Source organism: Rhipicephalus sanguineus, chromosome 9 (assembly GCF_013339695.2).
Source record: "Rhipicephalus sanguineus isolate Rsan-2018 chromosome 9, BIME_Rsan_1.4, whole genome shotgun sequence".
In the NCBI taxonomy this organism is placed as follows: domain Eukaryota; kingdom Metazoa; phylum Arthropoda; class Arachnida; order Ixodida; family Ixodidae; genus Rhipicephalus; species Rhipicephalus sanguineus.
The window spans coordinates 5,476,079-5,619,812 of record NC_051184.2 but is presented as its reverse complement, the minus strand read 5'-3'; the positions used below and the strand labels follow the sequence as shown (position 1 = coordinate 5,619,812).

Here is a 143,734-nt window from a genome sequence, read left to right as displayed (position 1 = left end):
TCATCGCCTGAACAAACGAGTATTCTCAGCTACACGGACATATTTTCCCATACTGTCCTTTCCTTTCATCGCACTTTGGGAAACAGAGCAACGTTTCTTCTAAATCAACATCAACTCACCCACCGTGCTGCCTTGCTCTAGGATCTCGTTCTGCCCCCTTTTCTTATACTTATCTCGTGTTTTCTTAATTTAATTAAACCCACCGAATTTTTTTATATAGCTGCTTTAATTATTTAACTGAAACCTAAACGTCGCATCATCGTAACGACAGCCAAACCGAACAACACAAATAAAGCAATAAACAAAGCATAATGCTTCACGTAGTGCTTATTACAAGACAACTATCAATGCATAACCGCACGCATTTAACCTAAGAACATGCAGAGAAAAGCGCTAGTGAAGATGCTAGCACGCAAAAATGACTTATGCCTATCGCAGTGCGCTTTTACGTGTTGACAATTATGGGTGTCGATGTAGCTCTCCTCTCGTCTCATAACGTCACCAAGCCATCACAGTCTCTTATAGACAACCCTCCACACGAACCCAGAACATATTGCATGCATGAAACCATTGTAAACCTTATTGCATACCTCATTGCATGCAGCCGCTCGTACCTATAACTACTGGTTAACAGCCCTTGACTACAGGTTAAAAAGGAATATATAACAAGCCTTGATGAGGGAGTCATTGTATATATGCTATAAGGAACACGTGGGAAATATCGACCGAGTTTGGCGTCAAGTACTTCTTTCGAAGGTTCGATATATCGAACTCGAAAGATCCACCTAAGGCATCGTGAGTCTCTGAAGTTTGCTTAAATACATTATAGGCTAGTTTAGGAATTATATGCCAGTATAAAGAATTACCTCATGGGTAAAACAATTTATAGAAGATGAACCTGTCTGGTATAGCCGGTTTCGACTGTAAAGTATATAGGTCAGAAATCTGCGACGTTTCATTTCCAGCTATTGTGGGAGGTAATCCGTGATCGCGCTTGCACCGCGAACACTCCCTCTCTCTCTCATGCACACAGAAACACACACACACACACGCATGCACACACACCACCTCTTTTATTTTCACGAGCACTACCCTGAAACCATTATTTAAGCTTCGGTGATATATCCTGTCAGTTATTGTAAACCCCTCAGCTGCAACCTTCTGTGTTGAACCTACCGAAGAGTTATAGTTCCATTCTAGTTTAATGCGACGCAGTTTAACCACCTTCTATTGCTTGCATTGAAGGGGCCACCATTTATCGAGCCACGATCGCTCGCGGTCGTCGATTGTTCTTGATCACTGCTTCACGCTGCACCCGCTTGCAACAAATAATGAAGCACATACCGGCCACACCACAATCACAGTGCAGGTCTACGCCGCAATCATTGCACGATAGCGACATCGTACGGCGCCGCTTCCGTATAATCCGCTTAACACGATGGCATCGGTCCTCATCCACCGCAATATTCTGCTTAGATGAGACAGATGTTTTGATGCATCTGTTAGTAAGGTGGCTCAGCTTCAATGCCAAGCACATTGCGTCACGGGGTCTTCATCAGAGACGCCCTAATGCCGCCTTTGCCGCAACCCTCTTATGCGGCCATTTTATTCTCTCTCATTTTCCCGTAAGACTCTCAATGCCTGAACCGCTGCCGCGTTTTCATTCTTAGCACATCGTACCCCGTAATCTTATACCAGCAAGGCACGCATGGCGAGGCGGCGGCGCGGTTTAGACGCGAACATCGTGCAGTCCGGGCCGAAATCGTGCGTAGCGAAACATCTCCACGAGAAGACGAAGAAGAAAAAGAAGGCTCGGCGGCAAAACAACACGAACTCCCGATCGCGTCTACAAGGAGGAAAGAACAAGCGTTTTCGTCTGGCCCGAGCCTCGACATCGTCTGCCGCGGTCGTTCCGCTAAGAGTTTCGTGCGTGTTCGGGGGCTCAGCGGACGTGTAGTGCGTACGCAGGAAAGGCTTTTGGGGCCGTTTGATATTGGGTAATCGCGACGCGTATAAGCGAAGGGAAAATGATGAAGAGGCAGGGATGAGATGCAGTGGCATAGTATACAGGTGAAGGCGTTCGACGATTCTCATTAACCCTGCAGCAGTGGCCCTCTTCCACGACTGACCTCCCTTGACGCCTCGGCGTGCAGCGGTGGCACCGAGACGATGGATGTGGCCGTCGGGCCATCGCTGTGGCTTGTCTCACGGTAGGTACGTCGGAACCTTTAATCCCGGTAACAAAGAGAAAGGCCATCCGCTGTGTGCGCTGGGCCGGGAGGTAGTGTTGGCCCCCCGTTACAGGTCACTAAAGCTAAACGTCCTGTAAGAAACTCCTCCTTTTTTCCCCTTATTTAGAAGGCTACGCAAAGTCTGGCATTTTTCGAAAGGGACAGCATGTTGCCTGGAAGTAAATACACCATGCTTCTTCGATCGTTATGAGTGAGGTATTTGAGTTACGAATGAGTGAGTTATGAGTTATTTAGGCCAGTTACTTACATCGGGCTCCTCCGGAGCAATTGACAAGATGGGCGTATGATGAAATGTCTAAGAAATGTACAGACCAAACGCAACACAAGGCACCGGAATGATGAACCTATCCACTACCACACACTGCTCACAAAGGAAGCAGAGGCATACGAAAGCTGCAAACCAAAAACTCTACGTGCGCGGTAACCAATACTACACAACACCTCCCCAACCCATAACTTTTTTTCTTAGAGCGAAAGAATAACAGAAGAAAGGAGACAGAGTACGGAGCTACTCTCAACAGACATCTTCATTGTGTCCCCCTCTTATACGTAAAAAAAAGTATACGAGAGGAGCATGCTCGGAAGGCCCCCAAAGTCATACCTTACAAGAGAGCAGTTCATCCATTAGATTATAAGGCAAAAAAAGCCTGAGCAGTACAACGCTAAAGAAGCAATGCTCACACGATCTCATCCAAGTGATCTTAGCCAATTGACCAAACTGCCTGACCAACCAAATTCTCGTACTTTTGCACTTCCTGTGATGCACGCCGAGCCCTCTGTGCCGTACATTGCATATTGCAGAGGCACACAGAACATCATCGTTATGCCCAAGAGGATCACGGGTATCCGGGTAGGGAAGACCACCGGGAGTTAATGGTGTGCCGAGCTCAGGACTCGGTTTGGATCCACGGCTTTGCCTACACTTTGCCTACATTGGGCAAAGAGCTTCGTTTGATATCCGATATACATTTACTCACTATGCTTGCCTGATACAGTCCTTGTATTTCTGGCCGTCCTCTTGTAGACGTTGCGTAGCGTCCAAGTAACAAGAAACGCAGTAAATTGCTTGAAGTTACGGCGCTCACCAGCTTTGTATGCTTTAACTTCGGACTGAAAATGACAGGTGCAACTAATTCTTCCTGGTTTTATTATCAGTTTAACGTAACTTCCCCGCCGCGGTTGTCTTGGGATTATGGTGGTCGACTGCTGACCCGAAGGTCGCGGGATCGAATCTAGGCTGCATTTCGATCGAGGCGAAGTGCTAGAGGCTCGTGTATTTAGATTTAGGTACACGTTAAAGAACCCCAGGTGGTCGAAATTACCGGAGCCATCCACTAGCGCGTCCCTCGTAATCATATTGTGGTGTTGCGACGTAAAACCCCAACAATTATTTGAACGTAACTCAGCGTTGGTATCACTGGTGTGGTCGGCTGAGTGTTTTCTGTAATAGAGTGTTTACTGCGTCTTTGTGTCTTCCGCTGCTGATCGTGTTAGATAACGGTATCGAGGTGTTAGTTAAACTCGATAAAAAGAGTCATTGCATAATACATGCATTCTTTCCCGACAGCATCGTATGCATCGGCAGCTGCGATTGGCGCATTGACACGTCGTTCGTATTCGTTCGAGTTTATACCGCTTCTGTTTGGCACGCCACAAACTTATTACCTGTTCTCGACCGCCCTCGCGGAACCACTTACTCCGCTGCTCTAATAGAAAAAAAAAACACACACAAAAAAACGTGACACTGAAGGTGGTCGACATTGGCGTGCGTAAGGTATTTAGCCATCGACAGGCCCGCGCGAACTCAGCTGCCAGTGGGGTGCGAAACTACGTCACTGCACCGACGCCTGCGCATGACAGATGCATCCTTTGCTTCTCAATGAGTTGGCTTAGCTGTTTGCGTGATAACACGCCCTTGGAAGCGGAGAATGGCGCAAGAGCGAAGACAACTGAACAGTTGCAAAACAAGTTTGTTCACGTGCATCGGCACCCTTTACGGTGCTCCCGCGGATGCGGGGCACTGCATAGGTGATGCTGCATGTGCGAACAACATACCCGTGGAAGTGGAGAATGACACAAGAGTGATGTCGACTGAATGCCCTCAAGATAACTGTATTCCCACGCGTGAGCGCATTTCAATGCCCACAAGCCAGCTTGTGTTTCTTAACAACTGGATGAGAAAAAAAAAATCCTTAACAGGAAATGTCGCTGGAGCGACAAGTGGACGAAATATAGTAGCCTTGACGAAGACAAGCCCCACTTGTCGCAACGTTTGCTCCAGCGACATTCCCCGCTCAATGATTTATTAAGGCGAAAGCCTTCGATGCCTTGTCAAACGTGAAAATTGACCGTCGGTGCTAACCCGAGTGATGCAAAAAAATCATCACGCGATGACGTCATCATGACGTCACTATGACGTCACACAACGTGAAGTCACGGGATGACGTCATAACACGAAATCGTCGCCTGGTCAAAGTGAGCCGATTCCGGAGGCGGTGCAAAAGCAGGTGAGGTGCAGAAAGCTTGCGATGTCTACGATCCTGGAGGCAGTCCAAAACTACGTTAGGTTCAGAAAGCCTTTGGAGCAGGGGGGACGGGGGTCTTAGGCGAATGCACAAGGAACCCTATGAGTTCTTGTGTTTGTCGTTCATCTCTTAATGCCTCTATTTTTCCTTGAACTTCGGTCTTGTTTGAATCTCACGTCTTGATGGCGTTTCTAGGTCTTCTGTAATATCGGGAAAAGAAGATATGTTCGGAGGCGGACGCTCTGTCACATGAACACCACTACAACGAATATGCGCAATCACCTGGCCGTTGAACGACCCAGGCGAACTATACACAGCCCTTTTCCCCCTTTCCTGAAACATTCGTTTGTGTGTTTTTGCTTTGTATTGTTCTTCAGCCATCTGGACAGTTTCTGTGTCCACGGCCTACCGATTGTCACAAGACACGCGGGTCCTGCCAGAGCTTCTTTGTCTCCCGGAGGGAGCGTTGGCTTTGAAATATAAAAGGCCGGCAGCGCAAGGCGCCGCAGCATAGTATGGACAGCTCGTGTATGGTTTTGAGATCGGCAAAAGGGGGCCAGCTCCTTCGGACTCCCGGTGGCCGCTGTCCGACAAAAGAGAACGCCGCCCACCGGTCAGGCCGAGCTGAGACGATGTGTTGGGACAAAGCGAAAAAAACAAAAAAGGACAACGTGTGCGGTAGTTTGTGGCTAGGCTTGCTCGCGGGAAATATCGCGTTTCACGAAGTAAAGTGCGGCCAGAGTAAATAATACACACAAAAAAAGAAGGACCGCGGCGAGGTGGACACGTGAGAGACAAGGTGCTCGTGGCGAGAAAGTACGCGGGGACAAAAGGCAATAAACAGTGACCTGCTTTGCGACAAGCGGCGACTGCGGCGCGTTTCCGTCTTTTTCACGGTGTTAAGTGTAACGACAGGATGACGTCACTGCACCACACTACGCAGCGACACTGTTCGTCAAAAAACAAAAAATAAAGAGACAGAGAAAGAAAGGAAATACACGTTGTCGCTCCTACTGGTCTACTAACTTTCGCTTTCCCTGTTCTAACGCGTCAAGTGCTGATGTTGTGAGGAGCCACTAAACAAGATCTTTTTTTTTGTTCCTTTAGTGGTTTTCCTCTTAAGCAATGGCGCTATCTGGGAAAATTATCCAGCGTTCCGCAGGTGAACAAAGGTATATTCGTTATACAAAACAATTCATCATCATTATCATGATTATCAGCCTGTTTTAGTCCCCTGCAGGACGAAGTCCTCTCCCAATGACCTCCAGTTGACCTTATCCTGTGGGAGCCGATTCCATTTTATTCCTGCGAACTTCTCAATTTCGTCAACTCGAGTGATGCAAGAAATCAACACGAGATGACGCCACACTAGGACGTCATCATAACGTAACAGATATGTAAAGTTTGTGACGTCCTCATGACGTCAGAGCGAAGTCACTGACGTCACGTAACGTGCCAACCAATGATGACGTAATCAGACCACATCGTCGCTTAGTCGCATAGGTTGGCTGATCCCGGAAGCACGTGAGGCGTAGGAAGCTTTTTCTTATTATTGAAATAAAAAATAAGTGAAGGAGTTGTCGTCGCCATTTCCTGGCGACGGCTACCCCTTTCCACTTGGCTGTCTGGATAAAAAAATAAATAATTAGTGAAGAATCAAAAGGAGATATATACACATATATAGGCTTGCATTTGGTAAGTTTTAAAAAGTTCTCCTTTTAACAGAGCACACACACAATCGCAATGTACACTTTCAATGCATCGTTGGTGCGTTAAGCTGGGCTAGTTGGTATTGATTGTATGCTCCCATATTGCTAGCGAACACGCAGAAAGGACGACATAGAAAGAGACTAGCGGTTGTCCAGTCTCTTTCTATGTCGTCGTTTGTGCGTGTTCGCTAGCAATATGGAAGCATACTTTCAATGCAGTTCGTTCCGTATTCATCAAAAATATTACAGTGAAACCTCGGCGATACGAATCTCACGGGACGACCAAAAATATTCGTATCATCGGAAATTCGTATCACCAGAAAGCGTGGAAAATTAGCAGGCACAAATGGCATACATTTTCATTTATTGTTTTTCAGGGCCGCATCAACGTCAGGAAGAACCCTAAATGATTGTCAGTTAAGTTTCTAGATGTCGGCAATCATACCAGCACTCGTAAATATACGGCCCGTACGCGCGTATTTATTTAATGATTCAGGTGCGTTGTGACCTGCGACAGGTGGTGGTGGTATCAACTTCATTTGACTAAGAGTCAACTCTCTGACGCCTCAGGGTGGCTCCACGCGGGAAGCCACTCCTTCGGCCCAGGAAACGACGACTAGCTGTTTTTCACGGTCGGGAGTTCTCATAAGTTCATCCCATGTTAATTTTGAGGGAGCTCGTAGGAGCGATTCTGGAGGGGGAAAACCCCCGCATCCCCACCAGATGTGATCTTGGGTAGCTAGTGCATTTTGACTACAATTTTGACAGTTTGGTTCAAATTCTCCGTTCGTGATAATTGCCACTATATGAGGACTGGTGAAAGAGCGCGTTTGTATGCGGCGTAGGATCGTGGCCTGCGCTCTCGTGAGATCGTCATATGGCGGAGGATAAAGCCTCCGTTCGTGCGGGTCAACATGTGACCTGCGACAGTAGTAGCCCCTTCCAAATTTTAGTATGCTTTTTTTTTTGCATGACACTGGAACTATGCAGCGAAAGTAACCTGAGAAGCACTTTGACGCGATGGATCAAGGCCACAAAATTACAGAACCATGGCCTTGTGTATGATTTTGTTATCGCGGAGGTGTTGGGGATATTGTTTGGAAGATTTACGGCCGTGCCCGCACAAGTGCGACCTCGACAGTCACGCATATTGATGTTGTGAGGTCTGACTCCTTCGCTAAGTCCATCCTCGCCTTCTTTCGGTCCTCGTCCAACTTTCATAGGATGTCTGATGCACGAGGCAGGCACGTGTAAACGCAGTACAACGACAGCAGCCCGCATCGACGCGTTGGAAAAAAAAAAAGCATGGCGCTAATGTCCTCTGTAATCTAAACTCGAAGGCCACATAAGAGCCTCAAAGATTTGCGCACACAATCTCGGAGGCCGTGACGCGTCTCTGAAGGTTTATTCTGATAGTAAGAAAAGTGTTTTTCTTACACCGTGATTCTGATGATTTGGCGGTGCGCCGCGCATGCCCACGCTTGCGTTCCCGCGCTCGCATTTGCTTGGCGCGTCTTCCGCGACAGCGCGGACCAGCACCTCTTCGTACCTGAGCGTCGCTGGGTGAAAATCGGTTCGCAACAACCGTACTCCATTACACTACAAGCCAATGGGCCTTGGCTGGGACCAACGAAAAATTCGTATGAGCTGCGATCGTATCACAGAGGTTTCACTGTAGTGTGCTCAAAGAAACGTTGAATCACTTTCATTGCTTTGCGGCTTATCCGTGATGGTCATGGACCTAGTATTTTCGCCACTGACGAGAACGTTCGCTCCGAGTCCGGCAAGTGGTCATCGACTTTAACAGAAAGCATGTCATACTTCCTATCTCGGTGGCAGTGCGAAACCACGCTAGGTGCAAAAAGCTTTCGGGAGCGGTGGGATCAGCACAATCGACTGAGTAGAAAAAGGCAGCTTTCGCTTTCGAGTCATTTTAGGCGAACGCATAAGGGAACCTCTGATTTTGCTCTCTCTAGGCTACCGCATCGTTCACTGCAGGCCACGCAGTTGACAAGGAAACCAATTCACGCCTTTCCGCTCTCGCATGAACCCGACAGGATCACATTCGCCTTTCCCAGAAGAGTAGGACAAGACGGACACGCACTGTGAGCTCGTTACGGCAGTGATGCGTCGCATACAGGCCGTGTCCGCAGTGAGAGCAGCGCGGAAACGTCGCTGCGCTTCATGCAAAATAAGGCGCGTCGGTCGCAACCGTAACGACCGGTCGCCCACCGACAAACCATAACCCTCCACGATCTCCATTTTGTCGAAGCCCTGTTCATGTGAGAGAGGTCGGCTTACAACGACACCTTTCTTTCTTTCTTTCTTTCTTTCTTTCTTTCTTTCTTTCTTTCTTTCTTTCTTTCTTTCTTTCTTTCTTTCTTTCTTTCTTTCTTTCTTTCTTTCTTTCTTTCTTTCTTTCTTTCTTTCTTCTTTCTTTCTTTCTTCTTTCTTTCTTTCTTTCTAATGTTCTTTGATTCACGAGGACTTATTTCTTTCTTTTCTTCTTTCCATTTCGTACCTTCTCTCCAGTGCTGTCCAACCGTTTTGTTTTTCCGTAGCTCTCTCACCCCTTGACGACAACTACGAGGAACAGCCAGACAGACCACACTGCGGAACACACGCGTAGCGCTTACTGCGTGCCGTGTCCGGAAGAGACGATACGGATGGCCGAGGCGGAGAAGAAGACCGGACCGGCGGCCGGGGATGGGCGACCTACAATTTCGCTAACGGTGAAGAAAAAAAACATAAAAGAACAAAGGAGGCAGAGAAGTACAAACACATAAACGAGAAGACGAACAAGCAGGAACCAGACCGCATTCGCCTCTTTTGCCCTCTCTCTCTCCTTCTTTGACTTCACTTTGCTACTCTTGCCTTCAACTCTCATCGTCTTCTCTTGTCTCAAGTTGCAGTAGTGTGCTCGCCCAGACAATGGCAGGGCGCCGCAGCCGCCGGCTCTCGTGGTCGTCGTTAAAAGGAGCGACACAAAGGCCGCACGCCGTGCTGTCCAATTTGCAAGAGCAAGCGACGCGTACTGCTTTCTTTTCTGTCTTTCTTAAAGCCTTCGATACCAGACAAGTAACGCATACCTCTTAAATGCGTCTCTTCTCATAGTTTGTTCAAGCCAGCAAGACAGCTGTAGCTCAGCTTGGCCAAGACGTACATGCGAACTGGAAAGATTGTAGACATCAAACAGCATCATTGTAGGTAGTGCAACAGTTCACGATGGACCGATACAGAAAGGACAAACCACAAGCGCCTCCTTCAACTAAACATTTATTGCGAGATGCGAGTATATACATATATAGGTACAAGGTCCGCCGCGGTGGCGTAGCGGTTACGGTGCTCGGCTGCTGACCCGCGCAGGTCGCAGGTTCGATCCCGGCCGCGGCGGTCGCATTTCGATGGAGGCGAAATGCTAGAAGCCCGTGTACTGTGCGATGTCAGTGCGCGTTCAAGAACACCACATGGTCGAAATTTCCGGAGCCCTCCACTACGGCGTGCCTCATAATCTCGTCGTGGTTTTGGCGCGTAAAGCCCCAGATATTCTTATTATAGGTACAAAGAAACAGAAAAGAAACAAACAAGCCCACGTGCGAAGCTAATGATTACTCAACCGTATGTATGAAGCAGCCCATCAAGATAGCGAAGTTCTTTCTTTTTCAGTAAGTGAAATAGACGGCGCGCTCACACACTCAATGTCATCACGTTTCATTTCAGTTGCTTCAACAATAAAACGAGTGGACAATTATGTGCCGCGATAAACAATACAAGTGTTATCGAAATATGGTAAACAACCACAATCACTACACTGGACAGCCAGATGACCATCAGCACGTTTTTGCACCTTATCATATTCTCTGAGCCGCTCATTCACACATCTTTCAGTTTGCCCAAGGTGTCTCTCAAGTGACATCAAACAGTCAGATAATCCTTCCTTCAGTTACATTAAGGCCGAAGTTCAGGGAAAGACGGAAACTTGAAGAAATGAAGTATTCTTTAATAAGGAGTGTCGCTAGACAAGTGGTGTTGCCTTCTTCAATGCAACAACCTTTGTGTTGCTGCCTTGTAGAAGACAAGACCCCTTGTCGATGCGTTGGCTCCAGCGACGCTCTGTGTTCAAGAATTCTTCATCTCTTCAATTACATTGTCTTGGTGACGTGCTGAAAGCAACTGACAAGCTGTACCGTAGCTATTTCTGATTTTGCTTACTTATATTACGCTTCGCTGAAGTTGATCTCGGTATTTCACACTATGTATTAAGTGACCACACCGTTGCAGCATCTCTATGTTGTTCGGCTGTGGGAACGTCGCATCCAACACGGACTTATATGTGTGTGTGCTGCGCACCTTGTGCACAGCACACACACATGTTCACACGTTCTTATGTTCAACGAAAGTTTACCATGCTTCGAACACATAGCTGCAACATATTTCGCAGAACAATTTTCCCCCTCTTTTGTGGCCTGTAGATGCTGCCCATGATTGTGGTGCAGGCGTTTATGATGGCCTCTAACGGCTTTCCTTAGAAGCGTGCACGTATCATAGGGTTTCCTACTGAGATGAGTGGAATAAACTGTGGTGCTGCAGTCCTAGATATTGTTTCGTAATGAAGGCAAGGGTATGAATCTCTGTAAACATTCGTGGTTGTAGCAAACGTTCCGGAAGCTTTCATTTCTACGCTTTATTTCCCATTATTGCGCGAGATTTTGACCGAATACTGTGTCTTCTTTTATTTTTTTTTTTAACGCACCAAGAGCCCATGGAATTCCCTATCATACCTTTGGCTCAATTTTTTACCGATTAGCTTTGTTCGAGCTAATTAATAATAATAACTGCCAGGCCTTTATGTGCCAGAACCACGTGACAATTACGAGGCTCGCCGATGACCGGATTAATTTTGACCACTTGGGATTCTTTAGCACGGCCCTATAGCTATAAGCACACGGGCGTCTTACATTTCGCCCCTATCGAAATACGGCCGCGTGGCCGGGAATCGTATCCGCGTCCTCGGGCTAAACTGTCCATCACCTTAGCTGCAAAGTTCCCTGTAGCTCCTTATTCAACCTCAATATTTACTGACTAGAGTGCGGCCAATTCTCATCGGTATGAACCAGTTGTTGAGGCAACAACTACATCAACAGCAACGGCCACCGTTAACCGTTTTTCCATTGCCCTGCCTAAGCGGGCCTGCGCATTCCAGCAGTCCCCGCCGACTCCGCGCGCGCGCAGCGCACCTCCGATGTTTTTGCTCTCCGCACATCGTGCTTTCCTGACGTTGCGCGTCAACGTCGGACGCTGTGCAGCGAAGCGCGAGCACTTAGGATGGGCCGAGCCGCGTGTAATAAAAATGCGTACGCGGAAATGAAATGGGGGCGGTCCCGTATAAGACAATCGTTTTACGTGCCGCGGGAGGAACGCGGGAAGGGGATCGAATCGTAGAGGAGTACGCTCTTTTCGATTCGATTTGCTGCATGTTTTTTTCCGCCTCGTCGGTCCTTTTCTTTGTTTTACCATTTGTTTTTTTTTGTGATTCTTCAACTCCTTTTGGAAGTGGCCTAGTCCACTAGGGTCGTCACATGCAACCTTAAACACAAGCCCCCTGCCCCCCCCCACCCCTCCCCTCATTTTCCCCTCACCCGCTCTAACCCTTTCAACTAGCTCTCCTTAAAGCTTTGACTGCAAGCTCCCCCGCCACTCTCGTCAAATCAAAGTCGTGCTTAGCGGCCGGCAGGTGGCACGTCAGGCCACGTGTCGAAAGAAACTTAATGATATAGTGTCTCGGCCTGAGGTCGGACCGGCTCTCGCGTTCTGCAGAAGCCGCCTTCTCTTATTTCTTGTCTTTTGCCGTCTCAATCTTGACAGCGAGAGAGCGTTTATGACGAAGTCCGTCTCGGGCGATCGAAATGGACGATGTGCCCAATTTCTCTGGTCGATATTTCACATGTTCTTTAAATCTCTGTTCCCAACGTCGAGTTCCCTGGTGATGTTTCTAGACAGAACTCTGGGCATCACGGCTGTTCCGTTTTTCCCATGGTAGCGTGAATTATCTAGATCTAAGAGCGCCAAGTTACACATGTGTAACTTGGCGCTCTTGGATCCAGATAATTCACGTGGCTTTGTTTTCTGTAGTTAGCTGTTTTGATTTGTGTGTTGGTTTTGGTGTTTAACTTCCCGAAACGACTCAGACTACGTGAAACGCCGTAGTGGAGAACTGCGGATAATTTCAACCCCCTGGTGTTTTCTAAGATGCGCTGACAGTGGCATCCCACAGTACATGGGCGTCTAGCATACCACTTCCATCGAAATGCGATCGTAACGCCTGTGTCGTCACGGCAGCCTAATTTTCTAATCAACGATGTTTTCAGTACAGGGTATGGACGGTCAGACTGCGCGCGTGTGTAATTATTTTCAACAAATTATAACGGAGTGCTTCGTTGGAAATGATCGCTTAGCAAAGTTGCGAAACCGTTTGACGCTAGAAGGACGAAGTTTAGCAAAATCCGTGTCCCTGCTGCCTGAACTGTGTTTCTTGTAACTCCTGTACACTCTTTCGTATTGTATAGTTCCCTCTGGTCTTGTGAAAAAACTAGGAGGACACTTGAGCTTCGCCTTCAGGAGTAGAACGCGATCGCGTAATCGGGCCCCCTGCGAATCGCCTTCAACCGTGCCGTAAGGAAAGGAACGTCTGTGCACGTAACATTGGCCGTTTCAAACTATCCCAGAATGCCTACTGCAAGTACAGTTGCGAAGTGCCCACTACGCCATAATTCTTCCTCTTGCAGATTGGCGAAGGGCCCTCTACGCGTCCGTAAGGTGCCACGTGCACCTGCGCAGCTGCACACTTTGCAATGGGTGGGCAGCTTTAAACCACCCACTCGTTGCGCAATCCACATGTTTTGACGCCTGGTGCTACGATTCTGCCACGCAATATTAGATGTGTTAAGGAGACTCCTCCCTATACATGAGATTCTAAAAGCGTTTTTCCTTTCTTTTTTCTTTTTCTCTTTTTTTTTACGAAGCAGTGTCGAGCACTAGCGGAGCCCCGTGGTAGAACACCTGCTTGCCACGTAGAAGGCCTTGGTTCGATTCTCACTCGGACTGAAGATTTTTTTTTTATTTATTTGTTCACACCTATCTCGAGTTTTCGCTACCGGACAACGCCGATATTTTGCTCACAACCAACGACGGCGGCACCGGAATTTCTGCGAAACGACACACACACACACACACACACACACACACACACACACACACACACACACACACACACACACACACACACACACACACACACACACACACACACACACACACACACACACACACACACACACACGCACGCACGCACGCACGCTCGCTCGCTCGCTCGCTCGCTCACTCACTCACTCACTCACTCACTCACTCACTCACTCACTCACTCACTCACTCACTCACTCACTCACTCACTCACTCGCGCGCGCATACGAGATCACGGCCATTATCATTTAGCATTGTCACTATCATCGTAATTTTAGTGTATTTATTTCTTTATTCAATCCCCCTCGGGTCACGTGACCTGCCTGAGACCTGCTGCTACTACTACTACTACTACTACTACTACTACTACTACTACTACTACTACTACTACTACTACTACTACTACTTACAACGACTACGACGACGACGACGGCGCACGGTAGGCTAAGACAGCTTCGCAGGAAAATATGAGTGTTGGTAGTTTTGTACCTGCACACCTCTTTACAAGAGCGCCACAATGCACAGACAGGGTGGGGCCGTTCCTCTTATTTTCAAAAAACGCGCACTGTTGAAGCTACGCCCTCGAGGGGAACGGTTCGACGCGGTGCCTTGAAACAAGTCATTTTGTGGATTCATTCCTGCTTCGTCTCTTTCTCGATTGCTTCGGCTACGTAGCTCTGAGGTGTCTCGCCGCAGTAGAAGTTAGTGGGGAGGGAAGGTGTGGCGCGTCTCTAAAAAAAAAAAAAGATCTCGGTCGCGGAATCACTGTAAGTAGCGATATGATGTAGAGCGCCGAATCCTTCTCCCACTTGCATTTGGCAGCTGGTCGGGCGTACGTTAATTTGCCTTTGTAGCCGAGCAACCTGCCATAGTCCCTGCTTCTGCTGTTGTACGCGGCCGGACGCGCGTTGTGTAACCTGAACAGGTAATGGTATTTTTTTTTTTACGGTTTGCAAATAAGCGGTCCCAAATATGGATCAGTGAATCGTCGAAAGAGTATCCAGTATGCATGATATATCGATTATGTTATACCTTAATGGCTTTAAATATTACTGAATATTTGGTGGTTTGATGCTTTTAACCTAATTTTGGTGCTCCGGATTTGAAAAATGTTGTTAGCCTCCTGTTTACACGTGTTGCATACTACAAGGCAAGAACAAAGTGGAGGTATTCAACGACACGATGGTACAACGTGCTAGGCCGAACAAACAGCTATTCAGGCTTTATAATTCAAGCAACGTCGGTTATTCAACTAAAAAGTAATATGCGCCTAAAACGTTTGGCGTTCTCAACGAAACTTTTGTCCGAAACACAATTTTGCGCAATCGAAAGGTCGATTCACACCCATTTCTGCAGTGCAAAGTGCCGAAACGGTATCGGTGAACGCTTCCTAGGCGAATAGGATTTTTTTCTTAGTGCGAATATCATTTTTTTTTTCCTTTTTAGCCAGTACGAATGGTTTCGGATGTTGGGATGATATATAACCCCCGCTGTGACGTCACCCGCTATCTGCTGTTTTCGCGCTGGGTTTCTGAAGCAGCTCTCGGGGCAGCTGGGCTCGGAACATGTGTCATAACGGGGAGGTGCCGTCGACCATGTCTTTTGTCGAGGTCTTGATCAGTTGCCCTTCCTCTTCTTACTTTCTCTCTCTCTCTCTCCTTGTCTCTTTCAAACTTATTTCTCTGTCCGCTTGCTTAGTACAGTATATCCAACCTGGCTCAACCTATAGTCGGATATAACTTTAGAAGTCCGCGGCATTTCCTCCTCAAAGGCGGATGCACACAAGCCTGGACAAATGGGTGCGCCATCCAGACTGACGTCATGATCCGGACGGCCGGATGGCCCCGCCTTCAGCGAACATTGCCGAGTACATGAGCGGGACTATTTTCTTTACTGGCGAAGGCAATCGCCTGTCGGGCTTCGGTCGTCTGGGCGGGCCCTCTCCGGACTTCTTAAGTTGCATCCGACTGTAGAACTTCCCATTCCTTTATCACTTCGCTCTCTCTCTCTCTCTCCACACTGTAATGCTATTTTTTTAAAGAATTGACAGCTGGGCTAGTTGGCAGTAGCTCTTCAGCATCTTGAAAACAAGGTGTGTTCTTCAATCTCCTCTCGTCCGTGCCGTAATTTGCGCTGTTTTCAAGATGCTCCAGATGCTATTTGTTATCGGTTCTTGTTTGAACGCTGCATAGATAATGAGCTGAGTTCACGCTACGTGCGTAACTCCGTTTTGCACGTTAAATTGACTTACGAACGTAGAACGTTTAACCGCCAACAGCCGCGAGGCATATAGCAGCGGTACAACCGTACACCCGGGGCACTCGGGTAAGGAAAAAATGGATTGACGTGCTTGCGCCCTACTTATTTGAATTTGCTTAACACCGAAACAAAAGAAAACACAACTCTCTTTTGCGGCATCGTCGGCGCAACCTCTAGCCCAGTCCCCGAGCTTGACATCATAGTGCGCCCCGCAACGCTGCGAGCACGTGACAGCAGTGACGTGTCTGAAGCCGAGCCATCCTTGTGGTGCTGTCGACGCGACGATTCGCAGAAGCGTCACGTGGTTAGGGATTCCCGAATAAACGCGCAGGAAATCCTCTTACCTGTCACGCGCTTCAAAAGCCGCCTAATCCACGATGACAAGGAAGCATTGCCTCCGACCGGCCCAAAGTTGAGGACAGTGGTCAAACGCGCTGTCACAACGGTTGCGCTTCTTGCCCATCACCCAGAGTGGCAATCAGTCAGAGAATTTTGGTTGCTGGGGTTTAACTCCCAAAGCCACAATATGATTATGAGGGACGCCGTTGTGGAGGGTTCCGGAAATTGCGACCATCTGGAGTTCTTTAACGTGCACCCAAGCATTTTCGCCTAAATCGAAAATGCGGCTGCCGCCGCCTAGATTCGATCCGCGACTTTCGGGTCAGCAGTCGAGCGCCATAACCACAAGACCACCGAGGCGGGTGATCATTCAGAAAGCATTACATTTTATTTCGCACAGAATCCGAGTCGTCTCTCGCAGCTATCGTGGTGTTCACACGTCGCAAATCATTATGAAGATAGATAGATAGATAGATAGATAGATAGATAGATAGATAGATAGATAGATAGATAGATAGATAGATAGATAGATAGATAGATAGATAGATAGATAGATAGATAGATAGATAGATAGATAGATAGATAGATAGATAGATAGATAGATAGATAGATCTATGTGTGGGGAGCTGACATATGGGCCGACGTTGTTGTGACTTCTTTCCTTCTTTCTTTCTTTCTTTCTTTCTTTCTTTCTTTCTTTCTTTCTTTCTTTCTTTCTTTCTTTCTTTCTTTCTTTCTTTCTTCTTTCTTTCTTCTCAACCACGGCTGCTGCAGTGGGCGGGATGCAAAAATTCTTTCATATAATATTGTGCTTTGCGGGCACTTTCAAGATGCATGCCAGATGGTCAGAATTATTCTACAGCCTTCTCTCTCTCTCTCGAGTCTTCCGCTACGTTCTCTCGCATCACTAATTTTCTTTCTTTTTTTTTATCGTTCTTTCCTATCGTCGTTGTTGCATCTAAACGCATGTGCTCATAGGCGTGCGCAGTGTTCCCCATTAGGGGAGGCGAAGATTCACCGCAGTGACACCTCCCTCCCTTTCGTCGCGTCCATACGACAGGAGTGAAGATGGGAAGTAAGCAGGGCTTGTAATGCAACATCATGTGCCTTCGGCCGTCATTTTCAACAAAAAACTGCGTGTCCATAATCCTGCTCTTTAAACGATGACAGGACAGGTCCTACTGAGTAAAAGTATGGGCCGGACTTTTCGCCCTCCCTTCAGTAATTAGAGGGGGGGGGGAGGCACCCCCCACTCCTGCCTCCTTCATGCGCACGCCTACGCACACGCTGACCCGCCACAATTTTTCACATGGTTAATTGTTTCTTTGAGCAGAGAAACGAGGCAGTTTGCGCAAATTAACAGAGGGCGCTGATTTAGATAGTTATGGTCAAGAATACCGCAAGGTACGTGATCTACTCTTTGACTGGAAAGTTGTCCCCCTATTAATTGACAACCATTATAGCAATTCTTCCAAATAGAAGTGTAGCTTTCTTCAAGTATATACGTGCACATAACCACCAATCTTGGCTGGCTGAAAGTTCTTCTCCCTATATATAATCGCGTTAAAAAAGAAAGGATAAAAATCGTTTAGGCGGTCACAGATAGCTACCGGGACGAAAATGGTTCATTCCTGCTGCGCGTTTGAACGCCACAACGCTGTGGACCATGACCGAAATACCGTTCGTAATAGGCGTTCTGTCGGGCGCTAGCCATCGGGTCATGCACATCGAAGGGGCATTTATAGGCAGGTAGAATCCTAATAGCAAGGATAATGAGCTAGTAAGAGCTAAGAGTCACGAAGCGAGCGGCCTCGAGGCACTGGCTAAGGCCGACTGCGAGGGAGCGCGAGGCGAATTAGTGAAACTAAATGACCAGGTAAATAGTAAGGCAGGCAAACTATGCACGGTGGTGGAGATAATCGAAAACTGCGAAGTCGGTTACGGCCAAAGCAGCACGTGATCCGGAAACAGAAACGCGAAAGTGGCACGCCTCACCTTGTGACCCGCACATAATTCAATGACGATTCTCAGCCGGAGAGGTCAGAGGGACGCGAAATCGAAACGTCAAGGAAGCGGGTCGCTCGGTATTCCAAGTCTCACCGCCCGTATAAGTCGTATGCCGTTTTCAGACAATGACTGTCATTCTGCTTTTCGGGAAGCGCTTGAAGGCAAGTTCATTTCGCTGATCTATTCTTCGGCGCTAACTGCTATATTTTTTTACATAAAACAATTCCGAGCATTCTTATCCGTCCTAGAGCTGCAGCGTGCACCCACTGATTTTCAGTAGTCAAGTCGCAAAATGCGTCTCGACCACTTTTCAGACTGTCGTTGGCGATAACACAAGCCTAACCAGATTACCTTCGTAACTTTGTCATTACCGGGTTATTTACGGAATGCTAAGGCATCCGTCGCGTCAGAGACAATAATAACGTGAAGGGTTATTCTCATGGTTCATGTCAAAGTACAATTTTGGTTTAGGTGCCAGTTCCGTACTTGCTTTCTTCTGATTTTGTCGCCTGGTTGATGACCTATTATCCGCAGTGCATTTACACCACATCATGTAGGATCAACGAAACGACCAGGCTTGCACAAAATATCTTAACATCATTATATAGTATTGAAAATCAGTTCTGCGGAATCCCGCAAGGTGGCGGAAGGGTTAAAAAAGGGAAAATAGACAACCACCCATTTGTAGCACCTGGGTGCTTCCTGGTTAGCTCAATTGGTAGAGCGACCGCCCCGGAAAGGCGTTGGTCCCGGGTTCGAACCCCGGACCAGGACGAATTTTTCGGCGACAGGCTTTATTTCTGAGAAATCCGTATGGATTTCCTTGTGGCTTCGTGCTACAAATGGGTGGTTGTCTATTTTCCCTTTATCATTATAGTCGTTCGATGGGGCTTGCACAGATCGAATTCTCTATCTATCTATCTATCTATCTATCTATCTATCTATCTATCTATCTATCTATCTATCTATCTATCTATCTATCTATCTATCTATCTATCTATCTATCTATCTATCTATCTATCTATCTATCTATCTATCTGTTATTAGCCGTATAGGGTTCGACCCCTCAAAACCACTAAGTGGCATTGATGACCTGGCGACCACCGCCAAACAAGCAGGCCTACTGGCCTGCTGGGAATGGCATTTCGGTCCCGGAGCGCCTTTCACCATTGAAGCTTTCGACAACAAAGCAATTCAATTAGCCGAGATGAAAACAGCAATTCTCGAACGCTCTTTTGAGAATCGATTTTCAAATGCGATGGTTCACCGGCGAGTTACGGTGACTTGCGCGGACTTCCGGCTCCCGTAATGGTGCAAGAGACGCAGCAGCGGACAGGAAATGAAAAATATTTACCGACGTCACAAGCGAAAGAAAGCGGAAGCGAAACGACGTGCATTTGTCTGAGCGAACAAATCGGTTACGATGGGGAGACCAAGTGTGTACCGTTCTACGTTTGCAGTCATCACGGCCACTACAGGCAGCCACGATTTTCGGGCGTTCTTTTTTTCTTTCTTTTCGTACCGCACAATCTTCCTACCAGCCGCCACGGTGACTCGGTGGTTATGGCGCTGGGCTGCTGACCCGAAAGACGCGGGTTCGATCCTGGCCGCCGCGATCGTATTTTGATCGATGCGAAGTGGTACAAGCCCGGGTATTGTGCGATTTCAGTGTCAGTTAAAAGAACTCCGGGAGGCGCAGGTTTCCTCATCAGGGGGGTGGGGGGCGGAAGGGGCGAAGGTTCATCGCCCCCCCCCCCCCCTCCCTACTAAGTCAACGGATGGCGCAGACTTTGCGCCCCCCCCCCTCCCCCGTACGCATGCTTATGTCAGGGGCACGGTGTAAGAATATTCAGGTGTTGACACTGCGCGCGCCTAAGCGGCCAGAAAATGTTCGGTCGTCGGTCCGTTGAGCGGTGCGCCATCTAATGGCTTGAGGCGGAGAGCGCCCGCGAGTAGCCGAATCACGGTGGTGCTACGTCATCACCGCCGCGCTCGCCGTGCCCTCTCCTGTTGCTCTCTCGATTTCGCCCCTCGACGCCGTTTGGCGGATGCACATTATCCAGCAAAATGGCACAGAAAAATGCACGTTATCAGCAGCATGCGCGTTGCTATGAAGACGGCTGCCCCGCTTTTCGTAGCGCCCTCCAAGACAACGCCGATGAAACTGCAAGTCATCTGATAAGAACCCGAACATTATCTGGACGCGCGTGGATTTCGGTTTCCCATGCGTTGGGGGAAGAGTGTCATCACCTGAGTATATTCTTACACCGTGGTCAGGGGTAAATTTCAAGGGGGGGGGGGGAACATTCGTTATCTGGATGCCACGTAAGCGCGTAAGAGAGGGATGCAACAGCTATCGACGTATAACTCGCGTTCAAAACACCCGCGCGGCAGCCACACCCCCGCAGAAAACGAGCCAACGCGTCTGGCAACCACGACGTGCGAGACGCTACTCCCACTCCCTCCTCTGCGCTCCTCGATTCCCGATCGAAGTCCTGACCAGCGGTTGCCGTTCGAGCCGCGAGGTGGCCCACTACAACACCGTCGGAGAATCAGCCAGCGATCGAGCCCCAAAGCAAGCATCGAGCGTGCCAAACAACGACTACACGGCGGCACGGTGCAATCGAGCCAGCAGCCCCAAGTGAGTGGGAATCCAGCAGCACCGTTATCTGGGACCGCCCTTTGGAGCTACGCGAAAAACTCGTAAGCCGCATTGAAGCACCGATTAGACAAACGCATCTAGAAGAATGGAAGGAGAAAAACAGGAACCAATGTGAATCAACACGCGTGGCGACAGCTGGGATTACGGCTGTAACCTTGCATCCTCTCCCGCCCTGTTGAAGCAGACCGCCGGCTTGCACGCGAGTATTCGTGCATGATTTAATTTTTTTCCCCCGTATAATGCCTTCCTAGCGCTCTTGCACCCCTTTACCATACGGTGTTGGACGTTTTCCGATGTCTGACTAAAAAGTATGGGCCGATACCCTGAAGGTAGTGCAGGCACTTCCCTTCAACTACTGTATTTATTCGCACATTAGTATACCTCGATAGCACAGGCTAATCATAACCAAATACTGTCTAATATCAGTGTCGATCGTCATGGCCGAGTGATAGCTAGTTGTGGCTACTGTTGCCAACTGAAGGGTAGTAAGGGCTCGTTCTGGCTGCAAATTACTGTAAACGTTGGCTTGTAATGACTATATAATATTGTCTAATGTCCACAACCCGCTTTCACGACATGAATGTTATCTTCAAATCCATCTTAATACGTTAGTGGAGTTGTCTATACTAATATTAATTTTCTCTGGTGGAACAGGCGAGATTGCTAAGTGGTGGGCGGGGCGTGTTTGCTCGCCAACCTCTGCAGCCTGTGGAGTGAGGAGTCGGAGAGCAGGAAAGCCCCAGAGATCCGGTGACGCGAGCGCAAACAGTGCGATCGAGTCGCAATGGCACACAGCGCGGATCGAAATAGATACGGAACAAGTCGCTGAGTGGCATCGTGTGCGTTTTATCGATGTATGCGTTGCTTATTTCGTACGATGTACGCAAAACGATGCCGGGAGTATGGGTTGGCGATCCATTATGCGGGAGCGAATGGGATGAATATAGTATGGCTCGTTGTGGAATCGGTAGATGTGTGGCCTTGGCGGTGCGTTCGGCGGTTTTGTGATGAGTACGGGCTACGTTGAGAAGCAGGCCTGTTATTGTTAGGCCGTCGTCATGTGGTGGAGTTAGCGCAAACTACGGACAAGGGCACGATCAGAAGGCTGTGAAAGCGCGCGCGCCCACACACACACACACACACACACACACACACACACACACACACACACACACACACACACACACACACACACACACACACACACACACACACACACACACACACACACACACACACACACACACACACACACACACACACACACACACACACACACACACACACACACACACACACACACACACACACACACACACACAATGTATATGTGCTTTTCTACCACCCTAGTTTGTACTTGTCTAATGTTTCGCTTTGTAGGTGGGTTTTTTCTTTTTTGTGGCGTTGTATCGAGCGCAGGAAAAAGGGAAAAAAACATTGTGGCGTGGCAAATATCGACTAACAATTGCAAAGTACTTTGCCATTGTGTTCGCTGCCCTCTTCGTTCTTTCATTTTTTGTTCTTTATGGGCGTACCATACGTTAGCAGATTTGTTGTTACGGTGTTGTTGTTGTTTTGTTATTATTAAATGTATATAAGACGATGTTGGTGTCAATGTCTTCTCTTGCATAATAGTTTCCGTCGCAAAGTAGTGAACAAGCACAAAGCTTTCCAAAGGAACGCAGAATACTACCACGTAGCACCAGTTCTTCAATACAAGTTGTTGTTATTGCCTTTGTTAAATGTAACAGCGATTGAGGCAGGGTATGTGACTCGCACTTTTGCTTCACAATGTGGCATTAGTGACCATTTGAAGGATTGTAAAGTAAACCGGGTTACGTTCGCTCTACAATTAACCTTGTGCTTTCCATCTGGCAGGATAGAAACAGAGCCAAGCACGTGGCGCATTTGTTTTTGTTGTGCGTATTTTTTCTGGAATAATGCCTCATACCAAGGAGGAAGATTGTCCACGATGGAGGCAATGATAACACACAACCGACGACGCACAACCACTAAAAACAGGCACGTTGCGGAAGATAAGGATAGCAGCATTCCGATACGCCAACTTCGCGAAATACACTGGAAGTCGGCAACCCTTGCCGGTTCTGAGAACGTTTCAGGTTCGGAGATATGCGCCGTCAAACTTGCGGCAAAAAAAAAAAAAAATGCACCGTTGTTCAAGATACATTTCATTTCTTTTTAACGAACCGTCCTTTTGTGCATTAAATAACAAAAGTAACTCGATCCCCCTTGTAGACGCGCTGCAGTAGCGTGGCAGGCACGGTGAGCTTTTTAAAAATTATGCATTGTTAACAAAAAAAATAAAGGACCAAACTGTGTCCTAAAGCGCGACATCACATATTAAAAGGTAGCTAATGCATTGCTCCCTAGGTAATGCAGGGTTTTAGGGAAAATATAAGGCTGCCTAAAATTGTAGCTCGCGCGGATTACAATGTTTGTCTAACGTAATCTGTATTTTAGGCAGCGAAATGCCTTGGCAAGTGGTATAGTTAATGCAAGCTGAGTGACGAAGTGACACCGTCATTCGCATCTGGTTGTCAGTGGTCAGATGCAGGCGCGTCTTCAAATGAAAAAAAGAGGTAAAGTATAATAGAAAGCTCATGCACAATGCACACATAGGTTGTAGCTTCAAATCTAACCAGAAAGAAAAATGATAAATGTAAACAGTTACTCTCACAACCTTTATTTGAAAGCATCCAAAACTTGCGTATACGTTTGGTGAGGTATTCCGTCACATTTGTTGTCTATAGAGGCTGTCCGTGGAATAACACCCGAGGTGCGTCCCATTATCTGCTGTTCACGTGCGTTTGCTGAGGTCATTGGCGCGACGTATCTTATCTACCGTGTCGCTGTTTATGTGTTTATCTTCAGTTGTGTCACAGGGTCGGTTTACTGCTCTGTTAAAAACGTTTTCATTACCCTATATTACCCTATCAAGGACCTAAGTTAGGGTTAAGATGACCCGAAGAAGTGCTCAAATAACCTAACACTATTTTCCCAGGTTATAAAATGTATTAACCGGACCAGACAGGCAATTCTGTCAACAATGTCGAGCTTTATTATCATACATGCATCGGCTCAAGAAAGACGAGGACGTGAGGACAAACCAAATGTCCACCGCAAAACATTTAGTGGCTCAAATTTCGTATAGCCTTCGTGGCCTCACGTTTGTCGCATCGTCGTATTTCTTGCAATGAATTCATCGCTTTCGCAACAGGCAGCAGATATTGAATGTAAAGCTCTTCCTTGTGCTCTTCACTTACGTATCAGGCTACAGTTATCTTCTCTATACCTATGCATATTTCTTTCTTTCTTTTTTCATTTTCACTATGACAACGCCATTGAAGTAAGCGTAGGAAAGTATTTCATTTTATTTTTTTAGGGACTGTTAGAGAGAGAGAGAGATAGACGGGGGGGGGGGGGGTAGATGGTGTCCTATACATAACCTGAATAGATTTATACTTGTAAATGCGTGTGCTTCACGATGCTTGGACGATAGACGAAAAGAGTAGACGGGACAGGCGCAAACTCACAACTGAGGTTTATTGAAAAACAGAAAGGTAGAAAAAAAAAGTCAACATGTGGTGCATATCTGTACGCACTCCCCCGAAAACTTTATCTCGATTCTCTTTTATTACGTTTTAAACGTGGGTGCAAAGTAGTATACAGTATACTCAGCATGACTCAATGCGATTGATGTCGGGCTAAGACATCCCTCTTGTTTTCTTCTTAGATGAAACGCCTCGATTATTCTACGTACCATTTGGCGCCTATGTCGCGCAAAGACAACGGTGTCGTCAAAAAACTCCTTTCTACTCCTTTCGCCTATCGCCCACACGTCGTGAACCACACACATTTACAAGTATGAATTCCAACCAACTCGCCCAAGCTTCTGTTTTAACTCGTAGAGTGTGACTCGCATAGTAGTAGTATGCTCCCAGTGAATGTGATTCAAAGCGATATGCAGAGAGCTGAGGCGTAGGCAGAAATTTGTTACTGGGGGGGGGGGGGGGGCACGGGCCCGGGCCCGGTGTGCCACCCCCTGGCTACGCCAGTGCACGGCCGGGCTAGACCGCACGCGCGCTTCTTTGCGTGCAGTCTAGCCCGGCCGTGGCCAGTGATTCAGAGTTAGTCTGTTGCCACGAGATGCCACTGTATCTCCGGAAATACAGACTTACGACTAGTAAAAAAGACTTTGCCGCTCAAACAAAAGCTTCACTGCATTGTGTAGGGCAGCAAAGCAAACCTGGGCCTGGATGACATTCATTCATTCATTCTCTGCAGAATCTCCGAGAGGCAAGTTGGCGGCACTGCGTGACGACCGGATGACCTACCGGTGATGGCCACCGAAAGCGATGATAAGTGTCGTGCGCGTGAACTGTGGGTGAGAGTGACGAGTGGTGCCGAGGGTGAGGGCAGTAGCTGTAGCGAGAGCACACGTGACTCCTGGTGGCGCCTGATACGGCAGCGGTACGGCGAGCCTTCGCGGCATCACCACAACCTCGACCACCTGAACCACATGGCCGAACTGTGGGCCGAGTACGCCGACCACCTGAGCAACCCAAGGGCCGTCGCACTGGCGCTTTTTTTCCAGTAGTGAGTCAAGTCCATCATCGTCAAACCAGAAGCACGAATTCAGCCACGCCCCATGGGGGCTATGTTGCAGCGAAGCTATGTATAGCTAAATTCTGGCCGATCGCGTCCGCGGACAAAACGATACGTAGAACAATTTTCGGCACCCCTCGCTCCCTCGCCCCTTGCCCCCTTGCCACCTTGCCGCCGCCGATGCGTCTTTCACAAGTGTCGCGATACTCATTACATTTACAAGAACTAAGAACCAAGAACATTACAAGAACTAAGAAGACCACATTACCCCGTCAATCCTCCTAATCCAACCTTGTTAAAAGGGTTATCGCCAAGTTATGCTTGTGAAATACCGTGGGGAAAAAGCTGCATTCATCAAAGGCAAGACAGAGTTGTCTAGCCAGAAAATAAGTTGTTAGCGGCAAGCTACCCTGAGCTTTTGATCACCGCTGTGGGTGAATTTTTGCTTAAGCATTTAAAATTGAAACACATAAGTAACTGCGATGTTCTGAACCAAACGAAAAACAACGTCCTGGTTATTTCGCATGTACACGATATTTCACGCCGGTTGAAAAAGGTTCCTGCCAAAAACGATATCAGATTGGTATGTTCTGCACGTTGCAAAATTGCAAGTTTGTTTAAAGGGGTCATGAACCACTTTTCCAAGTCATCATATAATGACCTTAGTATCGGAGTTTACTGCCTCCCGAATCGATTGCCGCAAAAATTTCTCGAATCCGTCAAGAATCAGCGGAGTTACGGGAGTTTGGCGCACGCTCTCAGCGCTTTCTCTCTTTTCTCGTGCCGACGAGCGCACTGGAAGCTACATAGGGAGGGATGGCACGGGGGAAAGAAGTTACGTCAGCGCGCGTCATGAAACGCGATCGCTCTCCCGCTGTGATTCGCGTGCGCGAGTGCGGCTACCGTGTACTGAGGAGTGCGGCGCCGGCAAGTGGCGGCACCCCGCGGCAAGAAGCGCATCTGATCCGAACGCCGCTCTCGATTTACGTCGGCTATCGGCCAATAAGCATGCTATGTCTCTTGCGACGTAAACTGGCAGATCCGCGACGTAAACGTGCAGACGCCCCGCCCACCGACGAGAGTGAGAACCGGCCTCTGTTTGAAAAGAGGGCGCGTGAGGAAACGGCAACTTCGCGCTCCGCTTGTGGCCTTTACGCGGCGCGCACGACTGTAATATTTGGCAGAGCAGTTCATAGCCGTGTCAGCTTTCCGCAGGATGTGTTTTTTCAACAAGCCCAAGGGGTGCTTCATGACCCCTTTAAGAGGGTTTCGCAGCACGATACGCAAGAGGTATCATGCGATACCAAACATGCAAGGGGATAGAGCACGTGAGACGCATGTGTCGTGTAATATAGTATTATAGCTTGTTGGTGATTAGGGATACATCGGACTGGGCGATGCATTAATATCCGGTTGCAGGAACGTGCGAATCTTTTATCATCTTGCACTCGTCTTCAGGGGCATAGCCAGAATTTTTTTTCGAGGGCGAGGGGGGGGGGGCACCTCCTTAATCTGAACGGGGGGTCAGGCAGGCAGATGTGATCGACTGTCATATTGAGCTCCATACGCCATGGCAAAAAGAAATCTCGGGGGGGGGGGGGGGGGCGGAACGTATTAGTTGTGGTAAAGCTAAGACGCATCGTGAATGAGAATTGATTGAAGCATATCGCGTTTGGAAACTTGAAAAATGTGTAAGCGCACTTTCTGTGTTTTTTACCGAGGAAGTGTGTAAATTTCTTTATCAGTGGTGACGTGCATAGATAAGATGAGTACAGTGCTTTATTTAGAGTATTTTTGCGCATGTTCCGTGCGCACTAGAGAGGAGGGATGCTTTCGATAATAGACTTCAGTTGTTAGTAGTGCCTCTGTGTCATTGTTTTCTGCCTCTCGGTGTTTTCCTATTTCCGCGCTTTTTGTGCCTTTTTTCGAGTGTAATATTGAACAAACCCGCCCAACAAGCAACTCCCTTGACTGAATGTAAGAATGCATGTCACCTCCCCCACTCCTTCCACCCTCTCTTTTCTACAGCCTCGAGTACGACCCCAAGTCCCAGGACAACGAGGAACGATGCATAGAAGCCTTCCGGCGGTTCGCGGAAGAAGCTAGAATTCCTACGGTGCGTCGCTTCATTTACCTTGCCACCTGCAACCGAATTATCAGCCATACAACACTCCGGGGTCGCGAACATGATGCTGACAATGATGCGTGGTAATGATGACGCTGCGATTGTGTTACAGATACAACTATTCGCAGACGCAATGCGCGTTCCCTAAGCTGACTGTTTGGACACGCTGGTAAGACACGATAGAAAGCGCATAAGGCGACGACATAGAGCAGATTTTGAGACACACTTATTGTTGTAAGTCAGTACTCGTCCGTCTCGAGCCTCTTTTTTGTCCTCGTCTTGTGCGATTTAACGTATTTTACGTAGTATCTATGTGTTACGTATGGGCTGTGAGAATTATGGCCTACCTTTTAAAAAATTATTATCAACAGACATGACGGTCACACAAGTTAATGTACAAACTTAAAATCTGAAGTAACATTGCCATGGTCGTTGCTGTTTATATTAAGAATGTAAGCGTCTGTTCACATTCAAGAAGGAACGAAATGTCTTTTTCATGATGCTTCCATCCTTTCCCTTTCCGTTTGCTGTGGTATAGCGGATAAAGCATGAACACGCTTCCAACTCTGTTGCGCTCGCGTACGCATGTGCAGGACTCCGAGCTGTACCTCTCGGTGACGGAGTTGATTCAGCTCACGAAGTTGCACAGTACGGAAGAACACAAGCAAGAGGGCATGTACGGCCGAGAGGACAAGCATTTCTTCCTCGACTTCGATATGTGCGTGCTGGGCAGCAGCCCTGCCGGTGAGTCAACTGCTGTATTCGACTCACTCACGCGTGCACTGGCACGCACTCGCATTCCGTCACATGCCCTCGGTCTTCATGCTTGTCAACTTATTCTACACATCGCATAGGTCGCCAAAGGGACACTAAAGGCAAATACTGAGTCGACGTGGATTGTTGAAATAGCGTTCCATAAACCCCGTAGTGCTTGTTTCATGCGAAGGAAATGTTTGGCTCGAAAGAAAATCACGTTTTAGTGGTACGCATACCGTTAGCGCAGTTCAAGCCACCCGCCTCCAATGACGTATACCATTCGCCAGCCTTTACTCCCCGACAGCCGGCGCTGCGGCGCAACGGAGCCAGGGGCATTAGCGGAGTATGAATCAGAATGAAATGTACAATTTACATTTTAATAGAATTAAATGTTCTTGTTTTTGTCATGGGTAGTTTGAGTACTTGGGATTAGTTGCACCGAGTTTCCACTACAACATCGGGCTTGTGTTCCAGAATGTTCCGCTAGTGGCGCAATTTGGTTACTACATTTACCTTACTTTCTCGACTGCTAACGCACAGCTGTGTATAATGTTGACGTTTGAGACGTTCTCAGGCATTGACCTTTCGCTCTGACATAAATTGTTATTTGCCTTTAGTGTACCTATAAATAATGCGTGCAAAAATATGTAGAAACTCTGACAGTATGTATGTGAAACTCTGAAAAAGTATGTGAAACTCTGAAAAAAGAAATTCTGGCTATGCCCCCGCCATTTCTGCGGGGGCGTAGCCAGAATTTTTTATGGCTGGGGGGGGGGGTGCCGTGTATATGCATGTGTGTGTTTGTATCTCTCTCTGTATATATGTCCAGTACCGTACTGTTAAAGGGAACACTCTAATGAGCACCTTTCATATTCGTGTCGGCAAGTGGATCTGGAAACATTGTTCACGCACGGCAGTATGTAAAAAGGAGTCAGAACTGCCACCCACTAGTAGTCTTATGCAAAATCTAAGCCACTGTGATTTTGCAAGAGTGCAAAATCTGGACAAGTCCTGAAGGCGAGTGTTCCCTTTAACATTGGGCCATTCTGACATAAAAACCGACAAATTTCGGGGGAGCTGCATCCTCCCCTCCCCCCTCCCCCCCCTCCCCTCCCCCCTCCCCCCCCTCTCTGGCTACACCTATGCAGCTGGGCGGTTGAACATACGCTCATGATCGAAAGAACATGGGCAGTATGTGTTATGATTCAATCATTTCAAGACGCCTAAGGATAATTAGGTGTTGCAAAAGCGAGAACTTCTTTCCTTTTCTCCCTTTTGCTTTTTACAGAATACAAAGACTACACAGAAAGAGTGCGCCTGGAATACAGTTTTGTTCCCGACGCCGTCTACAAAAGCCTTCGGTCAAAGGTAACTTGAATGATGTGTACGTCAGACGTTGCAATTGGTTGACAGGACGCAGTATGTTTTCTTGTATCCAACGGCATTCTTTTAGCAAGATGAACAAAAGCGTGAATATATTTCGTGACACATAATAGTTTTGACAATAAACAGCCTCGATAGGCGACAATGAGTGCTGTTTAACAAGGTTAACGTCTTCATTGCCATGGCATGGTGTCAATCAAAATGCCTGCACCAATGGGCGTGCACTCTATAGACTGACGTCATGAGCCGAACGGACAGTGACCCTGCCGTCGAACATTGGCGAATTCATGAGGGGTACTTTAATTTAGGCGCGCTTCCGTGACCTGGGCGTGGCCTCCCCTAGTTTTTTAAGTTGTACAATGCAGGCTATACTCAGAACGGCTGTTCCTTATTCGAAATTTCTTCGGTATTCAATTCGACTTTCTGGCACTAGATTTCATCCGTATTCGACTCATTCTTTAAGATTGCTCTTTCCACACCTCTGTTATGTATAAATAGCTAACTGTTAATTAATTTAGTAATCTTGGACTGAGGCAACCTGCGCGCACTAACTGTTTTTTTATATGCGCAGCGTCTGTCTGTCTGTCTGTCTGTCTGTCTGTCTGTCTGTCTGTCTGTCTGTCTGTCTGTCTGTCTGTCTGTCTGTCTGTCTGTCTGTCTGTCTGTCTGTCTGTCTGTCTGTCTGTCTGTCTGTCTGTCTGTCTGTCTGTCTGTCATAGCATGACATAAGTGTATGACGAACATAAATGACAGGTCGTAAGATGACAATCCTGATATACATGTCATATGTATGTCATGATTTACATGACATGGTCTTGGTCCTCTCACAAAATTCTCGATAACTAGACATGACCAAAGTTGGTATGGCGTGACATGAATGTGCGACGAAAATAAGTGACAGGCCGTAAGATGACAATCATGATATACATGTCGTGTACTTCATGATTTAGATGACATGGTCATGTTCCTCTCACACTCGTCTCAATAACTAGATACAACTAAAATTGGTATGGTATGACAAGAGTGTATGACGAAAGTAAATGACAGGTCGTAAAATGACAGTCATAACATGCATGACATATACGACTTGATTTTACATGACATGGTCTTTTTTTCGCGTCGGTATTTCGCAGGTTCTTCGCTCTTTTCTGCAGATTCCCAACATCTTCTCAACGGAGCCTTTCCGGAGAATATACGAAGAACGTGCCAAGAGCAACATTAGGGACGAAATCGCCGAGCTGGACACGTAACGGGCTTAGGAAGCAGGACGAAGAAGAGGGTTCATTGCACGGAGCAGCGCAACACGACCGGGACCGAGAGAGAAGACACAAACACAGCGCTAACTTTCAACTAAAAGTTTTATTTTGCGATCGCACGTGCTATTTTTACTAAGGCAGCGGGCCGATAACACAGCCAAGTAAACAACAAACAAAAATAGTAGCTATCTTTGCTTTTTTGTTTACTTTGCTTTGTTATCGGTCAGCGGCCTTTGTAGAAAAAGCACGCGTGATCGCAAAATAAACCTTTTAGTTTAAAACTGGCGTTGTGTTTGTGTCTTCTGTCGCGGTTTCTGTCGTGTTGCGCTGCTGCGTGTAATGAATCCCAACCAACTAGCCCGGCAACATGTCCTTGTGAAGAAAAGGGACATTTTGTAGACGCGATTTCTTCTGTTTTACTTTTTTTCAGTCGCACTGCGCGGCACACACCAGCTTCCGTGATACTGCAAGAAATTATGTACAGTGTTAAGTCGTATCGCTGCTGTTGACGAGATTAATTAAAATAACGTTATAGACTGCTTCAAAATCTACGTTTAGGAGTCATATTTAGATAAACACAAGGTGATGACGTCAGTCATCAAAAGGGTCGCTCTTTGCAGTTGTTGATTATGACGACGACAAATTCCAAGGGCGCATACGTTTGGGCTAGTTGGCTCGGAACATTCAATGAAGCCATAGCGCTGAAAACACAGGGACCAAGGAAGAAGACATGGTGCACGCTATTCTAACAACTGATTTTTATTTCTGAAATATGTGATACTTATAACAAAGATGAACGAAGGAAGAATAATTAAAGGGCTCGTTTTTTTTTTTTTTGTTAGACACAAACTTAATGAGACAACTTTCCTGCCGTCGACTCGTTGTCGTTTCGTCCCCCTTAATTTCTTCACATTTATGTCTCAATTACTACAAGTAATGTCCCCTCTACTTTCCTTGGCTTGAGTGTCTGTTGATTCTCATTGAGGTTATAACAAGGACGCGGACAGGTAAACTTGTATCACACAAGCAAGTCAGCATCATCCAGATATGCGATTTTGCTCTGCGCTCAGAGTAACTGATGGGGCGCTGACACAGTTGGCACCTCCTATTGCAATCAGACTGACCTCGACTATCTCCCGTGTATCCTTATCAATGCTTCTATACAAAACTGCACATCCATTAAACACAAGAAGACAACTGCAGTCGTTGCAATGCACTGACGCGTGTCCGTCGCGGTAAACTGGTTTCAGAAATAAAAACCAGTACCCTTCCTTTGTCCCAGGGTTTCCAGCGCTACGGCTTCTTTGGATGATGATGATGACCATGATGGAAACTCCATTTACTATACTTCTAAGAACTCAGCTTAGGATAGGTCTTCTAATCCCGGAATGCACTTATCTTTTTTTTCCCCAGAAATGCTGCCAAAGATCTGCAGAAGTTGGAATTATATAAGGGGAGGGGTCCAATACAAACATGTTCCGATGTTCATTCCACGAAAGTGTCCGACTAGTCTGAATTGATAGCGTAACGTCCATATTTCTAGACATTCCTACATACGCGTACTCCAATAGAAAGCGCGCACTATCTCTCTGAAAATTCATCTTTCCCGCCCACATAGCACACTCGGACAGCATTCGCCATCTAGTGAGATGTGTATGAACAGTTCTCGAGGTTCGCCTCTCATACGCAACGCGGCAATCTCGAAAGTGCCTATGGATTTGCGGCCATCACCGACTTCAGTATAAATATTTCTGGATGAACAACTCTTTACTCAATTCGCAATACACTTATTACACTTGCAGCAAAATAAGGAATTTCAGTAGTTAAACTGAGAGCAGATGGTTTAAGGTCTGTCTGTATTAAAGACAAAGCCGCAACACCTAATCGCGCTTTTGTAAACAACCCTAACTGAAAGTACAAGTTTGATTGAACCAACACAAAGTTGCGATTTCTGGGAGGCTATTCACAAATGCGAGCTTTACAAAACTCACCTGTCGTCATTAACAGTCACGTGTCACCATTAGCTTCGTCTGCCAGAGCACACTAGGTTGTTATTATAGCAATATTTACGTAACTCCACACAATGAAACGGCGCAGATGTGCACATGCCGGTGGAGAAGGGGGGGGGGGGAGGGTGCACTCGCCACTCCTATCCAACTTAATATCTCCAATGACCGGCTAAACTTATCCAAATTATATGGTAGACTGGTTCAATGCACCTCGCATAACTAAACTTCAAGCTCTGTCTACAACAATGATTTATTGTGCGTGCGTCCTTCAACACGCAGAAACATAGGCTTGCACCCCCCCCCCCCCACCTTTCCCCGCTACCGTATTTACTCGAATCTAGGCCGGCCCCGATTCTAAGCCGACCCCCGAAATTCGCAAGGCCAGAAAAAAAAAAAAAAAAAAACTAATCGTTGTACTCGAATCTAAGCCTACCCCCCCCCCCCCACTTTCGCACATCGTTTTTTCGAAAAAACAACGGCTTAGATTTGAATAAATACGGTACTTGGGTGTCATTGTCTGAGTAACCAATTGCCATGACACTTCTACTTACTGATTCACTAAACTCTGACGTCTCAGTAGACAGCTGCGCCAGAGAGCGAATGCCTTACAATTATATTGCTGGAAACCCGATGATTATATCACGGCCTCCTAGATCTGGTGATGCGCATTCGTCTTGGATGTCATGGTTAAAAAAACGTAAGGTTGCCAATAGCAGTGAAAGCTAAGTGCGAGTAAAGGCGCACGCCCGAACAATACATGCGGCGATCTAATTCACACAAGCTGTTAAGTACAGACCTCATTATTTTCTTCAAGATATCTCGAGTACTTCTGTATTTTCATCGCGCTTTTTAAACTATTTTTAAATAGAGGCGTCGCCCAGATGTTTAGCATAAATCAAACATATGTCAGCTGTACAACACGGACATCGAAGTTGTTCTGACGAATAGAAAAATATTTATACCGAAGAAAAAGGCAAAAAAAAAAAACCGAACGAAAGACAATATAGGGTGCGCTGTGACAGCTGCTGTATAGACGTTTTTACCACCTTTATGGGCTCCAAGCAGGCCTTCTTATTTTTTTTTACTGTTTTGCGGAACACCTTTATAAACGATAGACAAGCTGCCTAACAATCGATGCCGCTAAAACTAGCTGGCCAACTGGACGCCTATTTACACGCGAATTCACGCGAATTGTTTTTTTTTTATTTTATTGCTGCTTTCTGCTCGCTTTTTTCTAGACACAAATTCTAAGGCAACGTAAAAAAAAAACAAAGAAAAAAGTTGAGCAGCAGGATTCGCGATTAGTCAATACAATGATCACGATAAGGTCAGCGTGAGTAGTTTATCGCGTTACAAAACAACCTAAGCGCAAAGTTTATCTCTACTTCGACCTGTTGTGAGAGTAGTGGATTACTCTGCCTTCTCGCACCATGAGGAATACCTTTGAAACCTTGGTAACGGTGCTGATTTGGACTGCGACAGCGTCGGCCGTCAACAAGTCCAGTAAGTATTGCTTGCTATACGGGGTGTTGCGGGAAACTTGCGCCAAGTATATTGTTTAATTTCTCGCATTCTAAAGAAAAGGTGAAAGAAATTAAACAGGGCAGCCATCTTAGTATAGATGAAGTAATCGGACGTTGCTGAACAAGCGTTACAACTTTTCTATCGAATATTTTTCTTTAGATTTACTATATTAAATGTTAATTAAGAAATTATTCTTAATTACGTAGCTTGGCGGATTTGTAGTTATCTTAGAATAGATAAAACATTCCGACGTTTCAGAACAGGTGCTACAACTCTTGAATATTTTTCGCCATAATTACTAATTAAATAGTTAATTAAGCAATATTTGTTAATTATCCAACTTGGCGGGTTGTAAAAATACCCTGACGTACTGCATACGGTTCAGAGTAATACTGGGCCAATTCAACACGCGTGCTCCGGCCACTGTGGTCTAGTGCTTATGGTGCTCGACTGCTGACCCGAAGGTCGCGGGATCGAATTCTGGCCGCATTTTCGATGGACGCGGTAATGCTAGATGCCCGTGTACTTAGATTTAGGTGCACGTTGAAGAATCCTAGGTGGTCGAAATTTCCGGAGCCCTGCACTACGGCGTCCCTCATAATAATATCGTGTATTATTATGCCCACTATACATTAATAAAATGGAATACAATAATAAAAAATGGTTGGGCAGACGTCTTTTTGGCCCGAAGACCCGGCAGCGAACAGGCACGGTGAACCCACGCACAACGATGATGATGATACATGACGAACATGAGGATGCATACCCAAATGCATTATGATCATGATAATGTATAAAGGAAGAAGATGTGTATAATAAATGCCCACAATATCATGGTTTTGGGATGTTAAATCCGAACAATTATTATTCGACACGCGTAGAACATATGTCTGTTTTTGTAATACTAGGTGCAACTTAGCTAAAAACACCCTAATCCTAATATTCAATGCTTCTAGAAGGTAGCTGTTTTTGTCTGGCGGCTGTTGGTCACGTGGCGCGAACGTTCATTATAGCGTGCGGCCTGTCCTTATCGCATGCCTGATGACAGTGTTGGTTCACCATCAGATATATGACGTAACCGAACCCGCAGCCTCTGTGCTAGCCACGACTACAAGTGATGACTTGTGTCGAGATTATAGTATATGCTGCCTCTAAACGCGAGTGCTAGATTTAAAGGAATCTGGTCTGTAAACCTTTGTCAGGCCGCGGAAGGGCTATTTGACAGGGGCCGCAAAAGTGGGTTAATTCTGGAGATAGTGCAATAGTTAACCGCACAGTTATAGTAGTTACAGTAGTTAGTCCATCGCGGCGCCCCCCTCCTCCCTATTAAGTCAATGGATGGGGCAGACTTTGCGCCCCCCTCTTCTTAGGTGACTAGGGAGGGCGTTCGCCCCCCTGCCCCCCTCTGCGCACGCCTATGGTCATTGACGTCACATGAACAGACAGCTGGGGTGACGAATTGGGCCGATAACGCGTTAGTCCCTTGTATATTCAGAGGTTGTTTAGAGGGCCCTTAAGAAACTCGTTGTTTGGTTCCAGGCCCCGGACAGCTGGAAAAGAAATGTTTCAAGGAGCTCGGGTGCTTCAAGACGGGACGAGCGTTCTTCCACGAGATCTACCGCCCTTTCAACTTCTTCCCGGAGGAGCGGGAACACATCGACACCCGGTTCATACTCTACTCCCGGGAGAACACCAAGCGAGGCGAGCTTTTAAAATGGTCCTCGACGCAGGAAGAAGTCGCCAGGTCGGCAACCTTCAAGGCGAACAGGCCGACCAAGGTCCTGGTACACGGCTGGGTGGACACACTCTTCTTCGGAGCTTGGATGAGGGTGAGCGCAAGGCGTCAACGAACGTGCGGTCAGCCGCAAAAGTTTAGGGACCACGCTAACGCGTGGCCAACAGCCTCTGCGCGACGCTTCCGCTACATCAGCGGCAATCGAGAGTACCGCCGCGCCTAATACGCATCCTTCCTTCAATTGGAACCGCCGTGGCGCACTAGTGGTTACGATGTTCGGCTGCTGACCGGAAGGTTGCGGGATCGAATCCCGGCCGCAGCGGCCGCATTTCGATGGAGGCGATGTGCTAAATACCTGTGTACTCACGCACATGGTAAATGAGCAGAAGACGAGTAAAGGAAAGAGGCGGTGAAGAGGACAGTGAAGTGACACACTCGAGCAGCGCTCGTGAGCGTTCTCTGCGCATTTGCCCTGTATCATGCTGCACCGACAAGCCCAAGCTGTTACCTTCGTGTATTTAGACTCAGGTGCGCGTTGAAGGACCCCAGGTGGTCGAAATTTCTGGAGCCCTCCACTGCGGCGTCCCCCATAATCATATCGTGGTTTCGGGACGTAGTCGATCATTATTATTCCCTTAATAGATGGCCTATTTATTTTCTCACTACGAAGAAGTATTTTGTCTATCTTCCTAACGCGACGCGCCCTTCGGAAGCCATGACTGCGTGCTTCTATGTCGAGAGCAGAATATTGACGCATCTGCTATCAGCCGCAACTCTTTGTACAATCTTATATCTACCTGGCGGTACACTGCACCGGGCAGGTCGTGATTGCTGCGATACTGCTATAAAAGTACAAGTGTGACGGTCTTATTGCAGATTTGCAGATGGGTGCCTTGAGTGAAAACAACGAGCTAACAATGCGCTGAGCCGCAGTATAGAAGATCGTTATGCCATTGAATAACAAGACCGATATCCGGCCAAGCGTTGCTGCCGATGGGTTGTTTGGCTTGCCCTCGTGTGGTCCGCAAACTTTTGCGGTCGATTGCACCTTAGTGTTCGGGTGGTGGGGTTCTTATGGGGGGAAAATGTGTGTGGTTATTTATTAATGAAGCAGTGCACTTACGTTTGGTTCAGTTACGGGCCTTGTTGATGCCTCGCTCAGGTCGAAGTGCATGCCCTCGTTAGGTGACAATACGTAAGTCAGGTCTTCGAACAATAAAGCAACAGTTGAAATACCGTGGCGATCGCATTTCGATGGAGACGAAACACTAGAGGCCCGTATGCTGTGCGATGTAAGAGCACGTCCAAGAACACCGGATGGCCAAAATTTCCGTAGCCCTCCACAACGGCGTGTCTCATGATCATATCATGGTTATGGCACGTAAAAGCCCACAAATTGTTAAGGCGAAAGGCTTAGATGCCTCATCAAACACGAAATGTGACCATTGGCGTCAACACGAGCCACTATAACACGTCATCATGACGACACAAATAAAAATTTGTGACATCATGACGTCATAGTGATGTCACATGATGATGTCATCACGCGACATCGTCACTTGGTCATAGGTGGGCCGATCCCGGAGGCGCGTGAGGTGCAGAAAGCTTGCAACGCCTCCGATCCCGGAGGCAATGCAAAACTACGTTAGGTACAGAAAGCTTTCGGAAGAGCGGGGGAGGATGAATACATCGACCGAGAAGAAAAAGAACATGGCTTTCGCATTCGAATCGTCTTAGGCGAATCTATAAGGGACCCTTTGAGTTTTTATGGAAGAATGGACTGATGAAATAGTGTTACTTGCGTAAAGGCTGAAGTTACTGGCGTATAAAGGCACGTTTACACGTGTAATTTCACATCTACGGTGGCCACATTCAGCCCCTGGTTACATCTTCTACGCAATTCTTTTTTCTCTTTCAGAAAATGACGAAAGCCTTTCTCATGGTGGGCGACTGCAACGTCATTATCGTCGACTGGCAAGGCGGCAATGCTCTGCCTTACACCCAAGCCACAGCCAACTCTAGGGTGGTCGGCGCCGAGATAGCTCTGTTGGTCAATAAGCTGGAGGTGAATATTCATGCGATATTCTCGCCACGATGATCGCACGTGTCGCATTTCGGTTTTCGCATATGTGCAACGTTCACGTCCTAGCATTTATAATTTTACAATTAAAACACAAACGGAGCATCAGGAACAAATCAGTATATTATTCGCCAGAACGGCACACTATAGACAGTGGATAACTATTGTAAATGCATGGCCAGTAAGGTGTGGCTTCCCGAGCTTCGTAGTCCGATGCACTACGTGAGCACTCACGTCCCATCCCTGTGGAGACGAAGCCTCAGTGCTTTTCAAATATTCGAATACTCGCACACCCCTTACAAAGACACAATTTGACGCGAACGCAGCCCCTTGATGGTCATGATTGGAAAAGCGCGGGTAGGGTCCCAAGTTTACAATATGTGGGATATAAAAAGGAGCTGAATGTTTACCGTGTCTCGGAAGGACAGCCTGGCTTTCAAATGCGCTAGCAGTACTAGTGTAAGCGACGAAATCTGTGTCGAAATCTGTGGGTGACCGCATTTTGATGGAGGTGAAAATGCTTGAAGCCCGTGTACTTAGATTTAGGCGCACGTTGAAGAACCCCAGGTGGTCGAAATTTCCGGAGCCCTCCACTACGGCGTCACTCATAATCATATGGTGGTTTTGGGGCGTAAAACACAAACAATTAGTGTTGCCATCGACGTGCATGCTGTTGAATGCTGACCTAGTTTTTTTTTTCTTATCTTTCCAATGGTCCCTCCCCGCTATAAAATACGCTGCAGAAAGCATTCGGTGCGAAGCGGGACACATTCCATATACTGGGTCACAGCCTCGGCGCTCACGTGGCTGGTTATGCTGGCGAGAGGCTTCCGGGGCTTGGACGAATCACAGGCGAGTTCGGTTTTCTTTTTCTACAACCAGCACCTCGAAATAAAAAGGAATTGAAGAATGAAATCCTTGAAAATAAATTGACTTATTAATTTCTTTTGATGGTGCTAGCGTAAGGAACGGAATCTATTCAAATGCTCGGATGAAATAGTGGTTTAATTGCTTTCCATTCAAATGCTCATGACCAATTGGTAGTTGCATTATAAATGAGTATTTGTTTATATGTTTCAGGTTGCTTCTTTTTTACTAATGTTTTGTTAAGTTCCTTCCTGTGATCTGCTTGTCGATCATTTGAACCAGCAACTGACATTTTGGCAATCGGTTCAAACAATGCGTAAAAGTTTTGTAGAAAAACAAATCTAATTAATTAATTAATTAATTAATTGACTGATTGATTGATTGGAAGTGACTAACGACATGGGTGTAAGCCAAAGGAGCAATACAGCAACAAAGGGAGCCAGTAGCGTAGTTAGAAATTTTTTATGTATGTTCGTGTGTGCCTATGTGCGAGTGCATATATACACATGCAAATCTGAAAAATTCCGGGAAGGTGAAATGGGCTTGAACCCCCCCCCAACCCCTACCCCTGGCTACATCAGTGTAGGGAGCAGTCAGGAGTGACAGTGGGTTAGATGAACTAAATATATCGAGAAGTTTCAGGGCATTGGGTAAGTTGTACGCGTCAAACTTAAGAAAAACTTGTCCTGTTATTCACTTAAGTTGACCCGAATGATGTCCCGTGAAGCGCCACTGGCCGAACGATTGAGCATATCGAGCTCTTTTGTTGAGTGCAAATGTTTTTGTTTCTGCCAACATTTTGATTCTCGCTTTCCCCCGAAGATTGTAAAGTTTCCGAACTGACTTATTCTTTGAGGCATAACCTCTGGTGAGCACTAATGGATGCTTTTTATGTATATTTCTTTATGTCGTTTACAAAAACTATATAGTTTTGTATAGCTTTTATATATAGCTTGGAGCTGCAGCGCCTCCTCGGCCCGTGGCAAGGCTGCGCTTGTGCGATGCGCAGTACAAAGGCGCTGTTAGTGTTTTTGAGTACTACACATCTTAACAATACTTTATGTATAACTCTTCTGTGTATATGTGTGTGCGTGACTGTACGTGTTATTTGTGTGGATATGTGATCATTGTATGCACCACAGTCAAAACCCGACATCTAGTGTAGCAAATCAGGAGATGAACGAGGCTAACATCTCCGGGGCAATCATTAAAAAAAATTGTTATCTATCTTTCTAGTTGCGCCATCAGTTACTGACGGCATGTATACAAAATAAATTTCTTATGGACAGTCCTGAAACTTAGAAATGAGATTTAGGTAAGAATACGTCAGTCTGTAGTAACGTTTGCACATGTGTAAGCTGTCAGATTGACAAGAGTGTTGATGGATTACTGAGCGTTGTTTTGATGATTTCAGCGTTCCTCATTCATTAAGCGTAGATTATCTTCCACTGATAGGGTGTCTACTGCCCGATATCACAGAAAGGCGCCGTTATCTATTTTCCCGTAACACACACAATATTATAAATGATAGGGTACAGTTCTACTCCAGGAGCCTATAATGACAGTACCTGTGACAATTGCAGGTCTCGATCCAGCCGATCCCTACTTCCAGCACATGCCGAAGGAGGTGCGCCTGGACCCGACAGACGCACGGCTGGTAGACGTGCTGCACACCGACGGCGCATCGGTGTTCGATATATGTAAGACGAAAAAAACGGGACTGGCCACTTTTATGTAACCTTTTCTAACCAAGCGAATTATGTCAAGTCGGGGATCAAAACTAGTCGAACAAGAGGAGGTCAGGAGGAGGAGGAAGGGAAAGAGGGAAGGACAGGTAGGTCAGCCAGTAGTCGACCAAGAAGTGTCACTGGAGCTTACGTTCCGGCAAGTCAAGTCCAGAAGGCAAACCCTTCGGCTCCAGCGACGTTACAATTCCATCTCTACAATTTGGATCAATTCAAGCCTTCATTTTCTGCTGCACTCCGGTGTCTTTAGGTCAAGTTGGAGAACCTAACACTTCCGACATATCAAAAACAATAGCTGACAGACACGGGATTCAAACTTCTAGTTTGTATGCACTACCGGTTTTTGTTAACGTACTGGTGGTACACTGAGAATCCTCTGTGAAACCATCGAGTACCTTATATGTAGTACGTTCCACCTACGCAAGCGCGAAGGAGGAGCCAGTGTTTTATTTAGGCATCAACATCTTTTTATAGCATTTAAATAATGAAGAAAAAGAAACTCCAGACTGTCAAACGTATAACACAGCTCCCCACCACGGTGCACCTGCAATTGAAGTTTGGGTGTAGCACATACAACCGCGCAATCTTTTGAGAATATCACAATGCCTCCTTTTCAGACAAAGCCGAAGGGTTGGGCATGTACCAGTCGGTCGGACACCTTGACTTCTATCCCAACGGCGGCATTAAGATGCCCGGCTGCTCAACGAGCTCAACATTTCTGGCCACACTGACTAAGGGGGCCATTCATGGTAAGCGTGTGGTGTCAGTACTTAGCTACTCGCGTAAGGTGACTATAAGTGGCAGCAAAAGAGAGTCACTTGAGTGTTCTGACGAGATGGCTTATCGGTTACGGTATATTTACCTCTAACTACTGTTCCTTTACTTACCCATTTCTCTTATTGAATTATCCTTAAAGATTTTTCTCATAAAACTTAAACCGATGTATTTTCTTCCTATTTACTGTTACATTGAAGCCTGCTCGGTAAAATAAGTACTTAATAGACGAGGGGCTGTAACTACTAACAATAAATTTTACTCGCTTTGAGCTACTACTTTTGATTAACTTCAGACGGGAGCTTCGGATGTGATGAGGCGTTCATGTGACATCACGTTATGCGACGTCATGATGACGTCATATGGTGAAGACATCACGTGATGGTGATTCTTTATCACTCATGTTCACGATGCCGCCGACGGTCGATTTTCGCGTTTGATGAGGCATTTAAGGCTATGGCCTGGATAAATATTGTCACGGGGTCGTGACGTCGACGAAGGCAGCAGTCGGCGTGTCCAAGATGAAACTCTTTATTTGGCCGAACTTGTGGCCGGGAAAAGGAAAGTCAAACTACAGCAATACACACTGCACACTGATAGCGGCGAACAGAGCATCGGCCGCCGATAAAACTGAACCGCGGCTAGGTGCGCCGGCGTTTTATACATGCATCGAACATTCGAGCCTTATCGCTAGTGGCCGCGTTAGTTCCGGAATAATATAGCTGTTCGTGTTCGCGCGCTCAAGCCCATCAGAAGATTCTAACACGGCCCGCGCGAGGCAGCGGCTACGCGTGCAACGGACTTATTAGATAAAAATAATAAAAGAAGCGCGCATGGCCGCTCATTGCCGTTATGACCCTCATCGTGCTGGCTAGACCTCTGCAAGGCCTAGCCAGGACGATGATGCATCCACCTGCAGCAGACAACACTCCTCCTCCTTATAATCATCATCATCATCATCATCATCATGTCCTCGCTTTGATGACGCACCAATGACGACATGCGCGCAGCCGCCCGCTCCGTGGTGTGCAACCACGAGCGCGCCGTGGAGTTCTTCCTGGACAGCATCACGGAGCGCGAGTGCACGTCACTGGCCTTCGCGTGCGTCTCGTTCGAGGCGTTCCGCCAGGGCCGCTGCTCGGACTGCGGCAACAATGGGCACCTGTGCGCCCGCATGGGACTTCACGCGGACCGCTGGAAGCCCACGGACAACACTTCGGTCCAGATGTACCTGCACACCATGGACTCGGCGCCCTTCTGCGGTAAGCGGCCGTCATTTACTCTCTACGCGATAATTGACGATTGTGCACTGAATCGACTACTACGAGATAGCAAAAGCAACGTAAACTCGATTTCCACAACGAAGCTAAGTCTACCATGTGCCGTCGTCATCATAGTAGTAATACTAGTAGTAAGTAGTAGTAGTAGTAGTAGTAGTAGTAGTAGTAGTCGTCACGCCGGTCACGTGACCAGAGAGGAGACGGAATAAGGAAATAAAAAAAAAGAAATCATGATCATTATTATGCTGAAACTGGGTAAGCTCGCGTATTTCAAATTTAGCGGCGTATTTACGACACCACGTGATCTCGCTAGCCAATCACATACACTCGCGCCCTTACAGCTTCGCTTTCCGGTGGCTTTCAAGACGTGGAACTGGCTGATTTTTTGTGTATTTGTTGCGTCTGCTATTCCCTTAGTTCAATTATACTCCGTCATGACACCTCCAAATATTTACCGCACGTGTCACTGTACCCACCAACTAGTCCAGCAAAAAGTTCTGCTTGAATGATGTATGCGTTATTGACAGTAATTTTTACGTGATGCAGTCGTTTGATTTGGTGCAGCGTTCCCTTTCTTCATCAACGTCGTGTTGTGGAGGACGACGGAGCAGATTTTCGCCACCGGATATTTCGTTCTCATCTTGGACGGCACCAGGGGAAGAGCTGTGATCGAGATTAATGAGGAGTACGTACAGAACATTTCAGGCCCCTTCAGTGGTTTCCGCCACACTCGGCTATAGTAGACGAAATACATACAACGTCCACGAATTGTTCATAGGTAAAACAGTGCAAACGTAACAATACACAAAGAAGACACAGAACAGAGTGGCTGAGAGTGCTGTCGTGTGTCTTACTGAAGTTCCTGTGCCTTACTGATATGTTACTGAATACTCGCATTACCATAGACAAGGCGAAGGCCTTATGTGTCTCGTTGCGGGGCGGCCTTGAGCAAAATACTACAGGCGAGGAAAATTGGTGTAAGGATGCACGTGGCCTTCCCCGAGTGAGAGGCTTGTGGAGTGGAAACGTCGTCACGGATCGCAGAAATCTGTGTCGTCCTCATGACGTGAGCACATTGCGTCATCGCTTGGGCAAATGTGGGCCGATCCTGGTGGCAATGTAATGCAATGCACGTGAGGTGCGGAAAGCATAAAGGGGAAGGGGGGGGAAGGAAGAATGCAATGCAATTTAATGCGCGTCTCTCAGTGCGGCTTGTTGTGTCTTGTAAGAAGTCTGGTCGCCGACTGCATAAGTAAATGCATTACCATGGGTTCAGCAGGCTTTCTCCTTCAAGTGTTAGAGAGGTTGTAACATGCTACCATAGGTCGGCAAACTCACTAATGAGTCGACTCAGACTCACTCAGACTCAGATGGAGCCATGAGTCTGAGTGTGAGTGTGACCGGCTGAGTAATATATTGGTGAGTTTGAGCCCGTGTGAGTCTGATTGAGAAAATGTTTAGTGAGTCTGAGTCCGAGTGAGTCCGGTTGAGAAAAACTTTGATGAGTCTGAGTCCGAGTGAGCCCTAAGCGCAAAATATATTTCTTGAGTGAGTCTGAGTGAGCTCCACACCTTTTTGCCGACTTATCGTTCTATCTACACCACTTCAGCATTACTATCAGCCTTGCGTCGGCTCACGTTTGTACTCCCGTCGACTCCTACATACTTCAAAGCCCATACATTGTTCATACGCCAGTTCAATCTTCATTGATCAGAGGCGTGAGTTACAGAGGTTGGGGGGGGGGGGGGGGTGTCATTACCTGCCCCCTAAAACTCTTTCACGGGAAGTTCTTGATAAAAATATCTCGTGTGAGTCATCTTTTTCAATAAAAATGTCCTTGGTGGATTGCAACCACTGATAGCTCATATTTGAAGGTACGAGATCAAAAGGCGCATCGATTACGCCAGATATCGATGTGAAAGAGGACTGACACAATGGCCGATAAAGTCAATTATACGCTAAACGTCACACGGACCCTTATGAAATCGCCTAAGACGACTCCACGGCGAAAGCCATTCTCTCGTTCTTTTAGTTCGCGGTCAATTGCATTGATCTGTTCTTGCAGTGCCTCCACGATCAGCCCACGTTTGACTAAGCGAAGATGTCATCGGACGCCGTCATCATGGGACGTCAGTAACGTCATTATATCACAAATTTTGATAACGTCGCCAGAAGGTGATGTTATCGCATGATGATGGTTTTGTAGCATCGCTCGTGTTGACGCCGCCCCCGCAGGCGGTCACTTTTTGCGAATGGTGAGGCACCTAATGCTTTCGTCTAAATAATGTGTACAGCCCCCCCATTTTTTTAACATGAACGCGCGAGCGACGACCGCCGAGTTGATCAGCTCCGTCTAACGGAGAGCAGTGGCGAAATGAACGAGAATACACGCATGCGCGCTATGAGCAGTCCTGCGCAGCTGTCGTCTGCTAGGCTTTCCCGGGGACCGGACACTACCCCCGCTTCTTTTGAACAATGCTATCATTCTTTTTTAGATGCGAAGTATCTTAAGGCCGAGCTCAATCCGGTGGTGTGCGGCGTGACCAACCTTACTGCGCATGCGCATACCCTCTCCACACACCTCCTCTCCCCTACCCCTCTCCACTTTCCCTCTCCCCCTCCCCCTCTCCCATACCCATCTCCCCTCCCCCTTTCCACTCTTCCTCTGAAACGCGGGCTAGACATGCCGAAATTCTCTCCTGCGCAACGCCGCGATGAGCTCGAGCGCATGCGCGTCCCCTCCCCTTCTCTATCCTCTCCTACCTGCCCCCCTCTCGCCCGCCTGTCGACCGCGTTCCCCACTCGCCCTGTGAGAATTAACGGCCAGGCTAGATGGAAGATACGACGCGCGTAGCGTCCCTCTTCGCGTTCCACGACGCGAGGTCGGTAGCATGCCCAACGATCGCCAGCGGAACGCGATCGTGCAAGTGCTCCGGCTTCGCATCGCCTCATGGTCCCCTTTAGCGGGAGATGGTGTAATTTTTACTTTTCTGAGCTTGGGATGATCGCTTGGGATGGATGGGATGTGACTACACACACTGATTATACAACGTGCGCATCATTTTTAGAGCGGTACTTAAGCTTTTCGTTATGCCGTGCGGAGTCGACAAGAAACTAATAATAATATCTGGGGTTTAACGTCCCAAAACCACGATATGATTATGAGAGACGCCTCGACAAGAAACTCTCATCATCAGAGGCCGGTGCGCGCTCTGGCTCTGTTCGTCCTTTTCTTCATAGTCTTAGTTAGTCATTATGGTTAGTCAAGCCAATCAAGCCAAGCTATGCTGAGATCAAGCTACTTATGCCATGCCATGTCACAATGACGCTAATTAAGACCATGCTAAATAAGACCTTGCTAATTAGGATAGTATAATTAGGATTTAAATAATTAAGCTATACCCAATTATGATCTTGTTAATTAAGACGGGTAATTAGGATATTGCTTATTAGGATCGTGCTAATAAGAACTTCTAATTAGGATCATGTTAATGAAGACCTTGCAAGTTAGCGTCACGATAATGAAGACGTTGCTAATAAACAAGGACTAATTATCACAGTTCTACCTAGCACAATCCTAATTACCAATGTAATAATTAGCAAGGTCCTGGACTAGTTATAACAGTCTTAATTAGTACGCCCTAATTAACACGATTTTAATTTTCATGGTTTTAATTAGTGCCCGATTTGTTAGCAAAGCCGTAATTACAATGGCCTTAATTAGTATAGTCTTAACTACCTTTATCTTAGTATAGATTGGCTTAATTGTCTTGACTAAGCACGAAGACTGACTATAAGACCATGAAGAAGAGGACGAAGAGAGCCAGAGCGCGCACCGGCCTCTGATGAGAGCGTCGTGTCGACTCCGCACGGGTTAACGAAAAGTTTAACAGCGCCGCTTTAAAAATGCTGATACGCACATAGTATAATTAACAGGTTTAATCACATCCCATCGATCTGAAGCACGACCACTCGACCTTTTCTTCATAACTTGATAGGAGCGCTCAGATAAGAAAAAAAGGCTGACGGCGGTGCTCAAAAGAAGCGGGGCTCGTGTCCGGTTGCCGGAAAAGCCTAGCAGACGGCACCTGCGCAGGACTGCTTATAGCGCGCATGCGCGTATTATCGTTCGTTTCGCCGCTGCGCTCCGTTGCAGTACGTCGCTTATCAACTCGGCGGTCGATGTTCGCGCGTTCAGGTAAAAAAAAAGAAATGGGCGACTGTATGTTATGAAATGGCAGCATGCTAAGCCGCTCTGTCGCCATGGGTGCGCAGGCCGCTCCGACTGTTCGGTGCCGTGAAGAACGAGTTCGTCGTGAAGACCAGGGCCTACATTGGCGACCTGCAGTCGGCATCCTTCCGCTACACAAGCAGTCGTTTCTTCTTCTTTCGCACTAACATGCTGCTCAGATATGTGGAGGTCTTGCCCATGAACGAACCCGTGAAGACGCAGTGAGTACGCCATACGTTTAAGAGGCGCTCAATACTCTTGTCTAGAATGCTGCATGGAGCTGCGCATTCCGGACAGCATCTACGGCCTCCATCAAAAGCACGTTGTCTGAGGTAGACCACATTTCACTATGTGCTGTCACCAGTAATGAATGCTCAGGTGTGGGCTGTCTCAAACCAGGTGCAATTGGTATACGTCGCCAATGCAGTCCGGAGCGCTTCTGGCCTCCTACCTATAGTGTTCAAGACGAAAATGTTGACCTTTGTACATAGTAACAATGAGATCTAATACTCGTGCCACATGAACATTGAAAATGACAGCAACTTACCTAATGCCCTAATGAAAACCAGCAGCGGTGTTTCGTTGGCGAATCAGCTTCAGTATTTCGAGCGAAGCTGACTGGATTTTTTTTGTCCTACGTCTTACGCGCCACTATTCATATTTTCCGTTTCTTGGTTACTGAAAGTGATCTTTTGAAGTGAGTTCGCAAACGGCAATATGCTAAAATTTTTCCCGGTAAGAGCGAGACCGTGATTTGTATAAAACACGCTGGCAGCCTAGTTGGTCATCATTCATGTTAGAGTGCGCATGTGCGAATTGACAAGGGCGTACAAAGAAAAAGACCCAGACACAGCGCTATGTGCGTGGTTGTTTCTTTCTCCGTCATCATGAACCATACTTTGATAATTTCCATATTGATCGTTGAACTTTTTCTTTCGATCTTTGTTTCCCTCTTTCTAGCGAAAGGAGGAAGAAGATGAAGAAGTTTTGCTACTATAATAAAACGGGGATACCCTCTGGCGAAGAAGTTCAGCTTACTACCTGTTAACTTCGGCAAACAGGAAAGAATAAAGTCGGGACTGCTAACGGTACGGTTGGCTTGCTTAACTTTCTACAGGTGGCTATATAGGGAGGAGGTATGCTTTCTTTGCTTTTACACTGAAGCTGTACACGACCAGGAGGTGGTAAAACGTGGTGGTCCGTGAGTGGGCAAAAACTATGATGAATAAGCAATGGTGTCACATATGCAACCTCTAAGGGTTTTCGTGCTTGAATTGGTCTCTTTTCAGGTTTTGTCAGCATATAGAGTAAGGGATTACACCCGTCTAAACATGAAACGTTACCGATAAAACCCTTTAGGTCTTCGTAATATCATTTAAGCTAACATACCCAAACGCAAAGTGTGAAGCACGCATCTTTAAGATGCGTTGATAGGGAAATCAACAGCTACAGCAGAAGAAGCTTCCATAGATCCCAGCTCGTGATAAACACTGACGCTGCGCGTTTCGGCTTCGCTCGTTAACTATCTGTACGGAGTGCTTGGACAGTGAATTTTTTTATGGTTAGCATCGCCAACTGCTGGCTAACGATGACTAATCGTGGCTACTGTTGACTACGTAATAGTTAGTGTCCAGTGTTGTCGGGTAATGTTGCCTAGCGCTGACGCACGGAGGTTAAATATTGGGGGAGAGAGAAAGGTTAAGTGAAAGGCAGGGATGTTAACCAGAAGAAAATTTTTCGGTTTGCTACCCTGCACTGGAGAAGGGGTAAGAGAGGTTAGAAAGACGATAAGGAAGGAAAAGGAAAAGAAAGTGTTAAAAATATACGAAGAAAAAAAAACGCACACACACTGAAGCACGGGAGTCGTAGTCGTTTAGCGAGGCTGGTTGACCGCACAAACTTAGCAGCGCCTTCGTCACTTTCTGGTTGGAAGCTCGAACGTTCCGACACTCCAAAATTGATTGCTCGGAAAGCGGCTGGTCATCGAGGCGTGCTAAGGTTGTTGAGAGCTGTTGTCTCTGGGAGCTGTAGTGAGGACAATGACGAAGGACGTGTGCAATGACATGCTCGCTGCCACAGTGATCACAGGCAGCACTGTCTGCCATTCCGATTCGGTAAGCAAAGCTGTTCGTGAGTGACACTCCAAGCCAGAGGCGGCAGAGGACTGTTGTTTTGGATCAGGATAGTCCGGAACGTATTTGAATGGCGTGGATCTGTGGTAAATATTGGAATACCAGTTAATGGCTAGGCGCCACCTTAGGTTTCTGGCAGTTTTCGTTCCGGTTCGAGGATGATATCACAGAAACCATCGATAATTGTCACATCAGTCATGGCGGCTGCGAGGTATACGTGTTTCTAATAGTTATGACCTCTGGTGCTAAATAAAATATTGGTGTTAGGGAAGATGTGGCGCGTCACACAATGCGACCAATGGGAGCGCAGGGTGAGCGAAGGAGAGCAAGTTGCCATCATCGCGAAAGATCTCGAGCTACATGAGTGGAAACTCGCACAAGATTATAAAATTAAATTGCCACTAAATTCCCAATTTTAGGTCTACTTAAGTTAAAGCTATACGTGAAAAAAATTTCGTCAGACTATCTTTTTGTTTAAATGAAACTACGCTTACTGTATAGGAATCTATATTTTTTTAAACGCACGTAATAATTGTTATTAGGAACAGTATGAGTAAAATCACCGCTGATATAAGGAACAGTGTTGCACGTGCCTGCAATCGTGCCTATATTCATAACATTTTCTTAAAGCTCTGCTAATAGCGGAATATTCAGCACTGCAAAGATTAAAAGAAGGCGGGAGACAGAAACATCACGTACGAAGATAATCTAGCAACTGATTTAGTGAAGACGAGAAACACGAAAGGGAGCTGGTCACTTTGGGCAGACAGCGCATGAGGAAGCACAGATGCAAACAGTGGTCCACACCCGTGCATTTTATCTGTTAGCAAGTTACCAGTACATAAATGCCCTATCAGCATGTTAGATGAAACATGCGCCGCGCTCAGAATTTCATGTGCTTACCTAAGAATGCCACCTGCCGGTCTGTCTGTCTGCAGCGCTGCTTATTCCACTAATATGTTCCAACTCACCCCAACTCACACTCTGTGAGTTCTAGTAAGAATCCTGTTTAGGTAGTCGAACTCACGCCCCGCCTAAGATGAAAATAGGTTCGACGTTGCAAAACTTGCCCATTTTCATTCATGGCTGTAAAATCATGCCATCCGAAGGAATTTTAACCTCTATATGTCTTTGCGCGTGCTTGTATGTGTAAGCGTATGAGATAGATAGATAGATAGATAGATAGATAGATAGATAGATAGATAGATAGATAGATAGATAGATAGATAGATAGATAGATAGATAGATAGATAGATAGATAGATAGATAGATAGATAGATAGATAGATAGATAGATAGATAGATAGATAGATAGATAGATAGATAGATAGATAGATAGATAGATAGATAGATAGATAGATAGATAGATAGATAGATAGATAGATAGATAGATAGATAGATAGATAGTGAGAAAGACGAAGACGACAGCGCAAAGGCTCATACGCGTTATACAGGAGCCAGAAAGGACAAAGAAGAAGAACTCGCTGGCGCGCGGTATTAAAAAGACCGACCCGCTGTTATTCTCTCTATCTTGGCGTTACGACCTCTCTCTTGACGTCGCGACACTGGTGGAGGTGCTGGAGCCTGCAACCCGATGCAGGAAAGCCTTATTCGGACACGTACCCCCAGTCCGGAGACTCAGCCTCTCGTCACGACTCCAGTACACCGATTCAGCCGGCGCCTCCTAGGCCTAAGTCCGGAGTTCTCGACTGTTCCTCATCTTCCCGGCATGGCCGCTCCTACAACATCAGCGGATCTCCTTCCTTCCCAGGTGACTCTTGAGCATCCTCACGTGCCTGAAATCTTCCGTGGGGAAGCGTATGAGGATGTCGAGGACTGGCTCGAACAGTTCGAACGGGTCGCTGTGGTGAATCGCTGGAGCGAACAACAGAAGCTTGGCCGTGCCTATTTCGCGATGGAAAATAGCGCTCGCACATGGTACGAGAACCGGGAGCCTACTTTCCAAACTTGGGCCAATTTCCGCCACAAGCTCCTCGAAACGTTCCAGAGCTCGGATCGGCGGGATCACGCACAGCAGCTGATCGAAGCCCGCGTGCAAAAACCCAACGAAACCGTTGCCATGTTCGCAGAGGACATGACGCGTCTGTTTCGCCGAGCTGACCCTGACATGCCCGAGTCGAAGAAGGTGCGTCATCTGATGCGGGTCGTCAAGGAACCGCTGTTCGCGGGCCTTGTACGAAATCCGCCGACAACAGTCGACGAATTTATAAAGGAGGCGACTGTTATTGAGCGGGCACTGCAGCAACGATGCCGCCACTTGGACCGCCTGCCCAACCACACGCCAATGAGTGCTGCGGCTCAGAACGCTGCCGTTGGCGAAAGTTCCCTGCGACAAATGATCCGGGAAATACTGCGTGAGGAGCTTCGGGCCCTCGGCGTTCCTTCTACCGAGCCGCCAGTTGCTTCTGTCGCTGAAATCGTGCGCCAGGAGTTGCGGCAAGCCTTTACATCGCCCGCGCCATGTCCTGAGCCGCGTCCGTTCAGCTATGCTGATGTGGTCCGTCGTCCTCCACCTTCACCTGAGGCAACGCCCTTCCAGCCACCGCCCGCTCCCGTGCCTTGGTGGCAACGGGATTCTGCGAGACGACCACCAGTTCGCAGAACCGACTTGTGGCGCACGGCTGACCGTCGACCCCTTTGCTTCCACTGCGGGGAACCAGGCCACATTTCACGCTACTGCCGTCATCGAGATGCTGGATTTGGCAACTTTTCACGCCCCGCTTCTTTTCGCTTTGAAGACCGTCGCGCCCACGATGGTGACCGCTTGTCGACCAGCCAAGTACCTTCACCGAGTCGTCGTTGGCAATCTCCGTCACCTGTGCGTCACACTTCCCCGAACCGCCAGAGCTACGCTGACGTTACCAGAGGCCGTTCCCCGAGCCCACGCCGGGGAAACTAACTGCTGCGACCTCCGGGGGCAAGGTTGCCAATCGTCGAGACGCCGAAAAGTCCCCCCTACCGCCGCAAGAAGACGATATGACGACGACGACGAATACTAATGCCGATGACGTCGTACGGGCCGATCTCAGTGTTCTCATAGACGGACACCACGTGACAGCACTGGTTGACACAGGCGCTGACTTCTCGATTATGCGGCAAGAGCTCGCCAACCGCCTTCGGAAGGTCAAAACGCCGTGGACAGGGCCGCACATAAGAAGTGCTGGGGGTCAGCTAATGACTCCAACGGGTAAATGCACCGCTCGGCTCATAATCGGCGATTCCAGCTTCGTCGCCACTTTTGTTCTTCTACCAGAACGCTGTAGAGAGCTCATTTTGGGTATGGATTTTCTGCGAGAGTACGACGCTGTCATCAACATTCCGGACCGTATGGTGACGTTTTCCGCACATCCGTATGTCGACACCACCACGGACACCACTGACGACCGACACGTGCGTTTGCGAGTATCCGACGATGTGACGCTCCCGCCGAGGTCCTGCTGCCTTGTGTCCGTATCATGTGAGCAGCCGTGTCATAAGGATGTGATAGCGGAGCAAATAGCTACGCTATTGCTTACGCAAGGTGTTTCCGTCGCGAGAGGCGTTCTGGCACTAGCTGGTGGGCAGGCAGAAGTACTCCTCACCAACTTCAGCAACGAGCGGCGTCACATCCAGAAGGGTACCGCGATTGCCTACTACGACGACATCGACCAAACGAGGGATTGTTTCGCTTTGCAACCTCACGACGCGACCACGCCTGCCTCGACGCCTTTGTCTGTCGACGTCAGCTCTACTCTGTCACCCTCTGATAGGCAGCGCCTACTGGAACTGATACACCAGTTCGAAGATTGTTTTTCGTGTACATCGAAGGTCAGGCAAACACCATTGACCAAGCACCGAATAGTTGTTGAAGATAACACGAGACCGATCCGACAAAATCCCTACCGTGTGGCTCCGAAAGAACGCGAGGAGATTCAAAAGCAAGTACAGAAGATGCTCCAGGATGACGTCATACAGCCTTCAAAAAGTCCTTGGGCATCCCCCGTGGTATTGGTTAAAAAGAAAGACGGCAGCTTGCGCTTCTGTATAGATTACCGCAAGTTAAACCAAGTCACGAAGAAAGACGTCTACCCGCTGCCACGTATAGACGATTCTCTGGATAGACTGCGGCATGCACGCTATTTCTCATCAATGGACCTACGAAGCGGCTATTGGCAGATAGAGGTCGACGAGCGCGATCGTGAGAAAACTGCCTTCGTGACGCCCGACGGTCTTTATGAATTTAAAGTCCTTCCATTCGGGTTATGCTCAGCGCCAGCCACTTTTCAGCGTTTGATGGATACCGTGCTATCAGGCCTGAAATGGCAAACATGCTTGGTATATCTAGACGACGTTATTGTCTTTTCAGCTACATTTGAAGAACATCTAAGCCGGTTATTCACAGTTCTCCAAGCTATACGTTCGGCTGGCCTCACGTTAAAACCAGAAAAATGTCATTTTGGCTTCAGTGAGCTTTCCTTCCTCGGCCACGTCGTAAGTCACGAGGGTGTTCGACCTGACCCAACCAAAATAGACGCTGTTGCAAACTTTCCTGCACCACACGACAAAAAGCAGTGAGGCGCTTCTTAGGACTATGTGCCTATTACCGACGATTCATCGCGGACTTTTCGTCTATTGCGGCACCTTTGACACGACTCACACGAGAGGATGTTCCCTTTCTTTGGGGAGAAAAGGAACAAATGGCATTTACCGACTTACGTCAACGCCTCCAAACGCCTCCAGTTCTTGCGCACTTTGACCAAGAAGCGCCAACAGCACTGCACACCGACGCCAGCAATGTAGGCCTGGGCGCCGTACTGGTACAGTGGCAAGACGGCACTGAAAAAGTGATAGCCTATGCCAGCAGAGCTCTCTCTCGCACCGAGGAGAACTACTCGACTACCGAGAAAGAATGTCTCGCTGTGGTGTGGGCAGTTATCAAATTTCGACCATATTTGTACGGGCGCTCATTCAAGGTCGTCAGCGATCACCATTCGCTCTGCTGGCTCACTAACCTGAAAGACCCATCTGGCCGTTTGGCGCGCTGGAGCCTTCGGCTTCAAGAATTTGATATGAGCATAACTTATAAATCCGGAAAGAGACATACTGACGCCGACTGCCTCTCGCGGTCGCCCGTTGAGCCTGCCGCTGTTGATGACGAATCCATGGACGCCGCATTCTTGGGAGTCGTCAACACGGCTACTATTTCACAAGAGCAGCGCAGCGACCTAGAGCTGCTTCCGCTCATCGATTTCTTGGAAGGACGACGTAAAGACGTGCCGCGAATTTTTGCCAGAGGACTGCCGTCTTTTTGTTTACGGAACGACGTTCTCTACAAGAAGAACTTTTCTCCAACCGGCAGCGCGTACTTGCTCGTCGTGCCTTCATCACTGCGAAAAGAAATTTTAGAAGCCTGCCATGACGAGGCCACTTCCGGTCACCTAGGCTACACCCGAACGTTGTCCCGACTGCGACGAAAATACTACTGGCCCAAACTACCTGCTGCTGTGAAACATCACGTCCAGACTTGTGCTGACTGCCAAAGACGCAAAGCGCCACCCGGTAAACCAGCGGGCCTATTACATTCTGTTGAAGTACCAGCACGGCCATTCGCCCAAATTGGAATGGATTTCCTGGGCCCATTCCCAACTTCTACTGCAGGGAACCGATGGATCATTGTCGCCACTGATTACCTCTCTCGCTACGCGGAGACTAAAGCTATGCAGAGGTGCACAGCAGCAGAAGCGGCTCACTTCTTCATCGAAAACGTCGTCCTTCGGCACGGCGCCCCAACAGTGGTCATCACAGACAGAGGAACTGCCTTCACGGCGGAACTTTTGGAGTCGGTTCTCAGGCTCAGTGGTACAGCTCACCGGAGAACAACTGCGTACCATCCCCAAACAAACGGACTAACGGAGCGCCTTAATAAGACCCTCGCAGACATGCTCTCCATGTACATCGACACGGAACATAAAACGTGGGACGAAATCTTGCCTTACGTGACCTTCGCCTATAATACAGCTCGACAGGAAACTACTGGAATGACACCGTTCAGTTTAATCCATGGTCGCGAGGTCACGACAACGTTGGACGCTATGCTGCCGCACGAGGGTGACGACATTGATACCGACGCTGAAGAATTTACTCAGCGCGCCGAGGAAGCCAGACAGCTCGCCCGCGTACGCATTGGTCATCAGCAACATAAAGATGCGAAACGGTACGACCTGCGACACAGATTCGTTACCTACACACCAGGCGACAAGGTATGGGTCTGGATCCCAATACGTCGACGCGGACTTTCTGAAAAACTGCTGAGACGATACTTTGGTCCATACAGAGTCATCCGACGCTTGAACGACGTGAACTACGAGGTCGTTCCCGACAGTGATTGCTGTTCCAGTCGCCGGAAGCATTCACCCGAAGTCGTGCATGTCGTGCGGATGAAACCGTACCTGTCCAGCTAACTCTGGTTGGGTTCCAGTGCATATGTGCGCGCTTTTCTAAGTAGAGCGCCTAGGCTGTGCATCGGGACGATGCCTCTTTCGAAGGGAGGCAAATGCCACGTGCGTGCTATGAGAAAGACGAAGACGACAGCGCAAAGGCTCATACGCGTTATACAGGAGCCAGAAAGGACAAAGAAGAAGAACTCGCTGGCGCGCGGTATTAAAAAGACCGACCCGCTGTTATTCTCTCTATCTTGGCGTTACGACCTCTCTCTTGACGTCGCGACAATAGATAGATAGATAGATAGATAGATAGATAGATAGATAGATAGATAGATAGATAGATAGATAGATAGATAGATAGATAGATAGATAGATAGATAGATAGATAGATAGATAGATAGATAGATAGATAGATAGATAGATAGATAGATAGATAGATAGATAGATAGATAGATAGATAGATAGATAGATAGATAGATAGATAGATAGATAGATAGATAGATAGATAGATAGATAGATAGATAGATAGATAGATAGATGCTACGAAAGCGTTGGGGGTTGGGAGGCTTGGGCGATCACCCTTACAGTTAAAGAGTTGGTCGACTCCGCTGAACCCCCATACCGCGACGTAATGCTAAGTCATTTCTTTCGTATTCATCACTAACACTGACATTCTCTTTTCCAGTGACCGACGCTGCTCTTATGAGCTGTTTGGGCAGCGTATGGGGCTATAGTCAGCAGCCGTCAGTACACAATATAAAAGAAGGATTTTTGACGCGAAGACAACACATAACAATATTCAACTGTCTTAGCCGAAGACGCTGCCGCTGTCACTGCCAACAGGTGTTGTCCCGTGTTCGACGTTCTTATCGATTGAGTTCTCACTCAAGAGCTCTGAAAATGCGACGATTGATGCGACCGTGGCAGTTCAAACGCTCAGGTGACGCACGCTGGCGAAGCAGGCGTTTCGGCGTCCAGAATATGCTCTATTGTTCTGTTTGCCTGCACAAAATAGAAAAAAAAGAAAACTGATCCCCTTAACAGAAGATAATTGTCTCCTACCTTTGCATCTGGCGTCGTCGCGTACCTGGCCGAAAGCCAGGGAACGCTAAACGTATCTGCCGAGGCTCGAGGACATCTTGATCAAGGTTACGAACATAGTAGCGATGATGCACTGATTGCAGTGCAAATAAGTTTATATGTTCTCTTAACAACTACGGCTCGTTGCTTTCTTTTTCTCATACATGATAAGCCATCTTCCACGATAATTGGAAATATGGGAAAAACGCTGGTCTTTACGCTGATCGCGTTCATTTCCGGCGTGCGCATCTCGGCTTCAGGAAATACGAACAACATCGAGGAAGAAAGTGAGTATACTAGCGAAAAAAAAATTTGTTTTCACTGACGCGCTGTTGCTCTTTTGTTGGTGATGACGATTGTGGCGGTGGTGGTGGTGGTGGCTGGGGTGTTTTGTGGCGCAAGGACCAAATGTGGCCAAAGAGCGTCATGCCAGTGTTTGTTAGGTCCTCGAGGACAACTAAACTACAGTGGGTAAATGCGGAATACACTTAAAAAAAAACGAATACCTGTTACTCTATTTGGTTCGTCCTGGCTTGCCACACTCTAAACGTACACGTTACTCTCTTTGGGAGAGTAGTGCATCTCACGACTCTCATACGGGAGTAAAATCATCTCCGATAGAGAGTTAACGTGCATCTTTAAAAACTGCTGTATATGTGGTAAGTCAGGTGTGGCCCAAAAGTGTGACAGGTAAAATTGCTTCTGTTAGTGTGCATAGCTGTAAAAGGGCTACATAGGTTCGTAGAATGTAGTTTAAAAATATGACAATGACTGCGTTGTCAATTTGGAAGCCATACAAGGAATTACTAGTGCGCAGCACAGTCTTAAAAAAAGTAATTTGACTTTTTCTTCCTGAGTCCTGACTTGTCACGTATATGACTCTCTTTAAAAGGACACGTGAACTCTCTTTGGAGATCCGCCTACTCACGTAGAAGAGTCGTGAGAATCAAGTCAGAGTTGACGTGTCTCATTAAACAGAGTCATACGCAGAGAAGTCAGGGCTCACCGAAAGGAGTAACACGTACTCTTTTTTTTTCATACAGTGTACTACCTGACTCTTCCTTTTCCAAATTTTAAGACGTCGAGACGTTCTCAGAATGCCTGGATGTCTGAGAAAATATCGACATTGAAGCTAGTTTGGTATTGGTGCCATGATGCACTCTAAGAAAAGATCGAGTAAAAAGGGTGTCTTTTTGTCCCGCAGCAATAATTGTCACCTGACTTGCTTGCATTTTCTTCCTTGAAGACTGGGCCACTTTTCTATCAAGAATGCTATGTCACGCTGACAACGCGCACGCTGTTCGTGACCTGGAAGTGCCGGCCGCGCAGCGATATCGCCAGGAAAGGTGCTCAAGATAGACGACGATTGTTGTTGTGGGACAAAAAAGACACCACTTTTCTGGCTTTTTCGTTTTTTTTCTTAAGATCGGAAACGCACCAGGCAACCTGGAACTGGGAGGGTGCACTATCGCGCTCAGTATGAGCATGGCCTCGGAGATTGCGTGCCGGCATAGAAACCCGCCGGCGCGCAATCTCGGAGGCCATGGTATGAGCTACAACACGCGAGTGCGTGCCCCAGTGCGGCGCTACTGTACAACCTTGCAGTGCGCTCGGCCACGCGCTCGCGTGATGCAGCTCATACTGAGCACGATTGTACGTCGAACTTGTGCAGGTGTACAGGTTAAGAAGTGCTACAAGGAGCTGGGATGCTTCGAGTCTGAAGGTTTCTTCCATGCTCTCTACCGGCCCGTCAACTTCTTTCCCGACGGGCGAAGCCTAATCAACACCATGTTCGCCTTCTACTCGCGTAAGAACCCGATCAAGGAGGAAATGATCAAGTGGTCGACACCCATCAGCGACTACTCGATGCTGCCTTTCAACGCCAGCAGGCCCACGAAGGTCATCACGCATGGATGGCTGGATGCGGTGTATTTCGGACAGTGGATGACGGTAAGAGGTAGCCTTGGAATCGGGTTATAATATTTAACTCTTTTACTTGTTTCCATTTGGTGAATTCAGCAACACCATCATCTGATAGCTGTTGGAGATTAGGAAAGGCGCTCATTTGTGTAACATATAAGGGAGCACGGCGCAGCGTCTTGGAAGGGATGGGGAGAGTGACAGTTAGTAGAGAGCGGAGAGGCCACCTTCTCAAGATGTTCTCCCTCGCCACCGAGCGCCAAGTCGGGGCACCTCTCTCCCAATCAGACTTTTTTTTCACGGCGCCACGGCGCACGCGCCCTTTCCCTAGCGGGAAATTCGCGGAACGCTTTGGTAGGGTCTCCAAACGCCTTCCGATCTCGGAGGCTTTTGTTCTTGCAATCCCGGTTGTCCCGGATTACTCCTAAAGGCTCCGCCCTCTACCAAAACGACAGAGGGCAGTACAGCAAAAGGAAAAAGGCGAATTAGAATAGCACGCGTGTGCCCTACGGCACTGGGAATGAAACCCAGTACCTCCCGTATTTCCCACATTGGAGCCGGACGCTGACCCGTTTGACCATCACTGAGGTTTCCCGAAATCACCCTAATCATTGTCATGGTTTATTTGAGTCTATCTTGACCAATGAAACCACAAAAAGTGTATTAAAAAAGGGAGATGCGGAGACAATCCTTGCTTCTTTTCAGTATTCTTGAAAATAATAAATTAAGCATGCAACTATATACTGTTCAGACGAAGCAGACACGCGTCGTGTATTACATTCGTGAACAATACAGTTTCCAAAAACTTTTACTCGCCTAAACATGCCCGTACTTAGGTGGACTGAAGTATAAGTGGAAAAGGTGTCACGATGCTTCCAAGGCCTCAAATTTGAAGCAGCGCGAACAACAACGCACCATCCACCCCGTATTCGGTCAACAGATAATCATAACCTCAAGCCAAGTAACGCGAAACAGCGCACCCAAATAACTTAATTCAGGTTCTTTAAAGATTATTCAATGTAACACATGATGTAAGGAGGGATAACGAAAAAAGAAGAGGAAAAAAAAAAGGCTATTGGACGAATGGCTTACCCTTGTATTCTGAATCAATCTGAGAAATGTGCAAATGACGAGTGGCATTGCTTGAAATAGCGCCATAATTCCATGTTGAACGAAAGAAAATTCCTATCTTATGGTCTTATTCTACTCGCAGAAAATGAAGAATGCTTTGTTATTGGCCGGCGACTACAACGTAATCACCGTTGATTGGCGAGGAGGGAATGGACTGCCCTACGCGCAAGCCACAGCCAACACGCGGCTTGTAGGCGCTGAGATAGCCGCCATGATTAAGAAGCTACAGGTACGTGATACGTGAGCCTATATCACGTGTACTTTTCTGTGAGGATAACCGCAATAAGAGAGTCTACGGCAATACAGATGCAACTGACCTTCGCAAATGTGATAGATGGGGGAGTCTAGCTATGATAAAGCTTTAAAACACTGAAAAAAGCAGGCCATGTTTGAAGTAAACCAATCACAGTGTATGTATTATGTATCATCATTAAAGTGCCAAGAATAATTCATAGAATTGTACAAAGATTAACACTCATTCTTGCTGGCATGACTGGCAAGCGAACCAACACGGCCAGTGGCATCGCAAAATGAGTTCAGCGTTTTGACGGCATTGGCACCTGCACTCGTCTTTTTGGGCCAGAATTGCTGGGTCTTCCCTATACCTCAAAATGGTCAGTTGTTGGGCTAGTTGGTTCGACATCTTGCATAGGGGAGCGCGGTTAGGAAGAAAGCTGAGTGTTCTTTCTTCCTAACCAAATCCGCGCTCCCCATATGCAGGATGTTCCCTATACCTTAGCGCGTGCGTTCGGCAACCTTCCTAAACCGGAATCATGCACGATATGCGAAGCATCATGTTCGTTCAGCTTGCTTCTACTTCGACTGTTTTGCACACGTACAGCCGTCAGCACGCTTAACAGGAACGATCCGCAGCCGGGCCTAAACCGGCTTGTGCTGACGTCAGTCGTCAGCTCCGCAAACATACCGACCAACAGCCGGTCCAAGCCAGGCTGCGGAGCATTCCTGAAGCGTGCCGGGGGCTGTACGCGTTGCGGGAAGAGTGATGTTTGCGCGTGCGTACGGTATTCAAGACACGTTTTATACGTATGCCAGGTGTCAGAGAAAATGACAAATTTTTTATAACAAACAGACGACTATACACACATCCGCACATACGCACATACACACAGACGACTATATAACAAACAGACGACTTACGCACTCAGTACGGCGTTGCCTTGGTCGCAGCGACACGCATCTTGAAATGAGTTCGAGGGAACACTTGAACAGTGATTACTAAGAATCGACTACATTTTTAGCCAGATAGGGGAGGTGGCTGACCGAAAAGTCAAGGCGGAAGTGAGACATGACCCGGAAGTCACGTGGGGAAGCGGAAAGTGATGACGAACTGAGGGAGAGTGAATAACAAACGTTAAATGCGGCACGCCTTTATTCAGTGTCAAATCAATGACTAAGTCGCCTAGCAATCTATCTTCGTTACTGTTTCTCCAAGTACACCCGCCCACAAAAGTTTACGGAACGTGGGCTCCACTGCAAATGCAAATTTCTGCTCTATTAGTGCACAGCGCTTCTAACCTAGCAGGTATAGGCTGCAAAAACTATTACAGGCTGGAACATCTATTTGGAGGCTATGGTCTATGACAAAGCGGGAATATAGGTTTATCGAAAATTTCGCGTTCCGCAAACTTTTGAGTGTGTGTGTGTGGGGGGGGGGGGGGTGGTACCACTACCCATTTACACTACCCATTAGGAGATTCCTTATATGTTTGCAGCGCTATATATGACCAATTTACAATTTTCTTTCCTGTGCTCCAGAAAGTGTTCAAGGCAAACGTGTCAACTTTCCACATCATGGGTCACAGTCTGGGAGCCCACGTCGCTGGCTACGCGGGAGAGAGGATTCACGGGCTTGGACGAATAACCGGTCAGTGCCTTTTCACCTGCGTATTTTTCGCAATACCGAAAGCGCCATTCTTGCCGCGAGAAGACACTTCGTATTAGAGTATTCTTGCCCCCCCCCCCTCTCCCCTCCGGCAGCCCCCTCACGCTTTCCCGGGCACATAGAATATGCAACTCGCCAAGCGGTGTTATCGATTCGGTCTTTATGTGGAACTTCACGGCGGCACCGACGCCAACGGCAGAAATGCGCCGGGTGTGTCCAGATATGTGCTATCGCAATAATAACAGAAGACAATTCATTGACATAAACGGCCATACGTGTTTTCAATACTGCGGACGTGTTTTCGGCAGTTCTTTCGCTCGCCACTCTTCACTCGATTCCTTCTCGCCTCATCCACACGTTTGCATCTTGCCAACGCAGCGACACTTACTGACACTCTGTTATAATGAGAGCAGCATTCTAGGCACGATAGTTATCCACTGCTTGAATATGATCGCGGAATGAAATACAAATTGCCGAAATAGAAGAAGACACACTCAGCGCTAACTTGCAGATAAATGTATGGTGCCACAGAAGCGGTTTATATTTATTGAAACAGTACCGACTGCGCCTGCGTGTGCATGTAGTAAAAAAAACGCCAGGCCTGCGCTGAAACCGCAGCACAGTCGCAGCGAAAGCTGGAAGAGCGGCGTTTCTAGAGCCCGTTGTAAGGTCTCCTGGGGCTACAATACAAGTACACTAGAAAGGTACACACTACGCCATAAATCACAATTTCTGTGAAGTTGGGAAGCACCTACTAAGCCATTATTCGTCATTCTGCGGAGAAGCGAGGCACCAGCTACACGTCTGTAAGGCCTTATGTGCACTGTGTTGGCGCGACGACTGATGACGATGAAGAATTATGGCTCAGCCCTTTGTAATGGGTTGGAAGCATTAAATGGCCCACCAGTTATGTATTTTGCATTGGGTGACGCCCGGTCGCTATTTCCCTCTCCCGTCATGCTGTATAACATACGTTGACGAGGGAGAGAGACGGGGGGGGGGGGGCGAAGAACTTTACTGAGACCCCGAGGAAATGGATCATGCGCTTATGGGCTTCCTTGGCAACCAATACAAGTGCACTTGCGAGGAACCCACTACGCTCTAAATCATTGTAATTTTACTGAGACCCCGAGGAAATGGATCATGCGCTTATGGGCTTCCTTGGCAACCAATACAAGTGCACTTGCGAGGAACCCACTACGCTATAAATTATTGTAATTTTTGAGAAGTAGGACAGCAGGCACTGTGCCTTTTTCGTCATTCTACGGAGAGCCGTAGCACCTACTAAACGCATGTAAGGCATTATGCGCACTTTGTTGATGCTGTGCCTGATGACGACGAAGAATTATGGCAGATCCCTTTGTAATGGGTTTGAAGCATTCAACAACCTACTCGGTGTGCTATTCGCATTGTGTGGCGCCTGGTTACAAAATTCGTGTTGTGCGACGCTTGGTGCTTATTTTACTCTTCTACCACGCTATATTGCATATGCTAATGTGGATCCTTCCCGACATGAAGCCTCTATAGGACCTTTTTGCAAAGCAGTTTTAAGCACCGGCATGGCTCAGAGGTTGAATACTGGGCTCCCACGCAGAGGGCCCAGGTTCGAACCTCGTTCCATCCTAGAATCTTTTTTCTTATTTCTTTTTTTTTTCTTATTTCGAGCGATACTGGTTACGGACATCCGTGGCGGCGGCGGCGGCGGACAACTACGGCGCCAAAAACCGCCGGTGAAATGATCTCATAACAGCTTTCGCTGTAAAAAAAACAGTTACGAGTCAAGTGATGCCGCCGCCAAGAAGGTCAGGGCTTTGTCGATGTGGACCGGTGAAGCGGAACTAGCGCACGTATCACCCACTTTTGCAATCGCCCCAGCCTCAGTGATTTCGCCGATGGGCCGTGTCCGGCCACGGGACACAATCGTGCAAAGAATAAACGTAGGTTTACAGCCACAATCCCGACAATTAATCGCCAAGAAATCACCGGTGCCATTCACTGAGACGCCGCCCGATTTGCCCAATGTATTGCTTCCTACTCGAAATTAATTAATTAATATCTGGGGTTTAACGTCCCAAAACCACGTCATGATTGTGAGAGACGCCGTAGTGGAGGGCTCCGGAAATTTCGACCGCCTGGGGTTCTTTAACGTGCACCTAAATCTAAGCACACGGGCCTCAAACATTTTCGCCTCCATCGAAAATACAGCCGCCGCGGCCGGGATTCGATCCCGCGACCTTCTGGTCAGCAGCCGAGCGCCATAACCACTAGACCACCGTGGCGGGGCTCCTACTCGAAAGCGGGATGTTGTACACCACAGGGTCAGCACACTAGACAAACTTGTTTCGATGCCGCTCAGGAACCGGCAGGATAGAACGCCTTAGCGGCGCAGCTTGTCCTCCTGGGGCCCTAATACCGTAATGGCTGTCTTACATTGCTCACAGGTTTGGATCCTGCGGACCCGTATTTCCAACACATGCCTGCTTTCGTCCGGCTGGACCCGACCGATGCGCGCTTTGTGGACATTCTCCACACCGACGGAGGGACCGTTCTCGATCTGGGTGAGGTATACCTTCATCGCTGTAACCCAAGACCAACGCTCTTTGTAGTGGTTTGTCGTGTAGTAGTGCTTTATTGCATACCTGGCGGGTGCAAAACTATCGCGAAGATAGAGATAAAAAATGAAGGAAAGTGAGGAAGGTCAACCAGAATTATAAAATGAGGTCTGCTATCTTACACTAGGGAGAGGAGGAATGGAAGAAAGATCGACAGAAGAGCGAAGAGTAGGCGCGAGAAAACAAACAAACGAATAAGAAAAAGCGTAAGGTGCGGAACGGGAGCACTATAGCCTATCCAATAGGTCATTGCCACGCGAAAAGTTCCATAAGGCCTTAGTAGCTTTCCGGTGCGACGACAGTTCGTGTCGGCATTCTAGTACTGACTGTTCCGACAGCTAGGGGCCTGTCGTCACGGCGGGCCAACACGGCCGCTAGCACTGCAGCGAGGACAGAGACAAAAGACGCGTTCGATATTTTCTTCGCTGCAGCAGTGTGATTTCAAGCAGCACTGTCTTCCATGCGGATTCGGAAGGCAAAAGATTTGATGAGAGCGACACCAAGCCGCAGTCGGCAAATCACCGTTGTCTCGAGTCGAGAGAGTCTGTCTGCACGGAGGCCGAAGTCATCGAGACGGGTCCTGTCGGCGCAGTCGTGTGCGCTGTAAACTTGGTATATTCCAAAATGATTTCATGGATACGTTTGCTCAAGCTACTGCCAAAGTAGTTCACTGATATAGCAGAAGTTTCGGTGCATGCGCTTCGCACTGATCGACGACGCTATCCGCGGAATCTTCTTCAACTACAGCTGCGTAAAGTCACGTCACATTACGGACCACTAGTGCAAATAAAAACTTTTTTTTTTTTAGCTCTAGGCGCCTAAATGTTGTTGCGTAACTCAAGCAAATCACGATAATATTGCTCTGTCATCCGTACGCAGTAAAAGGGGAAGGCCTCGGAATGTACGAACCGACTGGACACCTGGATTTCTACCCTAACGGTGGAAGTAAAATGCCCGGATGTTCATTCGGAACGAGCATATCGTCCACCTTCAACAAAGGCATCATGCAAGGTAAGCAAATCCTTCGATGTCCCTGGGTCCATTGCGAGAGGTGAACTGTATGAAGCGAACAGGTAGTGAAAGCGTATTAGGGAATATAGCTGTTCCCTTTGTGTGTAAGAATTATGAACTAAAAAAAAAGAAAGTAAGAGTAGGCGAAAAGACAACTTGTGCTGCTAAGATCTGAGAACCCGTATTTTTTAGATGACCCGTGCAACGTTCTGTCATCAAGGGGATACAGTGGGGTCCATCTTCCTGTTCGTTTTCTTTGGTGTTAGTGTGTGTCTTTACTGTTATTACGCCTGGCAATGTTAGTCAGAGCAACTCTTGGCCAGGGTGTCAAACGTGGAACGTCCTTTCAACCATAGAGTTTCTTAGCCTTACACTAGAGGGAAATCTGGCGCCCGTGTCTATGGGAGCTGCAATGCATGGCGCTTCAGCCAACATGGGAATGATGGGTAGTACATTGATTTGCCTATAAGCTTTGTTCTTTCGGCTCTGTGTGGTTCCGTGTGGCCTGCAGCCGCTTTGTCACAAGACGAAGTTCAGTAGTCCCACTTCACCACCTTGATCCTTTTAGGCTAACCTATTCAAATCAGCTCACGAGGTTCACAACGAGCCGTTCTTTTATCCGAAACTAAAGCCAAAACACAGCAATAAACAAAGCCACAAGCGCGTTCGTAGCCGCAAGCGCGAAGACTAAGCAGATCTATTTGTTCCATCCTTCCCGTGGTGTCTGAACGATCTCAGCGCCACAGTTCCCGCTAGTAAATATTGTAGGAAACTATCGTTTCAACGACTCGAAGGCTTTACAAAGTACTTGAATATACTGTGAAGGCAACGGTTGAATAAAAAACAAAGCAAAATGAAACCGCACATTCTAATTATCCCGCCACACCAGGATAGCCAAACACTAGGCCGTCCATCAGCAATGAGCGAGTGTATAGGGCGTTTCTAGCTGAGTAGTCAGAATCATGAATGGATCCCACCACGTGCCTGTAATATTATTTTCTCGACGTTTGCTGACATCCACTGCCACCGACTGTGTTCCGTCTCCCTTAATACCAATTCTGCTACTCTAAACGCTAAAGGGCTGCTGCTCATTCCGATGTCGCTGTTATTTGAAAATGGCTTGTACAAACTCTCATCTTTTAAGTTGAAGATAATCCGTGAGAACTGAATATATTTGCGCTGGCTTCGGACGTATCGGCACGCTGTTGCGAAAAAAAAAATTAAATTACAGTAACGTGCACAAACAAGAAAATTTACGATTAGAAAATACACACAAAGCAAACAGTACGAAAGAAGGGAATCGTTCGAAGGGCTCGTATCTTTGTTATACACAGCCAACGAAACCAACAGACAGTTAAGCCAAGGAAAGTATAAGGGACATATTTTAAAAATTTTTAAGTGTAGTGTAATAATTATGACCCAAATTGAAAGTAATTAAAGTCGACGAAAAAGCACCCTTTGCGTCGTTTGAATGTGAACCCACAACCTTCGAATTACGCTTCCAGAGATTAAGCGCACATAAATACCCAACAAAGTGGACTAGGGAGCGTCCTCCGTTGTAGCTCAATTAGCAGAGCATCGGATGTGCAACTCGAAGGTTGTGGGTTCGGATCCCACCGCCGGAAGGGGTGTTTTTTCGTCCACTTTAATTCCTTTCAATATAGGTCATAATCATAAACTACAATTAAAAAACAAGAAATATCCCCCACGCTTTCCTTGGCTTAATTGTTTGTTGGTTTCGTCGGTTTTGTCGTACAAAGCGAACAGCAGGAAATGCATCTTTATTAGCGTCATGAATCAACGGCGGTGCTTTGAGATTCCGCTGCGTTTAGCTGCATTGATTTAGCGTTGGTCTCCGGCGTTGACATCAAAGCACCGGCCTTTCGTGAACCCGCAGCCATGCGTTCTGCTGTTGTGTGTAACCACGAGCGGGCGGTGACGTACTACCTGGAGACGGTGAGCGACCGGAGCTGCAAGTGGATGGCGTTCGCCTGCCCTTCGTACCACATGTACAAGCGGGGCCAGTGCTCGGACTGCGGCCACGACGGGTCCCGCTGCGCGCGCATGGGGTTCTACGCGGACAAGTGGAAACCCAAAAGCAACACCTCGGTTCGCATGTATCTGACGACCATGACGGCGTACCCGTACTGCGGTGAGTTTCCATTGCGTTTCAGCCCGAGAGTGTTTCATGCCGGGTTTCACCAAAAAATTTACCAACGACATCTCCGTGACGGAAATGACGTCAGCAATAGAGCTTTGTTAGTTTTCCAGCATCCGTGCGAGATCTTTCTTAATTCCCTTGAAGTTTTCATTTCATGTCTCTTGATCAACATCCGGTCCCTCCTTCCTGTTTCTTAATCCACTTCCGGTCCATAGCCTCACTTCCGGCTCCCATTTCATTTCCATATACATATCAAGGAAAACTTCTTACTCAAGATAGTTCAGAAACTATCGTCCCCATTGTGGACATCACACCTTTTACAGAAACCGGGTGGAATCGGAGCATTGGTGGAATTACGCAGACGCGCTGGGAGCTTCGCTGAATGAAGATTCCAAATATTCTAAAAGAGCGCCTTTCTTTCTTTCTTTCTTTCTTTCTTTCTTTCTTTCTTTCTTTCTTTCTTTCTTTCTTTCTTTCTTTCTTTCTTTCTTTCTTTCTTTCTTTCTTTCTTTCTTTCTTTCTTTCTTTCTTTCTTTCTTTCTTTCTTTCTTTCTTTCTTTCTTTCTTTCTTTCTTTACTGTCGCGTACAGCAGGACGAAACATCTAATGAAGCAACAGACGCAATTCCTCATGAGTTCACGTCTCTACTAAAGTATTCAATTCGTCCGTGCTACTTCTACTTTACTCTGAATGACCAAATGATGATCTTTCTCCTCGTTTTTTTTTTTTTTCAGCCTTTCAGTACTCCGTGATTATCGAGCTCTACAAGGACGACAAAACTGTCTCGGCGACCGGATATTTCACCCTCACCTTGGACGGCGAACATCGGAGTGCCGACATTCAGATAAACAAAAAGTACGTACCACTCAAACGGGAAGGTGTTAAAGCAGGGATGGAGATAGATATGCAAAAGATAAACATGATGATATATACACTTGCGAGCACAGGTCGGCAAACTCACTCATCAGTCGACTCCCTCAGACTCAGATCAAGCCGTGAGCCTGAGTCTGAGGCGGTCCGTGTGAGTAATATTTCCTGAGTCTGAGTGAGTCCCGATGAGAAAAATTTTGGAGAGTCTGAGCCCGAAAATCCCCAAGCGCGAAATATATTTCCTGAGTGAGTCTGAGTGAGCTCTACCTTTTTTGCCTACCTATGCTTACGACCGGCAGCTTACGGCTGTCCCTGAAGTGTAATGTGTACAGTTTTTGCATCCCCCACCCACTCACCAATCCCTTCTATCTTGTACCAGACAAATAAAAATGAGTGCGCATTTCCCCCTTCTATCCCCACCGCGGCTGACGCTTCTGCCTATGCACACAAGCGTGGTACTCTGAGGGTGAACGATTCTACCTCGCGTGCAGGCCATTGACGCTGTATCCGAGGGCTCAACACCCGTTCCTGGTCACGACGGACAAGAACGTGGGCAAAATCCTGAGGGCCTCCTTCTCGTACGAGAGCAGTCGTTACCTTTTCTTCCGGACAAACCTGCAGCTGTGGAGAGTGCGCGTGCTGTCCATGAACGAACCGGTCAACAGAGAGTAAGACCTTTCGTTGCTTGCCGTTGATCTTAGATATCACTGTCCATATGACGATGACATCTTCCTACGAGGCCTTGGCTCAATACAGAAGACGGGAACAAGCAGCGCTATACACGCGGGACTGTGAGAGAACGACAGACGGTGCGCTGATGTCCGTCGTTCATCAGCGCCCTGCTTGTTCTCTAGCGCTGTTTGTTCCCGTCTTAATGATGTACCAATCAGCCCATTTAGGTTCACTCCTGCAGTTCAACATAGATTTAGTTTCTAAATACATAACTCTAAGGCGTCTTGTGGAGAAGTACTTCGTCATGCTCCTTGAAATTACATTGTTTGTGTGCTATTGGGATAATATAAGGAACGTTGACGCATAAGTAAGGCGCCGGCTATTACGCTTTTACTTTTCGGAAGTAGGTCGAGCATAAAAAGATGCTGGGTTCTGAAACATAAATCAGATAATAATATGGAAGGAACACCTGGACGTTAAATATCTGGGGCACATACAACATACAGGCCTGGCATCACGTACGAGTTAGTATAACTCCAGAACTTTACGAAAGAAGGTCGAAAATACGTATCATACCTTCATATAGGGAGCTTCCAAATCTGCAGACGGTACGCACAGTTGCGTTATGACGCACTGGCATAATGGAATGGTCGACATAACGTAGCCAACAATCCTACACGTAGCCGAGTTAAAGTAAAATGAACTTTGTAATTGTTACAATCATGACCATATAAGAACATCATATCTCGGCTATTGCAGTTTATCATCTGAAATTAATCATTTTCCTACATGGAGGATAGGAATATACTATAGGCAATAGTTATGATAGATCATGAAACCATGACTTGTTTTAGTCGGAGGAACACTTGGCTAATTATTTTATACAGTAATGACACCTCATGTTCGGCTCTTCCTATTACAGTGACAAGAAGAATAAGACGTTGGCCTTCTGCTACCACGACAAGGCTGGTATTCCACCGGGAGAGGGTGCCCATTTGACTCCGTGCTAACGTTTTCGTAAGATTAAAAGAAAGAACAGCTATGGCTGCAATAAGAACATAGTCTCCAACCGGTAACGATGTTATAGCTTTACCGTTGTTCCGCAGTAGCGACGTGCTATACTGTGGAATGGATGGCAAGTTTTATCCTTTCATACTCATCTCTCCTATGTGGCCGACAAGTCAATATAGTTTGCTATGGCTTGATGGGGATATCGAACAACACCGGAAGAATACGGGTAAAATACGGTCACTCGCTTGCAAGTGCTGTGGAACATTTAAGGATTCCTTCGGCAGGTCCCGTTGCAAGCACTTATTAAACGGTTAAGGTTTGCCCACGTGCAATGCCGAAACATGGCGATGGGACCGTTTAAAGGGGCACTATAGTCGGATACAACTTAAGAAGTCCGGAGGAGCCCCGCCCAGATGACCGAAGCGCGGCAGCCGATCACCTCCGCGACTAAAGAAATAGTCCCGCACCTGCACTGGGCAATGTACTCCGAAGGAGGAGTCACCGGCCGTCCGGCGCATCACGTCAGGTGTGGAGTGCGCGCCCATTGGTGCAAGCCCGTGTGCATCCGCCTTTGAGGAGAAAATGCCGCGGACTTCTAAAGTTTTATCCGACTATAGAAGTAAATAATTTGCGTTTCTACTCCAATGCACAGTCTAGAAAAAAGGTGCTCCCCGCTTCCGTTGCAGAGGTCTATAGTTTCACGAAAGCACCTACCAGCAGCCAGTACAAACATGTAAGGCAGTTCAGTACGAACTATACAGGGTTTTTTCTTTAGACAATGCAGATTCTTTATAAAAATTCTATGACAGTCAGGCTCCTGCCGTCTTCGCACACGAACTCTATGTCGACGTGGAAATACTTTTCTTCAGCTAAAGTGTCGTTGACGCGACTAATTAAAAAAACGCGTTAAATAAAATTTTAATTAATGACTTGAGTGCAGCTGTTTATATTAGAAAGTTTTGGTGCATGATAATTTATGGCATGCCCAGTTTTTAGAAATCACAAAAGAGGCACGTAGTTTTGAATATTCATAATCGAACCTCAAGGGCGACCAAACAGACCCGTAGCCAGGCGGGGCCTAGCCCCCCCCCCCTTGAAATTTTGGTGATGTACATGTTTTTACCAAAAATAAATGATCAAAATAGGTGTTTTTCTCAAAAAGTCAAGGTTTTCAGCAAGTGGGCCTCCCGCTAAAAAAATTCCTGGCTACGGGTCTGGCACCAAACATCACAAGAAAAAGTAAGGAGATGTGCTGGCACAAGCGAGATGACTTGCGGCTTTTCACGAAAAGATACGGCCGCGGTGCCTTCATTCAAATTTCGTCATTTCCTTGTCACGAGTAGTTCCAGTCTGACGTAACAGAGCGCTCGCGCTCCTTGCGCGATCAGTTTCGATATCGCCCTTAAAACTCGATGACGAATATCTCGAACTACGTTCAACTTTTGTGATTTCTAAAAATACGGGTACGCCATAAATTGGGACGCATGACAACCTTGTAATATAAACATCTGCCCTGAAGTCAATAATTAAAAAGTTAATTAACGAGTTTTGGTTGATTAGTCGCAGCAGTGTCATTTCAGCTGCGGCAAAGTATTTCCCCCTCGACGTGGAGTTCGTGTGCGAAAATGACTGAAGCTTTACTGTTATAGGATTTTTATAAAAAATCTGTATTGTCTAAAAAAGAACACCTTGTATACATTTTTTTCAGTCCATTACAAGCAATGCGTTTGGTGCATGATAGCTTAAGTTGTTTATGAACCATTAAAACCAACCAACCAAACCAACCAACAAGCAATATACATTCGTTTGTAGCAGACGACGGCGGCCACATTTATTGTATGTCATCAAGCGTTATATCAGAGTGTATGTGGTCAAGGCTACAGTGATGGTTGAATTCGACGAAGGAAACCCGATGAAGACCAGCAACGGGTAGCAGGAAATGTGCGTTGATAGTGAGATTTCAATATAAATTACTGTGAAAATCAGCATGGCGACAGGGACGTGAGCCTCCCGGATGTCAGTCCACCCAGCGCTGTGGAGCAGAAGACCATCGTTCTATCTGTTCTTTCCCTGTGGTGAAAAAAAAAGGGAGATCAGAAAATGGGATGGGACACACGATCGTAATTAGTTTTGTTTTCTGCGTGGTCACATGGCATTACGTTAACCTTCAAGTCGCTTACAGACAATATTGCGCGGCTGGTTTGTGCAATTAAAATCAGACGGCGCCACTGGCGCCGTGGCCTTGGGGAGCGCTGCTTAATATGGCCTCGTCCGCGTATCCGCGTAGCGTCGTCTGCTCGGCGTCACGTTGAAATGAGCAGACGGCAGCGTCGGGAAAAATAAAAAAATGGTGGCACTAATCACAGCTGGTTCCTTCCGCCTCAAAATTATCACGTCGTCGTCGTGCGCTTTGTGGCCCGTAAGTTCGAAACCTACGCTTGTATTTGCTTTATATTTGCGTCCTAAAGCTCTGAGAGCCCATGTATTCGTCTATATTTTGCACGGTTTCCAAGATCTCTCAAATCCTCGGAGATAAGGCTTAGCAGGCGTGTCTGAGCAAACAGCTGATCTTAATAATAACGACAAAACATACCTACCTTCACACAAAACGATAGCCGATTTTATCATCTATTTATTGCTGTCAGGACAGTGGGCAGGTAGCAGGCGCGAGTTCTGAACGAAGCGGGCGGTCGCATCTGCATGGGTGCTGCCACGTTGAGTTGCAACCGCAGTTACTGGCGGTTGCTGTAACAATTAAAGGCATGCGAAGCAAATGCGAAGTAGAATAAACATTTCACGTATCGCTCTAGCGTAGTACGTGCCAAACAAACGCAAATGTCGCAACCTTGTCAACCTTTAGGCTGCAGCACGAGTCTTGCTTACACCATGCTGCAACCAGCTTGTGTGGTACACGGCCGCGACCGCTTCACTGGCCCAAAGCCACTCACGATCACGGGATTAAACATGGCCGCGCCCGTGCGTCGCTGCGGAAAATCGTCTACAGAGCGAGCGTACGTTTACCCAGGGCCTTTTTCTGAAGCACTTCATTTCGTTTTTATTCTTAACGTATTTTATTTATGCCACGCGTCGGGCCGAACAATCGACGATATCGCTAACGGCGGGGCGGCGGCGACGAACGAGCAACGTCTGAGGCGATGACGAAGGTGAAAAAGCTTGCTAAAGATAACAATAATATGCGCGTAGATACGAACCACTGACTGTCGCAACACCCATTTTCAGCAAGCGCGCTCATCTGGACGCCAGGTGCCGACTGTCGGCGCGTAGCCAGCGACGTACGAACCGCTAGTTTCTCGCGGCCGTTTGCTTCGTGCGGTCCGCCAATTCCAGCGGACCAAGGAAAGAAACAATTGCTCCTTAGCAGCTTCATTAATTTGGGTCAACGCTGATGATCCTTCAATTTCGACGCACATTTGAACGAGCAAGCCCCATCGCTCGCAACGTACGGACGGCTAATACTGGTTCGAGCAACGGAACTGAAAACGAGGGACAAAGAAAGGACAGACAAGGCCGTCGCTGTGCTAGTGCTCTCAAGGACAAAGAGGGGATGCAGGCTACGTCCGAAGCTGTAGATATACAGCCCAGTTAATGTGACATTTCAGTGTCGCTGAACGTGCAAGTTCTGGGGTCGAAACAAAGAGAATCTTGGCCACTCGGTAAGTGAGTCAATTCAATTGCTAAGCATGTATTTAAGAAACTTAGAGGCCCACTAAACCCACTCCGAGTTCAAAGACGAGAGAGTGGTTTCTTTCTCGTCTTCACTACCCTCCCTACAGGCGCTATCTCATCCTCGGCACTTATTTATTCTTAATATAACACGTGTACAATGTCAACACTAAGCGCTGAGCCTGTCAAGATTTCGCGCTTTACGGCTACGCTGTTAGCTCCGCTTGCGCAGTCGAAAACGCCCTAAACGAAGTGAAATAAATTGATCGCGCTCTAGAGTCATGTGGGAGAAGGCAGCGCGGACGTGCGACAGCATCGCAGAGCAGGGTAGGAGAGTTCGGTACTGTTGACTGAGAAGATATAGAAGATGGTTCACGGCCTTCGAGTCGTCTTAGGCAAGTGCACGAGGGACCGTGTGACTTTTCATAGCATGATTTACCCATTGGAGCAAATAATGACAGGCATGCATGCAACACTCCCACACGAGCTCACAATACTCACTGCCTCTTGGTCGGCCTGTTCATGGGCATGATCTTAACCTTCCACAATTGCATCCTGGGTGAAAATACGCTCAAGAAGCTGTTGCTCTTGTACGTGATGAATGCCTTCTTGATGTTTCCCACGTGTACCGGCGTCTTAGTCACAAAGCTGTAAGTGGCCTTCGGGTACAGCGTGTCGGTGCTGAAAGATACAGCAAATTATTCGGCAATAAATTGAGGTGGTATTCACACGGAGTAAGTAACCACCAGCGCGAACAGACGCCCACAAGAGAAACGACACGCAGATTGAAGCGTTTGTGTGTGTCTCTTAGCGCTGGTATTTCATAGCTCCATGATTAACCATCTAGCTCAAAAAGAAGTTTTGATTGTATTCACACCGAGGGAAAATCCACCTATCAGCTGCAGAGGGGCGCACCACGTGACCACCATACGTCATCGCGATCGTCAGGCAATGCGACCCCCCCCCCCTATGCTTACCGCTGCACAGTCTCTTACGATTACATAGATGGAAAATACGGCACTGCGGCGCTGTTTTATGCATCATAAAGTTAAGAATATTTTATGGTATTCACGGGCATGCTGGAATGTGTCAGATTCAGATTGGCATTGTTCTCAGAGAACCTGGACACCTCGAAGACGCGTCTAGCTAGAAAAAGTGCTTGTCTTTGTTCCATTCTTTCTCCGTTGTCCGCTCCGGTGCTGTTTTTTGAAGATGGATTACCAACTAGCCCAATCTGAAGCCTTGTAGCCAGAAACGTTCCGAGTGTTACAATATTTTATTTTGCTCTAAAGCATCACGAAATGAGTTTTCTTTTATTTTTTTTTCCTCGTGTTACGCTAAAACAAGTCTTTTTTTTTGTTTTGATAACTTCTTCGTGGATGTATAATCGTACGAAACGTAAAACGCACCCCACTGCCGCTAAAGTTGCATTGTGTACACTCGCTGTGATATAGCTTAGCACATGTCGCGCTGTTTAACTAGAGGGCGTGGGTTCGATTCCCGGCCACGGCAGCCACATTTCAATGGGGCTAAATGCCAAACAACACCCGCGCGCTTAGATATAGGCGCGCGCCAACGAACCGCCGGTGGTCCAAATTAATCCGGAGTACCACTCTACGGCGCGCCTCATAATCATATCATGATTTTAGCGCGTCAAACCCCGAGCAATTATTATTATTATTAAACTTACACGATAGACGGAGCAGAGCGGGCGCTGATCTTGTCGTCCAATTATTTATTATAGTAATTAATTAGACAAGGTCAGCGCTCGATCTGTCAGAGCTTGTAGTCTTTGTTGGGATGGGTTTGTCATAGGCTGCAATGATATAAATCACGTCAAAAGAAAAAGAAACACCGATGGAGCTCATGACGACACGACAGAGCTACACAGAATCATAAAAAAAATTAAATTAATTGATTGATTAGTTGAATGATTCATTGATTGATTTGTTTGTTTATCACTTCATATGGGATGGGAGACGAATGCAAAAGCCATTCAATGATGGCTTAACGCAGTCCTTCGCCCCCGTATGCTGGCAATTACAGCAGCAAAGGCACAGTCATTTTGCTTACGTTGTCGTACATTTTGACAAACCATCGTTGTAAACACAACATTGTCATACATTTTGAGGAAACTATCAAATGACTAAAACACATCATTAGATGTTTCCTCACGCAGAACGTCATGCATTAACTCACATCACATCTGCATGGTACACCAGCACACGTTTATTTAGAGTGTATCAGAAATCAGAATGTATTTAGAGTGAAGTCAACGAATTCCATATGATCACCATTATTACGCACCCGCTGTTGACTTTCATTTCACACTCGTCCCTCGTTCCTTGGAGTTTAAGAATCAAGTCGCCACTTGCTTCGCTGGCGTCAGGGTTGTTGAACATCTCCAGGTTCACCAGGTAGTGGAATGCTGCGAAAAATGAACAAAAACCAGCGGGTGTTCTTCTGAGACTGCCCATATGTCGCCAGTGTGTTTCGCCGGCTCTGGTACTTCCAGCACATACGGTCGTGAGATCCCAAGGGATCCCCGCCAACCTCCTCTAAGCGTAACCGACCTCCGGATCGGCTCCCCTCTCCTGGAAGTAAGAAAGATTTAAGATGGCCGCTCGAGAGTTTATCGAGCGGCCGTGGTTTTATTAAATAAATAGATAAATAAATAAATAAATAAATAAATAAATAAATAAATAAATAAATAAATAAATAAATAAATAAATAAATAAATAAATAAATAAATAAATAAATAAATAAATAAATCGCGGGTTTGACTCTCGATTGCATGCCGCGCAGGGCGAAACGCAATAACGTTCATTACCGAGCTTTGCGCACGTTAAGAATCACAGGCTGACAGGATTATTACGGAGTTATCCACTACTAAGTCATTCGCACTCCGTTGACGCAATACTTCGCAAAGTGAAAGGGGCCCTTCAACACTTTTTCAGCATGGTCAGAAAACGCTGCCGATCGGTAGTCGAGGCTCCCGAGAACACGCGAGCCAAACGTTATAGCGCAGCACGCGGCCTGGGATTTACTATATATTCGCGAAATCAACTAAAAAGCGCTTCCTGTTCTCTCGAATGAAAATTATGCTTACGGCATCACAGACATGCTGCACGCCATTGGCTGACTTGAACATGGCGCGCTCGATAGTTACTGCGACCACCGCGAGAGGCCGCCACTCGCCTGCGCGCGCGATAGCACTGAAAGTACGCCACGCGTTCGAAAAAAAAGAAAAAATCACAGCATATCCACGGAGTGAATGATGATGAGTGGGCGAAGCTGCGGAGGTTCATCGGTAAGCCGTGAATCTTCCGTGAATTCTGCCCAGTACATCATCACCGACGTGAGATCGGGCGGGTTTATACTAAAGGTTCGATGAGTTATAACGACTTGCAGCTCACTTTAATTTTACATGTACGCTGTGAATTTTCATTGTTTAGAAAACCATTGCTTTAGAAAACATCTGGCGTGTTTCGTTAAGCAGCTGGCGTCTTTTCGTTTTGCTTTAGAAACATCTGGCGTTCTTTCGTTTTGCTTTTACAAAACATCTGGCGTCTTTCGTTGGTTTATTTCATCAATCAACGGCGTTTTGAACAAAATTTTTATTGTTTAATCACGCACAGGAGAAATCTCACCAGGCACTACCTTGGAGGTAAACAATGGCTTCTAATGGGAATGAGAGACAGAAGTCGGCTTTTAGCTAACACTTACACTTCTACTTCTACTAACGTTTCCTACTGGAACATGCCAATGGCTGCTAATGGGGAATGAGAGACAGGAGAATTCGGCTTTTAGTTAACGCGCACGCTGCGAATTTTTTATTGTTCAACAACGCACAGGAAAAATCTCCCACCGGCACCACCTTGGAGGTCAAGATCTGGTACTAGCGTTACGACTGGTTACGCACTACTACGACTACGAGGGAGGGACGAACGGGTGCCGCCTTAAGGAGCTTCGCCCCTAAAAGAAAATGTGCTCAAGGTTAGGAGGCGCGCGTGACGTAACTTCTTCCCCCGTGCCATCCCTCCCTGCTTAGCTTCCAGCGCTTTCGTCGGGGCGAGAGAAGAGAGAGAGCAATTACAGCGTGCGACAAATCTGTGTAACTCCGCTCGTACTGGACGGATTCTAAAAATTTTTGCCGCGTTCGAGTCGTGAGACAATAAGTCCCTTTAGTGAAGCCAATCCACGGCTACTTGGAAAAGTGTTGTAGGGCCACTTTAAGAAAGCCCAGTCTTTCTAAACTCCGACGTATTGTCGGGTACTTGGACGGATGAAGAATTTTCACTCTTCAGCTGGGGGGGGGGGGGGGCAGAAAGGTCGCTCCCGCATTGCTTAATTTCTGTGGCTTTAAACCACGATATGATTATCGATGCATGTCGTTGTCATGGACGTCGGATTTGACACTAGCTGGGCTTGAATATAGCGTACACCTATTGCTAAGTACACGCGTGTTCTTGCATTTAGCCCCCATCGAAATGCGGCTGCCATGGCCGGGTATCAGACTTGGTATCCGTAGGTGCAGAACTTCGATATAGCGTCGCTCTACCGATAAGTTTCGTTATTGCGTCATTTATGAACTGCCAAGCCTCCTCTTACAGTAACTGTGACGGTACTTCCGTTTCATCACCGTATTATTACTCGATTCGGAGCCGCCTAATATTCTTCCGAGTGTTCTCTAAAAGGACCAGTAGTTCAACCTATTATAAAATAAAGGGGCAGCACTACCTGTGTTTTCTTGTTCCCCTTTTTATGGATCACTATTTCTCCTCTGGTGAGAACGACCTCGCTTCTCTAAGAGCATAGGCGTGCGCAGTGTTCACCTTCAGGGGAAGGAAGGCGGGCGAAGGGTCATCGCAGCGCCCCCCTCCCTATTAAGTCAATGTATGGGGCAGACTTTGCGCCCCCCCCCCCTCTTAGATGACTAGGGAAGGCGACCGCCCCCCTGCCCCCCCCCCCCGTCCCCACCTGCGCACGCCTATGTCCAGGAGTACATTTTGGTTTATGAGACATGCGTAATATTTTTGCAGTTTTCATTTATTTGAACGGACCCTCGCCAGACTCCGTTGAAATTTGGCCAAGGGGGGAGGGCTCCGGAATTTGTCTTCTTTCTATTTTTTCTCGGGGCACGTCATCACGGGCTCCGCATTCGATGAAGAACCGAATTCGCAGGCCGTGGTCGCTGACGTCTTGACGTCTTGAGGAGCGCCTGTTGCCCTCCTTTTCAAGCGGGTCTCCGTAGAAAGGGAGGACACCGTACCTTCTCTTCTAAATATTGACCGCTTTAGCGCTGCGGAGGCGTGCCATGTCTTGTAGGCGCTATTGCCACCAACCAATACACGTGCTATTTTTTCTTTCGCAATGCCCAAACTTGGTGATGACGTCCTTTCAAGTCCGAGATACGTGGACTATAATTTTATTCCTATACTCGCGGACAACTTTTCTCGGCAATGAAGGGAAAGCTACAGGGGCGGAGCTTCTGCACGTGTACTCCTACGCGAAGTAGTCCGGTATGGCGCGCGTTTCACACCACTGTGGTACACTGTAACTGTGGAAAGTGATGGCGGCGCGCAGTCAACGTTTCATATCGACGTAGACGCCGCTTGGCGTTCGAGGTACGCGTAAAAGGCGCGATTTTCTCACGCGTGCGAAAACGCAAAATGTCAAGGTATGTGCACAAGTGCTTACCGCAGAAAGGAGGCTCCCTATTGGTGCCGATGAACATGCGCACCGAGCGACTCTCGTTCTTGAAGCGTTTCCAGCCGTCCGCGTGCATTCCCATGCGGGCGCACTTGGAGCCATCGCGGCCGCAGTCCGAACAGCGACCCTTCTCGAACATCGCGTACGAGGAGCAGGCATACGAAAGAGATGAACACTGCACGTCGGTGATGGACTCGATGACGTAGTCGATCGCCCTCTGGTGGTGGCAGATGCCGATCGCGCGGGCTCCTGCGTTGGTCGAAAAAGCTTTTTAAGAAAGGGAAAATAGACAACCACCCATTTGTAGCAGAGTCACAAGAAAATCCATACGGATTTCTCAGAAATACAGCCTCTTAGTCGCCGAAAAATTCGTCCTGGTCCGGGGATCGAACCCGGGACCAACGCCTTTTCGGGGCGGTCGCTCAACCCATTGAGCTAACCAGGAAGCTAGCAATTGGCAGCGCGAGGGCGGATTCATCGACAACTGGAAGCAACTGGACACATATTGCTTTTTGTTTGGAAAAACTTTTTGTCAACGAAAGTGAAACAGTCGAAGGAAATAGCTTTATTAGAAACAATTCAGGAAATGCATGCAGAATATCTGAACCCGTAGCTTATGTGCCTAGTGCCTTTGAAGAACACGGAGAATGCTTATAGCTCAAGCACGCGCATATTTACTCAATGAGTAGGAAAAGTTTCTTTACATGACGATGTATTAATGTACACACAGCAGCAAAAGTTTACGGGACGCCGGCTCAATTGCAGGTGCGAATTTCTGCTCTGTTAGTGCATGACATGCGGGCCACAAGCCTGACCGAGACTTTGTAAACAGTGTAGTCTATGTATGTATGTGTGGTTACCAGTGTATATATCATAATCATCACCCTGGAGCACCTGGAGTAGCATGTCAGGCGAATAGCCAGGCAAACATCTCCAGCTTTTCATTAAAACATTTCTCTCTCTCTCTCTCATCCTCATCCAGCGATTTACTATATAGGTCGCAAGAACTATTACGAGTTGGAACATTTAACTGGAGGCTATGTTTCCATAAATAGCGAGAATATGGCTTTCTCGAAAATTCCTCGTCCCGCAGACTTTTGCTGAAGGGCGTACCAATTACGCAAGTATTTGTTACCAAGGAAGATGTTTCACATTTGGCTTTACTCCACCTTATAGCACCATAGAGGTATAATAATTCGTTCGATCATTTGCTTTGCCACTGCCCTCGATTTGCCTCTGAGAGACGAACACTTTCTGGCGCGTTGCGACGATTGGACGATAGATTAGCAAACCGGTTTTCCTAGACTGCTTAACCTCCCTGCCTTCCTTTCTCTACTATTTCTTTCTTCGGCCACTCTCCGTGAAGATGCTGCTGGAGCACCGTTCCCATCGCTCGTCGGCTCACAAGGCAGTTAAAGCACTTTTGTGCTTTTTGAGGACAACGGGCCTAAGTGAACGCCTTTGACAAATAGTAGAGTGCTACCACTACATACGCGTCAGGGCATTTACTGATATTTTCCATCTTTCCTTCCCTCTTTCTGTCGTCTTTACACTACCTTTTCCCATTGCTCGCAGAGTCAGTTTGGGGCTACAGTTTGTCTTTTATGGCAACAAATATAGTGCTAGTCGGTTCTGTTTGCTTTGACAAACAGGAGTTCGTGCAACCATGTTTAGTGCTCGTGAAAATGACTACCAAAGGCACGTACTGCCGGCGACCTGTTGAGAGTGACAGTTTCACCAGGAATATCTGTAATGAATTTCACTGTTTTAATAAGTGGCTCCCTATTATACAAATATTTTCTTTACAAAAGGCGGGTCTCCGCATAAGTTCACCATCTTCACAGCAGCGTCAACTGCCAGAAAAAAATATATTCAGCGCTTACAATCAAGGGAAGAATGGTGGGGGGGGGGGGGGGACGCTCAGGTATGGCTATATGAATCCCTCCTCAAGAAAGAGGGTGTGCCTTCGCCTGCTTACCAGCAACACATGCACTCATATGTAGGCCATTCCCAACATCACCTCATTTACAGATAGACACATATAAGCAGCCTATGTCTAACCCTCCCCCTTTCGAAGGATAAATAGAAAGTTCTTTATTGTGAAATGAGAGGGCTCAAGTTTTTTGTGAGGACTGGCGACACGTTGCCGGACTACCAAAAACTTGGAGGACTCTTCAGCTTCGCTTTCAAAAGCAGAACGCGATAGCGTAATCGAGGCCCCGTGCGCATCGCCTTCAACCGTGCCGTAAGGAAATGAACGTTTGTGTGTGCAACATTGACCGTTTAAAACAATTCTAGTATGCCTACTGCAAGTACACTTGCGAAATGACCACTACGCCATAATTCTTCCTTTTGTAAATTGGCGAAGGACCTATACTACGCGTCCCTAAGTGCCACGCGCATCTGGGCAGCTGCGCACTTTGTAATGGGTGGGCGACTTTAAACCACCCACTGGTTGCGCATTTCCCTTGTTTTGACGCCTGATGCGATTCTACGATTTTGCCACGCAGAATTACATGCGTTAAGGAAACTCCTCCCACTACATGACATTCTTATAGCGTTTTGTTACGAAGCAGTTTCAAGCACTGGAGTGGTTCTGTGGTAGAACACCTGCTTGCCGCACAGAAGGCTTGGGTTTGGTTATGACTTGGACTGAATATTCTATTATTATTATTTATTTGAATCAATCTCAATTTTTCGCTCACGGACAACGCCGAATTTTCGCTCACAACCAAAGACGCCGTCACCGACGCCGGAATTTCTGCGAAACGAGCTCTTTAACACTATCGACTTAAAATAGTTCAGTGCCTCAGGGTTTCCAGTCATTTAAGTAGCAGTCACTTGTACTAAGGTGGTGTGCGTTCGGTACTGTGGTTTATCATTCCCCCTAAACCACCCTGATCAGGCCGCTCTGACTCTACTGAGTCCCCCCTTGAACAAAGGTAGATTGAAGCTCTGCGTATGCTAGGGTGTATATTAGAGAGATCAGGCTCACCGTTGACGAGACCCTCCGTGACGAACTTGAAAACTCTCGTGCTGAACTCGCATCCGGGCATCTTGATGCCTCCGTTGGGGTAGAAGTCCACGTGACCAACGGGATCGTACATGCCGAGGCCCTCTCCTTTCACTGGTCGGAGCGAGGAACGATGCGTAGGGATGAAAATCAAGGTGAACGATGTGTTTCCGCGAACCCTACTCTCAAACAGGAAGTTATCAACATCGGTTATCATAATTTCGTTCTTTCGCGTGAGTCTGCCATACATCTTTTGTGGTAAAAGAAAGTAGGCGTGCTGACACAGACGAGAAGAGATCAGAAAAAAATTAGCCTAGCTTGCACTGGAGGCGCAATGCTAAAGAGAGAGCGGAGCCGATGGGCACCTATGTAGTCCTGGATTTTGCTGTTCTGCCAAGTTTTGCAAATTTTCTCTTTCGTTCTTTCTCTATTTCTTTTATTTTCTAACTTCCGTCTTGTTTTTTGTTTGTCTTTTCTTGCCTCTGTTTATTCCCCATTCTTTCTTTCTTGCTTTCTTTATTTGTCACTTCGCATTCTATCTCTTTCTGTCGCTGTCTATTCCTGTCTCTCTCTTTCTTTGATTGTCTCTACACCTCTCCGTCTCTTTCGTTCCCTCTATTTCTCTTTCTTTCTATTCTATGATTTACTCTCTCCTCTTCTTCTCACCCTCAAATCTGTCCTCCTGACCCTCACTATCATTTCTTCCTATCCTATAGTATACAAGGCTATGCTATGCTCTGCTAGCGTGCGTGGATAGACGAGTATTTAAAGGGACACTAAAGAGCAAAACGATTTTTCTCGCATTAGTAAAGTAGTCTTCCACGATACCAAAAACACCACGCTTTCTGCGCGAAGACGCTTAATAAGCGAGAAAACGCGCAAAAAGAAAATACAGGTGGCGACGCCACCTTTTAGTTACCGCACTATTTCCGTGACGTCACATATTTTTGACGGCGCCTGCTTAGGCCTACGTAGTTCCTAATCGGTTAAATCGAAGTACATTGTCCTCTGAGGGGGCCAGAGAATTGACATAACGAGTTTGTTTAAATTTCGTCGAGCCAGTGGCGCCAAAATACGTTAAATGCTCTTTGAAGTCTTTTACGTCACGAATTACAAAGTTCGGCGCGAAATTTAAAAATGAAACTTTGAAGGTTTTTTCCTCTAATAATAAACCTATGGTGGGGAAATAAACTACACAAGAGTTCTCCGAGCACACTTTATCAATCTAAACCAATTCATTGTTTCTCTTTAGTGTCCCTTTAAGACGCTCGCCCTCGAATTGCGGGTACGCGGGTTCGAATCTTTTTTTTTTTTCCTCTAGAATTCGTCTCTTTCTCTCTCTGTGTACTCGTTGTCTCACCCATCAGAGTTATTGCATCCCGCGCCACAGCAATCGGCGCACGTGTTTTGGAAGCGAAGCAGAAGATGAAGACGACGAAGATGAAGGAGAGGACGAAGAGAGCGCGTAGCTGTGCCATTAGTGGTTGCTAGGCAACGCGAGGCGCTCCGAGGGGTTTTTTTGTGCACACCATTTTTTGCACACCAAAGTTGTTAAAACAAAAATGCCGTGTTGATCTCTTCTGTGCTGATCTCTTGTGTCCGTGTTTGCACGCCCACCTCCTTTATCATGGATCCGTACCGACGAGCTCGACTTTCCGTCGTTCTAAGATTCTTTTAGGACCTTCCTTTCACTACCCCCCCCCCCCCCCGCTCCCCACTATCTTTCTCTCTCTCGCCGTTTGATTTCGGCGTGGAGACGAATACGCGTCAGCAAGTCTGTTTGCGGTTTATTTGAAACTGCTATTGGCCCACAGGATGTTGTAAACGAGAGTGAGAGAGAAAACAAAGGCTAGGGAAACTAGGGCGTTCGACCTGGCGCAATTGTCCGGTTTGCTACCCTGCCCTGGGGGGAAGGGGCTAAAGATGAGAAAGTACAGAAGCCAACACTTACGCGAACGCGGGAATGTGTAGCGACGGCCTGAGTGACGACAGCGCATAATACACCCTCACGTAGAATATCGTACCACGGGAACGCAGTGTCGACGCTCTGCCTCAGTTACATCCTATTCTCCGTTCTCATTACCCGGAGTGGAGGGTAGCAAATCGAACGTCTTTCTGGTTGACATGTCAGCCTCTCTTCCTTCATTTTTATCGGACTCCAGAAGATATAGGGTTTGGGCGTGTTGCTTGGTCATCGCTAAGCGGAATACATAACGTAGAAACGAACGCAGGACAGGACGACTTTGATGCCGTCGTCTTCACTCTTAAAAAAAATGGAGTGACCCTCTCTCCTTTAAGGGAGAAACGGCGATGTCCCCAATGTTCGTCTTCAAATGGAGAAACCGTTCCTCCCTTTTCAATGGAGAAACCGTCAAAATCAAGATGGCTGACGCCAAGCCAGTGAAGCGAGCAATAGATTTAGGCCTAGCGAGCGCATCGATTCTCGACTGATAAAGAGTATGCGGCACTGGCAGTCACAAAAAACGGTCCCGCTGAGCTTAATATCGAACGCTATGACAATAAAATCAAGCAGACAAACCTGTAGTGATGAAAACCTCGCGAAACGGAACGACGGAACTCGTACGTTTCGCTCGGCCAGCGAGACGGCGTTCACTTTAAAAGAGACGGATACTGCAAAGGGGCTCTCACACGGAGACTGTACGTTACGCTTGCTGTCTTTATTTGTCGAAGCGTCACACGGTGTAGCGACGTTATCCACGCGTTTGTGCCTCCAAAATGTACATTCTGTCGCATCAAAACAATCCCGGCGCAGCAGAGCATAGTTTCGATAGATAGATGTTCAACTTCATATAAGTAGGTGGAGCTATGAGAGCGCCTCGGCCGCGAAGTAGGTGGTAGCTGGCGCTATCTAGAGGGATTAAACAATACAAAAAAAAAGTTGTTTCTGACTGAGGCGGCGTACGTCGATACTGCACACGGGATTTCGGGGAGGTGGGCCCATTCATGGATTACTCAAGGACACCGGAAAGTTGATACGCACGTGTTCACTAGGCAGACAGTACGCACATTCAATTCAATACATACACAATTCATTCGCATGTATAAGACCTACAACACAAACAATTCATTACAGACGCATACGTACAGACGTTTACACATACCCCTCTATGAAGCGCTGGCGCTTATATAGTCACTAAATTACAGTGGACCATAGTGGCACAAAGATGCGTCATTTTTCTTCAACTCTTTACGATTTCATGGCTGCGTCACAATATACGCCGACATTATTAAATGTTAGCTATGGCTTAGCCAAGCGCACCAGTTAATCTAAAGCCGCATGATAATGAACAATATAATTACAGTGAGTTGATTAGTTAGTGCGAAAACGACCATATTGTGAACCGTTCATACCATTCCGGCGACATTTTGAAGTAGCGCCATCTTCCGACAGCGGCCACAGATGAAATTTCTCTTCTTATTTCTTTATTTTCAATAGTTACTGTGTGAGGGCGCAACATCGGCAACATAGTTCAGATTCCGTCGCCTTCGTCGCGTCGACTTCGTTGAGTGGTTTGGCGTTAACATCTGTTCACATTCTGTTCATGCGTTGACCACAAGTATGACGATGGGCCATGGATTCTTTCAACTGCTAGCCCTTCAGTGACAATGCTTCTGATGCGGTACGGCCGTCTCATTTGTGTATACGTACGTTACAACGCGGGTCGTGCGAAGAAACAAGACAAGATGGCCTCGCACCGGACGGTGGTCTTTCGAGAGCGATGTCAGTGGCTCTTGGCGTCGCGGCAGCTCGATTACTTGAGTAGAGAAACTGGCGCTACACCGCGCGAATTATGGAAAAGAACGCTACCCACACTACGTGTTCTGTAATATTTCAGTACGCTGCACCTACATGCTGCTCTGCTACTGTTACGTCACGGTATTCGCCTGGCGTGTGAAATTGTGGTCATTGTGCGACAACTGTGTAGTTGTCGTTGTGGCGGTGGTTTGTCTTGAGTTAGATTTGGAATACTCTTTTCACAAAGGTGAGTGAGAGCGTTAGTGATTACCCACTGTGCACAGCTGTCATTAGAAGCGCATTTTGTGTTGAGTTTCGCACGCCAAAGCAAAATCCTGAGAACGAGAGATACATACTGCACGCGTGCATAAGTCGGTCCTAATTCTCAGTGATGACATGCGTATTCCAGAACGCATGTGATTGAGAATTTTGGCTTAACTGACAGAAGTCATTGACTTATTTTTCAGATATGTGCAATTGTGATGCAGGTTAACGTTAAAATGCGGCCACGGCGGCCACATTTCAATGGGGGCGAAAGGCAAACAACACCCATGTGCTTATGTTCGGGTGCACGTTAAAGAACCCCAGTTGATCGAAATTAATCCGTAGTCCCACACTACGGCGTGCCTCATAATCATACGGTGGTTTCGACACGTCACGTCAAACTCCAGCAATTATATGTTATCGTACTTTCACGCATGCACTGTCCAGTGGTATCACGTTTGCTAAAATGTAAAAATTAACCTTCATGCTTTATATTGCTTGTTGTATTGATAAGTGCTATAAGTGCTGTGTAAAACTAAAAACGCGTGCTCTAGCCAAGTATGTTAACGCCGAAAAAAGTTGAATTATTGGTGTACCGTCGAAGGTGTTCATTAAAACAAGACTGTTTTGTGAAGCGGGACTTACTGTATATATGACAAGCAGATCGTGCGCAAGCGTATACAAACAACACGAGACACACAGAAGTATGCGGCGCATCGCGCACACGCCGAGCCTATATAAAAAAAAAGAACTCCACACACGTTACTCAACACATAGAACAAAAACAATGAACGTCACTCGTGTGTTGCTCGCATCAATCCTAGGTACAAGTAATTGCACGCGACTGGCCGAGATCGGTAGCACTGGATAGTCCGGTCTGAGGCTGCCGAGTGAGCGCGAAAGGGCAGCCGCTCTCCGCAGCACGGAATCAACGGAATCACGATTGAACTCGGCGTGCGCATGCGCGCGCGCGCAAGTCACGTGGTTGAGGAGGAAAGTTGCTCCCTTGGCGCTTGCCGCAAGAGGGCGCGACGAGTAAATCGTCCGCAAAGGAGAAAGTCGCGGCTCCGAAGGAGGAACGGAGCCCGTTGCTCCATTCTCGCTCCCTTTTTTTTTAGAGTGTTCTTGTCCTGCGTTCGTTTCTACGCTATTCATTCTTCCTATAGCTCTTATTGAACAACTTACGTATGTCGAGGACGAACGAGGCACCGTCGGTGTGGACGACATCTACGAAATCGGCATCGGTGGGATCAAGGCGGACCTCCGCCGGCATCTTCTGGAAGTACGGTTCGGCTGGATCAAGGCCTGAAGTCAAACAGGATGAAAACGTGGCTATAAGTCTAGGCAAGTCGGAACCGAACTGCAACTGTTGCATGTAGCCAACTGACCAGTGCCTTCCAATACTTCACAGCTACTAGCTTCAAAAATAACCTGCGTGTTTCGATATTTGTTTGTTAGGAAGAGTAGTAATTAGATAATAAACAAGTGTACAGCAGATGAACGAAGTCTACGCCTATTCGGCGCAGCAACACAACACATCTGCAGGAAAGATTGCTCAAGAATCAGGTTGCACACACGTGAAAAAAAGAACGTTGCTTCCTCAGTCACAGGAATTTGTTCATTGAAACGAAAGTGAAACGTGTTTTTATAGAAGTAGTTGCAGCTTTGTTGGACTTTAATAGAAACGTGTAAATTAGAACAGGGTCTACTGCGAAAATGGGCAGCAGATTAAATTGCACCCCTTTAAAATCGACATCGGCGGAGCTCCATCGCATTTTCCTCTCACCCAATGGTCCGATGCGCATGGCGCGGTGTGTCTCCCAGGTCTTATGTCATTTACTTTCTGTAATGGCGTTTCACGGCTTTCTCATTTTTGTGTTTAAATGTCTGTTAAAGATTTTTGCTGTCATTGTCCAAGTCATGCTGCATATCAGGCCGTAATTCTGATAGTTCATCCGCTCTCTCTCTACAGCTGACTGTTCTGGTATTATGGCACATGTTTAGAGTAGCGGTACCTCATCGTACGAATGACACATGACGACATGATACTCACTTATCATTTTGTATACTTGATCACCACCGTCAAAATGCGGGGCTTCCGCAGTATTGTAGGACCGGTGGATGACAGTACAAACGACTGAGGTAGTTAACCTCTATGGGTAAACATGGTTGCCCGACAAGAAACTCAACTAAAACTTGATTACATGTGTAACAGCGTTGCGCGTGTGTACAGTCAGCCAAATCTTTAACTAGAGTGAGCGAGCGGCAGTTGTTTCTGTCTCACCATATGACTAAATTAGGCTCTAAAAAGGATGACGGCAAGTGCATGCCCACAAAGCACGTGCCCACAAAACATTTTTTTTTTGCAATTTCGTTCCGTATCATATGGCGCTGACACACAGAAAAGTCGCCGCTGCGCACGCTATAGTTAAAGATTTGGGCGGGTGTACAACACAGTCTGGTTGTGACGGCCCTGTGATTTGACGGTTATGAGCGGCGCGCGTTAGAGGGTTCAACGCTTGAAACACGATACTTTAACCGGACGGCGGACGGCACTTTTAGGGGCGAAGCTCCTTAAAGCGGCACCCGTTCGTCCCCGTCGTAGTGCGTAACCAGTCTTAACGCTAGTACCAGATCTTGACCTCCAAGGTGGTGCCGGTGGGAGATTTCTCCTGTGCGTTGTTGAACAATGAAAAATTCGCAGCGTGCGCGTAAACTAAAAGCCGACTTCTTCTGTCTCTCATTCCCCATTAGCAGCCATTGGCATGTTCCAGTAGGAAACGTTAGTAGAAGTAGAAGTGTAAGTGTTCGCTAAAAGCCGACTTCTTCTGTCTCTCATTCCCCATTAGCAGCCATTGTTTACCTCCAAGGTAGTGCCTGGTGAGATTTATCCTGTGCGTGATTAAACAATAAAAATTCACAGCGTACATGTAAAATTAAAGTGAGCTGCAAGTCGCCATGACTCTCATCGACCCTTTAGTATAAACCGGCCCGATCTCACGTCGTTGATGATGTACTGGGCGTGAAGCTGCGCGACGCCGCCGCCAAGATCCTGCCTTACGAGAGCTTCGCCCCACTCATCATCATTCACCCCGTGGATATGCTGTGGAATTTTTTATGTCACCACGGAGTGCTGTTTGATTACTAGCGGAGGACACATTCAGTCACAATCTTGCTCTTTCATCGTGCACCACGCACTGTATTAGCTGACGATGTCCTCTGTGTCTTGCGGTGGCCAAAAAAACCGCCAGCAGCCACGGGCACTCCGCGTGCACTGCGTTATAATCGCTGAGCACTGTATGCCCGTGCACCCGGTGAGAAAAGATTACGGGACACGAGATTCTTCACAAATGTGGATTCCCGGCTAGGCTGAGACGATCTGAAAGTCTCAGCTTGCAGTAGATTTTGCGATCTGCGTAGCATTCCAATAAATTATAAGCGCCATACATTGACAGGGAACAAAGTAGCATTGGACTTGTCAAACTTGTCCCGCATCATCTTGCGTCCGGGTGTACGCGCAAAAGAAATAATTACTTGCCTGTGATTCGTCCGAGGCCAGGTATTCGTTCACCAGCATATCCGGCAATGTGTGATCCCAAGCTGTGGCCGAGTATGTGAAACGATTCCGGTTTTGCGCCGAAGATGGCCTGTATCAAATAAAACCAAGTTTATTTTGACATACAACTGATGTTGAGTACCGTGGCCAAAAGTCAAAAAGGCTCCACGTGGTCCATGCCCCCGTTTTACAGGCGGCAACAAAACAACGAAGGATGAACCCGGTTTGACAAAAAAATGTGTAATATCCACATTAATAACAGTGAAACTACTGTAAGGGTAACTATGAAGAAATAATAAAAGAAGTGAAGCGTATGATGTACATAATGAGTGGTTTTCATAGATACAGCTCGTCAGGAGTACATTTAAGAAAACTATACAAAATATACAGTATTGTATGCATAACTTCTTGGGTATATGGACTATATTATACAGCAGCATATACAGAAGGAGTTCTCACGCGTAGTATAAAGCGAAACAAAAAATAACTATGCAAGAAATACACCTTATACATATAGAACTTTACACATATAAGCACCTTATACATACTTCTACTTGCGTCGGCCAGCGGGCTCCACAAGGCCTGAAAAATGCTCATGTAGCTTAAATCTATCCCCAGTGCTGTATTTTCCGTACAAACACTGAGGTAGTGAAACGACAGATTACTTTGTCGTCTTGTGCTCTAAGAAAAGGGAAACTTGTTAATTGCAAATTATGAGAAGTGAGGAGGAAACAAACTGCGTGTTCCCGCTTTTCGTAGTCTAAATTGAAATGCATGAAAAGGTACATTATTTTGTCCCCGATAGAGGCCTCTCACATGCGACACTCGACAGTACCCACGGAAATTACGTTGAAAAACTACTGTAAGTTAGAAAGAAAGGTAACTTTTTTTAAGGGCTCGTTTCTTTGTTAGACACAGCCAAATGAATCCAAACAGATAATTAGGCAAGGGGAATCATAGGGGACGTTAACTGTTGTCCTTAACTGCAGTGTAGTAATTGTGACGTAAACTAAAATTGTGAACTGTGAATTAAGAAGTTTTGAAAAGTTGGCTGAAGAAGCTTTGAGTTGCTGAGTTTCGCGGATAACCTTATATTTTGATTTTGGCTCAATAATTTTCACAAGCGAGACTTGAGGGATCAAGATTGGAATCTTCTTTTGTTCACAGTAAGTTCGTTACCTTTGAAAAGTATTCATTATGGATATAACTATTTGAGTGCAATGTCCTCGTTTTTCCACATGGATTACGTTCACGAAGTCTATTCGGCCTATCACGAGAGGGGAGACGGTTTCTTCAAGTTCGAATAGTACTCATTTCTGGCCTATTTGGTATAATCTGTTCACTTCAGCAGGCATGCCACCATATACATAGATATACAACACAAACAAATAGGCCGTAAGACTGAACAGGTGAACTTCTAGAAGGTAAGATAAAAGGCAGCTGTATCGTTTAACCTTTACCTTCTACTTCAATGTGTTGTCATTTCTGTTAAGATAGATTATTTAAGTACTTGCGGTAGAAACAAAATGCTTCCTAATCATGGCTGCCAAGATATCGCTGTTGCTTGTGGTGGCTATGGTGGCTCATTTTCTCATCTAAAACAACTTTCACACCGACGCTGAGACGCCTCCGAATGCTTTTTTTTTTCGTGTGTAAGTGTATTTAAATGATGTTTGGTGTGCTTGTGTTGTGCTGGCTACTCCGCTTCTTTCACATGATAGTTGCCGTCGTAATGTAGTCAACAACCGCGAAACTGCACAAATAAATACATGAATAGACATTCACACACTCAGTATCATACTGCAATATAAATGTTCATACAGCAGATATTGGCCCCTTGCATATTTGGTCTCCCTTGATTTCTGCCCTCTAAATGCAACCGTCATGAACTGAAACAATAAATACGGCAATGGTTCCCTTCGTACCTGAAGTTTCTTAATGAACGCGGCTATTTCGGCTCCGACAAGCCTTGTGTTGGCCGTAGCCTGCGTATACGGAAGACCATTGCCTCCTCTCCAGTCGACGATGATGACGTTGTAGTCGCCCACCAATAGGAACGCTGTTTTCATGTCCTTTGAGCAAAAAAGGAAAGAAAAAGAAGTAAAATTCTTGTAACTGCGCGTACTTTGACTGAGGGCGTGATTTGCACAGAGATCAGAAATTGGTACAACTTTGAAAAACAAAGAAAAACAAAGAGAAATCCCCGTAACTGCATGGAGCCTGACCACGTTGGTGGCGTATTGCATAAAGTGAGGAATTGATACTACAAACACGCGCCAGTGTTCAGTAAGCAATCAATATACTAATTCTAACATGCTAGTTGAAGTGCCCATATGGCGCTGAAACATAGACGGTAACAAAGCAACTATAAAAAAAAAAATGAGGACCACGCAGCTTGCAATGGAACGAACAATGATACGATTAATATTAGGAGATCGGAGGATGGCAGAATGGGTCAGGGGACACACAGGGGCATGCTGATATCCTAGTTTACATCAAGCGAAAGAAATGGACATGGGCTGGCCACGTAATGCGTAGGACAGACAACCGATGGACGGTAAGACCAGCAGAATGATTACCAAGAGATGGGAAAAGCAATCGAGGAAGGCAGCCAGTTAGACGGAGAGACGAAACCAAGAAGTTCGCAGGTATAAAATGGAATCAGCTGGTACAGTTTATGGTAAACTGGATATAATTGGGAGAGGCCTTCGTTCTGCAGTGGACGCAAACAGGTTGAGAGTGATGATGATGATAGTAGCATATGATCCAATCGTCTGAATGTGCTAGCGAGAAATGTGGACACAGCAAGAATGCATCTCTCGGTTATACGGTAACTCCAGTGGACTTGTGGATGAAGCTACATCAGACAGGTGTTGTTGCACGCCATTTTACGCAATCTGTTCTGGCGCACAGAAATGTAGGGAAGCAGAAGAATGCCGGGAAGGGGGAGGGACTATGCAACTTGGATGTAACACAGCAATATCTATTCCTATTGCTGGGTTACATTTAAGTTTTATACCTAGTTATTCAGCTCTTTTTTTTTTTTAATTTTGTAAATTCAGTTCAGTACTTACTAAAAAATGTGAATGTTCAATGCCAGAAAGGTAGTCCTTCTGGCGGTGGGTTTTAACATTTACTTAGAAATACAGCAAACATGATCAAAATCAGTGAAGCGGTTGCAGAGTCAAGTTATTTTTCGTTCCCATTCATTTGTGCACATCGAGGGCCTATAAAGGAATTACACGGGGGTGGGGGTAAAAATACAGTAAGCGAACCAATAACATGCTTCAATAAACAGCGTTAAAACGTATGAATTACATAACGAAATATAGCATAAGCTGTTCTAAACATTTGAGATGAAACAAAACAATCAATAATACAGTTAGCGATGTATTCTTTGTAGCGGACTTAGTTTCTATGGTTAGAGCTGGCTTAGAAGTCCTGCCTCTGTAGCACCACGCGATCAGCGATTTTAGGACTGTTGAGGAAGAGCTTTTTCTTAATCCAAGAAGCCGTAAAAGTGGCTGGTAGGTACGGCGCAGTTCTTGTACCAACCGCGCCGAAGGGGACCCTTTGCGACATGGCGTCCTCATTTGGAGACGCGATTAATGTTTGCCATTTCTGTACGCCATTGGCAAGGAATAGACCACAAACGTTGAGCTAATGGTAAATTAAGCGTTCTTGTCGCCTAAAGTTCACTTATAGCACTACTGGGGGAAATACTTTGCTGCTCACGATCGCTTCGTTGAAGGCAGTACCATGTTTAATGAGATGTTGGACGTGGGGCGTCTGGCAGGAATTTTCAAAATATTTTTTTTTTCACCAATTTAGAAATGAACGCTGTCAGCAGATAACTGTCGCATGTAACTTGAGTGGGTCGTTGAATTAGGTTTATGAAAAAATATAGCATAACTGACTGTACAATAATTGCATAATTCTTTGTTTCAATTACAGTTTATTGCTGCAAAATACACTATAATTTGCTCTAAAAGAAGGCAGAGGTTCGAGGAAAAGTAGAAGCCTGATGGCATGAAAAATCCGTAAAAACGGGGCGTCGCTGAAGCCACTGGCGTAACCGGAGGAGGGGGCTGCCCTCCAGAACTCTCCAGTTTTGCATGTGTATATATACACGCGCACATACAAACGCACACAAGAACATGCATAAAAGGTCATTGAACCCCTTCCCCCGAAAAAATTTACTGGCTACGCTACTGGCTGGAGCCAACGTTTCGAGCAGCGGACTTGTATTTCTCAGACTGCTTCAGCAGCTTTCGCAGTTGCATCCTCGAAGAAGACAAGTCCTTCTGAAGCAGCCTGAAGAAGTCAAGTCCGCTTCTCGAAACGTCGGCTCGAGCGACACCCGTGTCCCCGAATTTTTCGTCTATAACTTGTTCTAACACTTCATATTGCTCTAAATTTGGTCTCCAAGACCACGACATAAAAATATGTAAATTTCACGCATTTATAAGCTGTCGATCGTAATGCGTGTCCCAAAGGGGTATACGTAATCGTCCGAACCTTGAGCCAGGCTCCGAAGAAGACCGTGTCCAGCCAACCGTGCGTGATGATCTTCGTGGGCTGGCTGGCATTGAAGTGGCTGCGACCGATCTGCTCCACCGTGGAGTTCCACTTGAGGTAGTCGTGCTGCGTCGGGTTCTGACGCGTGTACACCAGGAACTCCGTGTTCACCACCCAGCGTTCCTCGGGAAAGAAGTTCATCGGTCGGTACAGCGGGTGGTAGAAAGCGCCGCCGGTGCTGAGGCAGCCCAGCTCGCCGTAACACCGCCACGGCTTCTTGTCTGCTTGGGAAATAGCGAGCCACACACAAAACTATTTCACCTGTTTGGAGATGCCAGTAAGAGAGAGATAGAGTGAGGAGGAGGAGGAGAGTTGAAGCAAAGGAAGCGTGGGGTGGTTAACCAGAACAAGTGCGCGGTTTGCTACCCTGCAGTGGTGATTGGGAGAAGGAACCAGAAAAAAAAAAAGCTCTTCCGCCACCGGGAAATGGAGAGCACGTGAAGCTTCGCGTGTGCGTGCCTGACGTACTATATTTCTTTCTTTCTTTCTTTCTTTCTTTCTTTCTTTCTTTCTTTCTTTCTTTCTTTCTTTCTTTCTTTCTTTCTTTCTTTCTTTCTTTCTTTCTTTCTTTCTTTCTTTCTTTCTTTCTTTCTTTCTTTCTTTCTTTCTTTCTTTCTTTCTTTCTTTCGCGTTGCGCAATGCTCCCTTCTGTTTCCTACCTCCACGCGAGGAATTGGACCTTCAACCACGTGCTAGGCTCTGTCATAACTGTCGCTATATAGATAAGGATCCCGTTATAGAGAGCTTGCATACTCCGCTGCTTGTTACGGATTATATTGCAAGGCTCACGCTCCTGTACATACGCGTATGATTGTGACTATAGTCTAGCGGCCTCTCCTAAGGTACACAACAAGCATGTCACCTGCCGACATGGTTCCGCCGAAGACAATGCCACTAACGCGCAGAAAAGGAAAACATCTACATTGCGCCCTTGTTACGAGGTCACAGAGTGCCCCTCACGCCTCGTAAAACACTCTTGTGAAAGTTGGCGATAATGAGAGGACAATGTACGAGTAGTGCCCGATAAAGAAGGATGACATGCCACACTACTTGTTCCGGGTTCCTATGAATAACGTGCGCTTATGTATGTTGTCTCTCACTAATCTAGATGCTTCTCGTAGCGTACACAACGTCTATGACCTGTCAAGATATGCCCTGATGAGCATAGTTCCGCCAACGACAACTACCATGCTGAAAGAGGAAACATTTAAATTAGCCTGTGTTACAATGACACGAAGTGGCCCTTACGTTATGCAAAGCGTTCGCGTCGAGGTTTTGCGATAACGACCGAGCAACGCCTGTTTGTTCCGTCAGGTTATCTCCTTTATCTAACAAAAACTGCCACACCCGATACAACTTCTAGGAAGGTGCGCTTGAAGTGCGGTCAAGTCAAGCGCGATATTTGCATGCGCTCATGTCGCAAGGTGTCGGACTGGTTCGTGCAAGATGATTTTGGCAAGGTTGGAGATGTCGTTATAAGTACAACGGCACTCCGTGCGTTGGGTTCTTCGTTTTATCTGGCACGCACTGCCGCACACTGTGGCGTTACCAGAAGAGCGTGCGAGAAGTTTTAGGCAACAGTGCGCGGTGGTATATTAGAAATGCGAGAGCTTCATGACAGTATTTAACTTGGCATTTTATTGCCGTGTCCTGTACCGCAATCTTCCTTTTTCAATATTGCACCAAGCATTACGAACCATCTGCGAAGCTTTGTGAATTCAACACAAGAGTCTACATCACTCTCTCAGTTCTTGTATAATGTAGGTAGCTATTCTCACGTGGTTTAGCTCTATTGTGTTCGTTCGGCTTCCCTGAAGTGTTTTGTAGACCCGTTAGTGTTTGTAACTTTCTTGCTCATGCATGCATGTATGTATGTATGTATGTATGTATGTATGTATGTATGTATGTATGTATGTATGTATGTATGTATGTATGTATGTATGTATGTATGTATGTATGTATGTATGTATGTATGTATGTATGCATGTATGTATGTATGTATGTATGTATGTATGTATGTATGTATTCGTTGCACTGCCCCTTCATTCTGAATGTATGCGTCTGTATACCGTGAGGCTAAAGACGAACAGGAACAAATGAAAACAAGATGCTGATAAACGACTATAAATTGGTTGAAATAATGAAGTTACGTTTAAGAATACAAACGCAGTGAAAAAATACCAGAGGCAAGCGATTCAGACAACATGAGCTGAAGTGAAAATACAAGCGCTACGGAAAGGGAAACTGCCAATCTGAAGCCAACATGCTTGCAATTATAATTCACGCCAGACTTGCACACGTTACAGAAAATAAGTAACCGATTACAATTACAATTACTTCCTTTAAAATGTAATTGATTACAGTGGTCGATTACTGCCCCAGAAAAGTAACTCAGCAATTACCGAAATGTAATCGATTACTTTTGAGTTACTTTCCTTCGAAATTTTATTGCTGTAAGAGAATAACACAGGTTTACTCAAACAACAACGACCTACTGTGGCTTGCGTGGTGGAGAGATGGCTGCAGGCTTGCGTGAAGGCTGGGAGGCTTACTGTGGCGTCTCTGATATTGCGTTACACGTTGTTAACTTTCAACAGGAGTTGTTTTTCAAAGTTGTCGTCATTGATTCTTCCGCGTTTCGTTATTAGGAGGTCAGCTGCCACAATGAACACTCTCTCAACACATGCGCTGGACGGAAGGGCGGCATTGTAACGTAGAAACACCTTGCGAACCAGAACCTAGTTGCACAGTGCTAAAAAAATTACAGCATATCCACGGGTGAATGATGAAGAGCTTGGGCGAAGCTCCTGAAGCAATCATGGTTACACCGTGATATGTTCAGTGGTTTCGCCGAGTAGTAATCAAAGCGATACGCCGCTTTGATTACTGCACGCCATCTAGCGTGCAGGGTGCCGCCGCTTTTTTTTCTTTCCTTCTTTCTTTCTTTTCTTTCTTTTTTTTCTTTTTTTTGTTGCACGCATATTGCACACATCGCTATGGGACAGCGCCATCTAGTATATCGTCACCCAATTGCAGTTTGCATGCATCTCTATGGGACAGCGCCATCTATTGAATGATACGGGAGACGCGATGGCGGGGGAACGCCGGACGGAGCGACGACCGACCAGGTGATGCTATAAGGAGCTCCGCCCCTAAAGAACCGGCCTGGCCGGTCTAAAACCGGACATGTCTTCTATGAAGCGTCGCGCGTCGCTGTTGCTGGCGCTTGGGTAAGGGTCACTTAAAGGTGAAAATATCGTCTCTGTAAGGACCCCCCGTCTGACAGGACGGGGGTTCCCTACAAACCCTATGTTTTTACCTTTTCCTTGGCCTTGCCTGCAACGCCTTACCCGAGCGCCAGCAAAGGACGGGGGGTCCCTACAGAGCGGTCGCACATTTTTCGGGACGAGAACTGCCGTATAAAACTAGTTACAACTTGATTTTTGGAAAAAAATGTACTTTATTACCGGTAATCAAATACAAGAAAATGTAATTGAATTACCCGGAACTTAACAGTTTCTAAAAGGTAATCGACTGTATTACTTAACTGCAAGAAAATGCAATTGATTACAAGTAATCGATTACTTGTAACTGCGTTCCGTACAACTCTGATTCACGTAGGCTTGTGTCGCGCTGTTAAGCTCGAGGGCACGGGTTTGATTCCCGGCCACGGAGGCCGCATTTTTATGGGTACCGAAAGTGAAACGAACACCCTTAGATTTAGGTGCAAGTTAGAGAATCCCAGGTGCTATAACGTAAATCCCATGTCCCCCACTACAACGTCCATCTGTCTAAAACATAGTTTTAGAACGTGATCTCTCATGGTGTCGCATATACGTCCTACAGAGAGCAGCCCGTCAACCTAACTCAGTGTGCCTTCTGTTACAAGCATCGTGATGTTTTATCGAACTTTTATATGAACCTTAAGCACGTGTGCATACTGATCGCTTGTTATCGTTTTATTTAGATAGTTTTTTTGTTTACATTTTTGTAGAGTTAGAGCAATGTTTGTTCGTTGCAAGTTCATATGTGCCTATGAGGAAATGAACAGCCGAAACGATTTAGCCGCGTATCGGGATAGCCGGCTCTTATGTAGCCTAGCTTTTCGTATGTGTGCACTTTTTAAATAATAACAACAACAAGGAGTTTGTAAATTAGTCCTGGTAAAAAACAAACTCCTCGAACTCACCTTTCACTTCCTGTGGCTTAGTCGGACTTCCTTGAACCGTGTAATGTAAGACTGTCGCAAATGCTAGCAGCGCGTACCAGGCAACTCCTCGATGTCGAACCATGTTGCGTAATCAAAATTCCTGCGGAAGGAATTAATAGCCCGTGAGGGGTCGCTCTGTAACCAATAGTTAATAGAAACTCATCGTGCCCACTCTCCGTTGAAGGGCTTCTGGATTGTCTGGGCTGCTTCGGGAGTGGAAACGAAGACTGCACACTTCTTCGACCAGAGTGCGCATATATCTTGGAGCGAGAAATGTTTTTCGCGAGTGCCCCCTTTAGTATCGTTTCGCAGCAGCAGCACCAACAACAAGACCGATATGCATGCATTTGAGCCGCGTTATGTTCTCATACACAGCGCGATACTCGAGACAACAGATATATACCAGAAGCAGGGGCACAGTGCAGCTAGTCAATATGGTGCGTGTGTGTTCGCGATACTCTTGACTGATCTCGTTTGCCCTTTAAAACCACAAGCCGTTAGAATCGATTTGATAGCGAAACCGTTAAGCACGCACTTGGCATAGGGAAACGTCTTCTTGAAGAAGTGGAAGACATTGACCACTCGATGGGTATACGTGCTCGCGCTCAACTGCTGACCCGAAGGTCGCGGGATCGAATCCCGGCCGCGGTGGCCGCATGTAGGCGAAATGCTAGAGGCCCATGTACTTAGATTTAATCGCACGTTAAGAACACCGGGTGGTCGAAATTTTTCGAGCCCTCCACTACGGCGTCCCTCATAATAGTATCGTGGTTTTCGGACGTAAAATCCCAGCAGTTATTAAGGGCATACGGGCTCGTATGCACGACTTTTGTTACCTTTGTTGTCAACTCGGTGGTTCACGCTGCCAGGCACGGATCTGTCACCTGACGCTTGTTGGTAGGCTGTAAACACTGCGACTACGCGACGGTATATAACGCAGTGTTTGTAGCTGACCTCAGGTCTATCATCGCCTTATCTTGATGGGCGCGTGGCGGTGGCAAATCATGCGAGCCGCGCTGATAAGGATGCTCTGGCGGATTGTTCTCTCTCCGCGCAGGTGTATCAAGCAGCTACGACTTGGGCGTGTAACTTTCTCCGTGAACTCTTTGACTTGTCTGCGGCATCGCCCACCGGTTAAAATTCCCGATTAATAATAACAACAGCTTGGGTTTTACCTGCCAAAACAACGATATGATCGACGGAATGCAGCGCAAAAAAAACACACACCACAAAGTAAGGAACACAAACCGACGGGACAGGCGCCTGCCCGTCGGTTTGTGTTCCTTACTTTGTGGTGTGTGTTTTTTTAGCGCTTCATTATGTCACTCAGCAAACACCACCTCGCCCAACAACACGTCCTTCTGCACCGATATGATTATGAGGGACGCCGTAGTGGAGGGCTCCGGAAAATTTGACCACCCGGTGTTCCTTAACGTGCACTGACCTCGCACAGTACGCGGTGCTCTAGTATTTCGCCTCCATCGAAATGCGACCGCCGCGGCCGGGATCGAACCCGCGACTTTCGGGACAGCAGCCGAGCACCGTAACCCCAATACAGCCGAGGTGGACTAAAATTCCCGATTGAGTGGCTTGTAGGATATACCAGGTTTGGGAATTCGGCGTCATATATTGGTTAAGCTCTCTTAAGATGTGGCGCTGCTAATCTCGAGGGCGTGAAATAGATTTCAGGCCGCAACAGCCGCATTTCGAAGGACACTCACATTTCGGCAGCCACATTATTGCTGCTACTGCTGCTACTGCTGCTGAAGGATGATTATGAGGAGGAGGAGGAAACGGAGAAGACACTACGCCGTGCCTCATAATCATATTGTTTTGGCACGCAAAAACCCAGCAAGCTAATTATAAGTTGGGAGATAATTAATGAGCTTGAAATGAATGCTGCTACATCGTAATGAAGTGATGGAATGGAAACAGTACCTGCAATGCTAAACCGAAATAAATATGTGAGCTATCATTAAAAAAAATTCGGCAGGTCCCACGTACCGTGAGAGTCTATGTCATGCGAAGCATGCGGCGGGAAGGTGACTGTGGCGTAATTCTTTTGCTGAGCGAAACGTTACAAAGTGACGCTAAAGAACTGTATAAATTTTATACGCATACATATACGTTGAAGAGCCGCATATGTATTATATAAACAGTTGTTGACAGTTGGGTAACGCTGACAACGCAAAGTGGACATTACCAAAACCAGAAGCAGTAAGCTGATATGTAATGCTTGTCCTTATGACGGAGAACGTACGCACGTTTAACGAACTCGTGTGCATGTGTGGAAAGGTTCCTGACAGTTCTTGAACGAGGTCATAATCACTATGGTCAGTGAGCACCAACAGCTGGTCATGAATTGTTATTGGATCCGGTCGTGATCGCGGTGACGAGGGGTATAGTGCAGCTTTTGGAAATCATGGATGCCTCAGTCATTTCGTCGACAAATTGTCTCGATAGAGCCGGCGACATGTCGGAACCTGAAGTCACCCTTCGCGTTGGTTAGGTATAGGCCGTCGAGGCTGGTAGGCCTGGATAGTGCTACGTAGACCAACATCAGTGGATGGCGCTTGTATTAGTAGGCTACCTGGGCGTATGTGGCCTACGTAGCCTAATATACAAAGCGGCTGCCAGTAAATCTGGCATCATCCTCGGCCAGCATGAGGCCATCGCCCAGCCTCGTAAGAAATGAAGAAGAAACTGCGCCGCTCCGGCGGACTATGTGCACTTTACGGTGCGATGGTGGGAATATCATACGTAACTTTCGTTAATTTATTCCTCCGGCGTCGAGCAATGCTTCAATATAGCTTGCTGAATCATAGGAATAGAAATGTAATGTTTATTAGACTTCTATAAAAGCGCAGCCAACACTGGAACCACAGACGTTAATCTGATGTGACGCCTGTCTCGTAGGAGTATCATGTAGTGTTTATTGCTTTCTTGCAAAATTAAATAGCCAGCACCATAACCACAATTGACGTTGCACCGCCATTACGCCTGCATAGGGTGCTTTTCCAAACCAGTTTATAGAGCTGGCGTGACTTAGTGGTAGAATGCCTGATTGCCACGCAGAATGCTTGGGTTCGATTCTTGCTGGGATCCTAATTCTTATTCTTTCCATTCGTCGGGTCAACGCTGCCGATGTCGGTTTTTCTTAACGCTCTCCCATTTAAGTTACGAATGTCTGTTCTCGCCGTTCCTGGGCAGATATAAACTGCCAATAACCTGTGGCGCATACCCGTACACCGCGGCCAGTGGCAAACGGGTATGTGCCACACGTGTCTGGAGGAAAATGGTTTGACGACGTACGTGACAGGATTTTCGCGTTATTCATGTGATGGGCCGACAGTCATATTCGTTAAATCTTCTTACCTTCCCGTGCCATTTTTGGTCTACACCAACTTAAGGAGGTGATCATGAGAGCACCCAGACGTAGGCGGCTAGATAGATAGATAGATAGATAGATAGATAGATAGATAGATAGATAGATAGATAGATAGATAGATAGATAGATAGATAGATAGATAGATAGATAGATAGATAGATAGATAGATAGATAGATAGATAGATAGATAGATAGATAGATAGATAGATAGATAGATAGATAGATAGATAGATAGATAGAAACGCTCAAAGCGCCAAAGGTTCGCTAAGAAATGCTTCGCATTTAAAAATCAAACGGGATTGAATTGAAGGTTACAGGAAGGTCATATAGTGTCAGGTCAGTCAGGTCATACAATGCGTACAAGATTTAAACACAGTGGCTGAGCGCAACGTCATTGACAAGGAAAACCAGACGTATAGTCGACGCCGGCAAAGCACTGAGTTGAGATCTGTGAGATTAGAAAAACCTTAAGTTATAAAACGAAAATCACTGATACGAGACAACTGCCACTGCAGTTTCTAGGGGCTCTTTATTGTAATCGGCAGAGGACTTCAAAATAAGTTGCCGGTTGTTATCTGGATGGCGTTTGCAGCGTAAGCTAATTCTTGCGTTGCCGCCTTATCATTTGAATGGCGCGTTTTTGTTCGGCTCTTCCGAGCTTAAAAGCATTTTTATGTTCGTGCGCACAATGAAAATCGGAGATTGCAAGCTCTAGCAAGTTTTCCTTCGACTCGCGACATTTTAGCAGTGGCAGCAGCTATGCCGAAGTGAGCCAGAAGTTAAGGGAAAGATGAAAATAGAGTTATCAAGAAATGTCGCATATCTGCTACGGCAAGACCGAATACTGCTGGGTCCGTACTCGCAAGGACGTCTTTGCGCCAAAAATGTGCGTAAACGTTTAGTCCTAACCAACAATAGTACAAGACGCACTCGCGAAGACTACGTGTCAATGTCGGATATAGCTCTTACAGCCGTAAGGATTTGTAATTTTGGCCTAGCAATATTACGCGTAAGGAAAGCATATTATTCGAAAAACAGCGCAGAAGCTATCGGTGATTATTACAGATCTAGGCGAATACCTGAATACTTCTAAGGCGCTAGTCCCTTTATTAGAGCAGTTATTCGCTTCAGAATGTGTATTTATGGTTGTTATTATTATTATTTTTTCTTGCATAATTCGTTTGACGATAAAGCCGTTAACCAGTGCCTTCGCAACACGCAGTATAAAGAGGCAGCTTCATCATAGAAGCCAATCCGCCGTGTGCGTTTAAACCTCCCTTTAAGGCGAAAGCCTTAAGGCTCGTTCGCACCTGCGACTATATATAGCCCCGGTCTCGCGACCAAGTTAGTCGCAAAGCGACTGCTTTGACTCAGTCGCTCGCTGCTCGATTTTTCAGTCGCGCTACTGCATTCGCAAACCGAGGAACCAATCACCACATGCACAGGAACAGGACGTCAGTACCAGTCGACTTGTGCGACACGCAGGTGTGAACATTTGCCGCCTTCAGTCGCTGTTTGGTCGCTAGTCGCAAATGGTCGCGCGACCGGTGCAAGTCGCAGGTGTGAATGAGCCTTCACATGTCTCATGCGTACGTGGCCTTGAACGAAAAGCCGGCGTGACGAAAGTGAAGCAAGAAGTTGGAGGGCGCTTCAGCTTCGCCTTCAAGAGTAAAACGCGATGGCGTAATCGGGCCCCGCTGGCATCGCCTTCTCAATCGGTCGACTCGCTTCGCTTTCGATACCACAATCATGCGCCAAGGAAAGGAGCGTGTGTGCATGTAACATTTGGCCGTTTAAAACTATCCTACAATGCCTACTGCAGGTACAGTTGCGAAGTGCCCATTACGCCATTAGTTCCTTTTGCGAATCAGCGAGTACCAGTATACGCGTCCGTGAGGCAGTACGGGAACCTACGCAGCTGTTCACTTTGTTGATGCTTTTGTTGATGATAGGGATTAAACATGCCTGAGCGCTTTTAATGATTGTGGCTTTAAACCCTTCACTCCTTGTGCAATTCACATGTCTTGACGCCTGGCGTGATTTTATACGCTTCTGCCTCGCAACATTGCATGCGTTAAGGAGACTCCTTCCACTACATGTCATTTGTACAGTTTTTTTTTTTTCGGAAACAGCTCCAAGCAATGGCATGGCTCTAGTAGAACATCTGCTTGCCACGCAGAAGGGCTGGGATCGATTTCCACTCGAACCGAAGCTTTTTTTTATTATTTATTTATTTGCATCTATCAAGAATTTTCGCTCACGGAGAACGCTGATTTTTCGCTCACAACCAACGACGCCGACACCGGAATTGCTGCAAAACGTTAAGAAGATTACGGGACGTCTAGGGGAGCGGAATACATACAAAAGTGAGTGAAAGCATCACTGCATGTATATGGTGATAATCAACGCAAATTGAGTTGCGGGTTAATTAGTGAAATTTTATTACAGTAAAACCTAGTTGATACGAATCTCGCTGTGTTACCAAAAATATTCGTATCATCTGAATTTCGTATCACCAGAAAACATGGAAAATTAGTATGCGACAAAAGAAAATTGGCATACGTCTTGATTCAGTGTTTCTCAGGGCCGCAGAGACGTCAACGATCATACTTGTACTCGTAAATATACGGTGGCCCTTCCCGGTGGCCCCTTCCTAATCTTACTACGCTTTTCTGCATGACAGCAGAGTACTACAGCGAAAGTGACTTAAGAAGCGCTTTGCACACAATCGATAGAGGCCAAGCTCCTTCGCCCAGACCGTCCGCTTCGTCTCTTGGGGTCTTCGTCCACCTTTAATGGAACTTCATGACGGACCCGCAGCCTAAGTTCCAGTTTTGTTTCATAGAACGTCTGATTGCGGGGACATGGCGTGCATCTACGCGGCAGGCACGTGTTAACACAGTACAAAGACGCTGCTGCCTCGAGCACAGGAGCACGCGTCAACGCGTCGGGAAAAAAAAAACGCAACGCCAACGTCATCTGTAATCTAAACGCGAAGGCGCCTAAAGGCCTCTAAGATTCGCGCACACTATCTCGGAGGCAACGACGCACCATTGATGGTCGCGCAGCGCGCACGCCCGCGCCAGCGCAGGCAGCACCTGTTCGTACCTGTGCGCTAGCGTACGTTCGTATCAAACGTCGCGGGGTGCAAATCGGTTCGCAACAACCGTACTCCAATACATTGCAGGCTAATGAGTCTTGACCGGGACCACAAAAAAAAAAAATTGTCACCCCGAAATTCGTACGAGCGGTGATCGTATCACCGAGGTTTTAGTGTATATCGCGATAATCAAAGCTAATTAAGCGAGTTGGAGCTTAATTAGTCACGATTAATTAATGATCGTTAGTTAGAGAACGTTTGATATAAGGTGCACGGTAAAATAGCCACACCGGATGACTTTTGCCATCGAGTCGTTTTAGGCGAATACATAAGGGACCCTGTGAGCTTTATTGCTTCAAGTTCTGTGAATAGGGGGGGGGGTGACCATTATTAGAGATAGAAAATTGGCGCTACCTTCTGCAGCCTATAAGAGAGCATGACTCCACGCCTCGGGGGAATAAAACAACAAGAGCAGGGGAAGAGGGGTGATTCGAACCAATGCGCGTTGTGGGCGTCCACACCTCCGCACATGTGCGACGTACATCGACCAAGCGCCGGAGTAAAACATGAGTGCCATTGTGATCAGCCCTCGTTGAGCCATGTAGGGCGGCCCCAGTGGAAATGGTAACAGGAGGAATGCATTGTCCCGGAGGAGGTCTACAACGCTTTCGGCTCAATAGTGGTCAGCGACGAACGTAATCGCAGCTTGATTGCGTCCGTGCACACGCCCTTCGCAAATGTGACCTTATGCTTCGGTGGCGAAATTCCAGGTACCAACCACAAACACAAGAGGAGGAGGCAGAGAAGGTTATCTGCTTTTTAAAGAAACCCCGTGATTTCCTTTGGTTCCTTGTCTGTGGGCCTTGCGTGACTGTGTCTAACGGCGAATCGGGGCCACAGACTCCTCCTCCTCTCGTTCATGGTGCCTTTTGTCAGTAGCAGTGGTTGCGTGCATGCAATGCTTAAAATTCAACCTTTTTTTATTTCACAGGACCCATCCCGTCATGACCCAGGCTGAAAACTTCAGGGAAACGGCTTGACAGGGCCCAGGAGACCGACACGTATATAACGTAGCAAGTAAGTTGACCTCAGTGAATTAATTAGCATAATGCACAAAAGAAATAACTTATTTTTGGCACTGTATAATGGGCCCCTAAACCACACCGAGTTCAAAGATGAGAGAGTTGTTTCTTTTTCGCCTTCACTACCCTTCCTACCGGCGCTATTTCCTCGTTGCCACTTATTTCCTCATAAAACACGTAGACAATATAAGCACTTAGCGTTCAGCCAATCAGGATTTCACGCCTTTCGGCTACACACTGTTATCTCTGCTTGCACAGTATAAAACGCGCAAAAGCAAGGCAGAACGGGCGTGCGACTGCATTGCAAACCATTGTAGGCAACAAATCACAACTGATACCCCTCATCTATGAGGGGTATCTGTTGTGATCGAGAGCTCATTTTTTATGACGTCACGTAAACAGACTTCTGGCGTCACAAATTGCGCCGAAAAGACGGGAAACACCAGGAGAGGGCAACTCGCTCGTTTTTTGTTTTCTAGGCATTGTTTAGGGGTCCCTCAATAGAAGGCAGAATATTTCGCAAGAGTTTCCCTAACTTTAAACTAACTGTAAGTCATACTTATCTGTTTTACAGCGAAAGCTGTTATGAGATCACAACAAGGGCCGTTTTTTGGTGCCGTAGTTGTCCGCCGCCGCCGCCGGTGCCCGTAACCACTATCGCGCGAAATAAGAAAAAAATAGACGAAATAAAAAAAAAAATATCCAGGATGGAACGAGGTTCGAATCTGAGCCCTCTGCATGGGAGGGAGCCCAGTATTCTACCTCAAAGACATGCCGTTTTTTTTTAATTAATTTCCGGTCAAAGCCATGCCGGTGCTGGAAACAGCTTTGCAAAAACACCTATACAGGCGTCATGTCGGGCAGAAGCAACATTAACATATGTAATGTAGTGTGGTAGAAGAGTAAAATAACAACCAGGCGTCACACAACGCGAATTCTGTAAGCAGGCGTCACACATTGAGAATTGCGCAAGGAGTGGGTTGTTGAATGCTTCCAACCCATTACAAAGGGCTCTGCCATAATTCTTTATCGTCATAAGCCACAGCATCAACAAAGTGCACATAATGCCTTACAGGCGTTTAGCGGGTACCATGGTTCTCCGCAGAATGACGAAAAAGGGCATATCGGCTGCTTCCCTACCTCAAAAAGTTATGACGATTTATAGCGTAGTGGGTTCCTCGCCAGTGCACTTCTATTGGTAGCCAAGGAAGCCCATAACAGGGTCCCAATAAAGTTCTTTTCCACTCTCTTTCTCACGTTAACGTATGTTATAAAGCGTGGTGGGAGAGTGAAATAACGACCGGGCATCACACAATGCAAATTACGTAACTAGTGGGCCGTTTAAAGCTTCCAACCTATTGCAAAAGGCTCAGCCATAACTCTTCATCGTCATCAACCGTCGCATCAACAAAGCGCACATAATGGCCTTACAGATGGTATCTCGCTTCTCCGCCTAATGACGAATAATGGCGTGGTGGGTGCTTCCTACCTTCACAAAAATTGTTATTTGTGGCTTAGCGGGTACGTTGCTGGTGTACTTGTATTAATAGCCCCAAGAGAGTTTATAAGGGGCTCCAGAAATTCCGCTCTTCCAGCTTTCGCTGTGATTGTGCGGCGGTTTTAGCGCAGGCCTGGCGATTTTCACAGAACCACCAATGCAGTAAATGAAGGGGCGGTCTTGTGACGTCATACATCGTCGTAACGAGAGTGGGCAGCCATAACGAAATGCACTCACGAATCAAGCCCCGTGAACATGACGTTCAGACACGATAACTCACGTTTAAATGCGGCCTTTTCACACAAATTTCGGGTTTATCCCTTTGTTATATTTACATATGTTCACTGGCTATAGTCATTGCCTCAGCTTCGAAGTATAGTTTTATGCTTCGCAAGCTTTGTGGTGTAAGTGCACGCGCACTTTCAGTCTGCAGAGTAATTGAGAGCGAAGTGACGTTTAGCAATCCTTTAATGACATCGGCACGTGAGTTGAGATTCCTGTAGGGTTCCAAGCCTGGCACTTGTGAAACGTCTCCTTCGAAGCTTCGCTGAAAGAGTAAAGAAAAAATGTCGAACACTCAGAATAAGAATTCTTCAAATGTGTGCACGACTTAAACATATGAACTGTAATTAAGAGAGGAAATTTGATAGAAAATAGAGAGTGAGTATTGAGGTGCAAGAAAATTTCCATGCGGCGGTGTGAAGAAAATGCGAAGCGTGACCACTCGAAAAGATAGTTCCATACCATAGCTTCACTAATTCCTATTTTAAAAACTATACTAATGCGCCTTACAGGAGTAGGAAACATTTGAAGCATACTAAATCAGATGAAGTATTATTATTCGCATTGTTAATTATTAACAGAAACTTCTGGTCACCTGTTTCGCACGTTACGTTACGTTTCTCGTGTTTTCGTACCTATCAGCATTTGTTTCATGGCAGTTAGTGTGGGAAAAGTGCCCAGTGACTGTTGTGTGATCGCATTGATGAACTCTTTTGTAAAGCGTGGACATTTTAGGGTGTGTGAAGACTTATGATGCGTGAACATTGTTGATGCATCAACAATTACGTTGTAGCAGTGGAATTAGGGATGTGAATGTCCATTCATGTGTAAATTTTGTACTGTTTTACGGTTATTGGCAACTTCACGATGCCAACTATTACGTAAGAGAAAAGGAGCGGTAGGAGTTACATCTAGGCGCCAAACGTCGCTTTAAACATATTTAATTGAACAAATCCTATATTCAAATAATGATTATCTATTGCTCACGAAATGAAACACGTAAAAAACTTCAAGAATAACAAGTGGTATGCGGTGCTCGAGATAACCACACCATGAAGCTGCAAATGTGGCCAGGGAAAAGGGGCATTGGCTGTGGTGTAAGTGTCAGAGCCAAATTTTATATGCCAATGTGACACGAACTGAAGACGTTGTAACGAAAGTACGCACATTACTTAGCCAAATTGACGCGTCTCATTCCGCAAGCTCCGTACAGTCAGCGTCCAACGTTTAAGGACCACGAGGCACAAGAAAAAGCAGAATATTCCCGCTGCTTGAGCCAGCAACCGTGAAATTAGATTTCCGGCCTGTTATAAAACACGCTAACAACGTGTATCGTACAGTTCGAGTCACAAACTGCTGAGAAATTCGAACTTTTCTCGGACCTAGTGGTCTCTAAACATTTCACACTGACTGTACGTGGTACGTTTAATGTAAAGTTTGCGTCGTTGGCCTGCGATGAACATTTTACTTACTGAGTCCCTAGGGGAGATCAGGGAGGTAATAAACTTTACAAAATTAGAGAACGCTTTTGTTCTAAGCATTAACTCGTAATAAGTAATTGCAAGGCTGCGGCAGTTCACATTTAGGAAATTGCGAATAGGAACATCTTTGGGATTGTAAGTGCAATTGAGTGGCTTATCGTTCAGATTAAATGGCTTTGATGTGAAAGCGCACGGCCTTCATCAGATCGGGTGTCATTTATTCTTATCATAGCTTCATTGAAAGAAGAATACCGCCTACAGGGTGTTTCTTCGCTTACATGCCTCAGTTGTATGCTGACGATAACTTCGTCAATTTATCGAGTGACATTAAATGCTTCCCGGGGATACGTGACTCGTCAGATAAATACATTTTGAAAGCAAATTATTTCAACAATGCTCACAGGTTTCGCATGTCTGCGTTTGAATGTCAGGGTACTAGTGGGTGTCATTTAAGGTACCTATGAAATCGGGTAGAGAGGCGTCCATCAAAAACTTGGAGGGCAGTTGAGATTCGCCTCCGAGAGTAGAACACGATAGCGTAATCGGGCCCCGTGCGCATCGCCTTCTCAACTGCTGGCCTAGCTTCGGTTTTAGGCGGATGCCTCAACCGTGCCGCAAAGAAACGAACGTCTGTGCACGTAACATTGGCCGTTTCAAACTATCCCAGGATGCCTACTGCAAGTACAGTTGCGAAGTGCCCTCTACGCCATAATTCTTCATTTTGCGAATCAGTGAAGGGGACACTACGCGTCCGTAAGGCAACACGCGAACCCACATGGCTGCTGACTTTGTTGATGCTTTTGCTGATGATTAAATATGCCTGAGCTCTTTATAATTGGTGGGCCTTTGAAATACCCGCTCGTTGCACAATTCACATGTTTTGACGCTTGGCGCGATTCTGCGCTTCTGCCGAGCAAAATTAAACGCGTTATGGAGACTCCTCCTACTACATGAAACTTATATAGTGTTTTTTTTTTCGAAGTAGCTTCAAGCAATGGAATGGCTCTGTGGTAGAACACCTGCTTTCCACGCAGAAAATCTGGGTTCGATTCTCACTCGAACCGGATATTTTTATTATTTATTTTATTTGCACCTCTCTCGATTTTTCTTTAACGCACAATGCTGATTTTTCGCTCACAACCAACGACGCCGACACCGACGTCGACAACGGAATTTCTGCGAAACGAGCCCTTTAACGCTATCGCGGTAAAAGCTGCGCTTCACGGCTACATCGACGAGCCTTGATCCGCAATTAATTGCATGACGTTCAAATCACACGTGGACTTTGAATGACTGAGCTAATACGTCTGAATTGCAGTGAATGCATACATTCTGCATTGAATAGACCAGACTTGCAGTCTATATCAGAATACGTCAGGACTGATCGAATACATCAGAGTTGCAGTGAATGCAGACGTTGTTGCACGCTTCCGCGTTGCAATCTTGGATTTGCACAAGACTCACTGAAATCCATTGGCGAAAGAAAAAAGAAAATGGGAAAGCCACGCTTTCCGGCAGAACCGGATATTCTCTTGGGATCTAACGCGCAGAGAGAACTCTTCAGCGAACAAGAATAGAACGGTGGGCGTAGCGTGTATTGATAAAGTGAGGTCCGATTCCGCTTATCTTCTCATTGGCACTGTTGTCTTGAAAGACTCGAGTGGCCTACACTGCGGGTGTACTCATTACAAGGGCTCAAAGGGACCCTGCAACATCTCTCCGAGCTAACCTTACTTTTAGGCTATGTCGCCTTACGAGTCTCCTACCGCCAAAATTTGTCACGTAATTCAGGCATGAGCGGAGTTCTTGCACAATATGATCTCTCACTTTTCAAATGGTTTTCGAATGCAACAACCGCTTTTACAATAATATAAAACGATCCCTACTAAAACATTCCGCATGCCGTTCCAATATGTCGATATGTTTACCGTGTAATTCTTACTGAAAACAAGTTCCATGCGCGTTTCAAATATTTGTCATATGTTTCCATAAGAAGCGCATGGAAACGTATGGTATCATTTGCATGGCATACAGAACGTTTCAATGCCGAATGTGCGCATCCTAATATTCATAATTATAGCAGTAAAAACGTGAGTAGAGCCTCAAGATCAAATTAGTGAACGGTTAAAGTCTGCACTGACGTGACGAGTCTGCACAAACGTGAAAGTGCAGTTTCTTGCACTTTCTTGCACTTTCATGTTTAATCGCTATGCTATGACCGCGTGGATAACATTTGTTGTAATTTTGCACCAATTTCGCGTTCGTTTGGGGCTGGCAGTTGACGTTTTAGAATATTTGTAACGCGTTTAAAAAAAATGTTCCTGTTCGCGAATACTGGCTACTTGATTCGAAGACGGAATCGAATAGGACACCATTCGATTCGACGTTCCAATTTTTCTAATATTCGTGCACCTGTGAATAATAGAAGTATGTGTCGATCCACCGTCAGAGACTGGAACAAACTGACAGATGATGTTGTTCTGCAACCACTCTTTAAATGTTTGCCACTCGTCTCCAGCAGTTCACAATTAACGTCGGCATTGTCCTCACTTGGAGTATTTTTTAACTCCATCTCTTTAATATATTTGTATTGTATCGCTAACGTTATACCGAATCGGTTTCTGTTTATCGAATCGGTCTAGCATTTTATTCTTATAACTATATTTTCGGCGTTAGGTTTGTAATAACAATAATAGCGATGGTTTTACGTGTCAAAACCACAATATGACTGAGACATGCTGTAGTGGAGGGCTTCGGAAATTCCGCCCACCTGGGTTTTTTTTACGCGCGCTTAAATTTAAGTACACGGGCTTCTAGCATTTCGCCTCCATCGAAATGCGACCGCCGCGGCCGCGTTCGACCCTGCGACTTCCGGGTCAGCAGCGGAGCACCGTAACCGTTGTACCGCCGTGGCGGCAGCGTTAGATGTACGTTTATTTAAGCTTGTAATACCTGACTTTGTGTTCCTAGTCGTATTTTGCTTCCATATTTGATGATATTTTGCTAAGTATCGTAAACCGTCGAAATTTGTCATTTCGTACTACTCCCGATTACAATTCCCACCTCGCTAAAATCAATCCATGAGATTGCAGTATCTCATGGATGGATTTGTAGTATCTCACGGAAGGATGAATATTGGGCCCCTTGCGTCCATTAGCACTTACCTTTGCGTGAATGGAGATGTCATTGGTTTGAAAGAGAGTTGCACCGTGGGAATGTTGTAGGTGAGCAGCACTTGCGTGGTCCTGTACTCGATGAGCAGCTTACTTTGGGCGGTTAGCGGTTTTAACGACGAAACCAAGAACGTGTAGTTTTGGTGCGGATGGAAATCCATTGACCTGTGCGGAGAAGGCAGTGATTAGCTGTCAACTTTAACGTGTCCGCGAAGTCTGAAGTTCCTGGCTGAAATTGTGCGAGAAATCCGGTCAATTTTTCCATAGATCCTGAAAGACACTCCTTTCTGACGAAACTTGCTTTAATGGGTAGTATTTTGAGGAATCGGTCGATTAATTTCGCGCTAGCTAAAAGCCCCTTTGAACCCAACTTGGGCCCAAAATTGGTGACAAGGTATTATTATTATTATTATTATTATTATTATTATTATTATTATTATTATTATTATTATTATTATTATTATTATTATTATTATTATTATTATTTCATATGCATACACAAACACACAAGGATCTAGAGGGGTTCAACGCCTGTCTACTCTTTCGGAGATGACGACGGCTTGGGCAGCAATAATTAAAACGCAGAAGTAAACGTCTCTAAAGCACAGTCAAGAACACGTACGCGTAAGAACGCAAGAGTAGTGTATGGATTGTTAATAAGACAATACATGTAAACGTATATCTGCATATGTCATATTTGATCACGCAGAAACGTTAACGCAAACACCACGTCGACCTCCACGTAACGCTGCGAATATCACAGGCAGTTCCTGTTCAGGGTGGTTCCGTTCAAAATTTTGTTAACTTTACTCGTTTCTGTACCACGAATACTGCAGCCGCATGTGACTATACATGTCCATCACTAGCTAATTTCCACATATTGTACAATGCTTTTCGAAGTATCCTGAGCTGGCTTGGAAAAATAGCACACTGCCCTTTGAAAGATTGCAAATTGTGACGTCAAAAAAAAAAAAGGAAGAAGAGAACAGGTGACTTCATATTTCACCCTAACAACAATGAATAGCATCGCCAACATCAACAAGCTCTTCCCGAATTCCACGCTTTTACATACGCTTCAGGTTTTATTATTATTAGAGTAAATGTTATAAAATGTTATAATAAATGTTAAAACATCGTTTTACAGACTGGTGTCGCATAGTCAGTGGACTATAGGATGAGCCATGATGAAAAATACACTAAAAAAAACATGGCTGATCCCTCTGTCATAGAAATCGGTATAACACGAAAGTGAAACGTGTCTTCAGTGACGTAGTTGAGCGTTTGTTGGGCATTATTTCACCCCAACGGCGACGGAATGAATGTTATAGCACGGCCGCTACCTGTTTTTTATGTAGCGGCCGTGGTTATAGCAACAAATTGCAATGTCACGCGAAGAACGGCAAGCACCTCAAAACTTGCAACGCGCTGCTCAAGCAGAAAGGACGCACGGAACTAACATACGCCGGATGAGTGCGAACTGTCACAGTTGCAACTTATTGTTGTGTGAGCAGCGCGTTCCTTTCGCAAAAACGACCGCTGCAATGAGCGAAGTGACCTTGAAAAGGCAAACTTGCGGTGAGAGCACAAGACGCATTAACCACCGTCGTCAAAAGATAAGCGCGCGCTCGAGCGACCACGCCCTGCAGAGGCACGCACTCATCGCGACGCGTGGGGCGTCGATCTTTAAAGCGCGCTCTTCGAGCCCTTCGCACCATCTCGCTAGTGATAACAAAAATACGCCGATGTCCCCGATCTCTGAGTACCGCCACCGGCAAATGCTGTATATAAATAGCTCGCCGTTAGCATGGCGAAGAACGTGCCGTCTGTGGCCAAATCGCTTCGCGCCGCGCGCTGCGGAGTGAGGGGTCGTAAGTTCGGCTCCCGGCGACGGAACGTTTTCTTCTAGTTTTTTTTTTTCTTTGCCATCTGATAGTCTTTATATTTTACAACGTCATATCTGTGACGGAAATACGTCAGTGGAGCCGTGGTAGACCCCGGCATAAAACACTTGCGTGTTAAAAAAAAACACGAAACCTTGGGTAACTGCAGAACTACGAGCGCTTCCTATATTCCATGTGATTAATACGCACCAAACGCGGTGTCAAACCTATATCATCTAGACCTTCCATCTCGGTGCTATATTGGCAACGCTGTTGTGAACGGTTTAGTTGAAATAGTTACGCATACTTTATACTCGAAATCATGGTACATCACACTAAAATTTATGGACAGAAAATGATTCACCACACCCTTCCCAAGTTGCAGAACTTTAATGTGCCTAACATCAATCTCAATGAACGTGATCCTCATGATTGGATCCTCACTGTGTTACGTTGTAGTTTCTCAGTTGTAATCTATGATAAATTTGTTTATAATTTTCTAACGTTACCTCTACACACATTGCCATGAACGCATTGTTTTCTTTTTTCTTGCGTAGTTGTGTAGTCGACTTTTCTTTTGCTTTATTGTGGTGCAGATGTCTCAATATCTGTACCACTTGCTACCAATTCTGTTTGTCCAGATCATTACGACTAGTTGTGCAACCGTTTCTGGCGACCTGTATCATAACGCCACTACGTTATGTACCGTGTTTTCGGTGACAAACTCATCATTCAATAGGCATATTCTTTGGCTCAACGAAGCACCGTCAAAATCATTGACGGTACAGATTCTCAGTGCGCGATACTTGTTTCACCCTTTCTTGGCTCATTTAGAAGTTAATGAGCCTTACCTTTCGTTGACATTTATTCTGGCACCGGTGCCTTCTTCTAGCAGAAAAATGTCGCCCCTGCCGTTGGCATATTGCACTTTTTTGCCGGTGCTTAGCGTAACTGCATACTGGAACACTGAAACGACGCGGGAGGGAAAAAAAATAGAAAATGATTAGCCCGACAACATTATCGAAGGAAAAAAAGGTCAGCATCAAAGATGGCGAAATCGCTCCTACAAAGTAATTAAATTACATTGCTAATCGCTTTCCTAGAATTTTCTAAAATGTATTAAAATGAAGTTGCAGATTACCACACGCCGAAAGTAATGATATTACTGTGCCATTACTTTTAAAAAGCAATGACATTAATTTGAAATGACTCATACAAAGATGCTTCATCCAAACTACTTCATTTACGCTTTATGTGCAGCTCATGAGCATTGAAATCGCAGAGATCTTTGTACAACTACCCATGCTTGAGATCTGGCACTCAGTTTCACTTGTCTTTGTTACATTTCTCTCTTTCTCTTTTTTTTTCTATGCTATGCTTTACTCTCTGTCTCCTTCTGCTTTCCCTCCTCCTCAACCTCACTCCCCTCACCCGCCACCTTGCTATACTATACTATACAATGCTATGCTATGCTACCGTGCTTGGATAGCCGAGTGGTTAGGACGATCGCCTTCAGTTCGCGGGTGCGCCCTTCTCTACAAGAAACTTTTTTCGCCAAGAATTTCTCTTTTACTTTCTCTCTGTTTCTTTGTCTTTCTCTCTCTCTTTCTGCACTCGTTTTCAAACCCATAAGAGTTATTCCATCCCGCGCAGGAGAAATCGGCGCACGTGTTTTGGGAACGATGCAGAAGATGAAGAAGCGGACTGAGAGGAAGAAGACGACGAATAGAGCGCGTGCCGATTGATGACGATGATAGTTTCTGTTCGCACTACCTGGCGCAAAAAATCACGTTCTACGGGACGCCAGCCGGGAATATCCACACTCGCCGTCATGGCCACGAGCGGCGCTAACACTCCCAGGTCTGCATGTACAGAAGTACACGATAAAGTGGACGGGAGGACGACCACCGCCACAGTTCAATTGGTAGAGCATCGGGCGCGTTATCTGAAGGTTGCAGGTACGGTCCCTGCCGGCGGCAAGTTGTTTTTTCGTCCAATTTAATTTCTTCACATTTATATCATAGTTACTACAATACACTTAAAATGCTACGAATAACGTCCCCTAAACCTTCCTTGGCTTCATTGTCTATTGGTTTTCATCAGCGCCTTTGGCTTGCTATCCGAAGGCTGTTGATTTAGTCCCTACAGAGGGCAAGTTGCTTTTAGGGGCGAAGCACCTTAGGCTGGAGTCTTGTACCCCCCGCGTCTAGCGTAGCTCTGGTGTACACGCTCGCTCCCGGCGCGTGCTCTGGTTTGAATCGAGACCGCTAGGGACGCCTTATGGTCTCAGATGCATTTTATATGGACATAAACATCCAACAACAACCAGGGGGACGTGTATAGACCTCGTCTTCGCTAACTTCAGATTACATCCCATTCAAGAACCCCTGGCTCTTCATTTCACCGATCACAAGGCGGTCCTAATGAAGGGGAAAGCAAGTCCGCACCTCAACACCATATACGCCTTATGACATCAATAAAATAACATTGTATATACTGTACACACATGTTTGTCACGCATTTGCATGTTCGAGTAGGCAATGTACGGGGGTTCACGGTTACCCGAATGATCCCCGGTGCTTCGCCCACACCAGGGGGACGTGTATAGACCTCGTCTTCGCTAACTTCAGATTACATCCCATTCAAGAACCCCTGGCTCTTCATTTCACCGATCACAAGGCGGTCCTAATGAAGGGGAAAGCAAGTCCGCACCTCAACACCATATACGCCTTATGACATCAATAAAATAACATTGTATATACTGTACACACATGTTTGTCACGCATTTGCATGTTCGAGTAGGCAATGTACGGGGGTTCACGGTTACCCGAATGATCCCCGGTGCTTCGCCCACTCACCATCGTTCACTTCGTGGATATGCGTGAATTTTTTTTCGTCTTTTATTGCTTTCCATTCATGTGATTATTACTGCACTAGAATTCAAAGCTAGAAATAATCTTTCCGTGCCTTCCTTGATTTCATTGTATGTTGCCTTCGTTAGGTTGTGTCGAACAAATAAACGAGGGCTTCATCCAGTCCCCTTCATTCGTAATCATATTGTGGCTCTGAAAGCTAAAACTCCAAAAGTATTACTGGTGGCAGGAGTACCGTGCGACACGCTTTGCTATCTTCCAGACCACTCTGTCAAACGCCGTTGCGAAATGTCTGAAAACCCCGATAAAAATATAAAAGAAATTTCAAATGGGTAGAACGGGTCAAGCTAAGGTCATTATGTGATAGAATGGACATTAAGGTATGTCACAAATGAAAACTGCAGTCATATTATTAGTAGAAGTTAGTATAAACGCTTTGGCAAACTGGTACGAAGCTAGTCCGAGAGAAGAGTTATAATAGCACAGTCAGAGATCGTGCCACTCTAGGGCCCCTAATCCTAGGATAGCTTATACTGAGGCGCGAAAATTGACTATCGGCGTCAACACAAGTGCAAAAAATCATCACCTGACAGTGGCGTAGCAAGGGGGTGGCACACCGGGCCCGCCCCCCACCCCTAATTTTTTTTTTTTGCCATGGTATACAGAGCACAAAATGACACTCGACCACATCTGCATGCCCGACCCCACCTTCTGATCAAGGATGCCCCCCCCCCCAAAAAAAAATTTCTGCCTACGCCCCTGTCACGTGATTACGTGATCATACGACACCCCGACCTCACATATCACCAAAATTTGTTACGTCATCGCAAAATCGATATGACGTCAGATAACGTGGCGTCGCATGATCACGTCATCACATGACATCGTCGCTTCGTCAAAGGTGGGCCGATAACGGAGGCAGTACGAAGCCAGGTAACGTGCAGAAAGCTTGCCAAGCCTCCGATCCCGGAGGCAGTGCGAAACCACGCTAGGTGCACAATGATTTCGGAGGGGGGCGGCGGACGATGACTACATCGACTGAGAAGAAAAAGAAGATAACCTTCACCTTCGAGTCGTCTTAGGCGAATGCATGGGGACCCTGTGGGTTTTATTATGCTCATGTGTGCAGGTAGAGTCCACTTACCACAGAACTTGCTCTGAGAGTTCGTGACGGTGAACATTCGTCTCGGCTCGCTCTTCTTGAAGCGTTTCCACTGGACAGCTCGCTCACCCATGGCAGCGCACTTCGAACCGTCCGCACCACAGTCTGAACACTGTCCCATTTCGTATGCCTCGTTGGAAGGGCACTCGTACGCAAGTGGTAAGCAATCTTGGTTCCAGATCGACTCCAACATGTACTTCACGGCGCGCTGATGGTTGCAGCTAAGAACATCGCGGACGCCTGGTAGATGAAACAAAATATTGAGCATAAGTTCAGTGAAGTAAATTATCATCGCCAATGCGAATGGCATAACGGTGACTGGACGAAGCTCCGTCCGATCTATCTATCTATCTATCTATCTATCTATCTATCTATCTATCTATCTATCTATCTATCTATCTATCTATCTATCTATCTATCTATCTATCTATCTATCTATCTATCTGTCTGTCTGTCTGTCTGTCTGTCTGTCTGTCTGTCTGTCTGTCTGTCTGTCTGTCTGTCTGTCTGTCTGTCTGTAGCGTGTCTGTCTGTCTGTCTACTATTATAGACTCTATCTATCCTGTCTATTCTCTACTATTCTAATCTATCTACTATCTATCTATCTATCTAGCTATCTATGATCTATCTATCTGTCTGTCTAGTCTGTATGATCTAGTCTATCTATCTATCTATCTTCATCTATCTATCTATCTATCTATCTATCTGTCTGTCTGTCTGTCTGTCTGTCTAGTCTAGTCTAGTCTAGTCTAGTCTAGTCTAGTCGGATCTAGTCTGTCTAGTCTGATCTGTCTGTCTGTCTGTCTGTCGTCGTCTGTCCTGTCCTGTCTGTCTGTCTGTCTGTCTGTCTGTCTGTTCTGTCTGTCTTGTCCTGTCTGTCTTGTCTGTCTGTCTGTCTGTTGTCTGTCTGTCTGTCTGTCTGTCTGTCCTGTCTCTGTCTGTCTGGCTGCTGTCGTCTGTCTGTCTGTCTGTCTGTTCTGTCTGTCTGTCCTGTCTGTCTGTCTGTCTGTCTGTCTGTCTGTCTGTCTGTCTGTCTGTCTGTCTGTCTGTCTGTCTGTCTGTCTGTCTGTCTGTCTGTTGTCTGTCTGTCTGTCTGTCTGTCTTGTCTGTCCTGTCTGTCTGTCTGTCTGTCTGTCTGTCTGTCTGTCTGTCTGTCTGTCTGTCTGTCTGTCTGTCTGTCTGTCTGTCTGTCTGTCTGTCTAATCTTTTCGTTGTACATATACGCCACGCTACATCACTAGCAAGCTGTGTGTGACGGCAACCGCCTTACGAAGGAATACAAGGCAGTTATATCGCACATCTATTCTTACATGTGCGTTGCACCTAATGAAGAATCTGGACGACGTATAAGCTTAGTACTTGTGAGTGGAACGCGATGAGGTTATCGGGCCGCGTTCGCATCGCCGTCTCATTCGTTGCGACTCCTCAGCCGGGGCTCAGTCATGTTCAACCAACAGGCCCAATCTTCAACGTTCCTCCTGCGTATGTCTCACCTTTGATTATTCCATGAGTGAAAAGCTTCCAGACTCGGTTGACCGAGTCGCATCCGGGCATGTACTCGCCGCCGTTCGGGTAGAAGTCGACGTGACCGACGGGGTCCCACATTCCCATGCCTTCACTGCTCCCTGCAAGCAGGCGAAGACGACAATTGTGATGCAACTTGCTACCGTTGGGAAAGGGCTCGCACTGTTTGTTTGGTGAGGTCTATGCATAAATATAAGATCTTGTTTCTGTGCTCATTCCCGCTGCTTAAAGCCGAAGTAACCATCGAATGGCTTCATTAAAGGAGAATATTACCTAACGAATCGACCACGGCAAATATTTTTAGAATCCGTCAACTACGAGCCAGTTAGGGATTTGTCGCACGCTGTCATTGCTTTCTCTCTTCTCTCGTCCCGACGAGCGCGCTGGAAGCCAAGCAGGGAGGGATGGCAAGGTGGCACGGTCACTTGGTTATATGGCATCATTTGTAGAAAGAATAGAGAACGATTTCTACCTGACTTTGAGAATTAATACCCGCCGCGGTGGTCCGTGTAGTGGTGATGGTGCTCGACTGCTGACCGGAAGGTTGCGGGATCCAATCACGACCACGGCGGCCTCATTTTCTGGTGGAGGCGAAGATGCTTGAGGCCCGTGTAGTTAGATTTAGGTGCACGTTTGAGAACCCCAGGTGGTCAAAATTTCCCGAGCCCCTCCACTACAGCGTCTCTCATAATCATATCGTAGTTTTGGGACGTTGAACCCCAGCAATTATTATTTGAGAATTAATTGTAAATTCCAGGCCGCGTGCTGCGCTATAATGTTTGGGTTGACATGTTTTCAGGAGCCTCCACCTACCTATCGGCAGCATTTTCTGACCATGCTGAAAGTGCTGCAGGGCCCCTTAAAGTAGGACTGACAATAAGGCGATATGACACAGATTCAGTACAGTGTTGCCAGCCTTTCTGCTTTTCCCTGCTGGTTCCAGGGACAGCGGGACATCGCTAACATCCAAAATTTTGCAAACTGCCAAATTGTTTTTTTTTTCTCATCCCAAGCAATGATGGCGAAATTGCAGTCGCTTACACAGCTTGGTTAGGTATGGGTGGCTGTCTGTGTGAATAGCATCCACGAACTCGGCGTCCGAGGGGTCCAGGCGCACTTCGGGAGGCATCTTCTGAAAGTTCGGTTCGGCAGGATCTAGACCTGCGTGAAAAGCAACAACACTCACGATGCAAATATTCGGGCTCAAGGTGTCGTCAAAGCATTTCTACATCGTGACTGCGCATCACACAGATGCCGCCTGATTTGTGAAGTAAAGCCGCTCACGGGGAAATCAAAATCAGGCATGTTGTACTCGTTAAACCAAGGAAAATTGTTTCAACATTAGAAAACGAAGAATTGTTTTCCTCATATATATTTGCTGTACAAGCCAGCTGTCTGTAGTCCACTATCATGTGCTATAACGTATATGGTAGCAATCCACCAAGTACCCACATCGTATCTACGTTCGCATATTAAGCCTGTGTGACTCACCTGTGATTCTCCCTAGATTGGTCGTGTTGGCGCCCGCGTAACCAGCCACATGTGCACCCAAGCTGTGTCCGATTATGTGCATCATTTGCGGGTCGGCACCAAAGGCTTCCTGCAAATCAGCGCAATGAATCGCTCTGTACAACTACCTGCATAGATGATCGCACATACGATGTAATAATTAATTGCTGGGGTTTAACGTCCCAAAACCACGATATGATTATGAGGGATGCCGTAGCCGAGGGCTCTGGACATTTTGAGCACCTGGGGTTCTTTAACGTGCACCTAATTCTAGGTACACGGGCCTCAAGTATTCTCGCCTCCAGCGAAAACTGCCGCAATGCACGTACGATGTAAGTGAAAGAAATGTCTCAAGGAATACGTCCGAAATACATCAAGATAAGGGAACATGCGATATTTGTTCGTTACCTTCGGCATCACTTTCCTGTGGCGGAGGACGTCCTAAGATGACTAGAGACATTAGTGACAGTAATTTTTCTAGAAATTAAATTAATAAACATTCTGACTAGATGAAACAAGTCGGGTCAACTGGGAGAATCGAATTTCTTCGTGCGAAAATAATTGCCTCTTTGAGATTTTCCAAAAAATCCACCATTCCTCTTCCCCTAGTGCAGGATAGCAAACCGAACGCTCTTCTGTTTGACGTCCCCGCCTTTCCCTTTCCTCGTACCTTTCGTTTAAAGGCAACCGCTGGTAATTACTGCGGAGTGATGAAATCCGACGAATTTCACCGACGAAACCGAGACCGAAGCGCCCAAGAGTGCAAGTGCAATACCATTGATTGATTTACACGGCCGGATTAGGTTTCGTTGGCTTCGATTACGTGGGGTAAGGCTATGGTGCCTTGGTTTTGATTAGGTAGGGTTAGGTTAGGTTAGGTTGTTGTAATGTCCGGGTTGAAACATGCAAACGCACATTTAGGCCGCTCGTGCGAGCGTGCACGCGTGTAGCATGGGCGTGGGCGAATCCATTCATCACAGTTTGTACTGAATGGGACTGCACTCGTATCGGCTTCCATATTTTTTATTTCGTAGGGGTAAAGGGAAAGTTGATGAGAATATTCTGTTTCCCTTCGAGGCCTTCCTTACAAGCACTGCCGTTTAGAGGACCTCGAAAGCGTCTTCGCTGTAAAAAAAATCACCTCTTATTCTTTTATGTTAGTCCTTACTTTCCACATATATAACTCTATTTAAATATGTGGCAAGTCATATGCGTAGCAAGACATGGCTCACCAAAAATAGTAACAGGTAATTTTTACATAACTCTCTTTGCATATAAATTCCTTTAGTATTTTGGCGAATTATACAACGATCACAAACCTTTGCACCAAGCCTAACTCTAGGATATGATACAATTATTCCCCTGTCTAATGTTATCAGTTTCTTAAGGTGAGGCGGTCAGGCATGGCCTGCCCGTCCCGACGTGGGAGCTGCCAGCGGCGGCTCCTCCCCCGTGGTCCGAGTCGCCCCTCAGGACCACATTAAAGTTCATTGTCTGTCTGTCTGTCTGTCTTAAAGTGAAGTGGCTTTTTACGTAAGATTTATAATTACGTAATGTTTATTGGCTATTGCATAACGCCTTCTGGCTGGCGCTGCTTAGCCTCTGTCGCTTTTGCGCCATAAAGCCCAATTTAACCATACACGTAAACTCTTTTTCGGAGAGTCGCCCTTCGCACGACTCTCCGAAGGGAGTATAACGATGCCCGAGAGAAGTAACGTGTATCTTTAAAAAGAGTAACTTTTTTCTCCTGAGGGTGTTTTTTCTAGTTTTCTGAATAGAATGTTTATGAGCTGCCAAAGCACGGCAGGTCGATAGGATTTCTTACATAAGGTATTACATGAGGTTGCACGCTTGAGGTGTATTAGATTATATGAGGTTACACGCTTCATCGACACAAAACGCGCAACAATATGCGACACAATCTGTGTGATTTCGTAAGAAGAAAAAAAAAAGCAGTTGGCGCTCTGCTATCGCTAAGTCTGCGCAAGGAACAGCTTCAAACAACAATTGGCTCATCTACGATAGTATTTCGCGAACACTAAAATTGTATGTTACGCCGGAAGCTGTAGCTCGTAATGATAATTTTCGTTTTCTATTGTTTCTGCCATTCATCCTTTTGCACATGAAGCCACTATGCCCCAGTTTCACTATATCAGTAGCTTTGTGAGGTTCATGACTTGAAATGATAAGAATCTTAGCAACCGCCCCTTCATATCGTCTCCACCATTATTGTACCTTTTTCCGCCCTAAAGAACACGATTAAAAGAACCTCCAGGAGATACGGCTTATAAAATCATTATACTCACTCTTTGCTTAATATGGCTGAATGATCTTAATAAGCGAAGTATGTAGAGAAAAGGGAAGACAGCAGCGAGTTGTCACGAGATAAAAATTAAAGCCCGCCTAAGGTGGTCCACATGGAGGGCGGGAAAAGTTAGAGGGATCATTGCACAACAAGACTAAACCCAATGTGTGGCCCCAACACGTGATCAAAGCGTTAGAGCACGCGGTAGGTCTTGGTACTCCCGGTTAAAATGATGTGTGGCTTTACGTGCAAAAACCACGGTATGATTATGAGGCACGCCGTATAAAGGAAGGCTCAAGAAATTTCGACCACCTGGATTTCTTAACGTGCACCTATAGTCTTTCCTTCCCCCATGTCGGTACGCCAGTGGGCCTTATAACTACACCTTTTATTGCGCGCCACCACTTTCGCAGATGTGTTAGTTCGCGTCATTGGTCACGTCATTTTACAAGCTAATCTGGGGTAAGAACTGTTTTGCGAGTGTAGCTCATGGGTCGAAATACTCTGCGAGGATAGCTTCAGTCTCTCCCCAAAGTCTCAGCAAACGCGTGTTTTTGTGCAGAAAGAGCGGGGACAACCTTCAGTTTCCTGATGAAGAGCGCCAACTCGGCGCCAACGACCCTGGCGTTTGCGCATGCGCTGTCGTAGATGCCGACGTTGGCCTGGCTCCAGTCGACGATGACGACGTTCACGTCCGCGTTGTTCAGGTAAGCGTCCTTCATCTCCTGCAACCAAAAGACGTCAGAAAGGCCATTAATTGCCAACCTAAACTGAACAGGAGTATTGAAGTCTTTTTTTTATTTACTATGGTCTCATGAGGCATGCTGATGATGATGATGAATCAATAGACTTTCGAGATTTCGCGAGACCTGACGACACTTCGCGAGACTTCAGGAATGGTAAATTAAACTAATAAAAGTCGGACAAAAGTCAAATGACACTCAAGTGAATGTATGTGTGCCGTCGGCGTGCCAAAAGTCACATGACCTCAGCGTCACATGACGTCATCAGTGGCGTAGCCCTGTGACTTATCATAACGTCACAATTCGGCAACATTTATGAAGCCCTCATGACGTCACCATGACGTTGCATAGCGTGACGTCATGTCATCTTCGCTTGGTCAATGGTGGGCCTATCCCGGAGGAAACGCGACAGGTGGTTTTTGGTTTGAGGCGCAGAGAGCTTCAGGTGGGGGAGGGAGGGGGGGGGGCGAGTAAGAATACAATTGACTGACAAGAAACACGTGAGACTGCTTTCGCCTTCGAGTCGTCTTAGGCGAACGCATAAGAGACTGTGACGTTGTAGCACATGTGAAAACATAGGAAGGTAGGCTATGCTAAAGCCGGCTATCCCAGCAATATGCAGGCGATATCGAATCAACAAACAGACAAGAAAAGAAACAAAAAAAAAAGAGAGGAATTATTTAGGAGTACAGTGAAATGGGCTAGTTGGCACTGGTTCATTTTGTTAATGTGCGACAAGAACGAGGAAAAAACTAAGGCAGACAAACAACGGGACACAGCGCTGCCTATCAACTGAAGTTTTTATTCAAGAAACGCGTTCCTATAAAGGGAGGCCAAACTTCCTAACCGCAATATACACGCTTGCGAAAATGAAATACGATAAAGGTGAGCAAGTGTTCCCACGAGTCATTCCTTTTGCTGTTCAACCGAAGTCTTGAAGTGCTACCTCGCTATCAGGGAGGGTCATAGACGGCCGGTTGACGCACTTGTCTGCGTTATTTTTCATGCAGAACGCTTCCATGATTTTCCTAGATAAGGTACCCTTGTGTCTGAACAAAACAATGGCTTGGTCGAACAGGGGACGACATGCCCTCTCCTCGCAATATCTGCAGTGCGGCGCCAAATGAATGTATGCAGCGTTTCCTTTCAGATGGTACTTGTATTCGCTCGACCTTTTGTTCAAACATCATCACCTGGTCTGTCCTATGTACTTTTAATAATAAGATCTGGGGTTTCGCGTCCCAAAACCACGATATGATTATGAGAGACGCCGTAGGCTCCGGAAATTTTTACCACCTGGTGTTCTTTAACGTGCACTGACATCGCACAGCACACGGGCCTCTATCGTTTCGCCTCCATCGAAATGCGACCGCCGCAGCCGTGATCGAACCCGTGGCCTTCGGGTCAGCAGACGAGCACCGTAACCGCTACACCACCGCGGCGGACGTCCTATGCACTTATGTCCACATGCTATAAGTATCCTGTACACCACTGCGCTTGCGCAGTTGACGAACCTCTCTTTATGCTTTACCGTGCATGTTGACAGGTAGCTGCCCTTTTTTTTTCTTGTTTCCTCTTTTCTACACTTGAACAAATACCACTCAACTTGTTTAACGCCGAGAAAACCACCTGCGCAAAGGCTAAAGTAGATAGGAAGCAGGCACGGAACGAAGGGGCGCATAAGGCTTTTCCCTTAATAATAGAAAGCACTGTGTACAGGTACGATTTCTAGCTGACAAATAAAGTCCTTGTGCGCAGAGTACAAAACACAAAGCGCGGTCACGCGGATTATTGTGGGTAGACTGCAAACAAATACTTATCACGCATTCCCGCAAAATGACCATGAACTGCATGCATTAAAATCGCAACACGATCAAAAGAAACATTATAGTCAGTTATAAACAGTCTGTTAAGTTTGCGATCCACTGAAAAATCGTGCTCACTGCACGTCTCTTGTTGTCATATCGTGGCCATGATCCAAGCACTTTGCGCAGTGTGAGAGTTCGTCTATCAAGCATGTTTAATTGAGCACACAGTCGAATACGTTATTCTTTGCACCGCGGCTACTCTCTGATGTCATCCTCCACTGATGTGTTGGTGTAAACACCGCAGCACGCGCATGCTCGTGCAGTGACCGACGTATTAAGGCAAAAGCCTATGCCTCGTCAACCGCGAAAATCGGCCGTCGACGTCCCGCGGCGTCGGCTTCAGCACGAGTGATGCGAAAAATCATCATCACTTGATGACGTCCCCATACGACGCCGTCATGAGGTCACATAGCGACAAAATTTGCGACGTCACATGACAACGTCGTCACATGACATCGTCGCTTTGTCAGAGGTGGGCCGATCACGGAGGCAATGCAAAACCAGGTGAGATGCAGAAAGCTTGTAATGCCTCCGATCCTGGAGGCAGTGCAAAACCACGTTTGGTGCGGAAAGCTTTCGGAGTGGGGCGGGGGAGGATCACTAAATCGACTGAGAATAAAAAGATGGCTTTCGCCTTCGAGCCGTCTAAAGCGAAAGGGGCCGTGCGAGTTTATTGGTATAAATTGCATAATGATTCCATTCTTTCGTTATCCACCGATGATGACCATCGCGATAAAGTTCGCGGAATGCTGCTCGTTACAAGCGCTGGTGACATGTGGGAAACAAAGAGGTAGGAACATAATGTTTACGTTATGACATCCTTAAACAATGGCATTGGAGCCTTCCTTCGCTCTGTCCCCGTTGCTTAATGTTATAGTGTACAATCGATGAGCCACTCATTTATCATATCGCCGTCCTTGTACTACTGCGCACGCGCCGATAAGAATGTGCTATCAGGATGGTCACGCCACCCATCACTCGTTCGATACGGATTCTGTGAACGATTTTTTTTTATTGGCGCTTTCGGTGCCATGTCGGGCTCTCAGTCAAATGGTCTGGCACTTTTGTAAGTGATGCCGTAATATTAAAAAGTACCGTTAAGAAGAAGATAATGTTTAATGATGTGAAAGGAGGAGAGGTCGGCCTGGAAAGCGAGTTTCTAGCCGGCTACTTTCCACGGGGGTAACGGGAAAAGGGGTAGAGAAAGCGAGAGGTATGATGACAGGTGACTACGGTATGGTACAATGAGTCACTGTTCACACACTTTCCTGCCCGGAAATGTGTACTACGCACGAAAGTTTTCACACCGTAGCACATGCTCTATAAAGACGAGCATGTAAACCTGTCTCGCTTAGAATCCTTAATAGACACTTAATGTACGTGAGTAGTGGTCTACGTGTTCCCAAGTGCCAAAAGAGCTTCTCCTTCGAAGAGGGCAGGGAGTCTGGACGATCAGTGACGCCCTTAAGTGACTTGTGTCAATCAAGATATACTGTTACATTGCAATGTATTCGCCGACACTGTGGCATAGCTGGGAATGAACAAGCTGACGCAGAAGCATAAAATGGCGCACGCTAACGGCGAAGTCATTACAATTCACTTTTCCCGATATGACATCAACGCCTCGCTGTCTAGGTCTTTGAAAACCTCTATGACACGATTATGGGATGACCTCCACCATCGCCAGGAGCGCCTTTACAGACTTGACTCTGGTCAACCTTTTCGGCTTCCATTCCGGCTAACAAGGGAACAGGAGGCACCACTGCATAGATTGCGGCTGGGTGTTGGTTATAAACAACCACACCTTTATAAGATTGGGCAGTAGCAAAACCCCAACTTCAGTGTGTGTCGCACGTCAGAGGCTATTCACCACCTCTAGTGCCCTCAATACGCGGTCGAAAGCGCCGTGAAACGCTGAAGGCATTTCTACAGCTGCTTCCATTCACATAAGTCTGCTGTTCATTTGGTTGTTTCATATACGAAACGGTGATGTTAACAGCCGGCGATGGCTTTATGGCGGATCCATAAAGATAGTCTATAAACACTTCATCCTGCGACGACAGAAGGCTCATTATTACGGAATAACACGAATATTATGCAGCTTTCACTTTATTTTTTTTATGCCTAAGCACGTCAGTCTTGTATTTGACAATAGTTGCTCCCCTGCACAGAAATGGTCAGTATAAGGGTAATAATAGTTAGTGTAATGATAATAATAACTGCTCAGGTTTTACGTACAAAACAACGATATGATATGAGGGACGCCGTAGTGGAGGGCTCCGGAAATTTAGGCCACCTGGGGTTCTTCAACATACACCTAAGTCTAAGTACACGGGCCTCTATATTTCGCCTCCATCAAAATGCGGCCGTCGCTGTCGGGATTCGAACCCGCGAACTTCTGGTCAGCAGTCGAGCACCATATAACCGGTAAAACCGCCGCGGCGGGCAAATGTTCAGAGCTCACTGAATAAAGCGTGTTTAGTGTACTGATTGTCGGTAACGGCTTCATGTTACTGGGAAATAGCTGTCAGTCTTTTTAATATAAAGAGTAATTGTTGGTCTATTACTTGTAAAGAATTTTAGACACACTGACACAAAGGCCTGCCGGTCAATCGCGCTTTCAGTGTCATATAAGAAAACTTGCCATCCACATTTAAATAATTAGCCTTGGTTCACTTTAAATGTCATTCCTCATAAGCAACGAGAAGGAACTGAAACATTTTTGTACATATAGGCTCAGAACAGCACCAAAGAAACAAGTCGTCTATGTTCCAGATGACACGGATCCCAATCTGCTGTTTCCTTCGCGCTCTTATTCCAAAGATGCTAGTCTACCAAGTGGTTTAAATTGCTGCTTAAATCTGTCAGTGTAGCCTGCGTCGAACGTAATTTGGACATCCCACTTGCCAAGATTATACAGAACTTTAATAACAGTGATTTGCAGCGACAGGGAAAAGAAGCTCGAGAGACGAGGCTCGTTGACATTCTGTATACTTGAACCGTACTTAACAAGTGAAACACTTTTGTAAATATATGATCTAGAGCACTGCACGGGCCCGGGCCGGGCCGGGCCGTCCGAAGCGTTTTCCGGCGGGCCCGGGCTGGGCTCGGGCTTGAAAGTGCGGGCCCGGGCCGGGCCCGGGCTTGAAGCCGCGGGCCTCGGCCGGGCCCGGGCTTGAGGCTGCGGGCCGGGCCGGACTAGGACCCGCTCATTAAAAGGCGTAAGTCGGGCGTTCAAGCACACGCGAATGTTATGCATTCCATGGTCTAAGGTATACTGTGTCAAGCTGAAGTGACACGTGTGTGTGTGTGTGTGTGTGTGTGTGTGTGTGTGTGTGTGTGTGTGTGTGTGTGTGTGTGTGTGTGTGTGTATATATATATATATATATATATATATATATATATATATATATATATATATATATATATATATATATATATATATATATATATTAACAGCACTAGCAATGGGCCAGATCACGGTTGTTACCATTGGAGGCATAAAGATTTCGGTCTTTTATTTGAGGTTGACACATACGATACATTTCACTTATATTCCTTGGTATTACGTGCCAAAACCACGATATGATTACGAGGCACGTCGGAGTGGCACCGGATCAATTTCGACGACCTCGAGTTCTCTAACGTGCACCTAAAGATAAGTATATACACGGGTGTTCTTGCATTTCGCCCCCACCAAATTGCGGCCGCCGCGGCCGCGGGAATCGCACCCGCGTCCTAGGACTTAACAGCGAAACAGCTTAACCGCTTAGCTACCACCGCGGCCAAAGCAACCTTTCGATGCATGTAAACTCCGAATTTTCCGTCCGATCGCTCGCTACAAAGCGCACGGCATCATTAATAGTCATCATCAACAACTAATATCCTCTAGCGTGCCGGGGTCGGGCCTGGTAATGAACAAGCGCGCCCTGGATTAGTTTAATAATGAACGCCCGGGCCCGGGCCGGGGCCGCGCTTGGAACCACGGGCTCGGGCTGGGCTCGGGCTTCATAAAGCGGGCCCGGGCCGGGCCCGGGCCGTAAAATCCGGCCCGAGCAGTGCTGTAATATGATCCACTTAGATTGTGGAACCTGTTTCTAATAATACTGGGAGCGTACCATAAATATATGTTTAGATTCCTGCAATGCAATATTGATAAGTGCTACATTTTGTAGATATGTACCGGTTAGTTGGCGAAACCTGTGTCAACAATACGGAGAGCGTACCCTAAGTATATAAGATAAGATTCCCTCAATGAAATACTTTTACGTGCAACATTTTTGTTGATATGTACCACTTGGTTGGTGAAAGCTATGTCTAACGATATACTGAAAGCGCACTATATGTATCGGCTTATATTCTCGCAATAGAATACTTATAAATGCACCAATTTGAGATATATTTGAGTTAATTATTGGAACCAATCTGCAGCAATACAGAGAGCGTACCATAAGTATCGCCTTAGATTGGCACAGCGAAATACTTATAAGTGCAACATTTCTGTAGATATGCGCCAATTAGTTGTCGCAACCTACATCGAAATATATTAATAGCGGATCATTTGAGTACTAGTTTCCCACAGTTCTCACTAAGCAAAATGTAAAACGCCGAGAGAGAAAGTGAGTTCACTGACCGTCATCCAGGCGCCGAAGAACAACCTGTCCAAGTAGCCGTGGACGATGAACTTCGTCTCGAGGGATCTGTTGAAAGGCGCCGTGCTGATCGCATCCACGCTCGAGTTCCACCAGAGTTCCACGTAGCCCGGCCGGTTGCGTCGGTTGTAGAAGAGGAACCTGGTGTTCGCCACGTGTCGATCCTTAGGAACCAGGTTATGGGGACGGTGCTCGGGGTGGTGGAAAACTCCATCCGTGTCCATGCAACCGAGCTCGTCGTAGCATCTCACTACTGCTCGCACTGCGGTGACCAGAGTTTTCAAACGTCACAAGGCGGTTTCAAAATTGTTACCGGGATACCGGGAGATAGCATAAGTGCACATAATCGCTTTTCATGTCTGTTATCATTTTCGAGACGTATGTATGTTGTTGTTGTTGCTGTTGTTTGATATCCAAATATATCATAATCGTCATCATCAACATCATCACTATCAGTCTGTCTTAGTGCACTGCAGGAGGAAGGCCTCTCCCAATGATCTCCACTTTACCCTGTCCTGTGCGAGCTGATTCCATTTCATCCCTGCGAACTTCTTAATTGTGTCACTCCCTCTAACCCTCTGCCTGCCTCGACTGCGTTTCCCATCCCTTGGTAACCATTCTGTTGCTCTTGCTGTCCACCGGTTATCTGTTCTACGCATCACGTGGCCAGCCAAGGTCCATTTCTTTCGCTTGATGTAAACTAGGATATCTGCTACCCCTTTTTGTTCCCTGACAATTTCTGCCGTCCTCCGACCTATCAATGTTAGTCCTATCAGTTTTCGTTCCATTGCACGCTGCGTGGTCCTCAACTTTTTCTCAAGTTGCTTCGCTATCCTTCGTGTTTCGGCAATATAAATCATCTATACACGCAGAGAAAAGATTAAGAATAAATGGGGGACGTAACGGGCTGGCACCTGCCAACGACGGGGGCAAGAGTAGCTGCCCCTCCTCCCCTGCCAATTTTTTCGGGAGGAGTGAATAGAAGACGGAGATGAAGATGGTGAGAAGCGCAGATAATTATGAACGAAATAAACGAACGCCGGGAAACAGGGCCGAAAGTAACATACAGTAACTCGAAAAGAAGTTCTGCAAACGGAACTCGGGATTGAGTTAGCAGGACCCGATCAGCTCGGCTCAACCGAGAAGCACGCACACATTCCAAAACAGGCAGTGGTCGAGGGTCGTACACCTGAGTCCAAATTGACCATAATTACTAAAGTATAACATTGGGCGAGCTGGTGATTTATCTTTGGGTACAGCGCGAAAAAAACATTGGACGCAGAGGAGTAAAGGGTACAAGGCGATATTTACAGCTGAACTTTATTGCGCAAAAAATACTGACATATATATAAGTAAAAGTTCGCTGTTTAAGCATTGGTTCTCCGTACAGATATTGTTTAGCTAGTGTTGACTTCTTTAGGTCTCCACAAACCTGTGGCCATGCGTCTGGTTTATGTTTATTGCTGTGACAGGGTTAATGGGAAGCTCAAGAAGTGTTGTCCCTCATAGCATAGACTCAAATAAGACTAAGGTATAGTCTCAAATAGGACTATACCTTATATTCACCCACAAAAAGAGACACGCTCACATGTTTCCATTCAAACGTACCTCTTCCGACGAGAAGCGCAGAACAGCAGGAAAGCAAGACAGCCGCAGTCGGCCACATACCGCTATTCGGATCCTCTGCTGCCAATAACACAATGATTTCGATAGTTTTGAGTGAATCTCTTAGGCTACGCACGCTCGCAATATAAGCATTGAGCCACACCTGTAGAGACAATAGGCCTTAATGATATCACCTTTGTTCTGCGATGATAAATCCAAGAGAGAGGTGCGCACGCGATGATAACGTTATCTTGGCTTCTTCATAACGCACGCGAGTCCTGAGAACCGCTTGCGGTTCCTGTTAAAGCTTGGGAGCCATCCCCCCTCCCCCTCCTCCATTCTGCTGTGCACCATTTGAATGGACTTTTATTCAATTATATATCATTACAAATAGGAAGTAAGGAAAAAAGCCAGTAACTCCTCACGCGTTTCTCCCACCTGGGAGCACCGTTATCTCGCATACTGGGGCAACAAAACTAAAGCGTCGCTTCGAAAAAACGGTTCTGATATTGGCTCCGGAAAAGTGCAATTATTACACTGATGTCAAAATTATAATATCAGAATAATTTGAGCCGGTCAGGCGGTAACCCCTGACGGGCTCCTCCCAGCTGGGAGAACAGTTATCGTGCAAGCCGTGACTACAAAACGGAACTCTTGCTTCGAAAAACAGGTTATGATATTGGTTCCGAAAAACCGCAATTCATGCGCTGATATCAAAATATAATTTCACATTAGTTTGTTCAGGCATCTTTTTGTCTGCAAGGCACGGGGTTGCAAGCGGAGGGGTGTCACCTGAGCACCGGACGATGAAGGTAAAGTACTTCTGAAAAGATTATGCTGCCCTGATACGCAATCGCTTGTAGGCGGATAACGTATGTTTACTTCATTGCCGTGCATGATATGGTGTTATGCGTTCCTGATATATATTGTATTATTAGAATTAAAGTGGCCATGACAACCAATTTTCGATCATAATCTGTGTCACGTGGATTAATCATGTATTCGCAAACAAGCTGGCGAAATTTTAGCGCATTTGGTCGAGCACTTAATTTATAATTGACTATCTTTTATAAACAAGCGAGCGGCCTGAGAGTCCGGCAACACTGGCACACTCGCGAGCCGTGACGTAACAAGCTGCTTGCTCTGTGAGCGTCTGCATTCGGACGATCGATTTTGTTCCGTGCTCAGCTGCGCGTGCAGTCGAGCTATTTCAGATTTGGTCAGCTTGTCGTTGAAATTGAACGGTTTGCAATGACTGAAACTTTGACAGAAGACGACGGCTCCGCTCCGTGCGGCACATGACGTGTCTCACGTGCCATGGCAAAATGGCTGTCACCAGCGGTGGGCGGGGTTTATGGCCGGCGATTTCTAAGGCTTATTTTGCACCGAAATACTCCTCTGCAGTCTATTTTTCATGTATGTATGGCACAATGAAAGAACTGCATGAAAGCATGCAAGCATGAAAGAACTGCATGGAACATAAAACCTTCAAAGGGGCAGCTGGTATCGGAATGACAGCTACGATGAAGTTGAACACAGCGTATCCTCTTGTACAGTGCATTGCACACCGATCTACCGCAGCATTTTTGCGTCGATTACGGATTGCATACGCGGCGCAGGTTTGCTTATGACTGCAAACAGCACAGAAGGCAGCAAATGAGGAACGCACGTCACAAAGCGTTTTGTCGGGCGTCGTCTTCTAAGTGCGTACTAAGTGCGTAGCACTTTACGACCCGGCTTCTCGTCTATCCACTGTCTCATGTCGCATGGTCATGCAGTGGTCAATACACGCCTAAGACAAGGCTAACAATGCTTAAAACCAGTGCAAAATAAAATAACAAGCTCGGTGTGCCACCCCCTGGCTACGCCTCTGACATTCAACACAGGACAACAGCTCTTTCTTTAAAACATTAATAGCAGGACCCACTGCAGCGCTTCAGAGTTTATTACTAATCACTGTACAGAATATTTTCGAATTCCTTTCAAGCATGAACCCAGGCACAAATTTTGTTAAAGTACATTTTGTTAATTAGCGGTCGCCCTTCGCTAGCACATTCATATTTCCTCAATTTCACGACGTCTTCAATACGCGATATGTTAAAATGTTCTTCAACAAATATGTATTTTTCCTGCTTTTATTACGACGACGTGCAATATACTTTTAAATCGTGTTTCAGTGGGCAATTTAATGTTGATAATGTATATGCGCATTTGTTTACATGTCCCAATTAAAATATGTCAGTTTGTTAACAAGTACGTCAATAAGAAAGACGTTGCAGCTGAATCGCTCTAAGGGCGAGCTATTGATGGTGACAATGGTTCGTTGCTCAATACGAAGAGGTATCACTTGGAACTGCGAACACTTGTTGTCAAAGCCGCAGGTTTCAAACCACGTGTCTGTGGTCATACACACGGACAGATTTAGTCACTCCTAAGGACAACAGCTGTTACTGGTAGTAGTAAAACGCGTCACTCGTGTACAGATACTGTATATGTTTAAGCAGGCATCGCAGCAAATGAAATTTAAGAACCAGTGAGACGCGGTCGACGCATCAGCCTCCCCGCTACGGAGTTGCTCCTTCGTACAGGCACGGCCGCTGGATCTTACAGGAGCGCGTACGAACACGAAAAAGAAGGGAAGGACGGCCAACGGACAAAAGAGGGCGCAGCCGCAACTAATTTCAAATCTATTCATTTATTCATAATACCTCAAAGGTCCCACATGGGACATTACATGAGGGGTGGGCGAACGAAAAAACTGGCGGGTCTGGTTAGGTTTCATGTCTTGAAAGATGGTCTTCAATGGCAGCTTTGAAGTGAGCAATGTCGGTGATGAGGGCGATATCGGATGGAAGGGCATTCCATTCTCCGGCAGTATGCAGGAAAAATGAACGTTGGTAGGTGGTCGTATGAGCACGTGGTAGATATACAGCATTTTGGTGCGAGTGGCGAGAGGAACGATGTGCAGGAATGATGATTTGGTTTCCTGGAGGCAGCGAATGGAAAAACCTAAAAAATAATATTAGACGAGCAGTCTTGCGGCGAGAAGAAAGTGAGGGGAGGCAGAGCTGGGATTTTAGGGCGGATACACTTGATCTGTAGGAATCGTGCTGTAGGAACTGTAGGGCGAGCGCCGATCAATTCAAATGAGAGGGCGCGCACGCGCAATGATGTTGTTGAAAAAAGTGAGGTAGCTGCTTCGCACTAGGGGTGCCAAGCCTGAAGGAACAGCGGAGATGTACGGCCTTTATTGCTTCTCTTTATTGTTCTTTCATTTTTCCTCTCTTTCGTTCTGTTCCTCTCTGTTTTTTCCCTATCACTGTTTTGTTTTCTTTCTATCTCTTTCTCTCTCTCTCTCTATGTTTTTCTTGCTTCCCTTTCTTTCTATCTCCTTGTATATTTCTCTTTCCCTTTTTTTCTCTCTTTTTCTGTTCCTGTCTGTTTCTTTCTCTCCTTTATCTTCCATTTACGTCTTTAAAAACAGCTTATTCCATCGTAGGGCTACGAACACTTGGGTACAGTGTCTGTTCTGTGCTCCTCATTTGTTTTCTTCAGAAGGCACACGCACTGAAGAAACGCCTACATTTCACATCCATCGTGTCAACCTCAATGGGTGTGCTGGCCACATGCCTTATTATCTGCCAAATTACTAGGCGATACAAAAAAAAAAATTAGCGCAGCTTGCAGTAAGTCGCGCAACTCTGGGTCACAGCAGAGCTGGTGGGAACGTTTCAACTTCTCTTAGCCATCTATGCAGAGTGTTTGGACGGTCATTAAGCGCGTGCCGGTTCACGATGATGATGATTTTCTATCTACGACACACGGCCAACCTCGGCCATAACAGCTCTGCTGGTAAATGTACAATAGCCATCCTCCTTTCTCCATTGTACGTCGCCAAGAGCAAACTGTCTTTATTTATAGTCAATCTAAGATGAAGAAAAGGACGAAGAAAGCGCGCGCCGGCCGAGTTATTGCGTTGCACGCGCTAGGCGTATCTGTGCCAGGGGCTAGGCGACGCGAGATGTCATATAAGGTAGGGGCCGTTCGTGATGGTGATAGTTTTCTGGTCATGCGAACCGACGGAACGAAGAGTTTAAATCGCTCTACTGGTAAAAAAGCTCTCGCTGTGACCGGCGCACCGGAGTGTGTAATGCCGTAATAAGTTTGCTCCGCGCATGCAGATTTACCGCGTTTATCAATATTACTTGCGGTTATCGTCGTTGGCAGTCGTTGAATGGACACTATGCTTACATCGCGTTTGGAGACGGTCGGGTCGTTTCTTGGAATGGAATCGGCGGCGGCGATGCATCGTCGCAGCCCAAACGGACGCGCAGCTTTGAACAGGATCACAAGTGTGAGCCTTTTGACAATGCTGTCGCCGCAGCGGATACCACATTTCAGAGAGTTCAAGAATGTCGCCAAATCACGTAACTAAGTTACTTTAGCGCACGACGATTTATATGCAGCTATGCTTGCCCGGGCGACGTGTTACCACAGCAGGGACGGTGTGCAAAAGGAAGGGTCAAACACGAAATTATGCACTGCGCTAGTATCTCTTCTTTCTGTGCTGTTCATTATACATGGGTTGCACGTGACGTCACTTCCGACTTTCAAAGTGAGCGACCGCCATATTTAAGAACATATCGAGTCGGCTGCGCGTGTGGCTTACCGCCGCGTTGGAGCTTGTCGTCGTCGTTCGATTTATTTTGAGCGATATGGCGATAGAAAACGTGCACGCGCTTTGCCCGTCGTACTTTGAAGAACTTGTGGGACCGACTCGGGTACGTTACCGAGCTAAAATTGAAATGTGCGATGGCATCGACCCTTACGAACTGCGCATCAGTAAGGAACATGCATCGGACGTCGCTCTGCTGCCTGCCGTGACGCACGGCGACATTGTGAATTATTTGGTGCTTTCAACAAGTCACGTCACACTGCAACAAATGAAGGCCTACAAGTCGCTGGACGGCCACAACTACTTCACCAGCGGATGGGTGAAGAGCATAGCAGCAAAGCAGCTTCCATCGCAGCGTGTCGTCGTTCTAAGCGAGGTTAGTTAACAACGCTCTTTCACGTTACGATCGAAGTAAAACTTCGTGTTTGTCCAGACGCATGGGCGTCGACAGGATTTTGTCTTGAGGGGCGCAAACCAGTGTTGCATCGCGGTGGGGGTAGTGTTGGTGTTGTTTGGGAGGAGCAAATGCCCCTTTTGCACCCTCCTGCCGACGCCCATGTTCAGGCGTCACCGCAGTTGTGCTCGTTTCGGTTGTGTAGCAGTGCGTGGTTCATTTTCTTTTTGTGCGCGACGGTTTCGTGGCTTAGACGGCCGCACGCGGCAGCTTGATAAACATAAGCCAGCGGTCAGGAAAAAAATGCATAAATGGTGAGCATTGGCCATCGTAATGTCGGTAACTTCATAAACTTGGCAAATGAAAACCTAAGCTGAATGCTCATTTCTGGAGGCTACTTCTGAGCTTCCCTGAAACGAGTAATGCACAAGTAAAATTATGTAGCTCCTGTAACATTTTAAGTAGGTTTGTTTATGAGGCAGCATGGAACCAAACAAGCCAGCTCTGTAAATCTAAGCTGTCATTTAAAAAATAATACTTACAGAAATTTCGTTCAACATTCCAGGTCAACCATTCCCAGCGCCTACGAGAGACCCCTCTGAAAGTGTGGATTTTGGCCGAAACAGAGGGCACTGTTGCTACAGCACACTGCACTTGCATGGCAGGCGTGGGTGAGGCATGCTCTCACGTTGCTGCAACACTTTTCGCCATAGAAACTGCTGTGAGGCTGAGGGACTCTGTGACTTGCACAGAAAAGAAAAATGGATGGCTACCACCTCATAGCCGGAATGCTGAATTTAAGAGGCTAAGGGAGATTGACTTCTCATCAGCGAAGATGAAGAAGAGGAAAATGGACAACATTACGAACAGCACTTGTGCTGAAGAAGCCCCGCCTCCACCACCAATCCCAGCTCCAACGAATGCAGAGATTCAGCAGTGTTTTGCGGCGATAGCAAAATCAGGGGTAAAGCCAGCACTGTTTATGCTGCATGAAGAATATAGTGCACTTTTTCCGCCTCCGCAAAAGAAAGAACCTGTGCTTCTCCGTAGCCTTATGTGTGAAGAGGCCACCTCTGAGGATTTGTCTGCCCTGGTGCAACGGGCTGAAGCGTTTTTAAAAGAAATGGTTGTAACAGAAGAGATGGTGCGGCATGTGGAAGCCACAACTAGAGAGCAGTCAAATTGTGCCAAGTGGTTTGAATACAGGGCAGGCCGAGTTACAGCTTCTGTTATGAAGTGTGTATGCAGCACAAGGCTGAGCCAGCCGTCAATTAGTTTATTAAAAAAAATATGTTGCCCTGAGCAAAGCAAGTTTTCTTCTGCGGCGACAGAATGGGGACGGAAACATGAAGGCACTGCCATCTCCACATACAGGAAACAAGTAGTGCAACGCCACAACAATTTGACACTCAAGAGAGTTGGTGTTTGTTTGAGTGCAAAGCATCCTCATCTCGCTGCATCCCCAGATGCTGTTGTCAACTGTTCATGCTGTGGTGAAGGCATTGTGGAAGTCAAATGCCCGTACTCTGTGGCAGAGTCTGGCATAGAAGCTGCGATAGGAACCAAAGATTTCTGCTTGGAGACTAGTGCCGATGGACTTCGGTTGAAGAGAACCCATGGCTACTATTATCAGGTGCAGACGCAACTGGCAGTGTGCAGTGCAAGGTACTGCGACTTTGTTGTGTGGACACCTGTCTCGGTTCATATTGAACGAATAATGGAAGATAGTGCATTCTTTCAGAGAATCTTGGAATCTGCAACACAATTTTTTACACATGTTGTCATGCCAGAAATGTTTGCAGGGTTTTTCACCTGAAAAAATGCACCAGGGTCTGGCACTAGCTCTGCACAGCCCGTCTACTGTTACTGCCAAGGCCCAGAGACTGGGAAAATAGTGGCATGTGATGGGGAACACTGTAAATACAAATGGTTTCATTACACTTGCATCGGAATGAAGCGAGCCCCAAAGCAAAAACACTGGTTTTGTGCAGATTGCGGCCCACTAAAGAAAGCTTAGGAAAGTGCCTCTGGCACTTTCCTAAGCTTTCGTAAGTTCAGGTTTTCAGCATACTGTGGCAGCTGCTTTCCTAGTCTGGACAAAAAGGACCCCCGACACCTCAAAATGTTTGTGTTGTTTGATTGTGCTGTATGTGGTTATGTCATCGGGCTGCTCTCAAGGTAGTTCTGGCTGCTTAGGCAAGGAATGCTTTTTTAAGAGGTCATGCGCTTAACAGGCTCAGCGTACCGAAGCACCCACATTATTTCATTCTTTACTGGATACATTTCGTTCTGTGTGGTGTTCATTCTAGCCAGTAATGAATGTTGTTACCTAGGAAGGGGGGCAATTGACTTCCAGGATTCACTGCATTTCTTTAATACCAGGTGCTTCTGTAGTGTGCACATTTTCCAAATAGGTTGCTAGGTTGAATGACGAGAGTGAGATATGTTTCAAATCAAGCACTTGCTGAGCCAACATTACCTACATTTATACCAGTCTTTTCAATTTGAGTGGAATGCAAGCAGCAGGTACTCGTACGTAACTGTGATGAATGATTGTTTTTCGAAACCATGCCATACAATGTGTTGTTTTGTAGCATGGGTTAATTTCTTTATGTACCGAGAAGCACTTGCTGCTGCGACATTACCTATGTGTACCTGTATTTACAATTTCAGTGCAGTGCAAGTAGAAGTACTCCTAGGCGAGTGTGATAGATGCGTCTATTTTTGAAACCATGCCATACAATGTTGTTTTGTAGCATGGGTTAGTTTCTTTATGTACAGAGAAGCATTTACTGCTGCGACATTACCTCTGTGTACCTGTATTTACAATTTCAGTGCAATGCAAGTAGAACTACTCCTAGGTGAGTGCAATAGATGCGTCTGTTCTTGAAACCATGCAATAAAATTTGTTTGGTAGCATAAATTAGTTTCTTTATTTCACTTTATTACACAAGCTTGCAGCCCAAGTAGAGCAAATAAATACCTACATTGGTTGTAAAACTGGTGGCGACAGCAGGTGACAAAGCATACAAAAGCAAGGCAACTTTTAATGCACAATGTAAACATGAAATCTACAGGATGAAACTTTTCAATGATGATAGGTTCCTAGCTCATTTGCCAGGCAAGTGCAAAAAAAGGGCTTTTAATGCACACTGGATTTAATTTATTCATGAATTATTTACTGGCAGCAAATTGCAACCAAACTGTTTGGAGGAACGATAAAAACAAAAAATTAGACTAGTCATTGAACTTTCATCATTCCACTGTTGCTTCAACTACATATTTTGAGCACTTATTTCATGTGAAAACCATCTAATAGGAACCTGTCAAGGATTAGTCATAATGCTCCTGTCTTCTACTGCAAGCCGGCCTTTGCTACAGTGGCACGTCTAGCTACGACAGCTATATAACACATTCCACAAGACACTACTTCAATTCATACACAACAGGCCTTGCAGCACGGATCTAATACACATATACACACAATATATTACGACTGCAGGGCAAGCTTTATTGCTATAAAGAAAAGTAAATATGAAAAAATATTTTCTGCATGCAGTCAGAACGGCCAGAATTACAAATTTCAATGAATGCATGCAAGTATTGCCATTTATCTGCAAACTAACTAGCATATGTAGGAAACTTAGCCACATGGCTCCGGATTAGCAGGAACGACAGACTGGCAGAAATTTGCCAGTGCACAGCACACGGTAACAATCTTGTGCAGTGGTGTGAAGCGGTGTCCCGGTTTGCGATTCGCATACTCTAGCGGCAGGACAGACTTCATTATAACATACTTGTTCCGAACCAGGCCAATCACTCTCTCAATATGGATCCTAACGTTGGCAAGCTTCCTCGTTGACTCGACATCTACTGCTGAGAGTTGTCTCTTGCCCTTAGTGAACGCAGGTATGTGCAGCCTTGCACAGTACAGGCCTACACTGTCTGCAATATCGAAGCCTCGGTCAGCCAACACCACGTCCCCTTGTGACAAATGGTCAAGAATGCCACAGAACTCGGTAATGTGCTTGTCAGGAGTCCTTCCTCCCCAGCCATCAGAAATAAAAGTGATAGTTCCTTGGGGGCATATTCCTATGAGGTACTTGGCTGTATTACTGGACTTGTACTGAGACCAAGTCTCGCACCTTGGCTTCAGAGATGAAGGCCGTTCAAGTTTGATCTCGAAGCAATCGAGTACTACAGCTACCTTTTCTCCAAAAGAATCAAAAAAGGCCTGTGGCATTGTCCTCTTAATAGCATGCCTTGAGGGCCATGTTATTAAAGGCCCAAGTCTAGTAAATGCAGCGTGCAGCCACTTGTCGAATATTCGACTTACAGTTGATTCAGACACACCGAAACGGTAGGCAAGGTCTTGGAATGGCAGATTCAACTTCAGCTTCATCAGGAACACCAAAAATTCCTCGAACTTTCCTAATGAGTTCTGTGGTGTGTGCTTGACAAACAGCTGCACAACGCTGAACACTGACAGAAGAGTTGCAAAATTCGGAAGTCCTGTGTAAAAGGCCACCTTCACGGGGTCTTCACAAAGGGATAGCTCTGACATTTCCGCAGACTGTTTCTGGCTCTTCAAAGTGATCAACTCGCTGGTTACTTTCTGATAATCCTCCAGTAGCGCCTGAAGATCTTGGCACGTGAGGTCGGTTTGCACTTCAACCTCTGCGAAAAAGTAATGAAATGAGTCAGCATTGCCTATCATAGAGGAAAGCCCTAAGCTGCACAACGCTCATCAAATATGGCACACACGATCCTGTACCTGATTTAGACTCCAGAATGGGATCTACCGCAGATGGCTCATCACGCTCTGGTTCTGCGTCCATGACAGGCAGTTCGAGGGAAGTTCCAGGCTCCGTGGGCGGCGTGCTCGCTGCGACAGCATCCCGCTTGCTCTTCCGTCGCTTTTCACAGCGGTGAAAACGCGCAGACGCTGCGTCAGTAGTCCGGTCATAACGGCCATGGCCCAGCAGTAGGCTCGGCGTCCAGTCGGGGTTCGCGTCATCCATTAAATTCGCAGGTTTCCCTGTGAAGAAGGTCACGTTCACATGTGTTGCACCGTTAGGCCACATTTAACAACTGGAGACTCGTTTATTCAAGGGGAAAAGCTCGTCTCTACGTCGCTGTGAATCTAGGCAGCATTCTGGAAAAGCGACGTAATCACGTCAGTAAACGCGTTAAACCTGTACACAACTCGAAAATACCCTTACCTGTGATGAAGTGAAGACTGCAGACACGGATGTATTTCTCTTTCTTCAAATCTCTTCGCTTAATGCGCGCCAGCCAAGCGTTACGGCGCTTTGCGGACAACAGCCTCGTTCGCGCGCACTGGTTCGTTATAATCGCGGGCAAACTAAACATTCTAACGCGTGGCTGTGCCTTGTCTTTAGAAGCAGAAGTTCCACTTCTTGTTCTGCATCCGAAAA

The 143,734-nt window shown here is 46.6% G+C and overlaps 6 protein-coding genes, 1 long non-coding RNA gene and 2 other non-coding genes across 9 annotated transcripts in view; 5 read left to right on the top strand and 4 right to left on the bottom strand.

Annotated features, from left to right (window-relative positions):
• Window positions 1–27,734, top strand: part of LOC119404492 (flavin-containing monooxygenase 5) — a 161,022-nt gene extending 133,288 nt beyond the window's left edge. Inside the window, exons 8-9 of the transcript XR_007417419.1 lie at window positions 25,298–25,609; window positions 27,647–27,734. The gene's annotated coding sequence lies outside the window, so the exon portion shown is untranslated. The remainder of the gene's footprint in view (window positions 1–25,297; window positions 25,610–27,646) is intronic.
• On the top strand, window positions 19,031–19,104 carry Trnas-gga (transfer RNA serine (anticodon GGA)). Its single transcript has one exon. It is a non-coding gene; the product is annotated as a tRNA-Ser (tRNA).
• LOC119404484 (pancreatic triacylglycerol lipase) lies at window positions 27,704–48,470 on the top strand. The gene is made up of 11 exons (XM_049418896.1): window positions 27,704–27,734; window positions 29,788–29,867; window positions 36,211–36,500; window positions 38,325–38,471; window positions 39,230–39,338; window positions 40,937–41,053; window positions 41,716–41,847; window positions 42,883–43,134; window positions 43,717–43,837; window positions 47,428–47,604; window positions 48,344–48,470. Exons 3-11 carry the CDS (start codon window positions 36,495–36,497, stop codon window positions 48,429–48,431), a joined length of 1,149 nt encoding a protein of 382 aa, XP_049274853.1. The 5' UTR covers window positions 27,704–27,734; window positions 29,788–29,867; window positions 36,211–36,494; the 3' UTR covers window positions 48,432–48,470.
• An 8,520-nt stretch (window positions 48,471–56,990) lies between these two features.
• LOC119404482 (pancreatic lipase-related protein 2) lies at window positions 56,991–70,350 on the top strand. The gene is made up of 10 exons (XM_037670991.2): window positions 56,991–57,324; window positions 58,710–58,987; window positions 60,171–60,317; window positions 61,865–61,973; window positions 64,433–64,549; window positions 65,483–65,614; window positions 67,512–67,766; window positions 68,510–68,630; window positions 69,137–69,313; window positions 70,240–70,350. Exons 1-10 carry the CDS (start codon window positions 57,234–57,236, stop codon window positions 70,325–70,327), a joined length of 1,515 nt encoding a protein of 504 aa, XP_037526919.1. The 5' UTR covers window positions 56,991–57,233; the 3' UTR covers window positions 70,328–70,350.
• Window positions 70,351–72,133: 1,783 nt separating this feature from the next.
• LOC119404477 (pancreatic lipase-related protein 2-like) lies at window positions 72,134–100,017 on the bottom strand. The gene is made up of 11 exons (XM_049418899.1): window positions 99,939–100,017; window positions 99,082–99,202; window positions 94,833–95,116; window positions 92,240–92,386; window positions 90,297–90,405; window positions 87,944–88,063; window positions 82,720–82,851; window positions 79,713–79,973; window positions 76,320–76,440; window positions 74,514–74,693; window positions 72,134–72,398 (listed from the first exon to the last, which is right to left on the bottom strand). The coding sequence occupies exons 2-11, from the start codon at window positions 99,182–99,184 to the stop codon at window positions 72,311–72,313; spliced, it is 1,545 nt and encodes a 514-aa protein (XP_049274856.1). The 5' UTR covers window positions 99,185–99,202; window positions 99,939–100,017; the 3' UTR covers window positions 72,134–72,310.
• Trnaf-gaa (transfer RNA phenylalanine (anticodon GAA)) lies at window positions 80,096–80,169 on the bottom strand. The gene has a single exon. It is a non-coding gene; the product is annotated as a tRNA-Phe (tRNA).
• An 8,603-nt stretch (window positions 100,018–108,620) lies between the features above and the next one.
• Window positions 108,621–113,267, bottom strand: LOC119404480 (uncharacterized). Its single transcript, XR_005186307.2, has 2 exons — window positions 113,098–113,267; window positions 108,621–108,717 (listed from the first exon to the last, which is right to left on the bottom strand). It is a non-coding gene; the product is annotated as an uncharacterized LOC119404480 (long non-coding RNA).
• A 2,566-nt stretch (window positions 113,268–115,833) lies between these two features.
• On the bottom strand, window positions 115,834–133,362 carry LOC119404314 (inactive pancreatic lipase-related protein 1-like). Its single transcript, XM_049419343.1, has 8 exons — window positions 133,291–133,362; window positions 131,604–131,884; window positions 124,938–125,084; window positions 122,037–122,145; window positions 121,587–121,706; window positions 120,515–120,646; window positions 119,004–119,261; window positions 115,834–115,952 (listed from the first exon to the last, which is right to left on the bottom strand). Exons 2-8 carry the CDS (start codon window positions 131,844–131,846, stop codon window positions 115,834–115,836), a joined length of 1,128 nt encoding a protein of 375 aa, XP_049275300.1. The 5' UTR covers window positions 131,847–131,884; window positions 133,291–133,362.
• Window positions 133,363–138,111: 4,749 nt separating this feature from the next.
• LOC119404478 (uncharacterized) lies at window positions 138,112–141,208 on the top strand. Its single transcript, XM_037670987.2, has 2 exons — window positions 138,112–138,278; window positions 138,862–141,208. Exons 1-2 carry the CDS (start codon window positions 138,171–138,173, stop codon window positions 140,110–140,112), a joined length of 1,359 nt encoding a protein of 452 aa, XP_037526915.1. The 5' UTR covers window positions 138,112–138,170; the 3' UTR covers window positions 140,113–141,208.
• Window positions 141,209–143,734: the final 2,526 nt, after the last annotated feature.

What these genes read in the sequence shown, in the direction of transcription:
- LOC119404484 (XM_049418896.1), top strand. An exon ending in GGACTCGGCGCCCTTCTGCG is followed by an intron (nt 43,135 to 43,716) that starts GTAAGCGGCCGT and finishes GATTTGGTGCAG; the next exon opens with CGTTCCCTTTCTTCATCAAC. An exon ending in AACGAACCCGTGAAGACGCA is followed by an intron (nt 47,605 to 48,343) that starts GTGAGTACGCCA and finishes CCCTCTTTCTAG; the next exon opens with CGAAAGGAGGAAGAAGATGA.
- LOC119404482 (XM_037670991.2), top strand. Translation starts at nt 57,234, where the DNA reads ATGGGAAAAACGCTGGTCTTTACGCTGATCGCGTTCATTTCCGGCGTG. An exon ending in AGGGACCGTTCTCGATCTGG is followed by an intron (nt 64,550 to 65,482) that starts GTGAGGTATACC and finishes ATCCGTACGCAG; the next exon opens with TAAAAGGGGAAGGCCTCGGA. An exon ending in GACATTCAGATAAACAAAAA is followed by an intron (nt 68,631 to 69,136) that starts GTACGTACCACT and finishes CCTCGCGTGCAG; the next exon opens with GCCATTGACGCTGTATCCGA.
- LOC119404477 (XM_049418899.1), bottom strand. Translation starts at nt 99,184, where the DNA reads ATGGTTCGACATCGAGGAGTTGCCTGGTACGCGCTGCTAGCATTTGCG. An exon ending in CTCGTTCGTCCTCGACATAC is followed by an intron (nt 82,852 to 87,943) that starts GTAAGTTGTTCA and finishes CGCTCCGACCAG; the next exon opens with TGAAAGGAGAGGGCCTCGGC. An exon ending in CACGGAGGGTCTCGTCAACG is followed by an intron (nt 79,974 to 82,719) that starts GTGAGCCTGATC and finishes CGACCAACGCAG; the next exon opens with GAGCCCGCGCGATCGGCATC.
- LOC119404314 (XM_049419343.1), bottom strand. Translation starts at nt 131,846, where the DNA reads ATGGACACGGATGGAGTTTTCCACCACCCCGAGCACCGTCCCCATAAC. An exon ending in TCTTCGGCGCCTGGATGACG is followed by an intron (nt 125,085 to 131,603) that starts GTCAGTGAACTC and finishes TTTTGGTTGCAG; the next exon opens with GAGATGAAGGACGCTTACCT. An exon ending in CCCATACCTAACCAAGCTGT is followed by an intron (nt 120,647 to 121,586) that starts GTAAGCGACTGC and finishes GCCTGCTTGCAG; the next exon opens with GGAGCAGTGAAGGCATGGGA.
- LOC119404478 (XM_037670987.2), top strand. Translation starts at nt 138,171, where the DNA reads ATGAAGGCCTACAAGTCGCTGGACGGCCACAACTACTTCACCAGCGGA. An exon ending in GTGTCGTCGTTCTAAGCGAG is followed by an intron (nt 138,279 to 138,861) that starts GTTAGTTAACAA and finishes TCAACATTCCAG; the next exon opens with GTCAACCATTCCCAGCGCCT.